This window comes from Nerophis lumbriciformis, linkage group LG26 (assembly GCF_033978685.3).
Source record: "Nerophis lumbriciformis linkage group LG26, RoL_Nlum_v2.1, whole genome shotgun sequence".
Taxonomy (NCBI): Eukaryota; Metazoa; Chordata; class Actinopteri; order Syngnathiformes; family Syngnathidae; genus Nerophis; species Nerophis lumbriciformis.
The window spans coordinates 9454045-9598223 of record NC_084573.2 but is presented as its reverse complement, the minus strand read 5'-3'; the positions used below and the strand labels follow the sequence as shown (position 1 = coordinate 9598223).

The window sequence follows — 144179 nt, the reverse complement described above, 5'->3', positions numbered from 1 at the left end:
AAAAGTCCTTGTCAAAGAAATTATTTTGTTCCTTCTTTCTCAATCACACACCTTTTGACCGCCAGGTAAGGACACAGTTGACGTCGCCTCTGACTGACCGGTAAGATTGCCGCTGGCAGAAGATGCGTTCAGGGGCGGTGGTAAAAAAAAGTAGTTTGTGTTACACAATTTTAAAGGCTTATTTGAACATTAACAAGACACATTTAACACTTCAGTTTTACTCCACTATTACTTTATGGAAAGCCAGAATATTTCACAAGCTGTACGTTTGATGAAATTGGCCCTTTTTTTTTTATTCGTTAATAGCGTCGCCATGGTAACACAAAATGTTCTCAACTAAAGGTTCCACTGTCGGCGCGAGCGAGACCTTTTCAATGGTATAACATATGTGGGGTTTTTTGGGCCGGTTCGTCTCACATTAATCGCGGCAGCATGTGAATGGGCGCTTGCATTGCAGCAGGCCCATAATAAATTATTGTCAAGGAATACAACATTTACATTACTTACATGGAAACAAATGACTGAATTATTTTCAAGGTATAAAATAAATATATTATTTTCAAGGAAAAAGAGTGATAAATTCACCAAAGTATTTATTGTCAACTTTACGACATCGAGGGTCTTCGAAGGGCAGCCATTTTTATTTCGAAATATTGTCGAAGCAAAATGAATATGCTTATAATATTATTTGTCCCTTTATAACACAAAGCCAAAATGTTTAATTCCGTTAGCTTAGCGTAGATTTGCTTTTTGCATCTGTAATGAGCAAAAGGAACAAGTGGGACCCCTGGTGGACAAAGTGGAAACAACAACAACATGAATGAGTGGGACCCCTGGTGGACAAAGTGGAAACAACAACAACAACATGAATGAGTGGTACCCCTGGTGGACAAAGTGGGAACAACAACATGAATGAGTGGGACCCTGGTGGACAAAGTGGAAACAACAACAACATGAATGAGTGGCACCCCTGGTGGACAAAGTGGAAACAACAACAACATGAATGAGTGGGACCTCTGGTGGACAAAAGCAGACTCAGCAGGTCACATGACGTGTCGGGCTACCTAGGGAACAAAAGTATGAAAAATGCAAATTAACAAATGACATTTTACCCCACACATATTCCTAGCCCCTCCCTGCTCTGTCACTGATAATAATATCAGGAGAAATGTATTGTAATCATTGTTATTGTGGCTTGTGCTGGGCTACTTAAATATGCATCAAATTGACGTTATTTACTTGCACTAAAAAATATATGTTATATGTTAATAAATATCATTATTACCAATTCATTTTAGTAGACAACTTGTTTACATTCAGGTTTGATTGAAAAAGCATCAAAATGGTTTTGCATGAATAAAAAAAGTGCAAAAGGACTTTCGACCAATCAGAGAGAGTAAATGATTGGTTAAAAGCCCATCACGTGACTCCAGGGCGCTATGCTTAGGACTGAAAACGAGTTGTCCGCTCTCTCCACGACTCTGCTTAGTGCAACAATACTCCCCTCTGGTGGCCGACACAGGAAATGCACAAAAACTAGAACAACACATTTCAATGACCAAGAAACAAAAAAGTGGAGCGAAACCAGAATGACCTGGCATAACAGGTCATAAGGGACGGATTCCAGACATCTAAGTAACGGGAGGGTGAATGTCCTCACCCGGGTTCTAGGCGTTGAAACGGCCACATTCTTGGACGCCGATGTGGAGGAGGCGTTTGGGGTGCCTAGAAAAATAGATAAAAGTAAGATCTCCATATAAAATATCCTAAGTTTACATGAATCGATAAAAGGAAATTCTCTAAATAAAATATCCATAAATAAAACACAATGTTAATTTAAATCCCGCAAACACTATTTAGCACAGGGGTGTCCAAAAGGAAAGATGCGGGGGGGCCAATTTGACACATTTTGTATTTTAAAGACGCACAAAGCTACACAATGTGGAGCAATATTTACTCAACTGTGTGAAGGAAACATCACATGTCTTGTGTGATGGAGTCACCACAACAAAGACATACAGTACTGTTGACGAACACCGTTAGGGCCGCTTGTTGTCACTGTCGCTCAGAGTTGCATTGCAAAATTACACAGAATAAACGCTTGAGCAGTGCGCAATTGCACAGGCGCGAACCTTAGACGGAACGTTGCTTGGCAGTCCATGTCTTGTTGAAAACACGGCATTCGTCATCAACTTTTCTCTTTTTATATGCATAAACCGTGCATCACTTGCAGTGTTGGGACTAACGCGTTACAAAGTAACGCGTTACTGTAACGCCGTTAGTTTTGGCGGTAACTAGTAATCTAACGCGTTATTTTTTAGATTCAGTAACTCAGTTACCGTTCCTCCATGATGCGTTACTGCGTAATTTTGCGTTATTTTTTAATGTAGAATCGGCTAGAAACAGAAGAAGTGTCGTCCTTCTGTCTCACAAGGAAAAGAAAAGGCCGAGGAGCGGAGCGCAGCGGAGACGTTCCTCCAGGGCCTATGTACTTCGGGGCTAACACCCTTCATTTTACCCGGCAGTGGGTCTTTACAGCTCCGGACTTGAGGGTGAATGACGAGGCCGGTGGTTTGTTGCAACTTTGCGACTTTATTGGTGTCTTACACGCAGCCATCCACCAAGCTAGAGCACCTGCACGCACTCACTGTTGCCGCTCGCTCACCTCTCTCGCCCACTCACTCACTGACGTCACTCACCTCACATGCTGTCATATCTTAAAGGGCCACACACACACACACACACACACACACACACATACGCTACTCTCATAACAACTAACAAGACATCATGGTGAAGCCAGAAGTCGAGTTTCTTAACATGGAGACATTGTCACTACTTTTCTTTTGTCGAGCACAAAGAAAATAACATTTTAGTTAAATGTAAGTTGTGTCTTTGTCTTTGTGTGTTGTATGTAGAGTACATTGCTTAGCAGAGTTCAGTGATGCAAATGCATGTCAAGTTGATCAACAGATTGTATTATTCTCCAGTGCAATAACAATACTGAAATGAAGGCTAAAAGGGCATTAATGAGAGCCTTAAAAAAAAAGGAGAAAAAAAAGAAGTAACTAAATAGTTACTTTTCACAGTAACGCATTACTTTTTGGTGTAAGTAACTGAGTTAGTAACTGAGTTACTTTTGAAATAAAGTAACTAGTAACGGTAACTAGTTACTGGTTTTCAGTAACTAACCCAACACTGATCACTTGTCGCTGTGCACCTTCACTCACAGGTTACACACGGACATACGCCCATAAATAACACTTTTCAAAATAAAAGCAGCACAGTTGTATTGCGCGCACGACATAGATGTTTTTTTCAACTTTATTTTGTAATTTGTGATTGCCGCTGTTCACATTCACTCACAATCACGCACGGGCATACGTCCACACGGAAGTGATACAAATAACGCTTTTCAAAACAAAAGCGGCACCGTTGTATTGCACACTTGACATAGATACTTTTTAAAATTTATTTTGTAATTTATGATCATATTTGCCAACCTTGAGACCTCCAATTTCGGGAGGTGGGGGGTGGGTGGTGGGTGCGGGGGGCGTGGTTGGGGGCGTGGTTAAGAGGGGAGGAGTATATTTACAGCTAGAATTCACCAAGTCAAGTATTTCATATATATATATATATATATATATATATATATATATATATATATATATATATATATATACATATATATATATATATATATTTATATATATATATATATATATATATCCCCGCGACCCCGAAGGGAATAAGCGGTAGAAAATGGATGGATGGATGGGTAGAAAATGGATGGATGGATGGGTAGAAAATGGATGGATGGATGGATGGATATATATATATATATATATATATATATATATATATATATATATATATATATATATATATATATATATATATATATATATATATATATATATATAAAATAAATACTTGAATTTCAGTGTTCATTTATTTACACATATACACACACATAACACTCATCTACTCATTGTTGAGTTAAGGGTTGAATTGTCCATCCTTGTTCTATTCTCTGTCACTATCTTTCTAACCATGCTGAACACCCTCTCTGATGATGCATTGATGTGTGGCACGCACAAAAGTGCTTTCATCAAATGCACTAGATGGCAGTATTGTCCTGTTTAAGAGTGTCACAACATTGCTGTTTACGGCAGACGGGCTGCTTTACTGTAGCCGTTCTTTATATTGTGGGAAAGCGGACTCAGGTCCGCATGGAGCTGGAGGGGGCGTGGCCTCCAGCTCCGCCTGAATTTCGGGAGATTTTCGGGAGAATATTTGTCCCGGGAGGTTTTCGGGAGAGGCGCTGAATTTCGGGAGTCTCCCGGAAAATCCGGGAGGGTTGGCAAGTATGTTTATGATTGGCCTCACGCGGGCCGGACAGTCTGTTCTGAAGTCTACAGTAAAGAGACGTACTTCATCACCTCGCCTGGTTATTGCCTTCAACTCAATATATTACAACAACATTGCTGTTTACGGCAGACAAACTGCTTTACGGTAGAATAAAACATGACTGCTGTTGTTGTGTGTTGTTACCGCGCTGGGAGGACGTTAATGAAACTGCCTAACAATAAACCCACATAAGAAACCAAGAACTCGCCCTCGATCATTCTACAGTTATAATGTGTTTGGGCAGGCACGCTGTTTATATTGTGGGAAAGCGGACGTGAATACAGGCTGTTGACACGTCACTCAGGTCCGCATGGAGCTGGAGGGGGCGTGGCTTCCAGCTACGCCTGAATTTCGGGAGATTTTCGGGAGAAAATTTGTCCCGGGAGGTTTTCGGTAGAAGCGCTGAATTTCGGGAGTCTCCCGGAAAATCCGGGAGGGTTGGCAAGTATGCCGGACAGGGACGCACAATGCCCAGGTCTACCGTAAGATAAATAATAATAATAATAATAGTAATAAAAATAATAATAATTAATAATAATAATAATACTTTCATTTAACCTAACTTAACTTTATACCAAAAGCACTGCCTTGGAAATAATTTGTACCCCTTTCAGAGATCACATTTAGTTCCCCTTAAACATCCTCATGTTGCACAATGAAATGTAAGCATAGGATGAAGTGTGCATTCCTGTAACTTTCTCTAGTATTCCATGATTAATATGAATAAATTAACATTAATAATACATGACAGTAAAATAAGCACACGTATGACTGAGGAGTCATAGTGTAACTTTGTGTGGTGTTTGAGTTGTCCGACTTTTTGTGTGGCCCTAAACGCACCCGTGGTTTAGTGACATGCGTGTTGGTGACAGATGACAAGTTGATTTTGGCCTGGTTTGTACGGCAGAAAATGACTAGTTTTTCGAGATAGAAGTGTTTTACTCTTGTTTTTGGTGTGGTTATGGCCGAATATAAACAGTTTTGCTGAATAAAGTGATCGATATAATTCCTGGCCTCGAAGCATCAATTGAACGGTGTTGTGATTCTCCAACTCTAGTGGTACGTGGGCTCTATCTAGTGGTATGTTAAAGACTCACTCGATGAAACAGGGATTTAAAAACATTTTTTTTTTTCAAGAAAGGCAAAACATTCATTTGAACATTATAATAAACAAACAAATACTCAAACACTTGAAAGGTAAGATGCATTTATTATTTCACACATTTTATTTGGAAAACAACAATCAATAACTGTCCAAATTTAGCACTTTAAACAATTAATAGACATATATTGGATCAATATATAATATTATTTTTTTTGTAATATTTGTTTATTCATTCATTTGATAGGGAAATTATAATACAGGTACTGAGAAAACAGACACTTTTTGTTTGTCCCAAAAATTTTTTTTTTTAGAAAAAATAATAAAAGTTAAATAAATAATAACACCCCCTCCAAACCTCCGTCCTACTTTTAGGGATAATATCACCTTTGCATCATTAATAGCTCGTAGAAGGATTTTATTGGAGTGGAAATCACACTTTACCCCTAAGGCCTCTCTATGGCTTAAGGACCTCGTGTTTTTCTTAGATTTAGAGAAAATTAAATATAATCTGAGGGGTACAGCAAAACAATTTGACCTGACCTCCAGGGAGCTCCACTAACCACGTTAAAGCCAGATTACGATCTAATAAAGGTCTTAACTCATTCTCCTTCTATGCCACATCAATATGGAATGCACTCCCAACATGTGTAAAAGAAAGGGCATCTCTATCCTCCTTCAAAACTGCACTAAAAGAACACCTCCAGGCAACTACAACCCTAACACCCTCCCCCCACTACATCCCACCTCCCCGGATTGTAAATAATCAAATGTAAATAATCAAATGTAGATACTTATTCTTATGCTTTCTGATCTCTCTCTCTCTATGTCCACTACTTGCTGTACATATCCTACCAAGTCAGTCCTACACTGTTTCAATGTCCATTTCTCTGACGATACAATTGTTGATGACTGAAGTGTTGATAGCAACCAAACCTAACCCCCGCCCCCTCCACATCCCACACCCCGGATTGTAAATAATTCAATGTATATACTCTGATGATTATCTTGTGTAATGACTGTATTATGATGATAGTATATATCTGTATCATGAATCAATTTAAGTGGACCCCGACTTAAACAAGTTGAAAAGCGTATTCGGGTGTTACCATTTAGTGGTCAATTGTACGGAATATGTACTGTACTGTGCAATCTACTAATAAAAGCTTCAATCAATCAATCAATCAAACCTGGGGCTGCATAATTAGTTGCATAGCTAAATTAAAGACACTATAGGATGAATGTGACACTCACTGTTGACAATGAACCTTTCTACTTTACCTCAACTCTTTGTTGTTATTGTTGTTTTTATTCAGTGACACTTCTGTGTATGTTTGCAAATTGTATTTTTTCCCCTTTTAGTCAGTTTGTGTGATTCCCGATCTGCTTGTGGTGAAGAGGAAGGCAGTACATTGCTACCCACTGGGACTGAAATATATCATATTCATTTGTACTTATTCTCAGTTTGTTGATTTTTACAAATATTGATGATATTGTTATATTTTCTTTCAATGATTGACTGCTTTTCTCAATTAGTGTGTGATTTAGTCGTTGTCGTTACATTTTTGTAAATTTAGGGTTTTCTGTTAGGCCTGATATAATTTCTTATTATAACCATAACCAATAGTATAAAAAAATATATAAAATGAGAGCAGACAGTGTTGTTACTTATTTTAAGGTATTTTTGGGTTCATTGAGGTTAGCTAATTTGACTTGTTTTGGAAAGTCTTGACAAGCCAAATTTTCTTGTTCTATTGGCAGATAATTTTGCTTAGTTCAAATAAAATACCCCTCATTTTTCTATTTTTTTTCTCTTGTTTTTGAACACTGACTTTTTACAGTGTGTTTCTTTGGCAGCGTTCTATGCTTGTGTGTGTTTGTGTGTGTGTGTGTGTGTGTGTGTTTTCGCACACAGCAGCTCTCACACAACACGATGACAATTCACGTGCAGCTTACCCATACCAAGCATATTATTCAAGTCTGGTGTCTGAACAATCACTTCGACATATTTTTCCAGATATAATTTTTTTAAAGGCAGACCTGTACCAGCTGTAAAAGAACGCATAAATACAAGGGTTGAGCATTGAATACCCCTCATTTTTGTATTTTTATTCTTGTTTTTGAACACTGACTATTTGCAGTGCGCTTTGAGTACCTCGAATGTAGAAAAGCGCTATACAAGCATAACCCATTTAACATTGGGATCCATATTGTCACACCATCATTGCCCAGTCCTACCAATCAAACCATAAAACTTGTCAAATATGCCAAAGTACATTTTTCATTAAAAAAGATGCATGCAGAAGAAAACTATCAGTCAACGTAAATAAAACAAAATATATCGTTTTTGGAAATGAGAAAGTTGGGTAACACTTTAGTACGGGGAACTTATTCACCATGAATTAGTTGCTTAGTAACCCTTGTGTGGTGTTCGGGTCTGTGGCACCCGTTTTCATTTTTTATTAAAAGAAAAATCCATCCATCCATCCATTTTCTACCGCTTATTCCTTTCGGGGTCGTTGGAGCCTATCTCAGCTACAATCGGGCGGAAGGCGGGGTACACCCTGGACAAGTCGCCAGCTCATCGCAGGGCCAACACAGATAGACAGACAACATTCACACTCACATTCACACACTAGGGCCAATTTAGTTTTAGTTTTAGGTCAATTTAGTTTTAGGTCTTATATTTTTTTCATTCTACCAAGAAAAGTCCACTTGTTATTAGTGAGAATATACTCATTTTAAGGTATTTTTGGGTTCATTGAGGTTAGCTAATTTTACTCGTTTTGGAAAGTCTTGACAAGCCAAATTTTCTTGTTCTATTGGCAGATAATTTTGCTTAGTTCAAATAAAAAACCCCTCATTTTTGTATTTTTTCTCTCTTGTTTTTGAACACTGACTTTTTGCAGTGCGCTTTGAGTACCTCGAATGTAGAAAAGCGCTATACAAGCATAACCCATTTAATATTGGGAACCATATTGTCACACCATCATTGCCCAGTCCTACCAATCAAACCATAAAAATATGCCAAAGTACATTCTAGTAAAACAGCTAATATTACGTCAAATCAAAGTACAATCGGCAGAATCCCCTTCGAATATTTTGCCGGTTATGATCATTTTGAAAGCGGAGCGGAACCAGTTGTAGAAGAAAGCATAGATGAAAGGATTGAGCATGGAGTTGGACAAGGTGAGCCAGTTCAGGGTCTCCATGACCGCCACCGACGGAGGATTGCGGAATAACGGCTGGAAGACCACGGAAAAAAAGTATGGAGTCATGAACAGTAAGAAGACTCCCATAACAATGGCCAGAGTCCTGGTGGCTTTCCTCTCCACTTTGCTCACAGACTTTGAAGCGTGGATGCTGCTCAGCTGCTTCTGAGCCACAAAGAAGATCTTCAGGTAGATGCAGCTCATGACCACTGCAGGCAGGTAGAAGGCTAAAAGCGGCCCCATGATGTTTGAGAGGACGACGTTAACCGAGCACATTTCCCCGCACGCTCCTTGACTGTAACCTCCGACCGTAATACCGAGCGCAATCACAACCGCGAGGCTCCAACACGCCCCGATCATCGCGGACGCCACCCGGGTGCTCATCTTGGACGCGTACGACAGAGGCCGGCACACGGCGTAGTATCGGTCTATGGAAATGCAGCACAGGTTCAGGATGGACGACGTGCAGAGTGAGATATCCAAGCTGTCCCGTATCTGACAGGCGAAATTGTGGCGATGGAGACAGGCTGTGACAGTCAAAGTCATGCTGAAAGGAAACACCAGAAGGCCCACCAGCAGGTCGGCCACGGAAAGAGATAAGATGAGATAATTAGTGGGAGTGTGAAGCTGCTGGAAGTACACGACAGAAATGATGACCAGAAGGTTCCCACATATTGTCACAGCAGACAACAAAGCGAGAAGAACATAGACTGAAACACAGGTGACGGAAGGCCGGCTGCTAAATGTCACAGATGCATTGTCAGATTCATAACAAGGATGCATGGCGTTAAGATCGTAGGTCCAGTTGACCATGGACTCTGCTCCCATTCTCCACGATATCTGCAATAAAAACAGCCGATACGATTGTGAAATAAATATGGCAGACAACAACTGACACTAACTCTTTAGCGTTAGCGTGCACATGGTCTCTCTACAATGTTTATAACCCTGCAGCTCATTTGCATGATCACCGTGCGCCAATCAGAGGCAGCTCGGATGCAAACGTAACATTGACGCTTCACTTTGATTTTTTTTTCCCCTGCTGAATTAAAAAAAGATGCATGCAGAAGAAAACTATCAGTCAACGTAAATAAAACAAAATATATCGTTTTTGGAAATGAGAAAGTTGGGTAACACTTTAGTACGGGGAACTTATTCACCATGAATTAGTTGCTTAGTAACCCTTGTGTGGTGTTCGGGTCTGTGGCACCCGTTTTCATTTTTTATTAAAGGGTAACATTATCACCAGACGTATGTAAGCGTCAATATATACCTTGATGTTGCAGAAAAAAGACCATATATTTTTTTAACCGATTTCCGAACTCTAAATGGGTGAATTTTGGCGAATTAAACGCCTTTCTAATATTCGCTCTCGGAGCGATGACGTCACAACGTCACATCAGGAAGCAATCCGCCATTTTCTCAACCGGGTCAAAACAGCTCTGTTATTTTCCGTTTTTTTCGACTGTTTTCCGTACCTCGGAGACATCATGCCTCGTCGGTGTGTTGTCGGAGGGTGTAACAACACGAACAGGGACGGATTCAAGTTGCACCAGTGGCCCAAAGATGCGAACGCGGCAAGAAATTGGACGTTTGTTCCGCACACTTTACCGACGAAAGCTATGCTACGACAGAGATGGCAAGAATGTGTGGATATCCTGCGACACTCAAAGCAGATGCATTTCCAACGATAAAGTCAAAGAAATCTGCCGCCAGACCCCCATTGAATCTGCCGGAGTGTGTGAGCAATTCAGGGACAAAGGCCCTCGGTAGCACGGCAAGCAATGGCGGCAGTTTGTTCCCGCAGACGAGCGAGCTATCGACCCTAGCTTCCCTGGCCTGCTGACATTAACTCCAAAACTGGACAGATCAGCTTTCAGGAAAAGAGAGCGGATGAGGGTATGTCTACAGAATATATTAATTGATGAAAACTGGGATGTCTGCACTCTCAAAGTGCATGTTGTTGCCAAATGTATTTCATATGCTGTAAACCTAGTTCATAGTTGTTAGTTTCCTTTAATGCCAAACAAACACATACCAATCGTTGGTTAGAAAGCGATCGCCGAATTCGTCCTCGCTTTCTCCCGTGTCGCTGGCTGTCGTGTCGTTTTCGTCGGTTTCGCTTGCATACGGTTCAAACCGATATGGCTCAATAGCTTCAGTTTCTTCTTCAATTTCGTTTTCGCTACCTGCCTCCACACTACAACCATCCGTTTCAATACATGCGTAATCTGTTGAATCGCTTAAGCCGCTGAAATCCGAGTCTGAATCCGAGCTAATGTCGCTATTGCTTGCAGCAGGGCCGGCCCGTGGCATAGGCCGTATAGGCAAATGCTAAGGGCGCCGTCCATCAGGGGGCGCCACGCCAGTGCCACAAATTTTGGAGAAAAAAAAAAAAAGTTTGTACTATTATTTCTAAATACAAAAAATAATCCCACGTTAATTAAAATGCAAAGTAAAGCCTATTTGATAGAAATATTATTTGTTACAACATTACGCCCCCCCCTCCCCCCGCACGGTGCGCCCCCTCCCTTCCCGTATCATGACTCTTTTTGGACGTCACCACATCAAAAAATCAACACAAGATGCCAAAACTGTCAGGTGCCCAGGGAAGAAAAAAGAGAAAAGAAGAGGAGGAGAAACGAGAAAAGACAGAGGTAGCAGGTAGGTAACGTTAGCCTACATGAAATTATTTGTCTGTTACAGAATGTGATAGTAGCTGGCTTTTTAGCATTAAGCTAATGTTACATGATTCGGCAATTGCTAATCAATAAATAGCTAGTTCTGTTTTAACGTCGGGTTAATATTGTGGAGGGGGCTAAATTGTTATGGAAAATAATAATGTAACGTTAGGTAATTACAGTACTCCCACCTTACATTCCTCAGGGACATTTGTATTAGATCTTTTAAGCAGGTGTTTTTTGTTTACATTATTGCCTTCTGGTTAGCTAATGTTTGCCCTGCAGGTAATAGTCACTTTTCCACCCCTTTATATATTAGGTATAGTTGTAAGTAAAAAAAAAAAAGGTCAAAGACAAAGCTATTCAGTTTCTTGTGAGTATATACACTTCACTGCCGATGTGGGGGGGCGCCACCTAAAATCTTGCCTAGGGCGCCAGATTGGTTAGGGCCGGGCCTGGCTTGCAGTTCTTTCCGCCATTTGTTTGTGTTGGCTTCACTATGTGACGTCACAGGAAAATGGACGGGTGTATATAACGATGGTTAAAATCAGGCACTTTGAAGCTTTTTTTAGGGATATTGCGTGATGGGTAAAATTTTGAAAAAAACTTCGAAAAATATAATAAGCCACTGGGAACTGAATTTTAATGGTTTTAACAATTCTGAAATTGTGATAATGTTCCCCTTTAAAAGAAAAATCCATCCATCCATTCATTTTCTACCGCTTATTCCTTTCGGGGTCGCGGGGGGCGCTGGAGCCTATCTCAGCTACAATCGGGCGGAAGGCGGGGTACACCCTGGACAAATCGCCACCTCATCGCAGGGCCAACACAGATAGACAGACAACATTCACACTCACATTCACATTCACACACTAGGGCCAATTTAGTTTCGCCAATCAACCTATCCCCAGGTGCATGTCTTTGGAAGTGGGAGGGAGCCGGAGTACCCGAAGGGAACCCACGCAGTCACGGGGAGGACATGCAAACTCCACACAGAAAGATCCCGAGCGCAGGATCGAACCCAGGACCTTCGTATTTTGTGGCAGACGCACTAACCCCTCTTTCACCGTGTCAGTAAAAGAAAAATGATACAACTAATTCATTTTTCAAACTGAGACTCACTGACTTTGGCTCATTTTCTGCGAAGAACATATATCAGAATACATATTTAATGACCACATACAATACACCCCCCTGCACATTTCTATTACATATAAGATGGGGCTAATAGAAGTGTGGAAATGTATGTTCTGTGTACCACACACACACACACACACACACACACACACACACACACACACACACACACACACACACACACACACACACACACACACACACACACACACACACACACACACACACACAGCAGGCCTAGACAGGAGGAGGACAGAGTGTAGGTACACAGAACATCAGAGGGTCAAATGTGCGAGAAAATGAGAGCAGACAGTGTTGACAAACAATGTTTCAACCTTGTGTGGGAACCGCAGGTGCAGAAACACAGCAGAAGAATCCCTGTGGGATGCAGAAACTGCCAGAGAAATTTTCCGTGCAATGTTCATATTGTTGTTACTCAGCCAGCGTTTGTGGGTCTGATGGACCCGTTGCATTTTGTGGCTTTTAGTGCCTCACAATCAAACACTTTTATGTTAAAATACTGAACAGATATTTATGGGGATAAGGTAAACATCTGTTCAGTATTTTAACATAAAAGTGTTTGATTGTGAGGCATTAAAAGCCACAAAATGCAACAGGTCCATCAGACCCACAAACGCTGGCTGAGTAACAATATGAACATTACACAAGGGTTAACATGCAAATTAGTAACATATTGGCTCTTAATTAGTCATTATTAGACCACGGGGACGGCATGACGCAGTTGGGAGAGTGGCCGTGCCAGCAACCTAAGGGTTCCTGGTTTGATCCCCACCTTCTACCAACCTCGTCACGTCCGTTGTGTCCTTGAGCAAGACACTTCACCCTTGCTCCTGATGGGTCGTGGTTAGCGCCTTGCATGGCAGCTCTCGCCATCAGTGTGTGAATGTGTGTGTGAATGGGTGAATGTGGAAATAGTGTCAAAGCTCTTTGAGTACCTTGAAAGTAGAAAACTATACAAGTATAACCCATTTACCATTATTAAGTACTTATTAATGCCTTATTCTGCATGACCCTAACCCTAACCCCAACCCTAACCCTAACCCTAACCAAATAACTCTAAATTAAGTCTTTGTTACTTACAATATGTTCCCCTAGTGTCCAAATAACTCTAAATTAAGTCTTTGTTACTTACAATATATTTCCCTTGTGCATACTTGCCAACCCTCCCGGATTTTCCGGGAGACTCCCGAACTTCAGCGCCTCTCACGAAAACCTCCCGGGACAAATTTTCTCCCGAAAATCTCCCGAAATTCAGGCGGACCTGAGTGACGTGTCGACAGCCTGTTTTCACGTCTGCTTTCCCACAATATAAACAGCATGCCTGCCCAATCACGTTGTAACTGTAGAATGATCGAGGGCGAGTTCTTGGTTTCTTATGTGGGTTTATTGTTAGGCAGTTTCATTAACGTCCTCCCAGCGCGGTAACAACACACAACAACAGCAGTCACGTTTTCGTCTACCGTAAAGCAGTTCGTCTGCCGTAAACAGCAATGTTGTGACACTCTTAAACAGGACAATACTGCCATCTACTGTACATGCATATGTGACAATAACATCTACGGCTTTTAGAGGGTGCAGTGCACAACTGCGCACACAACAAGGAGAAGAAGCAGAATGCATCATCAGAGAGGGTGTTCAGCATGGTTAGAAAAATAGTGACAGAGAATAGAACAAGGATGGACAATTCAACCCTTAACTCAACAATGAGTAGATGAGTGTTATGTGTGTGTATATGTATAAATAAATGAACACTGAAATTCAAGTATTTCTCTTATATATATATATATATATATATAATAAAATAAATATAGTACATACATATATATATATATATATATATATATATATATATATATATATATATATATATATATATATATATATATATATATATATAATAAAATAAATATAGTACATATATATATATATATATATATATATATATATATATATATATAATAAAATAAATATACATATATATATATATATATATATATATATATATATATATATATATATATATATATATATATATATATATATATATATATATATAACTAGAATTCACTGAAAGTCAAGTATTTCTTATATATATATATATATATATATATATATATATATATATATATATATATATATGAAATACTTGACTTGGTGAATTCTAGCTGTAAATATACTCCTCCCCTCTAAAACACGCCCCTAACCACGCCCCCCAACCACTCCCCCCCACCCCCCACCTCCCGAAATCGGAGGTCTCAAGGTTGGCAAGTATGCCCTAGTGTCCAAATAACTCTAAATTAAGTCTTTGTTACTTACAATATGTTCCCCTAGTGTCCAAATAACTCTAAATTAAGTCTTTGTTACTCAGAATATATTCCCCATACTAAAGTGTTGCCGAAAGACAACATAAAATTAAAGTTAAAGTACTAATGACTGTCACACACACACACTAGGTGTGGTGAAATTTGTCCTCTGCATTTGACCCATCCCCTTGATCACCCCCTGGGAGGTGAGGGGAGCAGTGGGCAGCAGCGGTGCCACGTCCGGGAATCATTTTTGGTGATTTAACCCCCAATTCCAACCCTTGATGCTGAGTGCCAAGCAGGGAGGTAATGGGTCCCATTTTTATAGTCTTTGGTATGACTTGGTCGGGGTTTGAACTCACAACCTACCGATCTCATGGCGGACACTGTAACCACTAGGCCACTGAGTAGGTAAGGAAACACACATAAAAACTGATGATATTGAAATAGAAGGGTGTATTCAACTAAATGTTTGGGAATCTACTTAGATGACAAACTACCGTATTTTCCGGACCATAGGGCGCACTGGATTAAAAGGCGCACTGCCGATTAATGGTCTATTTTTGAGCTTTTTTCATATATAAGGCGCACCGGATTATAGGGCGCATTAAAGGAGTCATATCATTTTTTTTTGTTCTAAATGTAAAAAACTTCCTTGTGGTCTACATAACATGTAATGGTGGTTCTTTGGTCAAGATGTTGCATAGATGATGTTTTACAGGCCATCTTCAAGCTGCTTTCTGACAGTCGCTTCCGGATGCGCCGTTTTGTGGGCGGTCTTATTTACGCGCATACTTGCCAACCCTCCCGGATTTTCCGGGAGACTCCCGAAATTCAGCGCCTCTCCCGAAAACCTCCCGGGACAAATTTTCTCCCGAAAATCTCCCGAAATTCAGGCGGACTCAGGTCCATGCGGACCTGAGTCCGCTTTCCCGCAAAATAAACAGCGTACCTGCCCAATCACGTTATAACTGTAGAATGATCAAGGGCTAGTTCTTGGTTTCTTATGTGGGTTTATTGTTAGGCAGTTTCATTAACGTCCTCCCAGACCCAGCGCGGCAACAACACACAACAACAGCAGTCACGTCTACAGTAAAGCAGTTTGTCTGCCGTAAACAGCAATGTTGTGACACTCTTAAACAGGACAATACTGCCATCTAGTGCATTTGATGAAAGCACTTTTGTGCGTGCCACACAGCAATGCATCATCAGCATGGTTAGAAAAATAGTGACAGAGAATAGAACAAGGATGGACAATTCAACCCTTAACTCAACAATGAGTAGATGAGTGTTATCTGTGTGTATATGTGTAAATAAATGAACACTGAAATTCAAGTATTTCATATATATATATATATATATATATATATATATATATATATATATATATATATATATATATATATATATATATATATATATATATATATATATATATATATATATATATATAATAAAAGAAATATATATTTATAGTTAGAATTCACTGAAAGTCAAGTATTTCTTGTATATATATATATATATGTATGTGTATATATATATATATATATGAAATACTTATCTTAGTGAATTCTAGCTGTAAATATACTCCTCCCCTCTTAACCACGCCCCCAACCACCTCCCGAAATCGGAGGTCTCAAGGTTGGCAAGTATGTTTACACGGCTCACCTTCGGCAGCGTCTTCTCCCCGTCATCTTTGTTGTAGCGGTGTAGCGTGCAAGGACGGGCGTGGAAGAAGTGTCAAAAGCTTTAAAACAGCTAACTGTTTTAATGACATTCAGAATTGACTTAAATCAGCATCTCCTCATCTGCCGGAAATGTGTCCCGTGAAAAAAACGTCCGACGCAAAAGTTTGTTTACATGTAAAATCTTCCACTCCTTCTTTGTCTCATTTTGTCCACCAAAAGTTTTATGCTGTGTGTGAATGCACAAAGGTGAACTTTGTTGATGTTATCGACTTGTTGGAGTGCTAATCAGGCAAATTTGGTCAGTGCATGCTAATCAATGCTAACATGTTATTTAGGCTAGCTGTATGTACATATTGCATCATTATGCCTCATTTGTAGGTATATTTGAGCTCATTTAATTTCCTTTACTTTTATCTTCTTTGTATATAATTTAGTTTTGCATGTCTCATGACACATTATCTGTATGTAATTTTGCCTGCTGTTTGTGTGCCATGTTATTCCAGACCACAGCAAATGTGACCCACCCATTTTTGTGTTGATTTATTTATTATATTTTGTCGTTTGAATTCGTTTTTGGAGCTGTCATTCCACATTTATCAGTAGGGGGCAGTAGAGCGTAACTGTGACCGGAAGCTTCTTGTCTTTCTGATGAGAGCGACCAGTCTGTAAACAACTTGTCAGGAAGTGTTGGTGACGAACCCCAAGATGAAGAGACGGCAGGCTTTGTGCAGGAAAACATGATTTAATGTCCGAAAATGAAGAAAATACACAAACCAGGAACCAGGAACCGGCAAACTGGAAACAGCTAATAGCTAACAGGATAACAAGAAACAAGGAGCTAGGAGACAGCAAACTGCAAAAAGCTATCAGGAACCAGCAAACAGGAACAGCTTACCGCAAACAGCGACAATGACATCGACAAGTATTAATGACAATACTCCAGCACAGACTGGATGGCAAGGCAGGTTTAAAGGGGAACATTATCACCAGACCTATGTAAGCGTCAATATATACCTTGATGTTGCAGAAAAAAGACCATATATTTTTTTAACGGATTTCCGAACTCTAAATGAGTGAATTTTGGCGAATTAAACGCCTTTCTATTAATCGCTCTCGGAGCGATGACGTCACAACGTGACGTCACATCGGGAAGCAATCCGCCATTTTCTCAAACACCGAATCAAATCAGCTCTGTTATTTTCCATTTTTTCGACTGTTTTCCGTACCTTGGAGACATCATGCCTCGTCGGTGTGTTGTCGGAGGGTGTAACAACACGAACAGGGACGGATTCAAGTTGCACCAGTGGCCCAAAGATGCGAAAGTGGCAAGAAATTGGACGAAATTTGTTCAAAATATGAGGGTGTGGGGAAAGCCGACGAAAATGGTCAGTCGTTTGTTCCGCACACTTTACCGACGAAAGCTATGCTACGACAGAGATGGCAAGAATGTGTGGATATCCTGCGACACTCAAAGCAGATGCATTTTGTTGCGTTTGGACCAGTTGTTCCTCCCAGGGAATTCAAGTTGCTGGTTGCTCCCAAGCTCTTTATGACACGTACAGCTGAGTAGAAGAAGTAGAAGTCTTGTTCACGAGTGAGGGAAGAGTGGATCGTGAGATCGACAGGCGGATCGGTGCGGCATCTTCAGTAATGCGGACGCTGTATCGATCCGTTGTGGTGAAGAAGGAGCTGAGCCGGAAGGCAAAGCTCTCAATTTACCGGTCGATCTACGTTCCCATCCTCACCTATGGTCATGAGCTTTGGGTTATGACCGAAAGGACAAGATCACGGGTACAAGCGGCCGAAATGAGTTTCCTCCGCCGGGTGGCGGGGCTCTCCCTTAGAGATAGGGTGAGAAGCTCTGTCATTCGGGGGGAGCTCAAAGTAAAGCCGCTGCTCCTCCACATCGAGAGGAGCCAGATGAGGTGGTTCGGGCATCTGGTCAGGATGCCACCCGATCGCCTCCCTCGGGAGGTGTTTAGGGCACGTCCGACCGGTAGGAGGCCACGGGGAAGACCCAGGACACGCTGGGAAGACTAGGTCTCCCGGCTGGCCTGGGAACGCCTCGGGATCCCCCGGGAGGAGCTGGACGAAGTGGCTGGGGAGAGGGAAGTCTGGGCTTCCCTGCATAGGCTGCTGCCCCCGCGACCCGACCTCGGATAAGCGGAAGAAGATGGATGGATGGATGGGCTGAGTAGAAGAACCACCAGAGACAGAATAGGTATTTTGTAATTTTATTTCCAAAGCCTTGGAAATAGAATGAGACCAGTCCAGCATAGAACATTCAATCGCGCAGCCAAGATGGTCTGATCTAAAATATGGAAACCTTCTCTTCTATAAAGTGTCTCTCCCTCCCACCCTCGTTGTCTCTCTTTCCAGCCCAAACACATGCCCATTGTCCTCCTCAGCTGGGCACAGGAACATATAAGGAAAAGGAGTATCTGTCCTCCTTACATTCCTAAAGTGAAGGTTAGCACACAGTACTTGCAGACAATTAAAAGATAACAAATAAAGAACACTAGCTGTTTTGTACTATGACTATGGTTTAAAAGAAGTAACACACAAATATGGATATATCTAATTATCTGCCTCCGTCAATTTCCAACGATAAAGTCAAAGAAATCTGCCGCCAGACCCCCATTGAATCTGCCGGAGTGTGTGAGCTATTCAGGGACAAAGGACCCCGGTAGCACGGCAAGCAATGGCGGCAGTTTGTTCCCGCAGACGAGCGAGCTAAACCCCCTGAATGTCTTGGCTCACACTGCTTCTACCGTCCCTTATGCCACTTCGAAAAATAAAATAAGCCACTGGGAACTGATTTTTAATGGTTTTAACCCTTCTGAAATTGTGATAATGCTCCCCTTTAAATAGCAGCTGGCTGATTGACACCAGGTGTGGCCAGGTGCCAATCAGCCGCAGCTGCGGGGAAACAGCGCTCAGGGAGACAAGCAGGAAACAACCAAAATAAAATCGCTGATCGGAAATGAAGACAAACACAGAGGAAAAACTAAAACAAAACCAAACTGTCAGGGACAAGCCTGACGAAGACAGCTTGTCGTTTCCTTCAACTTGGACACACACACTTTGGCCATTAAAAGCCAGTAATTTCCAGGAGTTATCTCACCTTCTGAGTAGCCTCTGATTTACTAATGGTTTCTAATGTTGTAAAAATGTGTAGAATAAATATTACATTTCAACATTTCTGTCAACAAAGATTTTCTTCAGCCTGCGACACATAGTCATTTTGATAGTAGGCTATCATAGGTAATATAGACACTTAGGTCATGTGTTGCCTTCAATATAAGACTTATATACGGCTTTTCATTTTTTACGCCTCCCGACTGATTCGATTTTTGTATTTTTGGTCCAATATGGCTCTTTCAAGGTTTTGGGTTGCCGACCCCTGGTCTAGACCGTGAGCTTGATAATGGGGAGAGGATTTCGTTTACCTTTGTTTCATTTGTTAATTCTAAATCCATCCTGAATAAATGTCAATTCTTTGCACTGATTTTGAGGGAAACTTTTACGAAGGGTTTGTACGAACTCTATGAAATGTTCATTAAAATGATTCCTGATGTCCAGACTGTCTGTGACAGTAATACCGTCAATATTTAACGTTATGGTGTTGTTCCTTATTTGCTCTCTTCCAGTGAGTTTGTCAATGCTTTTCCAGAACTTTCTAATGTTCCCTTTTGCAGCTTTGATTCATTCCAAGTGAAAGTCAGCCCTGGTCTTCCAGAGCATCCTTGTAACTTTGTTCCTCAAACTTTTAAAAGAAATTTGATACGTATTTAGACCTGTTTTAGTAGCTCTTATGAGAACTGAATCCCGATTTTTCAAAGGAGTCTAAATTGTTTAAATAATCCAAGGTATTTTTATTTTAGCACTTTTCTTTTCTTTGTTTAGTGTATTTACAGATAATCTCTTAGATTTTTTGTCATTAGGTCATCAATGCTTATCGACTCCATGGGACAATTTTAAGTTTGTTCTCCAGCAAGAATTGGTCTTTTTTAGGGTTATAGGGCAAGCACTTTTGTTTACCTTTTTGGTCGTGGTGCCTAAATCTTGAAAATTTCCGTGTTATCAGTGTGATAATATGGTCTGATAAGCCTGATAGTAAATTGAAAGTTTTTTCTATGTGATCAGGTTTACTAGTAAATACAAAATCCAGTAAGTTTCGGGAGAAGTGGCCCTGAGATCAATAGGTTGTGAGTTCAAACCCCGACCGAGTCATACCAAAGACTATAAAAATGGGACCCATTACCTCCCTGCTTGGCACTCAGCATCAAGGGTTGGAATTGGGGGTTAAATCACCAAAAATGCTGCTGCCCACTACTCCCCTCACCTCCCAGGGTGTCACGACTTGGACTATGGCGTGGTTTGTTCTCCCGAGGTGCAAAAGATTTGGACCATATGTGGCGTGAAGGGGAATACATGATTTATTTAAACACTATAACTACACAAAAAAGTACAAACGAAAAGCGCGCACAGTGGCGGAGAAACGACTTGGCTATGAAAACAAATACTTGCACAAAGGGAGAAACTATGAACAACAAAAAACACTAACTGTGGCTTAATAAACAAAAACTTACTTGGCATGGAACCGGCATGAAAAAAGAGCAGCAAGGATCATAAGGGTGTGGAGAGTGTGCAGAAGCATAAATGCGGGGATGTCACCAGAAAGACAAACTGAAAAACAATGAACTTAAATACTACAGACATGATTAACGAAAACAGGTGCGTGACTCAAAACGTGAAACAGGTGCGTGACGTGACAGGTGAAAACTAATGGGTTGCTATGGTGACAAACAAGAGTGCACAATGAGTCCAAACGTGGAACAGGTGAAACTAGTGGGTAATCATGGAAACAAGACAAGGGAGTGAAAAGCCAGAAACTAAAGAGTCCAATAACTAAACAAAACATGACTAAGACAAAACATGTATTACACAGACATGACACAGGGGGTGAACAAGGGGATGGGTCAAATGCAGAGGACAAAGTTCACTACACCAAGTGTTTGTGACAATCATTGTTTCTTTAACTTTAACTTAAGTATGTAATTCTAGTAGGGCTACTTATCATTTGTGTCATGTGGAGGCCGTTTATAATATCCTTAAGTTTCTTTCTGCGTGACCTCTTCAACCAGTCCAGTTTAAAGCCCCCCATAACATTTAAGTCTTTCATACTGTGCTGTTTGAGGATGTCTGAAAATAAACTGAGAAAAATATCTGTAGCTGTGGGCGGTTGGTATGCTACAATTACCGTGAAAGACATTGCTGGGGGGGGGGTAACCACGGTGGAACAGGGGTTAGTGCATGTGCCTCACAATGCGAAGGTCCTGGGTTCAATCCCCAGGCTCGGGGTCTTTCTGTGTGGAGTTTGCATGTTCTTCCCGGGCACTCTGGCTTCCTCTAACCTCCAAAGACATGCACCTGGGGATAGGTTGATTGGCAACACTAAAGACTTAGAAAAACTTGTACATGCCTTTATTACCAGTAGGCTAGACTATTGTAATGGTCTCCTTGCAGGTCTTCCCAAAAAAACTGTCAGGCAGCTACAGCTTGTTCAGAACGCTGCTGCTAGAGTTCTAACAAAGACCAGAAAATGTGAGCACATTACACCAATTCAGGTGTCTATTCAGGTGTACTGGAGAGGAGGCTAGTCGAACCTCGGATTCAGGAGGAACAGTGTGGTTTTCGTCCTGGTCGTGGAACTGTGGACCAGCTCTATACTCTCAGCAGGGTCCTTGAGGGTGCATGGGAGTTTGCCCAACCAGTCTACATGTGCTTTGTGGACTTGGAGAAGGCATTCGACCGTGTACCCCGGGAAGTCCTGTGGGGAGTGCTCAGAGAGTATGGGGTAACGGACTGTCTTATTGTGGCGGTTCGCTCCCTGTATAATCAGTGTCAGAGCTTGGTCCGTATTGCTGGCAGTAAGTCGGACCCGTTTCCAGTGAGGGTTGGTCTCCGCCAGGGCTGCCCTTTGTCACCAATTCTGTTCATAACCTTTATGGACAGAATTTCTAGGCGCAGTCAGGGCGTTGAGGGTATCTGGTTTGGTGGCTGCAGGATTAGGTCTCTGCTTTTTGCAGATGATGTGGTCCTGATGGCTTCATCTGGCCAAGATCTTCAGCTCTCACTGGATCGGTTCGCAGCCGAGTGTGAAGCGACTGGGATGAGAATCAGCACCTCCAAGTCCGAGTCCATGGTTCTCACCCGGAAAAGGGTGGAATGCCATCTTCGGGTTGGGGAGGAGACCCTGCCCCAAGGGAAGGAGTTCAAGTACCTCAGAGTCTTGTTCACGAGTGAGGGAAGAGTGGATCGTGAGATCGACAGGCGGATCGGTGCGGCGTCTTCAGTAATGCGGACGCTGTATCGATCCGTTGTGGTGAAGAAGGAGCTGAGCCGGAAGGCAAAGCTCTCAATTTACCGGTCGATCTACCTTCCCATCCTCACCTATGGTCATGAGCTTTGGGTTATGACCGAAAGGACAAGATCACGGGTACAAGCGGCCGAAATGAGTTTCCTCCGCCGGGTGGCGGGGCTCTCCCTTAGAGATAGGGTGAGAAGCTCTGTCATCCGGGGGGAGCTCAAAGTAAAGCCGCTGCTCCTCCACATCGAGAGGAGCCAGATGAGGTGGTTCGGGCATCTGGTCAGGATGCCACCCGAACGCCTCCCTAAGGAGGTGTTTAGGGCACGTCCGACCGGTAGGGAAGACCCAGGACACGTTGGGAAGACTATGTCTCCCGGCTGGCCTGGGAACGCCTCGGGATCCCCCGGCAGGAGCTGGACAAAGTGGCTGGGGAGAGGGAAGTCTGGGCTTCCCTGCTTAGGCTGCTGCCCCCGCGACCCGACCTCGGATAAGCAGAAGAAGATGGGTGGATGGATGGCATTACACCAATTCTTAAATCCTTACATTGGCTCCCTGTACATCAGAGAATTGATTTCAAAATCTTCCTGCTCACATATAAATCACGACATGGTCTAGGGCCGAAGTATATCACTGATATACTCCCACTATATAAGCCCTCTAGATCACTAAGATCTTCTGAGACCAATCTGTTAGCGGTTCCCAGAGTAAACTCAAATCAAGGGAGAGCATCATTCAGTCACTATGCAACAAATAGCTGGAGTAAACTTCCTGAAGATGTCAGGCTTTCCCCAACTCTGACTACTTTTAAAACTAGACTGAAAACGTGTATGTTCACCTTAGCTTTCAGCTAAATCTTTTAACTTATAGCGTCCGCACTGTTTTTATTTTTATTGTCTGCATTTTAATTTTGCTTTTATTTTCTTTCATTTCACTTTGTTGTCTGTGAAGCACTTTGAGTCTGCCTTGTGTACGAAAAGTGTTAACCTTGTCTCCTTTGAATTTTGGTCCCATGATATTTTTTGCGTGATTTACAGTTTGAAACATCTTTGTAGCTTTTTCGGAAGCAGATGTATTATTTGAGATTTGGCGGTATACAGTTTAGAGGGCCCACTATTACTCCCGATTTGGAGATTCACCTGAACATGCAACACAGCCTTTGTAAGAATTTAAGTAATAAATCATAACTCTGCCGTTTCGTCAGAATAAATTGCTGTTGGCAAGATCCCCTTGAAATATTTTGCCGGTTATGATCATTTTGAAAGCGGAGCGGAACCAGTTGTAGAAGAAAGCATAGATGAAAGGATTGAGCATGGAGTTGGACAAGGTGAGCCAGTTCAGGGTCTCCATGACCGCCACCGATGGAGGACTGCGGAATAACGGCTGGAAGACCACGGAAAAAAAGTATGGAGTCATGAACAGTAAGAAGACTCCCATAACAATGGCCAGAGTCCTGGTGGCTTTCCTCTCCACTTTGCTCACAGACTTTGAAGCGTGGATGCTGCTCAGCTGCTTCTGAGCCACAAAGAAGATCTTCAGGTAGATGCAGCTCATGACCACTGCAGGCAGGTAGAAGGAGAAAAGTGGTCCCATGATGTTTGCAAGCAAAACATGAACTGAGCACATTTCACCGCAAGTTCCTTGGCTGAATCCTCCCACCGTAATACCGAGTGCAATCACGACCGCGACGCTCCAACACGCCCCGATCATCACGGACGCCACCCGGACGCTCATCTTGGACGTGTACGACAGTGGCCGGCACACGGCGTAGTATCGGTCTATGGAAATGCAGCACAGGTTGAGAATAGAAGTGGTGCAGAGTATGATATCCAAGCTGTCCCGTATCTGACAGGCGAAATTGTGGCGATGGAGACAGGCTGTGACAGTCAAAGTCATGCTGAAAGGAAACACCAGAAGGCCCACCAGCAGGTCGGCCACGGAAAGAGATAAGATGAGATAATTAGTGGGAGTGTGAAGCTGCTGGAAGTACACGACAGAAATGATGACCAGAAGGTTCCCACATATTGTCACAGCAGACAACAAAGCGAGAAGAACATAGACTGAAACACAGGTGACGGAAGGCCGGCTGCTAAATGTCACAGATGCATTGTCAGATTCATAACAAGGATGCATGGCGTTAGGATCGTAGGTCCAGTTGACCATGGACTCTGCTCCCATTCTCCACGATATCTGCAATAATCACGCACAATATTAGTGGAATGATCACGTCGGGAAAAAAACAGGACTCTCACCTGCAGACGCCTCCTCAGGTGTGTGTGTCGCAGCCATCAAGCCATATTTATAATCCCCGATCATAAGCATATTCCACAAACAAAATCTCTCCTCCAATCAGATGGAATGTGAGTTGGCCCTCATTCTCGGATATGATTTAGCATATCATACTTCATAATACACAAGGTCCTTTCCTAAAGGTTGAAGAACACAACTAGTAATTGAAGCTATTAAAAAGGCCCTGTTATGCAAAAGCAACTTTTCTTACCTACTGGTACCTCTTTTTGTGCATTTGGAATTTATGTATACGTATACATGTACATGTATATACCTATCTACTAGAGATGCGCGGTTTGCGGACACAACCGCGGAGTCCGCGGATTATCCGCGGGTCGGGCGGTTGAAATAAAAAAAAATTAGATTTTATCCGCGGGTCGGGTCGGGCGGTTGAAATAAAAAAAAAATTAGATTTTAAATAGATTCAGGCGGGTGGCAGTTAAACCAATTCGGAAATATATATACATAGTTAAATGTTGTTACCCACATACGAAAAACGAGCAGGCACCTGCAGCATATGCCACAACAGAAGAAGAAAAAAAAAAGAGATGGACACTTTTACGGAGCGGAGAAGGACCGAGGCCCCTTCCCCCGAGAGGGCCCCACCGGGAGCCGTAGCTGAGGTGATCCGCGAGAAGGGCCCGACGCACGTCCAGAGTCACCACCGCGCCCACCGCACCGACACCCCGCCTCGTCCGCCTTCGCCGCGGCCGGCGTCACGCGCAGCAGGTAAGCAGCTTACCTGCCCGCCACCCCCGTGGCCGGGGGCTCGTAACAGGGGTCACTCCGCGCGCTCCGCCCGCTCCGCCCGCGCAGCTTACCTGCCCGCCACCCCCGTTGCCGGGGGCACGTAACAGGGGTCACTCCGCGCGCAGTGCGCTCACGAAAGGGGTGGGGCTCACCCTGGTGAGCCGAGTGGGCCACTTTTGGTAAGCAGAACTGGCGCTGCGGGATGAACCGAACGCCGGGTTAAGGCGCCCGATGCCAACGCTCATCAGACCCCAGAAAAGGTGTTGGTTGATATAGACAGCAGGACGGTGGCCATGGAAGTCGGAACCCGCTAAGGAGTGTGTAACAACCCACCTGCCGAATCAACTAGCCCTGAAAATGGATGGCGCTGGAGCGTCGGGCCCATACCCGGCCGTCGCCGGCAGCGAGAGCCGCGAGGGCTAGGCCGCGACGAGTAGGATGGCCGTCGCGGTGCGCGCTGAAGCCTCGGGCGCGAGCCCGTGTGGAGCCGCCGCGGGTGCGAGGGACATCGCACCTCCACGCGCTTGGAGGTGCGCTCAGCGCGGCTCCCAGATGATTGCGCACTGGTGTGCGTCTGGGCCGTGACAGCGTGGCACGCATTGAATGTCTCTGCTGCATTGGATCAGTCTCCTTTCTTTAACAGGCAAAAGCTTTATAACCTCACTAATGCCTTGCATCGTCTATATTAGATACATAACAACGGGCGGGTGCGGGCGGGTGCGGGTTTGATTAAATGTTAGTTCGGGTGGATGCGGATGGTTGACGACTTTTGTGATGCGGTTGCGGATGAAATAATTGCCTATCCGCGCATCTCTGCTATCTATCTTTCCATATATTAGTTGTGCCATCCCATTCCTAACCCATAGGGTTCAATATGACGTCGGTCCACCTTTTGCAGCTATTACAGCTTCAACTCTTCTGGGAAGGCTGTCCACAAGGTTGCAGAGTGTGTTTATAGCCATTTTCAACCATTCTTCCAAAAGCGCATTGGTGACCACAGAACGTTCCTCCAGAAGGTTTTATCTTTGTACATGTGATGTCAGATGAAACAAAAATTGAGCTGTTTGGCCACAATACCCAGAAAGGTGAGGCCTTTAATCCCAGAAACACCATGCCTACCGTCAAGCATGATGGTGGTAGTATTATGCTCTGGGCCTGTTTTGCTGCCAATGGAACTGGTGCTTTACAGAGAGTAAATGGAAAAGGAGGATTACCTCCAAATTCTTCAGGACAACCTGAAATCATCAGCCCGGAGGTTGGGTCTTTGGCGCAGTTGGGTGTTCCAACAGGACAATGACCCCGAACACACGTCAAAAGTGGTAAAGGAATGGCTAATACAGGCTAGAATTAAGGTTTTGGAATGGCCTTCCTAAAGTCCTGACTTAGACGTGTGGACAATGCTGAAGAAACAAGTCCATGTCAAAAAACCAACAAATTTAGCTGAACTGCACCAATTTTGTCAAGAGGAATGGTCAAAAATTCAAGCAGAAGCTTGTGGATGGCTACCAAAAGTGCCTTATTGCAGTGAAACTTGCCAAGGGACATGTAAGCAAATATTAACATTGCTGTATGTATACTGTTGACTCAGCACATTTGCTCACATGTTCAGTAGACCCATAATAAATTCATAAAAGAACCAAACTTCATGAATGTTTTTTGTGACCAACAAGTATGTGCTCCAATCACTCTATCACAAAAAAAAGAGGTGTAGAAATTATTTGAAACTCAAGACAGCCATGACATTATGTTCTTTACAAGTGTATGTAAACTTTTGACCACGACTGTATGTAAAAACCCCAAAACTAGTGAAGTTACGTATGCATGTATATGTATATACCTATCTATTTTTACATATAATAGATGTGTATATATATATATCCATCCATCCATCCATCTTCTTCCGCTTATCCGAGGTCGGGTCGCGGGGGCAGCAGCCTAAGCAGGGAAGCCCAGACTTCCCTCTCCCCAGCCACTTCATCCAGCTCTTCCTGTGGGACCCCGAGGCGTTCCCAGGCCAGCCGGGAGACATAGTCTTCCCAACGTGTCCTGGGTCTTCCCCGCGGCCTCCTACCGGTGGGACGTGCCCTAAACACCTCCCTAGGGAGGCGTTCGGGTGGCATCCTGACCAGATGCCCGAACCACCTCATCTGGCTCCCCTCGATGTGGAGGAGCAGCGGCTTTACTTTGAGCTCCTCCCGGATGGCAGAGCTTCTCACCCTATCTCTAAGGGAGAGACCCGCCACCCGGCGGAGGAAACTCATTTCGGCCGCTTGTACCCGTGATCTTGTCCTTTCGGTCATAACCCAAAGCTCATGACCATAGGTGAGGATGGGAACGTAGATCGACCGGTAAATTGAGAGCTTTGCCTTCCGGCTCAGCTCCTTCTTCACCACAACGGATCGATACAGCGTCCGCATTACTGAAGACGCCGCACCGATCCGCCTGTCGATCTCACGATCCACTCTTCCCCCACTCGTGAACAAGACTCCGAGGTACTTGAACTCCTCCACTTGGGGCAAGATCTCCTCCCCAACCCGGAGATGGCACTCCACCCTTTTCCGGGCGAGAACCATGGACTCGGACTTGGAGGTGCTGATTCTCATCCCAGTCGCTTCACACTCGGCTGCGAACCGATCCAGTGAGAGCTGAAGATCCTGGCCAGATGAAGCCATCAGGACCACATCATCTGCAAAAAGCAGAGACCTAATCCTGCAGCCACCAAACCAGATCCCCTCAACGCCTTGACTGCGCCTAGAAATTCTGTCCATAAAAGTTATGAACAGAATCGGTGACAAAGGGCAGCCTTGGCGGAGTCCAACCCTCACTGGAAACGTGTCCGACTTACTACCGGCAATGCGGACCAAGCTCTGGCACTGATCATACAGGGAGCGGACTGCCACAATCAGACAGTCCGATACCCCATACTCTCTGAGCACTTCCCACATATATATATATGTATATATATATATATATATATATATTGTATACATATAAATGTGCACATTTAGTGATTTTTACTGAAGAAAACGTAAAAAAAGCAACTGTAATCACAGAGAAAATACATTTTAAAAGTTCAATGGATAACTATTTGTATCTATTTGAGGTTATTATTATCATTTTTTACCATGACCTGACCACGACGCAACAATTTGTGTGTACAAAAGCGTGCACATTTATGACTAAAAAGGTGTGTATAAAAGCATGCACAGTTGTGACTAAAAGCTTGAGTAACAAAGGGTGCACATTCATGACTAAAAGGTGTGTACAAAAGCATGCACATTTATGACTAAAAACGTGTGTAAAAAAGCGTGCACATTTCTGACTAAAAAGGTATGTACAAAAGCATGCACATTTATGACTAAAAGCTTGAGTACAAAAGGGTGCACATTTATGATTGAAAGGTGTGTACAAAAGCGTGCACATTTCTGACTAAAAGCTTGAGTACAAAAGGGTGCACATTTATGATTAAAAGGTATGTACAAAAGCGTGCACATTTCTGATTAAAAAGGTGTGTACAAAAGTGTGCACATTTATGACTAAAAACGTGTGTACAAAAGCGTGCACATTTCTGACTAAAAGGTTGAGTACAATAGGGTGCACATTTATGATTAAAAGGTGTGTACAAAAGCGTGCACATTTCTGACTAAAAAGGTGTGTACAAAAGCGTGCACATTTATGACTAAAAACGTGTGTACAAAAGCGTGCACATTTCTGACTAAAAGGTTGAGTACAATAGGGTGCACATTTATGATTAAAAGGTGTGTACAAAAGCGTGCACATTTCTGACTAAAAAGGTGTGTACAAAAGCGTGCACATTTATGACTAAAAGCTTGAGTACAAAAGGGTGCACATTTATGATTAAAAGGTGTGTACAAAAGCGTGCACATTTCTGACTAAAAAGGTGTGTACAAAAGCGTGCACATTTATGACTAAAAGGTGTGTACGAAAGCATGCACATTTATGACTAAAAAGGTATGTACAAAAGCGTGCACACTTCTGACTAAAAAGGTGTGTACAAAAGCGTGCACATTTATGACTAAAAGCTTGAGTACAAAAGGGTGCACATTTATGATTAAAAGGTGTGTACAAAAGCGTGCACATTTCTGACTAAAAAGGTGTGTACAAAAGCGTGCACATTTATGACTAAAAGCTTAAGTACAAAAGGGTGCACATTTATGATGAAAAGGTGTGTACAAAAGCACGCACATTTCTGACTAAAAAAGTGTGTACAAAAGCGTGCACATTTATGACTAAAAAGTTGTGTACAAAACCGTACAAATTTATGACTAAAAAGGTGTGTACAAAAGCGTGCACATTTATGACTAAAAAGGTGTGTAAAAAAGCGTGCACATTTCTGACTAAAAAGGTATGTACAAAAGCATGCACATTTATGACTAAAAGCTTGAGTACAAAATGGTGCACATTTATGATTGAAAGGTGTGTACAAAAGCGTGCACATTTCTGACTAAAAGCTTGAGTACAAAAGGGTGCACATTTATGATTAAAAGGTATGTACAAAAGCGTGCACATTTCTGATTAAAAAGGTGTGTACAAAAGTGTGCACATTTATGACTAAAAACGTGTGTACAAAAGCGTGCACATTTCTGACTAAAAGGTTGAGTACAATAGGGTGCACATTTATGATTAAAAGGTGTGTACAAAAGCGTGCACATTTCTGACTAAAAAGGTGTGTACAAAAGCGTGCACATTTATGACTAAAAACGTGTGTACAAAAGCGTGCACATTTCTGACTAAAAGGTTGAGTACAATAGGGTGCACATTTATGATTAAAAGGTGTGTACAAAAGCGTGCACATTTCTGACTAAAAAGGTGTGTACAAAAGCGTGCACATTTATGACTAAAAGCTTGAGTACAAAAGGGTGCACATTTATGATTAAAAGGTGTGTACAAAAGCGTGCACATTTCTGACTAAAAAGGTGTGTACAAAAGCGTGCACATTTATGACTAAAAGGTGTGTACGAAAGCATGCACATTTATGACTAAAAAGGTATGTACAAAAGCGTGCACATTTCTGACTAAAAAGGTGTGTACAAAAGCGTGCACATTTATGACTAAAAGCTTGAGTACAAAAGGGTGCACATTTATGATTAAAAGGTGTGTACAAAAGCGTGCACATTTCTGACTAAAAAGGTGTGTACAAAAGCGTGCACATTTATGACTAAAAGCTTAAGTACAAAAGGGTGCACATTTATGATGAAAAGGTGTGTACAAAAGCACGCACATTTCTGACTAAAAAAGTGTGTACAAAAGCGTGCACATTTATGACTAAAAAGTTGTGTACAAAACCGTACAAATTTATGACTAAAAAGGTGTGTACAAAAGCGTGCACATTTATGACTAAAAAGGTGTGTAAAAAAGCGTGCACATTTCTGACTAAAAAGGTATGTACAAAAGCATGCACATTTATGACTAAAAGCTTGAGTACAAAAGGGTGCACATTTATGATTGAAAGGTGTGTACAAAAGCGTGCACATTTCTGACTAAAAGCTTGAGTACAAAAGGGTGCACATTTATGATTAAAAGGTATGTACAAAAGCGTGCACATTTCTGATTAAAAAGGTGTGTACAAAAGTGTGCACATTTATGACTAAAAACGTGTGTACAAAAGCGTGCACATTTCTGACTAAAAGGTTGAGTACAATAGGGTGCACATTTATGATTAAAAGGTGTGTACAAAAGCGTGCACATTTCTGACTAAAAAGGTGTGTACAAAAGCGTGCACATTTATGACTAAAAACGTGTGTACAAAAGCGTGCACATTTCTGACTAAAAGGTTGAGTACAATAGGGTGCACATTTATGATTAAAAGGTGTGTACAAAAGCGTGCACATTTCTGACTAAAAAGGTGTGTACAAAAGCGTGCACATTTATGACTAAAAGCTTGAGTACAAAAGGGTGCACATTTATGATTAAAAGGTGTGTACAAAAGCGTGCACATTTCTGACTAAAAAGGTGTGTACAAAAGCGTGCACATTTATGACTAAAAGGTGTGTACGAAAGCATGCACATTTATGACTAAAAAGGTATGTACAAAAGCGTGCACACTTCTGACTAAAAAGGTGTGTACAAAAGCGTGCACATTTATGACTAAAAGCTTGAGTACAAAAGGGTGCACACTTCTGACTAAAAGGTGTGTACAAAAGCGTGCACATTTCTGACTAAAAAGGTGTGTACAAAAGCGTGCACATTTATGACTAAAAGCTTAAGTACAAAAGGGTGCACATTTATGATGAAAAGGTGTGTACAAAAGCACGCACATTTCTGACTAAAAAAGTGTGTACAAAAGCGTGCACATTTATGACTAAAAAGTTGTGTACAAAACCGTACAAATTTATGACTAAAAAGGTGTGTACAAAAGCGTGCACATTTATGACTAAAAAGGTATGTACAAAAGCGTGCACACTTCTGACTAAAAAGGTGTGTACAAAAGCGTGCACATTTACGACTAAAAGCTTGAGTACAAAAGGGTGCACATTTATGATTAAAAACTTAAGTACAAAAGGGTGCACATTTATGATGAAAAAGTGTGTACAAAAGTGTGCACATTTCTGACTAAAAAGGTGTGTACAAAAGCGTGCACATTTATGACTAAAAGCTTGAGTCCAAAAGAGTGCACGTTTATGATGAAAAGGTGTGTACAAAAGCAAGCACATTTCTGACTAAAAAGGTGTGTACAAAAGCGTGCACATTTGTGACTAAAAGCTTGAGTACAAAAGGGTGCACATTTATGATGAAAAGATGTGTACAAAAGCGTGCACATTTATGACTAAAAGCTTGAGTACAAAAAGGTGCACATTTATGATGAAAAGGTGTGTACAAAAGCGTGCACATTTATGACTAAAAAGGTGTGTACAAAAGCGTGCACATTTCTGACTAAAAAGGTATGTACAAAAGCGTGCACATTTATGACTAAAAAGGTGTGTACAAAAGTGTGCACATTTATGACTAAAAAGGTGTGTACAAAAGCGTGCACATTTCTGACTAAAAAAGTGTGTACAAAAGCATGCACATTTATGACTAAAAAGGTATGTACAAAAGCGTGCACATTTATAACTAAAAAGGTGTGTACAAAAGCATGCACATTTATGACTAAAAAGGTATGTACAAAAGCGTGCACATTTATGACTAAAAAGGTGTGTACAAAAGCGTGCACATTTATGACTAAAAGCTTGAGTACAAAAGGGTGCACATTTATGATGAAAAGGTGTGTACAAAAGTGTGCACATTTATGACTAATAGCTTGAGTATAAAAGGGTGCACAATTATGATTAAAAGGTGTGTACAAAAGCGTGCACATTCATGACCAAAACGGTGTGTACAAAAGCGTGCACATTTCTCACTAAAAAAGTGTGTACAAAAGCGTGCACATTTATGACTAAAAAGGTATGTACAAAAGCGTGCACATTTCTGACTAAAAAGTTGTGTACAAAACCGTGCAAATTTATGACTAAAAAGGTGTGTACAAAAGCGTGCACATTTATGACTAAAAAGGTATGTACAAAAGCGTGCACACTTCTGACTAAAAAGGTGTGTACAAAAGCGTACACATTTATGACTAAAAGCTTGAGTACAAAAGGGTGCACATTTATGATTAAAAGCTTAAGTACAAAAGGGTGCACATTTATGATGAAAAGGTGTGTACAAAAGCGTGCACATTTCTGACTAAAAAGGTGTGTACAAATGCGTGCGCATTTATGACTAAAAGCTTGAGTACAAAAGAGTGCACATTTATGATTAAAAGGTGTGTACAAAAGCGTGCACATTTCTGACTAAAAAGGTGTGTACAAAAGCGTGCACATTTATGACTAAAAAGTTGTGTACAAAACCGTGCAAATTTATGACTAAAAAGGTGTGTACAAAAGCGTGCACACTTCTGACTAAAAACGTGTGTACAAAAGCGTGCACATTTATGACTAAAAGCTTAAGTACAAAAGCGTGCACATTTATGACTAAAAGCTTAAGTACAAAAGCGTGCACATTTATGACTAAAAAGTTGTGTACAAAACCGTGCAAATTTATGACTAAAAAGGTGTGTACAAAAGCGTGCACACTTCTGACTAAAAACGTGTGTACAAAAGCGTGCACATTTATGACTAAAAGCTTAAGTACAAAAGCGTGCACATTTATGACTAAAAAGGTGTGCACAAAAGGCGAGCTTGTGTTGTGTTGCTGCAGTGAATTACACTTTGAGAGAGAAGCAGGAAGAAGCACAATACAAATAAGAAATATTCCAACAATCAATTGTTCTCTTTAGCAAATAATCACACCACTTGTTTACTGCTAATTCTGTTGTTGACGAAACAAACAGGCAAGAAAAAAAAAAAAACATTCTCGATTTAGAGGACAAGAAGATGAAAAGAGAAAAAGTCAGACAAGTACAAAGTGAGGAAACAATAAGATTTGTATAGCACAGTTGACATCATGTTTACTCTCGTTAGTCTTTGAGCTTACACTCAATTCTACTCATCAAAGTCAATTGTCTAATTGTTGATTGAATGACCTTTTAAGCTGTTCTCATGTATGGGATGCAAAGCTTCTATAGAAAGGGTGAGTAAATGATACCTCCCGATTTGAAAATGCACACAAATTCTTCATTTATTGTCATTTGTTGGCGTGTCAGAAGTCACAAAGGCCCTTAAAATAGATGCCCAGCCAATGCCTGTAAAAATATTCATAAGATTGTCAACAATGTGTGAAAAACTTTGACCAAATGCCGAAGTCCTCAACCGTGCTCCGGCGTCCAGGAAACGTAGAAAGTCTGCGTTTATTTAAAGGGGAACATTATCACAATTTCAGAAGGGTTAAAACCATTAAAAATCAGTTCCCAGTGGCTTATTATATTTTTCGAAGTTTTTTTCAAAATTTTACCCATCACGCAATATCCCTAAAAAAAGCTTCAAAGTGCCTGATTTTAACCACCCGTCCATTTTCCTGTGACGTCACATAGTGATGCCAACACAAACAAACATGGCGGATAGAACAGCAAGTTTATAGCGACATTAGCTCGGATTCAGACTCGGATTTCAGCGGCTTAAGCGATTCAACAGATTACGCATGTATTGAAACGGATGGTTGTAGTGTGGAGGCAGGTAGCGAAAACGAAATTGAAGAAGAAACTGAAGCTATTGAGCCATATCGGTTTGAACCGTATGCAAGCGAAACCGACGAAAACGACACGACAGCCAGCGACACGGGAGAAAGCGAGGACGAATTCGGCGATCGCCTTCTAACCAACGATTGGTATGTGTTTGTTTGGCATTAAAGGAAACTAACAACTAAGTTTACAGCATATGAAATACATTTGGCAACAACATGCACTTTGAGAGTGCAGACAGCCTAGTTTTCATCAATTAATATATTCTGTAGACATACCCTCATCCGCTCTCTTTTCCTGAAAGCTGATCTGTCCAGTTTTGGAGTTGATGTCAGCAGGCCAGGGAAGCTAGGGTCGATGTGAGCCAAGACAACCAGGGGGTTTAGCTCGCTCCTCTGCGGGAACAAACTGCCGCCATTTCTTGCCGTGCTACCGAGGTCCTTTGTCCCTGAATTGCTCACACACTCCGGCAGATTCAATGGGGGTCTGGCGGCAGATTTCTTTGACTTTATCGTTGGAAATGCATCTGCTTTGAGTGTCGCAGGATATCCACACATTCTTGCCATCTCTGTCGTAGCATAGCTTTCGTCGGTAAAGTGTGCGGAACAAACGACGGACCATTTCGTCGGCTATCCCCACAGCCTCGTATTTTGAACACATTTCGTCCAATTTCTTGCCACTTTCGCATCTTTGGGCCACTAGTGCAACTTGAATCTGTCCCTGTTTGTGTTGTTACACCCTCCGACAGCACACAGACGAAAGTGAGAAAATGACGTCATCGCTCCGAGAGCGAATAATAGAAAGGCGTTTAATTCGCCAAAATTCACCCATTTAGAGTTGGGAAATCTGTTAAAAAAATATATGGTCTTTTTTCTGCAACATCAAGGTATATATTGACGCTTACATAGGTCTGGTGATAATGTTCCCCTTTAAGGACGGGCTTCGGACTGGTGGTGAAAACTGACCTGTTGACTCCAATAAAAAGGTGTTGGTGTTAGGAGTGCATGCCCAAATCCACACATAAAATAACAATTATTATAATAAAAATATAGTGCACAGTAAATTGTTCAAATCAATATAAATGATGAATTTGAGGACGACTACATTTTACTTTTTTTTTTTTGAAATATGGAGGTAGCAGTCGTCATTTTGGACATCTAAAAAAACAACACCAAAAAAAGAATACAGTAATCCATCCATCCATCCATCTTCTTTCGCTTATCCGAGGTCGGGTCGCGGGGGCAGCAGCCTAAGCAGGGAAGCCCAGACTTCCCTCTCCCCAGCCACTTCGTCCAGCTCTTCCTGTGGGACCCCGAGGCGTTCCCAGGCCAGCCGGGAGACATAGTCTTCCCAACGTGTCCTGGGTCTTCCCCGCGGCCTCCTACCGGTCGGACGTGCCCTAAACACCTCCCTAGGGAGGCGTTCGGGTGGCATCCTGACCAGATGCCCGAACCACCTCATCTGGCTCCTCTCGATGTGGAGGAGCAGCGGCTTTACTTTGAGCTCCCCCCGGATGACAGAGCTTCTCACCCTATCTCTAAGGGAGAGCCCCACCACCCGGCGGAGGAAACTCATTTTGGCCGCTTGTACCCGTGATCTTGTCCTTTCGGTCATAACCCAAAGCTCATGACCATAGGTGAGGATGGGAACGTAGATTGACCGGTAAATTGAGAGCTTTGCCTTCCGGCTCAGCTCCTTCTTCACCACAACGGATCGATACAGCGTCCGCATTACTGAAGACGCCGCACCGATCCGCCTGTCGATCTCACGATCCATTCTTCCCTCACTCGTGAACAAGACTCCGAGGTACTTGAACTCCTCCATTTGGGGCAAGATCTCCTCCCCAACCCGGAGATGGCACTCCACCCTTTTCCGGGCGAGAACCATGGACTCGGACTTGGAGGTGCTGATTCTCATCCCAGTCGCTTCACACACACACAGATGAGGTTGTTCGGGCATCTGGTCAGGATGCCACCCGAACGCCTCCCTAGGGAGGTGTTTAGGGCACGTCCGACCGGTAGGAGGCCACGGGGAAGACCCAGGACACGTTGGGAAGACTATGTCTCCCGGCTGTCCTGGGAACGCCTCGGGGTCCCACAGGAAGAGCTGGACGAAGTGGCTGGGGAGAGGGAAGTCTGGGCTTCCCTACTTAGGCTGCTGCCCCCGCGACCCGACCTCGGATAAGCGGAAGAAGATGGATGGATGGATGGATGGAATTTGAGGACGACTACATTTTACTTTTTTTTTTTTGAAATATGGAGGTAGCAGTCGTCATTTTGGACATCTAAAAAAACAACACAAAAAAAAGAATACAGTAATGTGAACATTTTTAAACCTAATATTTCAGTGATTATTGTCATATTTTAGTGTTTTTTTGATCATTTCCATGCAGCAATTTTTTTTTTTTTAATGTAGTTTGTTTTCTTTTAATTTGAGTCCTTTTAACCGTAAGAAAATAGTCACAATGCAAATTGTTTGCCACTTGCCAACATTTAAAATTGTATTTACAGCAATAGTCCTTCGTTTTAAGAGCTATTTCCTCTACTTTACACCGTGACATTAATTTAACGCGAATCATTTTGTTTTGTCTTGTTCCGCTTTCCAAAGGTCAACATTGAGAAAATGACTACCGTATTTTTCGGACTATAAGTCGCAGTTTTTTTTCATAGTTTGGCCGGGGGTGCGACTCATACTCAGGAGCGACTTATGTGTGAAATTATTAACACATTAGCGTAAAATATCAAATAATATTATTTATCTCATTCACGTAAGAGACTAGACGTATAAGATTTCATGGGATTTAGCGATTAGGAGTGACAGATTGTTTGGTAAACGTATAGCATGTTCTATATGTTATAGTTATTTGAATGACTCTTACCATAATATGCTACGTTAACATACCAGTTGGTTATTTATGCCTCATATAACGTACACTTATTCAGCCTGTTGTTCACTATTCTTTATTTATTTTAAATTGCCTTTCAAATGTCTATTCTTGGTGTTGGCTTTTATCAAATACATTTCCCCAAAAAATGCGACTTATACTCCAGTGCGACTTATATGTGTTTTTTTCCTTCTTTATTATGCATTTTCGGCAGGTGCGACTTATACTCCGGTGTGACTTATACTCCGAAAAATACTGTATTCAAAGAAAATCATCACATAGAAAGTCTTCTTCAAAGATTCTGCGTCATCCCAAGGATGCTCGGTTTAAGGATTGCACCTTGAATAATGCTTGTTTTCAGAATAAAACACTTATTTTCAGGGGCGCCGAAAAGGGGGGGGGGGGAGGTAAAGGAGACGGATTCTAGGGGCCCATGATGGAGGGGGGCCCAGAGAGGCCCCTAATGATGATGAAATTATAATACAGAAAAAATAATGACATGGGGCCCAAAATCCCTAGCGGCGCCCCTGCTTATTTTTTAGCTTCAAAGTCCTGCTTGTATTTAGACAAAGACATTTTAATTCAGAATGTCTTTTAGACTTAAAGTTAGACTTCCTTTTATTGTCATTCAAAATTGAACTTTACAGTACAGATAAGAACAACATTTCCTTGCATTAGCTCGTTGTAGTGCAGGATAAAAGAGCAATAAGGTGCAGATATGAATAAATAGATTACTGTACAGATAAATATATTGCACTTTTTCATATGCATCCACGTTTATGGATGTATGTTATATTGTCTTTATAGTCCAGCGAGTTAATCCATTTTGCGGGGGGAATTGAGGGAATTATTTTGATGCGTTCAAGAGTCTAATGGCCTGAGGGAAGAAGCTGTTCCAGAACCTGGAGGTTCTGCTACGGAAGCTGCGGAACCTCTTTCTAGAGTCCAGTAGTGAAAACAGTCCTTGGTGGGGGTGGGACAAGTCTCTGCAGATTTTCTGAGCCCTGGTCAGGCCTTTTTGCGATTTCCTGGATAGGAGGAAGAGGAGTCCTGATGATCTTTTCCACCGTCCTCTTTTCAGACATCTTCTATCTTCTAATGCCCTAGAACAGTGGTTCTTAACCTTGTTGGAGGTATCGAACCCCACCAGTTTCATATGCGCATTCCCCGAACCCTTCTTTAGTGAAAAATAAAATGGTTTTTTTTTCAAATTCAAGACAAAGTTATATGTTTTTGGTAACACTTTAATATGGGGAACATATTCTAAGTAACAAAGACTTAATTTAGAGTTATTTGGTTAGGGTTAGGGTCAGGGTTAGAGGGTTAGGCTTGTCCCTGACAGTTTGGTCAAGTTTGAGTTTTTCCTCTGTCATTTCCTGTCAAGGCTCTTATTTTGGTTATTTCCTCATTGTCTCCCTGAGTGCTGCTTCCCCTCAGCTGCGGCTGATTGGCACCTGGCCACACCTGGTGTCAATCAGCCAGCTGCTATTTAAACCTGCCTTCCCCTCCAGTCAGTGCTGGATTATTGTCATTGTCGCTAATACTTGTTGTCACTACTACCTGTCATAATACTTGTCGTTGTTGTCACACCGCGGTGAGGGAAGTCTTGTCTTGGGTTTTTCTGTCTTGTGATTTGCATGTTTTAGTTCGAAAAGTAACTCTCCTCTCGTTTCAGGTCACTTGCCCTTCCTTTTGTGTCATCAGTCTGACGTCATCCCGGTTCCCTGATTGTTTCCACCTGTTCCCTCTTACCCTCATGTGTCTTATAAGCCCACTCCTCCCTTTGTTCTGTGCCAGATTGTTTCGTTTATTCGTGCTCTCTAGCATCCATGCCCATGTCCATGCCTTGTCTTGCCTTGCCTCGTCTTGTGCTTATGTTCTTTGATTCTGAATCCCTTCGTTGCTATTTTGAGTTTTCCTTTCTTCCTCCTCAGCAGAGTGATTTTTTGTTATTTAGTTTATTCAGCCGAAGTGGTAAGTTTCAGTTATTTTTCATTCTTTCCTCACATTTTTGAGTGACAATTTTTGTTAATACTTTATTAGATTAGTTAGTGTAGAATTTTTCATAGCTGTTGTTTCTTCCTCCTGTTGGAGCGTTTTTTGTTTATACATTTTATAGCATATATTAATTATAGTTCGTCTTTGCTTTTGTGTTTTCCTCCGTTCGGGGCGATTTTTGGTTGTTCCTATTTTTTTTTGGAACCTTTTTTGCCGGTTAGTTTTTGGATAAAATAGATATTGTAATCCTTGACTTTGGAGGTGAAAAGGAAGCTGTCAAAATAAAAGCCTGTCTAAGTTCCCTACTCTGCATCTGAGTCCTATCCTTTTACCAGGCCCTGACAGTTGTAGCTCTGTCTACTTTTGTTCACTCTGCTCATGTCATAGTTCCTTCGTGTCACAGTAAGCGTTTTTGTTTCTTGTCGACAGTTAGCCTTTGTGCTATTTTAGTTCATAGCCAAGTTTGTTCGCCGCCTTGTGCGCGCCTTTTGTGTGTACCCTTTTGTTTGTTTTTTGCTTAAGTGTTAAATTAAATCATGTTTTCCTGTTCAATGCCTGCCGTCTCTGCATCTTGGGGTTCGTCACCAACATACTCTGACATTAGGGTTATAATAAGGCCATGCCGAATAAGGCATTAATAAGTACTTAATGACTAGTGTCGGAGGCAGATATTTACATATATCCGAATTTAAGTTGTACTTCTTCCATTTCTTTGTCATATTTGAAAACAGCTCGTGTTTTCCATTTATTCTCTTTATGCTCTGTCAGCAAGTATACTATGTGTGATAACCTTGAGTTCTTTGGAATGTGTTTAGACTAGCATTTTGTTTTGGCTACAGAGATGGGACGAGAGAGAGGATGGTGGGATCGGGAAGACAGACCATTTTGGGTGTGCGCGATAGAAGGTTCTAGGGTTAGACTGGTCTCAATCAAAATGTATATTGGCAAAGCTTTGAGAATATACAACAAAATACTTATTCTGTCTCTGGTGGTTTTTCAACTCAGCTTTAAGTGTCGGAAAGAACTTGGGAGCGAATTGTGACTTGAATTCCCTGGGAGGAACAACTGGTCCAAAACGCAACACTAGTTAAGAGCCAATATGTTACGAATATGCATGTTAATAAGCAACTAATTAATGGTGAATATGTTCCCCATACTAAAGTGTTACTATGTTTTTTTACTGGTGCATAAAATGAACCGTGCATGAACATCACCTTGTTCAAAGAACAAAACCAACACAGTGCATAAACTCACAACAAATTACACACCTGCAAATCAGTCTGACTTCTGCTGTTGCCGTATCCGTAATACGCCGATAGGGAAAAGTTTTTATTTACACAATGAGTCGGGTGTGTCTTGAACCCCTGAGTCCGACTCACCGAACCCCTAGGGTTCGATCAAACTCAGGTTAAGAACCACTGCCCTAGAATTAAGCACGTATTTTCTATCCGATATTTGACATTCAAGTAAAAAAATGCGTCAAAATAAATTTATATCAGCAAAATCCCCTTGAAGTATTTTGCCGGTTATGATCATTTTGAAAGCGGAGCGGAACCAGTTGTAGAAGAAAGCATAGATGAAAGGATTGAGCATGGAGTTGGACAAGGTGAGCCAGTTCAGGGTCTCCATGACCGCCACCGACGGAGGACTGCGAAATAACGGCTGGAAGACCACGGAAAAAAAGTATGGAGTCATGAACAGTAAGAAGACTCCCATAACAATGGCCAGAGTCCTGGTGGCTTTCCTCTCCACTTTGCTCACAGACTTTGAAGCGTGAATGCTGCTCAGCTGCTTCTGAGCCACAAAGAAGATCTTCAGGTAGATGCAGCTCATGACCACTGCAGGCAGGTAGAATCCAAACACCGGACCCAGGGTGTGCGCCACAACTATTTGCACCGAGCACGTTCCCTCGCAGCTTCCTTGGCTGAATCCTCCAAAGACTATACCGACCGCTATCAGCGCCGAAACAGCCCAGCACACCCCGATCATCGCGGACGCCACCCGGGTGCTCATCTTGGACGCGTACGACAGCGGCCGGCACACGGCGTAGTATCGGTCTATGGAAATGCAGCACAGGTTGAGAATAGAAGTGGTGCAGAGTATGATATCCAAGCTGTCCCGTATCTGACAGGCGAAATTGTGGCGATGGAGACAGGCTGTGACGGTCAAAGTCATGCTGAAAGGAAACACCAGAAGGCCCACCAGCAGGTCGGCCACGGAAAGAGATAAGATGAGATAATTAGTGGGAGTGTGAAGCTGCTGGAAGTACACGACAGAAATGATGACCAGAAGGTTCCCACATATTGTCACAGCAGACAACAAAGCGAGAAGAACATAGACTGAAACACAGGTGACGGAAGGCCGGCTGCTAAATGTCACAGATGCATTGTCAGATTCATAACAAGGATGCATGGCGTTAGGATCGTAGGTCCAGTTGACCATGGACTCTGCTCCCATTCTCCACGATATCTGCAATAATCACGCACAATATTAGTGGAATGATCACGTCGGGACAAACAGGACTCTCACCTGCAGACGCCTCCTCAGGTGTGTGCGTCACAGCCATCAAGCCATATTTATAATCCCCGATCATAAGCATATTCCACAAACAAAATCTCTCCTCCAATCAGATGCAATGTGAGTTGGCCCTCATTCTCGGATATGATTTAGCATATCATACTTCATAATACACAAGGTCCTTTCCTAAAGGTTGAATAACACAACTAGTAATTGAAGCTATGTACATATACAAGTACGTATGCATACTTACACTCATGCACATAATCACGTTTCATCAAACATATATTAACGTTGTTGCCCTAGGGTAAACTGGGTGTAACACATGGCACACTGACAAAGCTTAACCTATTGTTACTATAACAATCTACAAGGTTAATGTAGGTTGCTTCTCTTTCTCCCCCTCCATTTTTCTGCATTCTTTCGTATCTCAAGTTATCATTACGTATATGTATTGTTGCATTTGAACAACTGTATTGTTGATGATAAAGGTAAATTATTGGTATTGTTCATTATCAATAGCGCTATTTCTATTGGTATTTGTATTGATCCATTTGTAGTGTAATAATGCTCATGGTTATTTCTGTATTATTTTTTATTTTTCGCTAACTGCTTATTTGCTATTACTTTTACCATCATATTTGTACATGTCATATTTGCTGATGTTGCTCTATTGTTGTTGTTGTTGTTGTTGTTGTTTGCTGTTGTTGTTTTTGTCTCTCTGTCTAATCCCCCTCTTGTCCCCACAATTTCCCCCTCTGTCTTCTTTTTTTTCTCTTTCTATCCCCTCCTGCTCCGGCCCGGCTGCACTAAATGATAATATAAATACATTTAATAAAGTCAAATACAAATAAGGCAACAAGAGAAGTATCCTACACTTCTCTTTTGTAAAGTAAATCTGAACAGCCGACATGGGCATCTACATCAACTATATGATTTGCCTGAGAAGCTGGACAGGGACACAAAAAAAAAGAAAAAAAGAAATTGAAGCTATTAAAAAGGCCCTGTTATGCAAAAGCAACTTTTCTTACCCACTGGTACCTCTTTTTGTGCATTTGGAGTTTATGTATACGTATACATGTACATGTATATACCTATCTATCTCTCCATATATTAGTTGTGCCATCCCATTCCTAACCCATAGGGTTCAATATGATGTCGGTGCACCTTTTGCAGCTATTACAGCTTCAACTCTTCTGGGAAGGCTGTCCACAAGGTTGCGGAGTGTGTTTATAGGAATTTTCCACCATTCTTCCAAAAGCGCATTGGTGAGGTCACACACTGATGTTGGTCTAGAACAGGGGTCGGCAACCCGCGGCTCCGGAGCCGCATGCGGCTCTTTGATCACTCTGATGCGGCTCAGCAGCTTACTTGCTGAACCCCCCAATTTTCCCGTGAGACTTACGGATTTCAGTGCCTCTCGCAGAAAACTCCCGGGATTAATATTCACCGATTTTCACCCTTACAGCTATAATAAGGGCGTGCCATGATGGTACAACATTTGGCGCCCTCTACAATCTGCTATATAATATACATCCTCTGCTTGCACACGACCGCGACAGCAAGGCATACTTGGTCAACAGCCACACAGGTTACACTGACGGTGACCATATAAAACAACTTTAACACTCTTACTAATAATGCGCCACACTTTGAACCAAAACCAAACAAGAATGACAAACACATTTCGGGAGAACATCTGCACCTTAACACAACATAAACACAACAGAACAAACACCCAGAATCCCATGCAGCCCTGACTCTTCCGGGCTACATTATACACCCCTGCTACCACCCAACCCCGCCCCCACCCCAAGCCTGCCCCCTCACATATCAACCCCCCCCCCTCTCTGTGCGTCGGTTGAGGTGGGCGGGGTTTGGTAGCGGGGGTGTATAATGTATCCCGGAAGAGTTAGAGCTGCATGGGATTCTGGGTATTTGTCCTGTTGTGTTTATGTTGTGTTACGGTGCAGATGTTCTCCCGAAATGTGTTTGTCATTCTTGTTTGGTGTGGGTTCACAGTGTGGCGCATTATTAGTAAGAGTGTTAAAGTTTTTTTATACCGCCACCGTCAGTGTAACCTGTGTGGTTGTTGAGCAAGTATGCATTGCTGTCACCTACGTGAGCAAGCGGACGCTCCATTCAACATGTGGCTGATCAGGCACGCTGGTTGTAGTGGGTGCTATATGTTGTATCATCACGACACGCATGACGCTGACTAGCGCTATACATTTAAAACCCGCGTGCCGCACCAGCTTAAAAATTCCATAAAAAGGTGTGGGCAGCGTGTCTGAGACCCCTGGTTTATACTTAGCACAAAGCAAAAGAAAAACTTTGTATGCAGTGTTATTTCATTTAAAATTTCAAAAATTTTGCGACTCCCATTGTTTTCTATAATTTGTGAAACTGGTCAAAATGGCTCTTTGACTGGTAAAGGTTGCCGACCCCTGGTCTAGAAGATCTGGCTCTCAGTCTCCGTTCTAATTCATCCCAAAGGTGTTCTATCGGGTTCAGGTCAAGACTCTGTGCAGGCCAGTCAAGTTCATCCACACTAGACTCTTTATGGACCTTGCTTTGTGCACTGGTGCACAGTCATGTTGGAAGAGGAAGGGGCTCGCTCCAAACTGTTCCCACAAGGTTGGGAGCATGGAATTGTCCAAAATGTTTTGGTATCCTTGAGCATTCAAAGTTCCTTTCACTGGAACTAAGGGGCCAAGCCCAACTCCTGAAAAACAACCCCACACCATAATTCCTCCTCCATCAAATTTCACAATGCAGTCCGAAATGTAGCGTTCTCCTGGCAACCTCCAAACCCAGACTGGTCCATCAGATTGCCAGATGGAAAAGTGTGATTCATCAGTCCAGAAAAGGCGTCTCCACTGCTCTAGAGTCCAGTGGCAACGTGCTTTACACCACTGCATCCCACGCTTTGCATTGGACTTGGTGATGTATGTCTTAGATGCAGCTGCTCGGGCCATGGAAACCCATTCTATGAAGCTCTCTGCGTACTGTACGTGGGCTAATTGGAAGGTCACATGAAGTTTGGAGCTCTGTAGCAACTGACTGCGCAGAAAGTCTTTGCACTATGCGCTTCAGCATCCGCCGACCCCTCTCTGTCAGTTTACGTGACCTACCACTTCTTGGCTGAGTTGCTGTTGTTCCCAAACTCTTACATTTTCTTATGATAAAGCCTGACAGTTGACTTTGGAATATTTAGGAGCGAGGAACTTTCACGACTGGATTTGCAGGTGGCATCCTATGACAGTTCCACGCTGGAAATCACTGAGAGCGGCCCATTCTTTCACAAATGTTTGTAGGAACAGTCTCCACGCCTAAGTGCTTGATTTTATACACCTGTGGCCGGGCCAAGTGATTAGGACACCTGATTCTGATCGTTTGGATGGGTGGCCAAATACTTTTGGAAATATAGTGTATATACTGTATGTTTATATATACAGTATATATCAATATATATATATATATATATATATATATATATATATATATATATATATATATATATATATATATATATATATACAAACCCCGTTTCCACATGAGTTGGGAAATTGTGTTGGATGTAAATAAAAACGGAATACAATGATTTGCAAATCATTGTACTCCGTTTATATTTACATCTAACACAATTTCCCAACTCATATGGAAACGGGGTTTGTATATATGTGCACATTTCTGACTAAAAAGGTGTGTACAAAAGCATGCACATTTATGACTAAAAGCTTGAGTACAAAAGAGTGCACATTTATGATTAAAAGGTGTGTACAAAAGCATGCACATTTATGACTAAAAAGGTGTGTGAAAAAGCGTGCACATTTATGACTAAAAAGGTGTGTACAAAAGCGTGCACATTTATGACTAAAAGCTTGAGTACAAAAGGGTGCACATTTATGACTAAAAGGTGTGTACAAAAGCGTGCACATTTCTGACTAAAAAGGTGTGTGCAAAAGCGTGCACATTTCTGACTAAAAGGTTGAGTACAAAAGGGTGCACATTTATGATTAAAAGGTGTGTACAAAAGCGTGCACATTTATGACTAATAGCTTGAGTATAAAAGGGTGCACATTTATAATTAAAAGGTGTGTATAAAAGCAGGCACATTTCTGACTAAAAAGGTGTGTACAAAAGCCTGCACATTTATGACTAAAAGGTTGAGTACAAAAGGGTGCACAATTATGATTAAAAGGTGTGTACAAAAGCGTGCACATTTATGACTAAAACGGTGTGTACAAAAGCGTGCACATTTCTGACTAAAAAAGTGTGTACAAAAGCGTGCACGTTTATGACTAAAAAGGTATGTACAAAAGCGTGCACATTTATGACTAAAAGGTTGAGTACAAAAGGGGGCACACTTATGATTAAAAGGTGTGTACAAAAGTGTGCACATTTATGACTAAAAAGGTGTGTACAAAAGCGTGCACATTTCTGACTAAAAAAGTGTGTACAAAAGCGTGCACATTTATGACTAAAAAGTTGTGTACAAAACCGTGCAAATTTATGACTAAAAAGGTGTGTACAAAAGCGTGCACATTTATGACTAAAAAGGTATGTACAAAAGCGTGCACACTTCTGACTAAAAAGGTGTGTACAAAAGCGTGCACATTTATGACTAAAAGCTTGAGTACAAAAGGGTGCACATTTATGACTAAAAGTTTGAGTACAAAAGGGTGCACATTTATGATTAAAAGGTGTGTACAAAAGGGTACACATTTCTGACTAAAAAGGTGTGTACAAAAGCGTGCACATTTATGACTAAAAGCTTAAGTACAAAAGGGTGCACATTTATGATGAAAAGGTGTGTACAAAAGCGTGCACATTTCTGACTAAAAAAGTGTGTACAAAAGCGTGCACATTTATGACTAAAAAGTTGTGTACAAAAGGGTGCACATTTATGATTAAAAGGTGTGTACAAAAGCGTGCACATTTATGACTAATAGCTTGAGTATAAAAGGGTGCACATTTATGATTAAAAGGTGTGTACAAAAGCAGGCACATTTCTGACTAAAAAGGTGTGTACAAAAGCCTGCACATTTATGACTAAAAGGTTGAGTACAAAAGGGTGCACAATTATGATTAAAAGGTGTGTACAAAAGCGTGCACATTTATGACTAAAACGGTGTGTACAAAAGCGTGCACATTTCTGACTAAAAAAGTGTGTACAAAAGCGTGCACGTTTATGACTAAAAAGGTATGTACAAAAGCGTGCACATTTATGACTAAAAGCTTGAGTACAAAAGCGTGCACATTTATGATTAAAAGGTGTGTACAAAAGCGTGCACATTTATGACTAAAAAGGTGTGTACAAAAGCGTGCACATTTCTGACTAAAAAGTGTGTACAAAAGCGTGCACATTTATGACTAAAAAGTTGTGTACAAAACTGTGCAAATTTATGACTAAACAGGTGTGTACAAAAGCGTGCACATTTATGACTAAAAAGGTATGTACAAAAGCGTGCACACTTCTGACTAAAAAGGTGTGTACAAAAGCGTGCACATTTATGACTAAAAGCTTGAGTACAAAAGGGTGCACATTTATGATTAAAAGGTGTGTACAAAAGCGTGCACATTTCTGACTAAAAAGGTGTGTACAAAAGCGTGCACATTTATGACTAAAAGCTTAAGTACAAAAAGGTGCACATTTATGATGAAAAGGTGTGTACAAAAGCGTGCACATTTATGACTAAAAAAGTGTGTACAAAAGCGTGCACATTTATGACTAAAAAGTTGTGTACAAAACCGTGCAAATTTATGACTAAAATAGTGTGTACAAAAGCGTGCACATTTATGACTAAAAAGGTTTATATTTACTTTTTGGATGTAAATATAAACGGAATACAATGATTTGCAAATCATTGTATTCCGTTTCTATTTACATCTAACACAATTTCCCAACTCATATGGAAACGGGGTTTGTATACTGTATATATATATATATATATATACATATATATATATATATATATATATATATATATATATATATATATATGTATATGTATTTACATGTGACACGTTACATTAGATGTGCACATTTAATGATTTTTTACTGAAGAAAATGTAAAAAAAAGCAACTGTAATCATAGAGAAAATACATTTTAATAATCATTTGTATCTATTTGATGTTATTATTATTGTTGTTTACCATAACCTGACCTCGACGCCACGATTTGTTTGCACTGTATCATATTCCCTGGTGATGAGGCAATAACAGCACACGCTTGCCTCTGAGGTTCCACCTGTAGCCTGCGTTGCATCAGGGAGGCAACCAGCGGGGACGAAGTCAAAAGACACACACTTTATTTCATTGTTCCTTTTATTATTCTGCATGAAGAGACAATATTTGTTTCCTGTGTAAAAGTGTTACTGATTATATTATATAAGCATGGAAACCTTCCACTCACACAAAATACAAAATATCGCCATGCCAACAAGTTGTTTCTTTTTTGTTTTGTCAGGCAGTTGCTTTTTTTCCCTTGCACAATGCAACATGTCCGAAAAGGAGCAGGAAGAAGCTAACTAACAAACCCTGCTTCTTTTCTGAGTCATGCCAATGTATTGTTTGTAATCACTGCACTAAATATGTCTGTACTTTTACTTTTTATTGCACACATTTATGACTAAAAAGGTGTGTACAAAAGCGTGCACATTTATGACTAATAAGGTGTGTACAAAAGCGCGCACACTTCTGACTAAAAAAATGTGTACAAAAGCGTGCACATTCCTGACTAAAACGGTGTGTACAAAAACGTGCACACTTCTGACTAAAAGGTGTGTACAAAAGCGTGCACACTTCTGACTAAATGTACAAAAGCGTTCACATTTATGACTAAAATGTTAGTACAAAAGTGCGCTCATTTATGACTAAAATGTTAGTACAAAAGTGCGCTCATTTCTGACTAAAAAAGTGTGTACAAAAGCGTGCACATTTATGACTAAAAGGTTGAGTACAAAAGTGTGCTCATTTCTGACTAAAAAGGTGTGTACAAAAGCGTGCATATTTATGACTAAAAAGGTGTGTACAAAAGCATGCACATTTCTGACTAAAAAGGTGTGTACAAAAGCGCGCACACTTCTGACTAAAAAGGTATGTACAAAAGCGTGCACATTTTTGACTAAGGTGTGTACAAAAGCGTGCACACTTCTGACTAAAAAGGTGTGTACAAAAGCGTGCATATTTATGACTAAAAAGGTGTGTACAAAAGCGTGCACATTTCTGACTAAAAAGGTATGTACAAAAGCATGCACATTTCTGCCTAAAAAGGTGTGTACAAAAGCGTGCACACTTCTGACTAAAAAGGTGTGTACAAAAGCGTGCACATTTTTGACTAAGAAGGTGTGTACAGAAGCGTGCACATTTCTGACTAAAAAGGTGTGTACAAAAGCGTGCACACTTCTGACTAAAAAGGTGTGTACAAAAGCGTGCACATTTATGACTAAAAGGTTGAGTACAAAAGTGTGATCATTTATGACTAAAAAAGTGTGTACAAAAGTTTGCACACTTCTGACTAAAAAGGTGTGTGTCAGGTTCAAATACAGGACATCTGTTACACAAGACAAAAGGCAAGGAATCAAACAGAGACAGAATTCAATTTGGACTCAATTGAGGAAAGACATGGTCACTGTACTCTCTGCACAGTCCTGCACCACGCTCTGACGAAGAAGGTTTCCGTCTCCTCTTTTATTTAGAGATTTCAATGTTTACGCAACAACACATGTCTCAGCAGGAATGGGGAGTATGTAAATAGTCATTGTTGTCGGTCACATTGAAGACAAAAGAAGAAGATCCCTCAGGTTTGGGTTCGTCCTGGATTCAGCTTGGGCAGGTTTTGCAAGACAATGGATGACCCCTCCCGTCTCATTCCATCGTCCACAGCGGAATCTTCCAAGCGTTTGGCTTGGTGCAACAAAGACCGCTTCTTGTCTGTTCATTGAGAACTCAGAACGGAAAGTTTTTTGATAATCTAAATACAATTTTTCTGACATTTCCCTCCTGTTTATCAAACAACTTCCCCAGAATCTTCTTATCCCCAATAACTTCTTCTTGCGATTTTCAGTTAATGGTTAATTTCCCTAGGACCAAGTTATGTTTACACTCAGAATTGAACATACATTTTTTCCTCATAATTATGATATTTCTGGAAATAAATCCGGAACACCATCCAGGTAGGTATCCTCGTCTTCAGATTCATCTTCCTTATCGTCCACCAGGAAGTACATCTGAACAGCTTTATCATCTGCTGGGCTAATCGCTGTGGTAATCAGACGGTTAAGCAGAGAACGCAGACAGGGAATACAACAACATCCACACAACGTCAGTATTGCTACAAACACGGCCATAGATACTAGAATTGATGATACCAAAGACTTGTATTTGCCGAAACCGTCCATCCACCCATCCCACATAGATGTATCTATGCCTGAGTGCTCTTTCATTTTACCGTTGAGGGTGCGAAGGCCTTCCAGTGCTTTGGTCAGGCTACCTTCTGCATCAGTGTTGTTTGGTATGAACGTGCAACACTGTTCACCAAATATTGCGCACACACCCCCTCTTTCCGCTAACAACATGTCCAGCGCCATACGGTTTTGAAAGGCCATAAGGGAGGTGGCGGCGAGTTGATCAGCGACTGCTTCAAGTCCGGCCTGTGTCCAATTTCCCAATCTCTGTACGTTGTAGTGGACATAGTTTATTCTGTCAACATTCTTGTTAATCGTACACCACCAGTAGACGGATGATTCAAATTCAGCTGCAACTTGATTTACCAATTTATAGTCGTCAGATACACCTCTTGGACACCCATCAATATAAGTTGGATCTACAACACTTTGCCAGTTTACATCATGTCTAATTATTTTCCAATGTTCAGATGTCAAACTGTTCAGGCGTGTTAACAATTCTTGTACAAATATTGATACTTTTACTATGTGTATGCAGTTATCTGATGATACGTTTCCTAACTGTTGTACAGAGCCTTGCATGTTAATGCAGGTATAATTAGCTTTTTTCACATATTTATCAAATATTGGTTTCTGTTTTGTCTCTTTAGCTACAGGGTCAATTTTGTTTTGCTCATTACTTCAATTCAACTTTTTTTTGACTCATCTTGAGTAATTGTCTGGGCTTATACATACAACACAATCAGTTTTTGTAGCCTTTCCCACTTGCTCCGCCATAAGGAACAAATTAATTACCAAAACAGGAACCAATTATTATCAAACTTTGACACACCATCAAATGGTATGCTTACAACTTTGTCACAGTGGAATTTGTAGTGTGCTAGTTAACATGTCCCTTTGATAACACAAATACAATTCCAAATACTTTTTTTCCATTATATGACCTTTTTAAATACAATCCCAAATACTTTTTCCCATTACTGTTTTTCTGGCATGGGTTTTCTGGCATTTTTTTTTCACTAATGGGGTTACTCCGAATCCTCCCATTGCCCGTCTTCTAATACGACCTCCCCTGTGAGTGTATTTTACTTCTTGATTATGCCAGTGGTTTGGGTTTACTATGGGTGCAGTATCATTTTGTTTCCTGAGTTCTACATTTTCCTCAGATTCCCAAGTGAACCATATTAGGGGGGCAGGGCCGACCAGTACCAATATCGTTAACCCATATGTTATGGACCGTCTGAGCCATTGGGGTGTCATTTCTGCTGATTCACTCCTCTACCAAGGTCAGTGGTTTGGCTCAACTCTAGTCATCGTGTGCGTCCACACTATTACCAGACTTTGCTTCCCTTTCCTTATTGGATGATTCAACAGAAATGACCTTTTTACAATGTACTAAGTGTACCCAGGTTGGTCTTTCCACTATCTTTCAAACGGTGTTAGTCCTGTTGTACTTGTAATGTTAATGTACATTTTTACTAAATATTTGCATAATGCTTTTGCTACTGTCAGCACATCTGCTTTTCCTTTAGGAAATATTTCTAACTACTTTGAAAATGCATCTACTATGACCAGACAATAATGTTTTCCTTCACTCTTATTTAGTTAATTGCATAGATGTTTTATACAATTTTTTTTATAAGAATTAAACTATAGGAAGTATAGTACTTCTGTATAAGGGCATTCATATCCCTCCTGTTGAGCCATCAGTTCAACCTTGGCTCAAAACTGCTGCTCACTTATACCGATTTTTCTTTGTAAGATTGGTTTATTGTCTGGACATACATAGATGTCTTTTTTGTTCAACATCATCCTCATAATTTCTTTTTATTCCTTTCATTGCTTGTCTCAATATATTGGTCAACTTGTTTTTGTAGTTCTTACAGCGTTTTTCAGCATTCTCTGTTCTTGATTTGATAAACGCCTTACAAAGTCTATTTTTCTTTTTACATGCATTTTTCAAACTGTTTATCATCCAAGGTGCATTATTTTGCCTTTGTTTAGATCTGCATGGAACCTCAGGACAATGCTTGTTATACATATTACTTTATGCATTTTTTAAGTAATGTTTTAAACTCACTTAACTGTCTATATGCTACTTAATCTATACTTTTAAACTCTGAATTTACATTCTTCCCATTGTTTATATTTTTATTTGCAATTATTATTCAATAATATTTAAAGCAATCAGTTGTCTATCGCTAGCTGATAGTTTTCCTGATTGCCATACCTCATTTATTTTATGTTATGTCCTTATCTTATCTTAGCTCAACACTCAGATGTATGGTGTTGCAAATGTCTAAAACATAATCTAACTTAAGAATGTTATACTACACTTCAAAGTTAAACCTACTTTAAATTTACATGTAATAAATTCACTTTCACACCTCCCCCACTGCGCCACGCACACACACACACACACACACACAAGGTGGTGTGTGAGGGCGTGAGTGCACTTCTTAGGGCAAAGGTCAGCAACACTTGAGCTTCTCTCCTTTTTTTTTTTTCTGTTTTTTTTTTCTTCTTTCCTCAGCTAATAAACATGTAACCCACTTTATCATTTTATCATACTATACATCTCAACTCTTATTATAGTTATTAATCTAGGTTTTTATTTATTCCATTATTTAATTATACATATATATATTTGTATATATAAAAGCGCTCTTTATATATCCAAACATACATGTATATCTTCAGTCTACCTTTTCTTCATCTCTTATTTCAATACCCCCATTATCTCTCTTTCGCATTAGTTTATTTCATTTTGCATTAATTCTTATTATTGATTTTTCCCTATTTCTTCATCTATTTTTACTTTTATCTCATTTTAGCACTTTGAGATTTTTCTCCTATTTGCTTTTTCTTTTAACCTATTTTTATTTTTATTTGAACCTCCAGGGTTTTTACACAATTTGTACCTGGAAAGATACACACTTAAACACACACTAACAAACAAACAAACAAACACATTTGCAGCGATCTTACCACCAATGGCATACGCTGACAACATGACTAATTGGTGTCGTCTTTTAACAGTCATGCTGAGTTACTTTGATTTTTTTTTTTCCCCAGGACAGTTTCTTGCAAAATGTCCTTCTCTGCTTCAACGCCAACATGCAGTAGGGTCTAACCGCTGACGTTGTGGTTGTTGTCTTCTATTTTGGTTTAAATAGATTGTAATAGACCATATTAGATCTGCGTTTCTTTGTGTCCCTCTTTCCATTTTGAGAATTTGGAGTAATCCGTCGCCCCCTCCTACAGAGCCGAAACTTATAAGGATTACTTTTGTCTTTGTTGTAAGATAGTGGTTTAATTTATTATTGTGGTACACGTCGCTTCTACTGGAGATGGTTCCCCAGTGGAGGTGTCTTGCCTAGAGCATCCACAATAACCCACTATTTACTTCTCACAACTTTCATATGGAGTGATAGCCTAATGGCGATTACTCCCACACACTCTCACATTCACACCTTTCAGTATATTGATCTACGGAAATTTCAATGTATATTACATGCGGACTCCGTCGCCCTCCAGGTTATTGTTTTTTCACGGACAAAATTCAGTTTTTTATTCTGAATAGACCTTTTTAGGTCTGTTGGACTCCGACGTCCCCAGGATAATGGTTCACGGATATTTCAAATTATTGTGGGCTCCGACACCCCCTAGTATGTTTGTTTATGGATATTACGGATTCCAGTTTTCGCGGTTCCGTTTACCTGCAGTCTTTTGGCCTCTTCAGTTTTTATCTTAATTCAGTTTTTATTCAAAATTTTAATACTCACGGACGTTGGACTCCGACGTCCCTCTAATTTGGCCTTTTTACCTGTTAGAGCCTAGGATTTACAGGGTTTGTCTATGCGTCGTAACCCTCAGTCACACGCTTTCTCTCAGTCGTTTCTTTCTTCGTCAATTTAAAACATACTCACTGCTCTCTGCCTTCCTTCCTTTTGTCCTCGGATTTTCCGTCAGTCTTTCAATTCCAGCCCGAAATGAAGAAAAAGCAGTTCCTCAATCAGGATTTGGTTGCCATGGTCCTCTGGTTTCACTCACTCATGCTGGAATCGTCAGACGTGTTGGAATCCGGCTCGAAGGACCAATTAGATGTCAGGTTCAAATACAGGACATCTGTTACACAAGACAAAAGGCAAGGAATCAAACAGAGACAGAATTCAATTTGGACTCAATTGAGGAAAGACATGGTCACTGTACTCTCTGCACAGTCCTGCACCACGCTCTGACGAAGAAGGTTTCCGTCTCCTCTTTTATTTAGAGATTTCAATGTTTACGCAACAACACATGTCTCAGCAGGAATGGGGAGTATGTAAATAGTCATTGTTGTCGGTCACATTGAAGACAAAAGAAGAAGATCCCTCAGGTTTGGGTTCGTCCTGGATTCAGCTTGGGCAGGTTTTGCAAGACAATGGATGACCCCTCCCGTCTCATTCCATCGTCCACAGCGGAATCTTCCAAGCGTTTGGCTTGGTGCAACAAAGACCGCTTCTTGTCTGTTCATTGAGAACTCAGAACGGAAAGTTTTTTGATAATCTAAATACAATTTTTCTGACAGTGTGTACAAAAGAGTGCACATTTCTGACTAAAAAGGTGTGTTCAAAAGCGTGCACATTTCTGACTAACATTTTACGTTTTATTTTGAAATATGGAGTTAGCAGTCGTCATTTTGGACATGTAAAAAACAACACACAAAAAATAGTACAGTAATGTGAAAAAAAATAAATATATATTTCATTGATTATTGTTATATATTGTCATATGTTAATGTTTTTTTTTTAATAATTTCAAGGCAGTGAATTGTTTTTACTTTTTTATGTAGTTTGTTTTCTTTTTATTTGAGTCCTTTTAACCGTAAGAAAATAGGCACAATGTAAATTGTTTGCCACTTGCCAAAATTTTAAATTGTATTTGTAGCCATGTCCTGAGTTTTAAGAGCTATTTCCTCTACTTTACACCGTGACATTAATTTAACAGAAATAATTATGTTTTGTCTGTTCCGGTTTCCGAACGTCAACATTGAGAAAATAACTATTGAAAGAAGATCATCACATAGAAAGTCTTCTTCAAAGATTCTGCATCATCCCAAGGATGCTCGGTTTAAGGATTGCACCTTGAATAATTCTTGTTTTCAGAATAAAACACTTACTTTTAGCTTCAATGTCCTGATTGTTTTTAGACTAGCACATTTTAATTCAGAATGTCTTTTCAGACATCTTCTATCTTCTCAGCTCTTTTTTGTGATATGTGCGCTTTTTTGATGGCCCAGAATGAAGCACATATTTTTTATCCGATATTTTACATTCAAGTAAAAAGAACTTTTTCAAAATGCATCAAAATAATTTCATGTCAGCAACAAACAAAAACAGGACAACAATTAAAGCTGCAAGCAGCGATGGACAGGACCGACTTTGAGGGCTCATAAAATCCAAACTGGAGCAGTAATTAAAACTATTTCATCAACTTTTAATCAGAAGGGTTCGATCTCTCTCCTGTGCTAATCTGAAGCCGACACGACAAACGCGCCCAGGGGAGATAATGTTTGAAAAAAGGTGACTGTTTTCACACAACTTTTGTTTTGAGGGGGGAATTGCAAACTTCCTGTTGATTTTTGCTAGGGGTTGTCAGTGTATGAAATCTAGGTCTAAATGAGACCTACATAGAGGTTTTTGTTTCATGTCTCTACGACATTCCTACTGGGAGTTACAGGCAGTTTTGTCTGTGTTTTCTTCCTAGGGGGCGCTAGAGCGCAATTTTGAGTTTTGGGGTTTGTTTTTTTTGATTAGATCGCAATTTTTGCCAGTCCTGATGTGTGTGTCCAATTTGGTGAGTTTTGAAGCATGTTAAGGGGGTCAAATTACAGCTCAAATAGGCAGCTGTATAATAATAAAACGCTACAAATTCAATTGGGTCCTCTGTCCCAAAGGGACTCGGTCCCATTGGCGTTGCTAGGCCTATTTTAGGGGGGCTCAAGCCCCCCTAAAATATTCTTAAGCCCCCCTAAGTAATTTGGTGTTAAAAAAAAAAAAAAAAAAAAAAAAAAATTATTTTATTTTTTATTTTTTGCAAATACATGCCGACATATTCATTATAAAGTGGCCCGAATATGAGTTTAAATGAATAATCATATAACCTGTCATTATTCACTCAGTTTCCCCTCACTTCATAGCGTAAGGTAGAGAGCCCCTTTAGTGCATCGATATCCAATCCATTCCATTTGTTCATATAGAAAATGCCGACATCACTCAAAATCCTGTCCGCATTTTCTCTGCGACCTTGCTTGCGGTCCTTGGACTTGTTCATATAGAAAATGCCCACATCACTCAAAATCCAGTCCGCATTTTCTCTGCGACCTTGCTTGCGGTCCTTGGACTTGTTCATATAGAAAATGCCCACATCACTCAAAATCCAGTCCGCATTTTCTCTGCGACCTTGCTTGCGGTCCTGCAGGTGTACGAAGCACATTAGCACACAGCACTGCAGAACAAGAATGTGAACGAATGCAAAATGGACATAAGAAACTTTTTCAAGAAAGTATGTATTCATCACTGCTTGTATTAAAATGTATTAGCTCCACTTTACACCAGGTCTGTGTTTGACAAAAAGTTACATTCCTGCTCTAAAACAATGCTGCTACTTAGTTAGCTAGTTAACCTGAAATGCATCATGAAGGTCCTGGTTATTTATAAAGTTAAATGTGCACTCTTTTTTTACCATTTGCTATCTTTGGGGTTACTTCCTTCTGGAGCATCAGCTGTGTTTCTCACTTTACACATGGAGGAGAACAGGAGCTGAGCTCATTCACGTATGACTATCATCAGTAGATAATAATAATAATCACTCCACAACCCCTATTGACCTGTAAGAGTCAGGGCAGAGGAGCACATAAAGTGAGAGGGGAGAGGCCTCTACTGGAAAGGTGAGTAGGAGAATAATGATACATATAAATAAATATTAAAACAATTTTTTTTTTTAAATGGCTTATCGATAAGCCATTTTTTAAATTTATTTCTGGGTGGATCATGTTGACTATTGGTCCTCCTAATTGTCAATCATTCTGGTGATATTACGTAAAATGAATAAATACATAAAAAGAAAAAAAATGGTTAAAAGCCATCGTCCCGGAGAGCATTTAATTTCGTCCCGTGCATTTTTTTTACCGGCCCCGGGACGACGGGACTACGTTAATCTCAAGCCCTGGAAGTTACATTTTATTGTTTGCATTATTTGTTTCAGCATTGAAATTTGAAGATGGTCCCTCAGCTCTTTGACAGCTTTGGCTCTTTTTTAGATCAGCAGACGGACTCTAAGTCTTTCTTATTTACAGTATATATAAACGTTTCTCATTTCTATTCAGACTTCCATATATATTTAATTTCCTTAATGACTTGCCATAATATATATATATATATATATATATATATATATATATATATATATATATATATATATATATATATATATATATGATATATAAGCCAAATTATCCCGATCCAGATATTACTTTAATTCAAGTAATTAAGTAATATTTCCAGGGCTTGAATTTACAATCATTTTAGTCACATATGTGCCCAAAATTTAATCTGTGCAACTTCAAAATATTTGAGAACAAACAATTATTGTATTTTGAGTGAAAGTGGTGGCATTAGCCTCTATGTTGTGAAGTAATAACATAGAGGCTAATGCCATGACTTTCATTGTGTTTCAGTGTATCTTGAAGGATCATGCAAGTAATTGTTTCTTGTTGATGCTGTAAACAAAATGTCACTGTGCAAAGCCATGTTTGTTGTTGTACTGAACACAGATTGAAAATAAACCGACTGAAATAATAATAATAATAACAATGAATAATTTCTAAGTCTTTGTTAGCCGTTTGTGAAGTTTTGTGCTCGTGCGCTACGTTCGCTCACATCCTGTGCATCTCCTGGGGGCTAAGCCCCCCCTGTCCTTAAAAGCTAGTGACGCCCCTGCTCGGTCCCTTATAATAATACAGTAATGTGCAAATATAAAAAAGTAATATTTTAGTTATTTTTTGATAATTTTCAGGCAGCGAATTGTTTTTCTTTTTTAATGTAGTTTGTTTTCTTTTTATTTGAGTCCTTTTAATCGTGAGCAAATCGCCACAATGTAAATTGTTTGCCATTTGCCAAAATGTAAAATTGTATTTGTAGCCATGTCCTTCGTTTTCAGAGTTATTTCCTCTACTTTACACTGTGCCATTAATTTAACACAAATAATTATGTTTAGTCTGTTCCGGTTCAACGTCAACATTGAGAAAATAACTATTGAAAGGAGATCATCACAACATCATGCTGTTTAAGCAGAAAACCATGCAGGAAATCACCTACAATCCAGTGACGTGCAGTCACTATACTATAGGATGGCAGGTGAGGCGGGGCCTCACCTGCCATCATGGAAAGAACAAAAATGTAAAAAGAAAACATTTTTATTAAATTGTTATATGTATCCAGTGATTATACTATAAAGTTATTTTCCATTTAACTTCACCAGTTTTAGATTATTTTTATTCAAAATCGCTGAATTTTCACATTTGCCGTTCAAATACTGAGAAGAGACGGTGCGGTGAACAGCAGCCAGTTGAGGCACGTCACTCAGTTGTGCCTCACCACGGATTGCGCAATGACTCGGCTATCTGCTGGCCTGCTGTGCAGTGAGACCGTATTGCTATATGAACTATATTATACATTTCCATAGTTTAGTTAGCTGAGGTATATAATGTACAGTGTATTTTGTCAACAACTGTATGTGTGTAACGTATTTCTTGTGCTGAGCGATCATAAAACGGCTGCAAAAGACGCACTAGCTGAGGCTCCAGTAATCCCGCCTCCTGCACCCCCGCTGTAGATTGCAACCCCTGACGGGCGTGTTATATCAACTTAAGCCCACACTTAAACTTTCCACGTGCAAGATTGAATCTATTTAAAAAAGTTATTTCATAAGAAGCCAAAAAGTGCAAAAACAATACTGTTGGTGTTGGAGGAGTTGTGAATGACTGCAGGGCCACAACATTAGGTACACCTGCAGACTGTACAACTCCTCCAACACAAACATTATTGTTTTTGCACTTTTTAGCTTCTTATTAAATAACTTTTGTAACCTATTTTTATGGGCTTTCCTCTTTGTGATGTTAAGTTCCTGTTATGCGCTGTTATACAGTAAATGCCTTGAGCTCTTATTTTGAAGGCGCTAAGCGCGGAAGTGATGACACGTTGGAGTGGAGCGGAAGTTTTTGAAAGAAGGTAAATAAAGTGGTCCTCGTGTAAACTAGAGCCTCCGTGTTTGTTATTTTGTAGTTTCATACAGTATAGGCGACATTTATAAACCCTCGGTTACACTTTTTTAAATAGATTAAATCTTGCACGTGGAAAGTTTAAGTGAGGATTTTAGTTGATATAACACTCCCGTTAGGGGTTACATTAATCCAGCACAACAGCGGCGAATGGACTTCATTTAAAGGTAAAGGTAAGACCATAATAACATTTTTTTAATTAAATGTGCTATTTTTGTGTGCTACAGTTTGTATGTGTAAAGTTAAAGTTAAGTTAAAGTAGCAATGATTGTCACACACACACTAGGTGTAATGAAATTTGTCCTCTGCATTTGACCCATCCCTTGATCACCCCCTGGGAGGTGAGGCGAGCAGTGGGCAGCAGCGGGGCCGCGCCCGGGAATAATTTTTGGTGATTTAACCCCCAATTCCAACCCTTGATGCTGAGTGCCAAGCAGGGAAGAATGCTGGTATGAGCTTTTAAACATAACCCGTTAACTGCTGCCAATCAAATGGTGAATAAGATACTCTTTAGGGTTCATATGTTTGTAAATCTGACTGTGATGAAGTCAGTGCCTCACCAGCCATCAACCTCACCGCACGTCACTGCTACAATCAGAATAAGAATCAAATCAGAATCAGCTTTATTGGACAAGTATGTGAAATACCAGGAATTTGACTTGGTAGGCCTTGCTCTCTTTGTTCATTGTAAACAATAATGATTAACTACAAATATTAACAAGTACTTCAATAAGTCAAATGTAAAAGGCTAATAAATAACAGTGCAGTGATGAATAGAGCAAAGAGCAACAAAGATGATGTCTTGAACATGACTTATTATATTCAAAGTCACAGATTAGCTCCAGTGTTGCGACATTATTGCGATATTTCAACTTAAAATAAGCAGCATTCTGTGTTGGCATTCACAGAAGAACATTAAAAGAGTTTGGTGTTAGCAAAACTGGCCTGAAATATTTTCCCGGTCATGATGAGTTTAAAAGCTGTTCTAAACCAGCTGTAAAAGAAAGCATAGATGAAAGGGTTAAGCATGGAATTGGAGAGGGTCAGCCAGTTTAGTGTCTCTATCACAGCAACGGGCGTGATACGAAAAGTGAAAGGCTGAAAGATGATACAAACAAAGTACGGCGTCCAACATAGAATAAAAACTCCCATCACTGTAGCCAATGTTTTGGTCGCCTTCCTCTCCATCTTACTGACGCCTCCTGGTTTTGAGTTGTGGATGACGCGTACTTGCCTCTGTGCCACGAGAAATATTCTCAAGTAGATGCTGAGCATGATGATGACTGGAATGTAAAAGGAAAATATGCACGCTAGAGTGGTTGATATCAATGCGTCCATTAAACAGCTGCCTTCACATTTGCCTTGATTAAATCCCGCAACCGTGACTCCGATCCCTATCAGTGCAGAAAGCCCCCAGCTTAGCAGGACCATAGCACCAACAACACGGTGGCTGATTTTGCTCCTGTACGTCAGGGGCTGGCACACTGCGTGGTATCTGTCGACAGAAATGCAGCACAGGTTCAGAATGGACGCCGTGCTCAGCGTGACGTCAAAAGTACCTCGTATTTTACACAACAGGCCTTCGTGATGCCAGCAGGAGAACACGGTGAAAGACATACTGAAAGGAAAAACTAGAATCCCGACGAGCAGGTCGGCCACAGCTAAAGACAGAATGAGGTAGTTAGTCGGACTGTGTAGCTGTCGGAAACAAACGACGGCGATTATTACGAGAAGGTTCCCGCATACGGTGCAGAGTGACAAAAAGCCAAGAAAAACATACAAAGCAAGGCACGCAACTGAAGGATGACTTGCAAATATGTAAGTTGTATTATCTAATGTGTAGCAGGGGTGGATGTCATCTAAAACGTTGGTCTTGTTGACAGTCATCTCCTCTTCCATCCCTATGGATTCCTGGAATCAAATACACAATTACTGAAAAGCATACAACACCATCAGGAACATAACATATGACAAACTCTTACCAAGTCAGTTAGAGTATCAATGCTGCTCTCAGTTTCCGTGGAGCCCTTTTCAACTTCCACATAATTAACATAATGCATGCAAATATTTCTCGGCCAATCATTTTGCATTCATTGATGACCGCACGTTTCAGTGGTTTGAGAAGTCTCGCAACAAGTTTGATGCTTGAGGTGGAGACATAGTAAGTACCTTTTACACAGTACCAACTCCCAAAAGATCAGCCAAGTCATCGGCCCACATGATGACCTGCTCACCACGGTCATAAAGCGGAAACTGAGGTGGTACGGACTAGGGTTGCACATCTCTCTCCGATAAACGATTCGATATGCATCTAGATACACAGGTTACGATTCCATTCAAAAACGATATCCTTTTATTACAGACCGATTCGATTGGATTCGATTCCGAACGATACGATTCGATTTGACGGTTAATATTCAAGACTCCAAATCCCCAAGCATTATGGCTTTATGGCACTGGCAAAAAAAACAGAACAACAAAATCACATGTCAATGTATTTATTTTTAGACATGGACCAACAAAAGTCTGGCTGAATTGTAGGATGGGAACTCCAGAGGTAAAAGTAGCACAGAATAGTAACAACAAAGTGCAATATTTCAGCCTGAGCATAGTTTTGAACACTAGAGGTAGGTAACAAAGATTCAATATTTCAACCTGCTGCCAGTGTACGTCAACGATGCTCGACACAATTTAAAAATAGCATGGCTTCTGTCGAGCTTCTCTTCCTTCTTATAAAACCCAAAAACTTTCCACACTTTGGATTTCTGTCTCCCCGATGCGTTGAAAATCTTTCTCGGTCCATTATCACCTTCGGTCAGACTGACGCTTTCGTTCTCCTCCTTCATTTTCCGTGTTGTCCCTTGTTTATCACTCGTGCTAATACTAGCTAGGCGGCTACAGCGTTTGGCGAGTAGCTTCAGCTCTCACGTTGTTTTAGAGACGCTGGCGCATATTGTAATCTAGCCAACCCATGCAAAGCCTCGCGATAACCGATCCATGACTCTATAACCGATTCAGCTAGGAATTCATGAATTATTCGCATTGATTGAGGAGTCTGCTACCGATGCAGCCTAATCGCTCACTTGTTGAATCGAATACTGGGTCGCATCGGTTTTTCGTTCACAACCCTAGTACGGACACATGACCAGATCCTCCCATCCAGAAAAGATGGGAAGATAACATCGGAGAATGGACTCACTTGAAACTCACTGAGGCAATGAGAGCTGCTGAGGACAGTGAGGGATGGAGAGAGCTGGTGAACAGATCGTCTGTGGTGCCCCAACGACTCCCCTGGGTTATGGGATAGGTACAAGGTACAGGTACAGGTACAACTCCTGGTACCTGGGAATCAATACTGATACTCAATGGCACCAATGTGTGTGTTAATAAATGTTAATTTGTTTAAAGGATGATTTTAATCTACATTAAAAACATTTCCTTGTGGTCCAGATAATATTATTGGATGTGCTTTGGTGTACGTTTGTTACGATCTGGTCGCATGATGATGCTGGGTATGTTCTCCCAGGATGCAAAGGACGAATCCGGACAGGACTTGCAGGTAAAGACTTGATTTAATAGTTAAACAACACAAAACAGGTACAAAACAGAAAACAAACCGACTGGATAAGGTGCCGAGCGCACCGGAAGCTAAGGCTACAACTTAGCACAGACTAAGATCACTAGCAGGGGCTAAGAGACAAGCAACAGTCACGTGACGCAAATGAAGAAGCCAGACCGACTGACTGGAAAAGGCAGGCTTAAATAATGTCAGTGATTGCAAACAGGTGCGCGTCCGGAACACAAGCGGCAGGTGAAAATAATAAGTAGCTATGGAAACCAACTCAGAGGTGCACAAACAGGAACTAAAGGAGTCCAAATCTAACAGAAAAACCCTAGTGACTCGAAAAACCCAAACAGAACATGATCCAGGCAGCGGATCACAACAACGTTCTGCGTAAATTTTGCTTCACCATCTTTTAATAGACTTACTGGTCCTCAGATAAGCCAAAAGTTCAACTCAAGGCTTAACTGATTCTCAAATACTTAGTGTGTAAATTTATTGTCACTCAATCTGTGTCGTTAAGATGTCTCTGAATATACTAGGTTGACTGATGCTTAAAAACTCTACACTCGGAGTCTAGTTTCCCCAACGATTTCGCCATTTTTTCCCCTGGTGCACTAATTGACTGAAAGAGCGTGCACACTTCTGACTAAAAAGGTGTGTACAAAAGCTTGCACATTTATGACTAAAAGGCTGAGTACAAAAGTATGCTCATTTATGACTAAAAAGGTGTGTACAAAAGCGCGCACATTTTTGACTAAAAAGGTGTGTACAAAAGCGTGCACATTTCTGACTAACATTTTACATTTTATTTTGAAATATGGAGTTAGCAGTCGTCATTTTGGACATGTAAAAAACAACACACAAAAAATAATACAGTAATGTGAAAATAAATAAAAAAAATATTTAATTGATTATTGTTATATATTGTCATATGTTAATGGTTTTTTTTTTTTTTTTTATAATTTCAAGGCAGTGAATTGTTTTTACTTTTTTATGTAGTTTGTTCTGCGATGAGGTGGCGACTTGTCCAGGGTGTACCCCGCCTTCCGCCCGATTGTAGCTGAGATAGGCTCCAGCGCCCCCCGCGACCCCAAAGGGAATAAGCGGTAGAAAATGGATGGATGGATGTAGTTTGTTTTCTTTTTATTTGAGTCCTTTTAACCGTAAGAAAATAGGCACAATGTAAATTGTTTGCCACTTGCCAAAATGTAAAATTGTATTTGTAGCCATGTCCTGAGTTTTAAGAGCTATTTCCTCTACTTTACACCGTGACATTAATTTAACAGAAATAATTATGTTTTGTCTGTTCCGGTTTCCGAACGTCAACATTGAGAAAATAACTATTGAAAGAAGATCATCACATAGAAAGTCTTCTTCAAAGATTCTGCATCATCCCAAGGATGCTCGGTTTGAATAATTCTTGTTTTCAGAATAAAACACTTACTTTTAGCTTCAACGTCCTGATTGTTTTTAGACTAGCACATTTTAATTCAGAAAGTCTTTTCAGACATCTTCTATCTTCTCAGCTCTTTTTTGTGATATGTGTGCTTTTTTAATGGCCCAGAATGAAGCACATATTTTCTATCCGATTTTTTACATTCAAGTAAAAAAAACTTTTTCAAAATGCATCAAAATAATTTCATGTCAGCAACAAACAAAAACAGGACAACAATTAAAGCGGCAAGCAGCGATGGACGGGACCGACTTTGAGGGCTCATGAAATCCAAACCGGAGCAGTAATTAAAACTCTTTCATCAACTTTTAATCAGAAGGGTTCGATCTCTCTCCTGTGCTAATCTGAAGCCGACACGACAAACGCGCTCAGAGGAGATAATGTTTGAAAAAAGTGACTGTTTTTACACAACTTTTGTTTTGAGGGGGGAATTGCAAACTTCCTGTTGATTTTTGCTGGGGGTTGTCAGTGTATGATATCTAAGTCTAAGTGAGACCTACATAGAGGTTTTTGTTTCATGTCTCTACGACATTCCTACTGGGAGTTACAGGCAGTTTTGTCTGTGTTTTCTTCCTAGGGGGCGCTAGAGCGCAATTTTGAGTTTTGGGGTTTGGTTTTTTTGATTAGATCTCAATTTTTGCCAGTCCTGATGTGTGTGTCCAATTTGGTGAGTTTTGAAGCATGTTAAGGGGGTCAAATTACAGCTCAAAGAGGCAGCGGTATAATAATAAAACGCTACAAATTCAATAGGGTCCTCTGTCCCAAAGGGACTCGGTCCCTTATAATAATACAGTAATGTGCAAATATAAAAAAGTAATATTTTAGTTATTTTTTGATAATTATCAGGCAGCGAATTGTTTTTATTTTTTAATGTAGTTTGTTTTCTTTTTATTTGAGTCCTTTTAATCGTGAGCAAATCGCCACAATGTAAATTGTTTGCCACTTGCCAAAATGTAAAATTGTATTTGTAGTAGAGATGCGCGGTTTGCGGACACAACCGCGGAGTCCGCGGATTATCCGCGGGTCGGGCGGGTAAAAATAGATTTTAAATAGATGCGGGCGGGTTGCGGTTGAACCAATTCGGAAATATATATACATAGTTAAATGTTGTTACCCACATACGAAAAACGAGCAGCACTCTTTGAAACAGTCAATTTTTCATCAGGCACCGCGTCCCAGCAACAGTGGCGCAAGTGAGCGCTCCTTCAGCGCAGCAGGGCGCATTTTAGAGGCCAGGCGCTCTCGCATGAATCCTGGCACTGTAGATGCCATTTTATTCCTGCATAGTGCTAACAAAAAAAAAAGTAAGTAGACATACGGTTGGATATGTTAAACGAATTAGTCTACGTTACCTATAGGCTATACCAAATAAGCCCATGTCTAACCTATATTGAGTTCGGTCAGCTGAATAATTTTGATGGTTACGTGTTGTTTGGGCGCACTACAATGCAAAGGAATTAAGGCAATTGCGTTGTTTATTGTGGGTTTTTTCTATTCGAGATATACTACTATGTGTGAATAATTATTTGGCCTCGCTTTCAAGTGAAGCGCATCTCCGATTGGCGACAATGTAAGGATATTTAGCCTGCTTTGTTTGTCGCGACCGTCTATTTTCATTATAATTCAAGTTTGATGATAAAGTGCAGTCTGATGGGTTTGATTTCCCCCCTTCAGCTATTTGCCTTGGCCAATAAGTTGCAGGTAATTTGTTATTATTATTTATTTAATTTATTTTTGTTTAAATAGAGATGACATACATATGTTATTGTATAATTTAAGCGTGATTGACAGCCTAAGGCTTATAAGGCACATTTTTTAAATATTTTTTTTATTTCAACTTAAAAACGTATGAGCCTATGCCTACAACATAGGCCATGTGTTTATCTTTATTTTCCTGCCTGTCGTTGACAATGGAGATTGTCTGATATTTTGTCATGGCTGGCTGCAGATCAATCAATAAAAGTTCATCTTTGTCGCGAAATTGTTCACTGCTTCACTGTGCACCCCGCCCTCGTCCCTATTTGAGCATTATAACGTTAACAAGTTAATATTCATTGAAATAAATTCAGAACATTTTTTTTACCTAACGAAAATATAGGCCTAGTCTTTCTAAAACCTTTTTTTAACTTCTTAAAAGCCTCGTTCGGCTTGCTGCAACTGCGCACACAAAGTGTGAGGAACGCACTCCTGATCTGAGGGCATTGGCAACAATAGTCAACACTTTCTTAATGGAAATGACAATAATATTATAATAATGATAAATAATATTATCACGCATTAATATCTCTTAGCCACGAATGCGTGGCCAAGAGATGCGTGGCACACATTGAATGTCTCTGCTGCATTGGATCAGTCTCCTTTCTTTAACAGGCAAAAGCTTTATAACCTCACTAATGCCTTGCATCGTCTATATTAGATGTATAACAATGGGCGGGTGCGGGCGGGCGGGTGTGGTTTTGATAAAATGTTGGTTCGGGTGGATAGCGGATGGATGACGACTTTTGTGATGCGGTTGCGGATGAAATAACTGCCTATCCGCGCATCTCTAATTTGTAGCCATGTCCTTAGTTTTAAGAGTTATTTCCTCTACTTTACACTGTGCCATTAATTTAACACAAATAATTATGTTTGGTCTGTTCCGGTTTCCAAACGTCAACATTGAGAAAATAACTATTGAAAGAAGATCATCACAACATCATGCTGTTAAGGCAGAAATCCATGCAGGAAATCACCTACAATCAGAATAAGAATCAAATCAGAATCAGCTTTATTGGACAAGTATGTGAAATACCAGGAATTTGACTTGGTAGGCCTTGCTCTCTTTGTTCATTGTAAACAATAATGGTTAACTACAAATATTAACAAGTACTTCAATAAGTCAAATGTAAAAGGCTAATAAATAACAGTGCAGTGATGAATAGAGCAAAGAGCAACAAAGATGATGTCTTGAACATGACTTATTATATTCAAAGTCACAGATTAGCTCCAGTGTTGCGACATTATTGCGATATTTCAACATAAAATAAGCAGCATTCTGTGTTCATTCACAGAAGAACATTAAAAGAGTTTGGTGTTAGCAAAACCGGCCTGAAATATTTTCCCGGTCATGATGAGTTTAAAAGCTGTTCTAAACCAGCTGTAAAAGAAAGCATAGATGAAGGGGTTAAGCATGGAATTGGAGAGGGTCAGCCAGTTTAGTGTCTCTATCACAGCAACGGGCGTGATACGAAAAGTGAAAGGCTGAAAGGTGATATAAACAAAGTACGGCGTCCAACATAGAATAAAAACTCCCATCACTGTAGCCAATGTTTTGGTCGCCTTCCTCTCCATCTTACTGACGCCTCCTGGTTTTGAGTTGTGGATAACACGTACTTGTTTCTGTGCCACGAGAAATATTCTCAAGTAGATGCTGAGCATGATGATGACTGGAATGTCAAAGGAAAATATGCACCCCAAAATGATTGATATCAATGCGTCCATTAAACAGGTGCCTTCACATTTGCCTTGATTAAATCCCGCAACCGTGACTCCGATCCCTATCAGTGCAGAAAGCCCCCAGCTTAGCAGGACCATAGCACCAACAACACGGTGGCTGATTTTGCTCCTGTACGTCAGGGGCTGGCACACCGCGTGGTATCTGTCGACAGAAATGCAGCACAGGTTCAGAATGGACGCCGTGCTCAGCGTGACGTCAAAAGTACCTCGTATTTTACACAACAGGCCTTCGTGATGCCAGCAGGAGAACACGGTGAAAGACATACTGAAAGGAAAAACTAGAATCCCGACGAGCAGGTCGGCCACAGCTAAAGACAGAATGAGGTAGTTAGTCGGACTGTGTAGCTGTCGGAAACAAACGACAGCGATTATTACGAGAAGGTTCCCGCATGCGGTGCAGAGTGACAAAAAGCCAAGAAAAACATACAAAGCAAGGCACGCAACTGAAGGATGACTTGCAAATATGTAAGTTGTATTATCTAATGTGTAGCAGGGGTGGATGTCATCTAAAACGTCGGTCTTGTTGACAGTCATCTCCTCTTCCATCCCTATGGATTCCTGGAATCAAATACACAATTACTGAAAAGCATACAACACCATCAGGAACATAACATATGACAAACTCTTACCAAGTCAGTCAGAACATCAATGCTGCTCTCAGTTTCCGTGGAGCCCTTTTCAACTTCCACATAATTAACATAATGTATGCAAATATTTCTCGGCCAATCATTTTGCATTCATTGATGACCGCACGCTTCAGTGGTTTGAGAAGTCTCGCAACAAGTTTGATGCTTGAGGTGGAGACATAGTAAGTACATTTTACACAGTACCAACTCCCAAAAGATCAGCCAAGTCATGGGCCCACATGATGACCTTCTCACCACGGTCATAAAGCGGAAACTGAGGTGGTACGGACTAGGGTTGCACATCTCTCTCTGATAAACGATTCGATATGCATCTAGATACACAGGTTACGATTCGATTCAAAAACGATATCTTTTTATTACAGACCGGTTCAATTGGATTGGATTCCGAACGATACGATTCGATTTGACGGTTAATATTCAAGACTCCAAATCCCCAAGCATTATGGCTTTATGGCACTGGCAAAAAAAACAGAACAACAAAATCACATGTCAATGTATTTATTTTTAGACATGGACCAAAAAAAGTCTGGCTGAATTGTAGGATGGGAACTCCAGAGGTAAAAGTAGCACAGAATAGTAACAACAAAGTGCAATATTTCAGCCTGAGCATAGTTTTGAACACTAGAGGTAGGTAACAAAGATTCAATATTTCAACCTGCTGCCAGTGTACGTCAACAATAAAAATAGCATGGCTTCTGTCGAGCTTCTCTTCCTTCTTATAAAACCCAAAAACTTTCCACACTCTGGATTTCTGTCTCCCCGATGCGTTGAAAATCTTTCTCGGTCCATTATCACCTTCGGTCAGACTGACGCTTTCGTTCTCTTCCTTCATTTTCCGTGTTGTCCCTTGTTTATCACTCGTGCTAATACTAGCTAGGCGGCTACCGCGTTTGGCGAGTAGCTTCAGCTCTCGCATTGTTTTAGAGACGCTGGCGCATATTGTAATCTAGCCAACCCATGCAAAGTCTTGCGATAACCGATCCATGACTCTATAACCGATTCAGCTAGGAATTCATGAATTATTCGCATTGATTGAGGAGTCTGCTACCGATGCAGCCTAATCGCTCACTTGTTGAATCGAATACTCGGTCGCATCGGTTTATCGTTCCCAACCCTAGTACGGACACAGGACCAGATCCTCCCATCCAGAAAAGATCGGAAGATAACATCGGAGAATGGACTCACTTGAAACTCACTGAGGCAATGAGAGCTGCTGAGGACAGTGAGGGATGGAGAGAGCTGGTCAACAGATCGTCTGTGGTGCCCCAACGACTCCCCTGGGTTATGGGATAGGTACAAGGTACAGGTACAGGTACAACTCCTGGTACCTGGGAATCAATACTGATACTCAATGGCACCAATGTGTGTGTTAATAAGTGTTAATTTGTTTAAAGGATGATTTTAATCTACATTAAAAACACTTCCTTGTGGTCCAGATAATATTATTGGATATGCTTTGGTGTACGTTCTGCGTACATTTTGCTTCACCGTCTTTTAATAGACTTACTGGTCTTGAGATAAACCAAAAGTTCAACTCATAACTGATTCTCAAATACTTAGTGTGTAAATTTATTGTCACTCAATCTGTGTCGCTAAGATGTCTCTGAATATACCAGGTTGCTGACATCAGCCAAAACCCCGCTAGTTCGGGCCACTCCAGGTGGCACAGTCAACACATTACAGCAGGGGTCCCCAAACTTTTTGACCCGGGGGCCGTATTGGGTTAAAACAATTTGACCAGGGGCCGCGCTCTATATATATATATATATATATATATATATATATATATATATATATATATTGTCAGAGGCAGATATTTACATATATCCGAATTTAAGTGTTACTTCTTTTCTTTTCATTTTCATATTACAAAACAGCTAGTGTTTTTCTTCCAAATGTGGTCTTTTGGTTGTCTGCAAAACTGTGTGCTTAACCTTGAAGTGAGGAATGTTAGAGAGAGAGATCATGGACATTTGTTTTGGCTAGAGAGACATGACTGCCAGGGACTTAAGAGGGGAGAGGGTTTTTTGGGGGGTTGGGGGGGCAGACCAGCTTAGCGAAGCGATAGAATGTTCTATGCTGGACTGGTCTCAATGTATATATGCAAAGCTTTGCAAATATATTACAAAATACCTATTCTGTCTCTGGTGGTTTTTCTACTCAGCTTTAAGTGTCGTAAAGAGCTTGGGAGCGACTTGTGACTTGAATTCCCTGGGAGGAACAACTGGTCCAAAACGCAACAATTTGGGGGCCTCGTCCGGTGCGACACGCTGAGAATTGGACACCTCTTGCACTCTTCTGGACAGACTCACTAGTGGCCAAAAATAAAACAAGGTAAGCAGAGCCTTTTTCTAAAATCTGCTTTAGGAGTCTGTCTTGAAGTATGTAAGTCAAACACTGTTTGTACCCCAGACACAGAGTGGACATTTTGATGGATTGATTGCATTTTTGCCTTGTCCGCCATTACATAAAAAGTTGTAAATAAGTGGTCAAGTCGTGTCATTGTGTCTCGACTACAGTGACGGGCAGTTTCATTGACGAATAAACTAATAGTTGGGTGTAGCTCACCCTGGGTCATTGGTCGCCGCCTAAACGAGTAATATATATATATATAAACTGTCTTTTCCTTAAACTGAACAAAAGTCATATGTCCACTGATGCTTAATAACTCTACACTCGGAGTCTAGTTTCCCCAACGATTTCGCCATTTTTCCCCCTCGTGCACTAACTGACTGAAAGATCGCGCACTTGCCGCCTTTGTGGCGCAAGCGTGATGACGTCCCGTTACCGCTGGGAAAATGCATTTTTAGACAATATGATTTGCTTGAGCGGCTAGAACACCCAATAACAAGCGGTAGAATATGGATTGATGGATGGGTGAAAAAGGACAGATTAAAAAAAATGTATGTATACCATTTTTTTTTTTTTAGTCGGGACTACCCGCGGGCCGGATTTTGGACACTGGCGTGCCGTATCTGCCTACGAGACCCAGTAACAAGCGGTAGAAAATGGATTGATGAATGGGTGAAAAAGGACAGATTAAAACAAATAATAATAAATAAATAAATAAACTTTTTTTTTTTTACTTGGTTCTACCCGCGGGCCGGATTTTGGACGCTGGCATGCCGTATCTGCCTAGGAGACCCAGTGACAAGCGGTAGAAAATGGATTGATGGATGGGCGAAAAAGGAAATATAAAAAAAAATATATATATATATATATATATATATATATATATATATATATATATATATATATATATATATATATATGTATATATATATATATATATATATATATATGTATATTTTTTTTTAGTCGGGACTATCCGCGGGTCGGATTTTGGACGCTGGCGTGCCGTATCTGCCTACGAGACCCAGTAACAAGCGGTAGAAAATGGATTGATGGATGGGCGAAAAAGGAAATATAAAAAAAATATATATATATATATATATACATCCATCCATCCATCCATTTTCTACCGCTTATTCTATATATATATACAGTATATATATATATATATATATATATTTATTTTTTTTTACTTGGTATTACCCGCGGGCCGGATTTTGGAAGCTGGCGTGCCGTATCTGCCTAGGAGACTCAGTAACAAGCGGTAGAAAATGGATTGATGAATGGGTGAAAAAGAAGAGATAAAAAAAAAAAATTATTAAAAAAATAAATAAATTTTAAAAAAATTTATTTTTATTTTTATTTTTTTTACTTGGACTACATGCGGGCCGTAGTTTTGGGACCCCTGCATTACAGTCTCAAGGTTTGGCTCAAAGCAAAAAAACAAAACAAAATAATGATCTAGCTTGAATAATCTCAACTGATGCGTAAGTGGAGAAACTATTTTGGTTCAATTTCCTGCTTGTCTCCCCGAGCGCTGTTTCCCTTCACCTGCTGCTGATTGGCAGCCGGGCCACACCTGGTGTTAATCAGCAGGCTGCTATTTATGCCTGCCCTGTTCCTCAGGGCTCGAGGATTGATTTATGTTTTGGACTGTTTACATGCACGAGTGCTTCTTTCTCTGTTTAAATATACAAACCCCGTTTCCATATGAGTTGGGAAATTGTGTTAGATGTAAATATAAACGGAATACAATGATTTGCAAATCCTTTTCAACCCATATTCAGTTGAATGCACTACAAAGACAACATATTTGATGTTCAAACTCATAAACTTTATTTTTTTTTGAAAATAATAAATAACTTAGGAGACCCAGTGTGTTACATGGCCTTTCCTTTTAACAACACTCAGTAAACTTTTGGGAACTGAGGAGACACATTTTTTAAGCTTCTCAGGTGGAATTATTTCCCATTCTTGCTTGATGTACATCTTAAGTTGTTCAACAGTCCGGGGGTCTCCGTTGTGGTATTTTAGGCTTCATAATGCGCCACACATTTTCAATGGGAGACAGGTCTGGACTACAGGCAGGCCAGTCTAGTACCCGCACTCTTTTACTATGAAGCCACGTTGATGCAACACGTGGCTTGGCATTGTCTTGCTGAAATAAGCAGGGGCGTCCATGGTAACGTTGCTTGGATGGCAACATATGTTGCTCCAAATCCGGAGGACACAACGTCCACAGTTTCCAAAAACTATTTGAAATGTGGACTCGTCAGACCACAGAACACTTTTCCACTTTGCATCAGTCCATCTTAGATGAGCTCAGGCCCAGGGAAGCCGACGGCGTTTCTGGGTGTTGTTGATAAATAGTTTTCGCCTTGCCCATGTGGTGATATCCTTCACACACTGATGTCGCTTGTTGATGCAGTACAGCCTGAGGGATCGAAGGTCACGGGCTTAGCTGCTTACGTGCAGTGATTTCTCCAGATTCTCTGAACCCTTTGATGATATTACGGACCGTAGATGGTGAAATCCCTAAATTCCTTGCAATAGCTGGTTGAGAAAGGTTTTTCTTAAACTGTTCAACAATTTGCTCACCCATTTGTTGTCAAAGTGGTGACCCTCGCCCCATCCTTGTTTGTGAATGACTGAGCATTTCATGGAATCTACTTTTATACCCAATCATGGCACCCACCTGTTCCCAATTTGCCTGTTCACCTGTGGGATGTTCCAAATAAGTGTTTGATGAGCATTCCTCAACTTTATCAGTATTTATTGCCACCTTTCCCAACTTCTTTGTCACGTGTTGCTGGCATCAAATTCTAAAGTTAATGATTATTTGCAAAAAAAATGTTTATCAGTTTGTAGCATATTCAACTGAATATGGGTTGAAAATGATTTGCAAATCATTGTATTCCGTTTATATTTACATCTAACACAATTTCCCAACTCATATGGAAACGGGGTTTGTATGTATATAGTGTATATATACAATAAATCATAGTGCTAAAACGACTTCCGGACGGCTTCGAAGCGATTCTGGTCCACCATCCACCGCCTCGGGGGGGGGGGGGAGCAGTGCACTGTCAACACCGTGTATGGTGAGGATGGTGTGCTGCTGACCACTACTGCGGCTGTTGTGGATCGGTGGAGGGAATACTTGGAAGACCTCCTCAATCCCGCCAACACATCTTCCTATGAGGAAGCAGTGCCTGGGGAATCTGTGGTGGGCTCTCCTATTTCTGTGGCTGAGGTTGCCGAGGTAGTTAAAAAGCTCCTCAGTGGCAAGGCCCCGGGTTGGATGAGATCCGCCCGGAGTTCCTTAAGGCTCTGGATGCTGTGGGGCTGTCTTCGTTGACAAGACTCTACAACATCGCGTGGACAAACTAAAATCATCAGCCCGGAGGTTGGGTCTTGGGCGCAGTTGGGTGTACCAACAGGACAATGACCCCAAACACACGTCAAAAATGGTAAAGGAATGGCTAAATCAGGCTAGAATGAAGATTTTAGAATGGCCTTCCAAAGCCCTGACTTAAACGTGTGGACAATGCTGAAGAAACAAGTCCATGTCAGAAAACCAACAAATTTAGCTGAACTGCACCAATTTTGTCAAGAGGATTGGTCAAAAATTCAAGCAGAAGCTTGTGGATGGCTACCAAAAGCGCCTTATTGCAGTGAAACTTGCCAAGGGACATGTAAGCAAATATTAACATTGCTGTATGTATACTTTTGACCCAGCACATTTGCTCACATTTTCAGTAGACCCATAATAAATTCATAAAAGAAGCAAACTTCATGAATGTTTTTTGTGACCAACAAGTATGTGCTCCAATCACTCTATCACAAACAAATAAGAGTTCTAGAATTTATTGGAAACTCAAGACAGCCATGACATTATGTGCACTGCAAAAACTGAAATCTAAGTAAGATGAAGTATCTCAAATAAGGGTGATATTTGCTTATTTTCTGTCTGATAAGATAATTCTTCTCACTAAGCAGATTTTATGCTAGAGTGTTTTACTTGTTTTAAAGGGGAACATTATCACAATTTCAGAAGGGTTAAAACCATTAAAAATCAGTTCCCAGTGGCTTATTTTATTTTTCCAAGTTTTTTTTCAAAATTTTACCCATCACGCAATATCTCTAAAAAAAGCTTCAAAGTGCCTGATTTTAACCATCGTTATAAACACCCGTCCATTTTCCTGTGACGTCACAAAGTGATGCCAATACAAACAAACATGGCGGATAGAACAGCAAGGTATAGGACATTAGCTCGGATTCAGACTCCTATTTCAGCGGCTTAACACTGTCTGATAAGATAATTACTAACAACTATGAACTAGGTTTACAGCATATGAAATACATTTGGCAACAACATGCACTTTGAGAGTGCAGACAGCCCATTTCAGGCGCGCTAAGAACATATATTTTTCCACGATTTCAGCACTCAGGTTAACCATACCTAAATAGACACAATATACTGCATTACACAAGACTACCCGAATGTACTCGAATGATTGAAAAAAATAAATGTTTTTAAGCTAAATTATTGGTAAACACAGTTTATGTATAATAATTTACGTAAAACTGCGAGTAATGAATAAAGTTTTCATCAATTTATATATTCTGTAGACATACCCTCATCCGCTCTCTTTTCCTGAAAGCTGATCTGTCCAGTTTTGGAGTTGATGTCAGCAGGCCAGGGAAGCTAGGGTCGATATTCTTCTCTTGATCACCTTCGGTGGCATAAGGGACGGTGTGAGCCAAGACATCCAGGGGGTTTAGCTCGCTCGTCTGCGGGAACAAACTGCCGCCATTGCTTGCCGTGCTACCGAGGGCCTTTGTCCCTGAATTCCTCACACGCTCCGGCAGATTCAATGGGGGTCTGGCGGCAGATTTCTTTGACTTTATCGTTGGAAATGCATCTGCTTTGAGTGTCGCAGGATATCCACACATTCTTACCATCTCTGTCGTATAGCATAGCTTTCGTCGGTAAAGTGTGCGGAACAAACGACTGACCATTTCGTCGGCTTTCCCCACAGCCTCGTATTTTGAACAAATTTCGTACAATTTCTTGCCACTTTCGCATCTTTGGGCCACTGGTGCAACTTGAATCCGTCCCTGTTCGTGTTGTTACACCCTCCGACAACACACCGACGAAAGTGAGAAAATGGCGGATTGCTTTTCTCCGAGAACGAATAATAGAAAGGCGTTTAATTTGCCAAAATTCACCCATTTAGAGTTCGGAAATCGGTTAAAAAAATATATGGTCTTTTTTCTGCAACATCAAGGTATATATTGACGCTTACATAGGTCTGGTGATAATGTTCCCCTTTAAGTGTTTTGGTCCTAAATGATCTCAGTAAGATATTACAGCTTGTTGCTGAGATTTGATGACCTATATTGAGTAAATCATGCTTGGAACTAGAATATCAACTGTTGCAAAGCTGTGTCACACCTGTTTGCCATCACTGACACTATTTAAGCCTGCCTTTCTATTCACTCGTCCTGTCCTCCTTGTTTGCGGTAAGCTACAGTCACGTTGGTTTGTGCTAAGTGTTAGCCTTAACTTCCCGTGCATTTGGCACGCTTTTCTCTTGCTTGTTTTCTGTTTGTCTATGATTTACTACTATTAAATCATCTCTTACCTTCACGTCTTTGTCCGGAATGTCCGTGGTGCACTGGAGGAACGATCCCGCATAAATATGCGATCCCCACGTGAAAATGACAGCCAAATGGACTTTGCTGTTTTATTTTCAATGAAACAATAGAAAAGATGTAATCCTATAGTAGTACAGTTGGCACAGTACAGTAAACTGACAGTTAATATTTAAACATGTAACATTTCTAACAATTTTGAACAGAAATAGTTCATGCACATTCAGATAAATTCTTCAAAATTACAATACAAAAAAATTGCCCGTATATACAGTATACAGTTAGGTCCATAAATATTTGGACATTGACACAATTTTCAGTATTCCAGCTCTGTACAACACTACAATGGATTTGAAATGAAACAATCAAGATCTGCTTTAAGTGCAGACTTTGAGCTTTAATTTGAGGGTATTTACATCCAAATCAGGTGAACGGTGTAGGAATTACAACACATTTTATAAGTGCCTTCCACTTTTTAAGGGACCAAAAGTAATTGGACAAACTAATATAATCATAAATAAAATTGTCATTTTGTAATACTTTGTTGCAAATCCTTTGCAGTCAATGACAGCCTGAAGTGTGGAAGCCATAGACATCACCAGACGCTGGGTTTGGTCCCTGGTGATGCTTTGCCGGGCCTCTGCTGCAGCTGTCTTCACTTCCTGCTTGTTCTTTGGGCATTTTCCCTTCAGTTTTGTCTTCAGCAAGGGAAATTCATGCTCAATCGGATTCAGGTCAGGTGATTGACTTGGCCATTGCAGGACATTCCACTTCTTTGCCTTAAAGAAACTATTTGGTTGCTTTCGCAGTATGCTTGGGGTCGTTGTCCATCTGCATTGTGAAGCGCCGTCCAATGACTTTTGAAGCATTTGGCTGAATATGAGCAGATAATATTGCCCCAAACACTTCAGAATTCATTCTGCTGCTTTTGTCAGCTGTCACATCATCAATAAATATAAGAGATCCAGATCCACTGGCAGCCATGCATGCCACTACCACCACCATGCTTCACTGATGAGGTGGTATGCTTTGGATCTTGAGCAGTTGCTTCCCTCCTCCATACTCTTCTCTTTCCATCATTCTGCTACAAGTTGATCTTGGTCTCATCTGTCCATAAGATGTTGTTCCAGAACTGCACAGGTTCTTTTAGATGTTTCTTGGCAAACTCTAATCTGGCCTTCCTGTTTTTGAGGCTCACCGATGGTTTACACCTTGTGATGAACCCTCTGTATTTCCTCTGGAGAAGTCGTCTCTTAATTGTTGACTTGGACACACATCCACCTACTGTACCTCCTGGAGAGTTTTCTTCATCTGGCCAACTGTTGTGAAGGGCTTTTTCTTGACAAGGGAAAGGATTTGTCTGTCATCCACCACACTTGTTTTCCGTGGTCTTCCAGGTCTTTTGGTGTTGCTGAGCTCAGCAGTGTGTTCTCTCTTTTTTAAGAATGTACCAAACAGTTGATTTGGCCACACCTCATGTTTTTGCTATTTATCTGATGGCTTTGTTTTGATTTTTCAGTCTAATGATGGCTTGCTTCACTGATAGTGACAGCTCTTTGGACTTCATATTAAGAGATGACCTCCCCAGATTCCAAATGAATATACCACACTTGAAATGCCATCTAGGCCTTTTATCTGCTCTTCGCAAATGAAATAAATGGAAAAAAAACAAGGGAATAACACAAACGTGGCCATGGAACAGCTAAGCAGCCAATTGTCCAATTACTTTTGGTCCCTTAAAAAGTGGAAGGCACATATAAAATGTGTTGTAATTCCTACACCGTTCACCTGATTTGATGTAAATACCCTCAAATTAAAGCTCAAAGTCTGCACTTAAAGCACATCTTGATTGTTTCATTTCAAATCCATTGTGGTGTTGTACACAGCTGGAATACTGAAAATTGTGTCAATGTCCAAATATTTATGGACCTAACTGTATATATATATATATATATGTATATTTATATATTTTTTTTAGTATAAGTTTGGTGATTTCAAGAAATGTAATGCAGAGCGCATATCATTATGTCAAGATAATGGCACCAGCATTTACTTCATTTAAGAATATTTTTCAACATACTGAGAAAAAAGTTTCATATTTGTTTTTTCTATCAAGAGAAGTGCACTTGTTATTAGTGAGAATATACCGTATTTTTCGGAGTATAAGTCGCACCGGAGTATAAGTCGCACCTGCCGAAAATGCATAATAAAAAAGGAAAAAAACATATATAAGTCGCACTGGAGCCCGGCCAAACTATGAAAAAAACTGCGACTTATAGTCCGAAAAATACGGTACTTATTTTAAGGTATTTTGGGGTTCATTGAGGTTATCTAATTTTACTTGTCTTGGAAAGTCTTGACAAGCCAAATTTTCTTGTTCTATTGGCAGATAATTTTGCTTAATTCAAGTGAATTACCCCTAAATTTCTCCTTGTTTTTGAACACTGACTTTTTGCAGTGTTTCTTTGCCAGCGTTCTATGCTTGTGTGTGTGTGTGTGTGTGTGTGTGTGTGTGTGTTTTCCCGACGGGATCACCACCTTATCGTGGTGGGGCACTTTGCGCGTCTCCATGACCCCTAGAGCTATGTCGGCTGGAGTCTTGTACTCCTGGCAGGGTTACCCAAGCCGAACAGGTCGAAGGGTAGAGTCCAGACTAAGAGTGATCCCGAAGACCTCAACGGTGGAGCAGGCAGAAGATGGTAGCAGTGAGAAGCACCACAATGGCTGTAAAAGCGGACGAAGGCTAAGGGAGCACACCCTGACAGAAAAGCAAGCTGGTGGCGACAAGCTTAGAGGCGGTTTCCCAAAAACCTGGATTCCGGCAGCTTCCTGCAGTTGTAAGAAGATGCCGGTCGTCTAGGGTCTCCCTTGCCACTGGAACGATCTTCTTACAATCAAGGTAGTGGCGTTGGGAAAAGCGCACCCCTCATGCCACTCTAAAAACCATCATTGCGCAGGTATCTTCTTTACCTGAGTCTCCGACCTCAAAAGATCGGACTTTTCAAACATCAGCAGACTCATAAATAAAAGAAGATGGTCATCATCGAATCGATGGACAACCATAAGCAAGCAAGTGTTTTCGCACAAAGCACCTCTCACACAACACGTTGATGACAATTCACGTGCAGCTTACCCATACCGAGCATATTATTCAAGTCTGGTGTCTGAACAATCACTTCGACATATTTTTCCAGATATAACTTTTTTAAAGGCAGACCTGTACCAGCTGTAAAAGAACGCATAAATAAAAGGGTTGAGCATTGAATTTGACATTACCAGCCAGGAAAGAACTTCAGCTCCCACAAATCTCACTGACACCTTGCTGATAAAAGATATCATAATGAATATAAAGAAAGGACTACAACAGAGTAAGAAGGCGCTAATAACTATAGCCAGAGTTTTAGTGGCCTTGCTCTCCATCTTTCTGACAGTTGCTCCTGGCGTCCTGCTGGGATAGGTTCTGTTTTGGATGCTGCGTGCCTGTTTCTGTGCTACAAAGAAGATCTTTGCGTATATGCATAGGATTATGATCATAGGAATGTAAAAGGTTAAAATGGGCCCTGAAACATTCACCATAAAAACATAAATATAACATTCTTCTCCGCATTTTGCATAGTGTAAGGTTGCAAACACAAAACCAACAGACAGTAGAAATGAAGAACTCCAACTCAACAAGATCATGAACACAACGACACTAACAGTGATTGTAGTTTTATACAGCAGAGGTTTACACACTGCGTAGTATCTGTCTATGGAAATACACATTAAATTCAGAATAGAAGCTGTGGTCAGTGTTACTTTAAAGCATTGTTGCGCTCTACAAACCAAACCTCCATGGGTCTTACAGTAATCCTTACTGAATTCTCTGCTGAGAGGAATGATTAAAAGACCCACAAGTAAGTCCGACACAGCCAGGGAGAGAATGAGATAGTTAGTAGGAGTGTGAAGCTGTTTGAAATAAATGACAGACATGATAATCAGGAGGTTTCCACATATGATGACAACAGCTATCAAGTAAGGGAATATTCTCAGTAAATCGCAGGTAAAGTTTGGTTGACAGGAAATTGTGACTTCAGTTGTGTTGTTTTTGCCTTCTGGTGCCATGTTTCGTTGAGCTGAAAAACAAATAAGTTATTATGAGAGATTAAAAAGTCTCAAGTCGGATATATTATATATACCTGTTTTGAATGAATCCTTGATGAATCATGACTGTTGTGTGTCCTTCAGAACCGTGTTACTGTATGTACTCAAGTTATATATCAGTGGTCATCTAATTTGCATAGCATTTAAATTTTTCCTTGTCCAATCAAATGTAGGACTGTAGTTTGTTGATGTCGGGGCCAAGGAAACTGTCATGGACTGTCATGTCTGGTCTGACTTTTTTGTTTTTTTTCCTACTTTGGTGTGGTCCTCCATGTTTAGTTGTCTTATTTTGGTTTCACTTCCTCTCTGGCTCCACCCTTCCTCTGCTTCTGAACAGTTCTCCTCACCTGCTCTTGATTAGCGATCAGTTGACTCAACTGTGTCTGATCCCAAATCAAGGTTTTTCATGCCGATGTAACCTGCATCTCAATGTTGGATGATTATAATTTGTCGTGTTTGCGCTTTGCCTACCATTTTTGCTTCATTCCTAAACGTGCACAGCTTCCGTTGTACAACTTGTGCGCTTCCCTGCTGCACTAGCAACTTGTGTTGGATGAATAAATGCCTTATTTTACCTTCAATTGTCTCCTGTATCTGCATTTTTTGGTCAAAACTACCTTAACCATGCGCAACCGTAACAGAATGATCCAACCGCAAATTGAACACGCGGTAACTACCTTTAAAGGGGAACATTATCACAATTTCAGAATTGTTAAAACCATTAAAAATCAGTTCCCAGTGGCTTATTATATTTTTCGAAGTTTTTTTCAAAATTTTACCCATCACGCAATATCCCTAAAAAAAGCTTCAAAGTGCCTGATTTTAACCATCGTTATAAACACCCGTCCATTTTCCTGTGACGTCACATAGTGAAGCCAACACAAACAAACATGGCGGAAAGAACAGCAAGCTATAGCGACATTAGCTTGGATTCAGACTCGGATTTCAGCGACTTAAGCAATTCAACAGATTACGAATGTATTGAAACGGATGGTTGTAGTGTGGAGGCAGGTAGCGAAAACGAAATTGAAAAAAAAACTGAAGCTATTGAGCCATATCGGTTTGAACCGTATGCAAGCAAAACCGACAAACGACACGACAGCCAGTGACACAAGAGAAAGCGAGGACGAATTTGGCGATCGCCTTCTAACCAACGATTGGTATGTGTTTGTTTGGCATTAAAGGAAACTAACAACTATGAACTAGGTTTACACCATATGAAATACATTTGGTAACAACATGCACTTTGAGAGTGGAGACAGCCCAATTTTCATCAATTAATATATTCTGTAGATATACCCTCATGTCAGCAGGCCAGGGAAGCTAGGGTCGATATTCTTCTCTTGATCATCTTCGGGACGGTGTGAGCCAAGACATCCAGGGGGTTTAGCTCGCTCGTCTGCGGGAACAAACTGCCGCCATTGCTTGCCGTGCTACCGAGGCCCTTTGTCCCTGAATTGCTCACACACTCCGGCAGATTCAATGGGGGTCTGGCGGCAGATTTCTTTGACTTTATCATTGGAAATGCATCTGCTTTGAGTGTCGCAGGATATCCACACATTCTTGCCATCTCTGTCGTAGCATAGCTTTCGTCGGTAAAGTGTGCGGAACAAACGTCCAATTTCTTGCCACTTTCGCATCTTTGGGCCACTGGTGCAACTTGAATCCGTCCCTCTTCGTGTTGTTACACCCTCCGACAACACACCGACGAGGCATGATGTCTCCAAGGTACGGAAAACAGTCGAAAAAACGGAAAATAACAGAGCTGATTTGACTCGGTGTTTGAGAAAATGGCGGATTGCTTCTCGTTGTGACGCCATCGCTCCGAGAGCGAATATTAGAAAGGCGTTTAATTCGCCAAAATTCACCCATTTAGAGTTCGGAAATCGGTTAAAAAAAAAAAAGGTATTTTTTCCTGCAACATCAAGGTATATATTGACGCTTACATAGGTCTAGGCTATTTTGGCTTGCTAGCTCCCACACTAGCCCCTTTAGTTTTGTACCTTAAGTGCTATGAGCACGCTTTTCTTTGTTCCCGTCTGATTTTATGTTTTAATAAATCATTTCCTACCTGCACGCTGTGTCCGAAGCCGTCTGCATTCCTGGGAGAACAACCTCGCATCATCATGCGACCCAGTCGTCACACTGAACACTTCAAACGAACTCTGGCTGATGGTGACGAGAGTCCCGTCACATTCTGGAACACACGATTTTACATGTAATGTTTTTACACGTGGCGTGGTTGGGGCGGGGGCGCGGTTGGGGGCGTGGTTAAGAGGGGAGGAGTATATTTACAGCTAGAATTCACCAAGTCAAGTATTTCATATATATATATATATATATATATATATATATATATATATATATATATATATATATCCCCGCGACCCCGAAGGGAATAAGCGGTAGTAAATGGAAGAATGGATGGATGGATATATATATATATATATATATATATATATATATATATATATATATATATATATATATATATATATATATATATATATATATATATATATAAAAGAAATAATTGACTTTCAGTGAATTCTAGCTATATATATATAAATAAAAGAAATACTTGAATTTCAGTGTTCATTTATTTACACATATACACACACATAACACTCATCTACTCATTGTTGAGTTAAGGGTTGAATTGTCCATCCTTGTTCTATTCTCTGTCACTATTTTTCTAACCATGCTGAACACTCTGATTATGCATTGCTGTGTGGCACGCACAAAAGTGCTTTCATCAAATGCACTAGATGGCAGTATTGTCCTGTTTAAGAGTGTCACAACATTGCTGTTTACGGCAGACGGACTACTTTACTGTAGACGTTCTTTATATTGTGGGAAAGCGGACTCATGTCCGCTTTCCCACAATATCCGCCTGAATTTCGGGAGATTTTCGGGAGAAAATTTGTCCCGGGAGGTTTTCGGGAGAGGCGCTAAATTTCGGGAGTCTCCCGGAAAATCCGGGCGGGTTGGCAAGTATGCCCAATACAAACAGCGTCTGTTTTCATCGAAAAATTCCACAGTATTCTGGACATCTGTGTTGGTGAATCTTTTGCAATTTGTTCAATGAACAATGGAGACAGCAAAGAAGAAAGCTGTAGGTGGGATCGGTGTATTAGCGGCTGGCTACCAGGAGGACTTTGAGTTGGATAGCAGACGCGCTATCCGACGCTAGCCGCCGACCGCACCGATGATCGGGTGAAGTCCTTCGTCGCGCCGTCAATCGCTGGAACGCAAGTGAGCACGGGTGGTGATGAGCAGATGAGGGCTGGCCTTCTGTCTATCCTTCCAGTCAGGAGCATGTTTCTTCTGTTTCTATCCGCAGTTAAGCACGATGCTATCACGTTAGCTCCGAAGCTAAAGTGCTTCACTGATGTATTGTCGTGGAGATAAAAGTCACTGTGAATGTCCATTTCGCGTTCTCGACTCTCATTTTCAAGAGGATATAGTATCCGAGGTGGTTTAAAATACAAATCCGTGATCCACAATAGAAAAAGGAGAAAGCGTGGAATCCAATGAGCCCTTGTACCTAAGTTACGGTCAGAGCGAAAAAAGATACACCCTGGCGTCCTGCACTGCACTCTAATCCTTCACTCTCACTTTCCTCATCCACGAAGCTTTCATCCTGGCTCAAATTAATGGGGTAATCGTCGCTTTCTCGGTCCGAATCGCTCTCGCTTCTGGTGTAAACAATGTGCAGATGTGAGGAGCTCTTCAACCTGTGACGTCACGCTACTTCTGGTACAGGCAAGGCTTTTTTTTATCAGCGACCAAAAGTTGCGAACTTTATCGTCGATGTTCTCTACTAAATCCTTTCAGCAAAAATATGGCAATATCGCAAAATGATCAAGTTTGACATAGAATGGAATTGCTATCCACGTTTAAATAAGAAAATGTCATTTCAGTAGGCCTTTAAAACAATTGTGTATGTATGTGGTGGGGGTCAAACTATGGAATTCCCTTTACAATGAGATAAAAGATTGTAGAAATATATTCCAATTGAAAAAATATATATAAAGACAGAACAATAAGATCATATGGACAGCCGTAAGTGTCTACATTTTGCTTTATATTTATTATTTTACTTATATTTTGTCTGGTTTTGTATTTGTTTTGTATCATCCCTTGAGGTGTATATTACTTTTTTTGTTCGGTTTGTACTTCTTGAAGTTTTGCACTTCTTTTTGTGTGTTTTTTTGGTTGTTTTTTTTGTTTTCATTATATTTGGATGTATCTGTTTGGTTTGTATGTGTGTGAATCTGGGCTATTCATTAAAGGGGAACATTATCACCAGACCTATGTAAGCGTCAATATATACCTTGATGTTGCAGAAAAAATACCTTTTTTTTTTTTAACCGATTTCCGAACTCTAAATGGGTGAATTTTGGCGAATTAAACGCCTTTCTATTATTCGCTCTCGGAGCGATGACGTCACAACGTGGCGTCACATCGGGAAGCAATCTGCCATTTTCTCAAACACCGGGTCAAAACAGCTCTGTTATTTTCCGTTTTTTCGACTGTTTTCCGTACCTTGGAGACATCATGCCTCGTCGGTGTGTTGTCGAAGGGTGTAACAACACAAACAGGGACGGATTCAAGTTGCACCAGTGGCCCAAAGATGCGAAAGTGGCAAGAAATTGGACGTTTGTTCCGCACACTTTACCGACGAAAGCTATGCTACGACAGAGATGGCAAGAATGTGTGGATATCCTGCGACACTCAAAGCAGATGCATTTCCAACGATAAAGTCAAAGAAATCTGCCGCCAGACCCCCATTGAATCTGCCGGAGTGTGTGAGCAATTCAGGGACAAAGGACCTAGGTAGCACGGCAAGCAATGGCGGCAGTTTGTTCCCGCAGACGAACGAGCTAAACCCCCTGGATGTCTTGGCTCACACCGTCCCTTATGCCACTGAAGATGATCAAGAGAAGAATATCAACCCTTGCTTCCCTGGCCTGCTGACATGAGGGTATGTCTACAGAATATATTAATTGATGAAAATTGGGCTGTCTGCACTCTCAAAGTCCATGTTGTTGCCAAATGTATTTCATATGCTGTAAACCTAGTTCATAGTTGTTAGTTTCCTTTAATGCCAAACAAACACATACCAATCGTTGGTTAGAAGGAGATCGCCGAATTCGTCCTCGCTTTCTCCCGTGTCGCTGGCTGTCGTGTCGTTTTCGTCGGTTTCGCTTGCATACGGTTCAAACCGATATGGCTCAATAACTTCAGTTTCTTCTTCAATTTCGTTTTCGCTACCTGCCTCCACACTACAACCATCCGTTTCAATACATGCGTAATCTGTTGAATCGCTTAAGCCGCTGAAATCCGAGTCTGAATCCGAGCTAATGTCGCTATATCTTGCTGTTCTATCCGCCATGTTTGTTTGTGTTGGCATCACTATGTGACGTCACAGGAAAATGGACGGGTGTATATAACGATGGTTAAAATCAGGCACTTTGAAGCTTTTTTTAGGGATATTGCGTGATGGGTAAAATTTTGAAAAAAACTTCGAAAATTAAAATAAGCCACTGGGAACTGATTTTTTAATTGTTTTAACCCTTCTGAAATTGTGATAATGTTCCCCTTTAAGTAAGACTACTTATTATGTTGAAGGGGGCAGGAAATATAAGATTTTCCTCATCCTGTTCCTTCTCAAGCATAGGTGTGCAAATATGTGTTCAGTAGCTAAAGTTTAATTGTCTATTGATTAAAAATGCACATTAATGAAGGAGATAAATAAAAAAATAAAAAAATAAATAAAATATTTAAAGAAATCATATTTTTCTTTGCCCTACTCCATTTGTTGTTTATTCTTAAACACCCTTTTACCTTCCTTTCGCTATGTTTTGTGTTTGGTCTGTTTTTTTTGCGTTTGAGTGTGTGTGACTGTGTGTGTGTATGTCTGTGGGTGTGTGTGTGTGTGTGTGTGTGTGCGTGCGCAGGTGTCAGTGTCAAGCCGTCCTTCTGCCATAGGTACTAAAAGTGCATTGTTGTTTGGCTGCAGGATTAAAGCTGGCTTACAAAGTCCTTCTATGTCCCTCTGCACCAGAACCAGAACACAACGCAGTGTAGTTGGGCCAAGCACACCAGAACTTAAACGAGCGAGAGGTGAACGAAAGCAAAAAGGAAGTGGAAACAAAATGAATAAGCACTTGATTATCCGATTATGACATGGCGACCCTTAAACACAGGAAGTTTTTACCTTCAAAATATGAAATACATTTTTGCGAGTGTCATGTTGAACACATGAATGTGATAATAAATACCAACTCGGTGGCCTAGTGGTTAGAGTGTCCGGTAGGTTGTGAGTTCAAACCCCGGCCGAGTCATACCAAAGACTATAAAAATGGGAGCCATTACCTCCCTGCTTGGCACTCAGCATCAAGGGTTGCAATTGGAGATTAAATCACCAAAAATGGTTCCCGGGCGTGGCCAACTCTGCTGCTCACTGCTCCCCTCACCTCCCAGGGGGTGGATCAAGGGTGATGGGTCAAATGCAGAGAATAATTTTGCCACACCTAGTGTTGGTGACAATCATTGGTACTTTAAATAAGTCATACTATTTGTGTGTTGGACATGTTAACTTGTGTGAAAGTGACGTTCTTTACTGTAACTTTAAGCAAACAAAACCATAAACCGTAGCAAGGACACAGTTATATCCACAAGTATTTGGACAGCGGCAGCTTTCTTTTGTGATTTTGCCTTCATACAACACCAAAATGCATTTGAAACACAACATAGCACAGTAAATAATGTGCCTGCTAAAGAAAAAAAATCTCTAAGCTTAGATTGTTTTCCTCAATTGCTATTGATTATTTGTGATACAAACATCTCAATTTTTACATTTTTTAAAATATTTTTTATTTTTTATTAAATCAACATTAAAAACACAAGATACACTTACTTAAGTGCACCAACCCAAAAACCATCCCTTCCCCATTTACACTCTTTCTCACTCATTCACACAAAAGGGTTGTTTCCTTCTGTTATTAATATTGTGGTTCCTACATTATATATCAATATATATCAATACAGTCTGCAAGGGATACAGTCTGTAAGCACACATGATTGTGTGTGCTGCTGGTCCACTAACAGCCAGTGGTTCTCAAATCGGGGTACGCGTACCCCTGGGGGTACTTGAAGGTATGCCAAGGGGTACGTGAGATTTTTTTTAAATAATCTAAAAATAGCAACAATTCACAAATCCTTTATAAATATAAATAAAAACGTATCTTTTTATTCCAAATAGTTCAAGAAAGACCACTACAAATGAGCAATATTTTGCACGGTTATACAATTTATAAATCAGAAACTGATGACATAGTGCTGTATTTTACTTTTTTTATCTCTTTTTTTCAACCAAAAATGCTTTGCTCTGATTAGGGGGTACTTGAATTTAAAAAAAATTCACAGGGGGTACATTGCTGAAAAAAGGTTGAGAACCACTGCACTAACAGTACTAACCTTTAACAGTTCATTTTTACTCATTTCCATTAATTACTAGTTTCTATGTAACTGTTTTTATTTTATTTTAATTTATTTTTTTGTTCAATATTTTTATATCTATTTAATTATTTTTATTTTTATTATTTTTTAAATAAAGGACATTATCTTCACCAGACCAGGTTGTCAATGAAATTAGATTGTTTAAAGCAGGGGTGCTCATTACGTCGATTGCGAGCTACCGGTCGATCTCGGAGGGTGTGTCAGTCGATCACCAGCCAGGTATTAAAAAAATAGTCCTAAAAATGAGCGATCATAAATCTTCACTATGACGTCACTTTCGTCACTTGATTGACATTCACGGCACTCGATGGTCCTCTGAGAAGACGCTGGCTGCTGCCAGCTCATTAAAATTACCGACTGGAAGGCGAGAAACACTTTATTTCAACAGACTCTGGCGCCGTACCTGTCGTCAAAACTCCAAAGACCGACTGCACAGTTGCACAGTTGCGCTAACAAAACAAGAGTCTCAGAAAGCTGCACAAGCTAGCAAGCTACGGAGTTTGCCACAATGTATTTCTTGTAAAGTGTATACAAAGGAGTACGGAAGCTGGACAAATAAGATGCCAAAAACCAACCACTTTCATGTGGTATTGGACAGAAAGGAGGACTTTTTTTCTCCTCCATTCGAAAATGCGGACCTTATCAGCACCACTGTCTGATTCCAATCAATGCAAGTCATCAGAATCAGGTAGTACACCAACTTATATTCTTGTCTTCATGAAAGAAAGGAATCTATATGTGTTAAACATGCTTGTATTATCTTTAAACACCTTTTACTTATTAACAATATTAACTATATGTGTTAAACATGCATGTATATTCATTAAAACACATTTAACTTATTAACAATATTAACTATATGTGTTAAACATGCTTGTATTATCTTTAAACACCTTTAACTTATTAACAATATTAACTATATGTGTTAAACATGCTTGTATTATCTTTAAACACCTTTAACTTGTTAACAATATTAACTATATGTATTAAACATGCTTGTATTATCATTAAATACCTTTAATTTTTTAACAATATTAACTATATGTGTTAAACATGCTTGCATTACCTTTAAACACCTTTTACTTGTTAACAATATTAACTATATGTATTAAACATACTTGTATTATCATTAAACACCTTTAATTTTTTTAACAATATTAACTATATGTGTTAAACATGCTTGCATTATCATTAAACACCTTTAACTTGTTAACAAAAACATATATTTCATAAATAAGTAAATGTAAATTATATATATGAATGAGGTAGATCCCCACGAATTGATCAATTGAAAAGTAGCTCGCCTGCAGAAAAAGTGTGAGCACCCCTGGTTTAAAGGATTCTTAAAACCAGGTCCAGTCCAGAGTATGTCCAGGCAGCTAATGTACACACCCTCATTTATGTACACTCAAATCAGGGAACACAACAACAGATTGCATATAATCTACAAACAAAATGACATTTTCAAAATGAGCATTTATGTTCAGTCCAGATTATGTCCAGGTCGGGCTCAGCAACACACACCTTCATTTATGTACACTCAAATTAGGGCACACAACGACAGACAGGCAAACATCTCACTTTTCAGATCCCTCCTTATAATGCTTGATGTTAATGTCAGTTAAGTCTGGTTCTAGAAAAATTGCCTTGAAATACTTTACCTAATATAAGGATTTTAAAAGCCGACTGGAACCAGCTGTAAAAGAAAGCATAAATGAAAGGATTGAGCATAGAATTTGACAGAGCCAGCCAGGTAAGTCCTTCACCAACTGCCATCGGTACCTGCTTCAAAAGCTGTACACAAATATAAATAAAGAAAGGAGTCCAGCAGATGAGGAAAACACTCATAACTATAGTCAGAGTCTTTGTGGCCTTTCTCTCCATCTTACTGACATTTGCTCCTGGTGTTCTACTCAGATAGTTGGTGTTTTGGATGCTGCGAGCCTGGTTCTGTGCTACAAGGAAGATCTTTGCATAGATGCATATCATTATGATCACAGGTATATAGAAGGAGCAAATGACTCCTAAGATATTTGCGGTCAAAATATCAACGTAACATTCTTCTCCACACTTTGCGTAGTTGAATTCCGCCACCACAAAACCGACGGCGACGAGAAGTGAAAGAGTCCAACTGAGCAGGATCATGACCGCGACCACTTGGACAGTGAGCGTGGTTCTGTAAGTCAGAGGTTTGCACACCGCGTGATACCGATCTATGGAAATACAGCATAAATGTAGAATAGAAGCAGTGCTCAGGGTCACGTCGACGCTGCTCCGCACTTTGCAAATCACTTCTTCTTGGTAGACACAGTAACTGAGGGTGAATTCAATGCTGAGAGGGAACAATAAAACACCGACAAGTAAGTCGGCCACTGCCAGAGAGAGAATGAGATAGTTAGTGGGAGTGTGGAGCTGCTTGAAGTACACCACAGAGATGATTATGAGGAGGTTTCCACATGTTATGATGACGGATATTAGGCAAAGAAATATGTCCAGAAGCACACACCCGGAGGAACCTGTTTTTGACGGTGCATCATACATATCGACTTCATAACAAGGATGTATGGCAGCAGTTCTGTTGAAGGTGACCTCTGGTGCCATGTTTCTGGGTGCCTGCAAATACACTCAGTTAGTCATAAGCCATATTATTGATATGTCATGAATAGTTCCAGTCTGGCTTACCCACTTTGCCCGAACGTTGTTGAAGAATCATCGATGTGTGTTCCTTAGAAGCATGTGACAATGTGTTTATATCACCATGTGTGCATATGCATAATATATTCATCTTCACTTGTCCAATTGGAAGTGAGACAATGTTTTGTTGACATTAGCCCAACCCAGGCTTAGCAATACTTTGACTCAAGGGCCAATTTGGATTAAAAAAAAATATATATATATATATATATATATATATTTAAAAAAAAAATAAAAAAAAATAAAATATATATATATATATATACATATATATATATATATATATACATATATGTACATGTATATTACGGCTGTCAAAAAAAGTATTTAATCGTGATTAACCACATTTTATTCATAGGTAACTCCAAATTAATTGTGATTAATTGCAGACGGTATTTCCTTGAATTGCCGCCAGGTATATAGTATGCCATACTTGCCAACCTTGAGACCTCCGATTTCGGGAGGTGGGGGGCGGGGCCGGGGGTGGGGCGGGGCGTGGTTAAGAGAGGAGGAATATATTGACAGCTAGAATTCACCAAGTATTTCATACATATATATATATATATATATATATATATATATATATATATATATATATATATACAGACAGGGCATAGGCCGTATAGGCAAATGCTAAGGGCGCCGTCTATCAGGGGGCGCCACGCCAGTGCCACAAATGTTGGAGAAAAAAAAAAAAAGTTTGTACTATTATTTCTAAATACAAAAAATAATCCCACGTTAATTAAAATGCAAAGTAAAGCCTATTTGATAGAAATATTATTTGTTACAACATTACGCCCCCCCCCCCCCCCAACCCCCGCACGGTGCGCCCCCTCCCTTCCCGTATCATGACTCTTTTTGGACGTCACCACATCAAAAAATCAACACAAGATGTCAAAACGGCCAAAACTGTCAGGTGCCCAGGGAAGAAAAAAGAGAAAAGAAGAGGAGGAGAAACAAGAAAAGACAGAGGTAGCAGGTAGGTAACGTTAGCCTACATGAAATTATTTGTCTGTCACAGAATGTGATAGTAGCTGGCTTTTTAGCATTAAGCTAATGTTACATGATTCGGCAATTGTTAATCAATAAATAGCTAGTTCTGTTTTAACGTCGGGTTAATATTGTGGAGGGGGCTAAATTGTTATGGAAAATAATAATGTAACGTTAGGTAATTACAGTACTCCCACCTTACATTCCTCAGGGACATTTGTATAAGATCTTTTAAGCAGGTGTTTTTTGTTTACATTGTTGCCTTCTGGTTAGCTAATGTTTGCCCTGCAGGTAATAGTCACTTTTCCACCCCTTTATATATTAGGTATAGTTGTAAGTAAAAAAAAAAAGGTCTAAGACAAAGCTATTCAGTTTCTTGTGAGTATATACACTTCACTGCCGATGTGGGGGGGCGCCACCTAAAATCTTGCCTAGGGCGCCAGATTGGTTAGGGCCGGGCCTGTATATATATATATATATATATATATATATATATATATATATATATATATATCCTGAAAATATGCAAACAAAACTGTGTTTAGATAATTGATACTTCAAACTTGCATAAATGAATCTTAAGGAATATAACATAACTTGGCTTCTCAGAGCTTCAAAATGTAATGAATAAAATGCTAAAGTTGTTGAAAAACAAGCAATTATTTTAATAATTAAACAGGTCATTTTAAATGAATTATTATGATAATTTAAAATTAATTATTTCAAATATGTTTATTTTAATGTATAATTCTATGGCTGGATGTAATAAGGAGTCAGAAAAAATACAAATAAAAATACAATTAATTTTGATGTTTTTAGCAAATTATAGTAAAAATGTATTTATTTTTTATTTTTTTAATTAATAAATATATTTATTTTTAGGTAAGATAAACTTAATAATACAATTTATCCCTAGTCTGGATGATTTAGTTCTTGTCACCCTTTTGTCCTCCCGTCTTGAAAAAAGGCTGTCCTCACTCAGGTCCGCCAGGACCTGGAGTGGGCGTGGCCTCCAGCTCCGGCTGAAAATCGGGAGATTTTCGGGAGAATGTTTGTCCCGGGAGGTTTTCGGGTGAGGCGCTGAATTTCGGGAGTCTCCCGGAAAATTCGGGAGCGTTGGCAAGTATGTAGTATGCGCCTGCCTACCACCGGGTCAAACTCGTTTCGCAAAATAATTAGCGCATGCTTAGCATTACCGCCGGCTCAGGATCAACGCCGGGTCAAACTCGTTTCGCAAAATATTATTTTTATTAGCGCATGTCTAGAATTTCCGCCGGGTCAAACTCGTTTCGCAAAATAATTAGCATGTGCCTTGAATTTCCGCTGGGTCAAACTCGTCACGTCACGAGTGACACTTCACCTGTCATCATTTTCAAAATGGGGGAGGCTGATTTCAATAATTTGAAATCGCATAAAGGGAAGAAGATAAAGAGCTATTCAGTAGGATTTAAGGTCCAAGCTATTGAATATGCAAAAAAGAACAGTAAGCAGCTATGTTTTATTAATATACCGTAGCTGCGTGTGTCAAATATGAGTCATTAAATGACTCCCACCTCCTGGTGGTAGAGGGCGCTAGTGATCCTTCTTGCGAATACTCGGCTGCAGAAGAAGTGACAACAAGCAGCAACAGTTGGCAGCGATCGTTTATTTTTTCCTCTCGCTTGCACTTTTAACATGAAGGATTACATATCTAAAATAAAACAGTTGTCTAAACTGGACTTTCAATCGAAGCAGGAGGTAATAATTAAAGGAAGATCTCCATCGAGACAGAGAGACTTTTAAAACTGAAGAAAGATAAGGAAGACTTCTATAAACAAGTTATCGATGCTTTTGTTCAGAAGGAGCTGCGCATGGACTTCATTTATAAGTAAAGGTAAGAACATAATAAAGTTTATGATGGTATCCTTACATCACACTCAAATTTATAAGCGCAGGCCTAAATTTACCGCATGCCTTTGGTAAGCGCCGGAGTGAGAAAAGGTTTTAAATTAATTAGCGCATGCTTACATTTATCGCATGCCTTTGGTAAGCGCCGGAGTGCGAAGAGGTTTTAAATTAATTACCGCCCTAGCGGCAATTCAAGGAAATACGGTAGATATCATTTTTCATCATTCATAAGTGTACCCTAGACAAATAATCTCATCTCATCAAGCTCATCTCCTGCACGCGTCACTCTGGCGGCAGCAAGAAGCTACACTCAATCAGCACTCAGCGCACCTGTCGGTAATTGTTAGAATAATTGTTTCTAAATTATCACAAAAGCTTTGTATTACATTGAGTTCCTGGCAGGGGGATGGGAGCTGTCTTTGGGGCCTACCAGGAGGAAGGCTCGTAAAACTCCACTGTGACTTCAAAGCGGACAGATGGCAGGATCTTCCCAATTTCCAGACGAACTCTTTTTGAAGTATTTTACGAACTCTCTTTGAACTATTTTATGGAACTCTTTTCGAACTATTTTGCGACCTCTTCTTTTGAACTGTTCGGTAACCAAAGGCAACGCTGTTTACGGCCCACTTCCCTCAGGAAGCAGCTGTGGTCAGGTGGGGGGAGAAAGTCAAATAAAGAAGGAGGAATGCAATTTTTTGGCAGAGCGTGGGTGACACTGTAAGAGGTTACAGGTCGACACGTTTTCTCCTCAATATTGAGTCCAAATTGAATTCTGCCTCTGTTTGATTCTTTGCCTCCTGTCTTGTTTAATAGATGTCATCAGTGTTTGAACCTGACAGTAATGATCTTCCTGGGCTTCTTAAGCCAGTGCAGATCCTGCGTTCCGGGCCAGAATGTAATCATCTGTTCCCGTACAGTAAGCTACGTCTTGCTCTATGCGCACTCTATGCTCTCTGTGTCCTCCTTGTCGCTCCAACTGCAGATCTTCGTTCCCACGTTGACGAGCTGTGTGTCTCGTCATTCCTCGTTCTTCTGCTTCCCGGACTGCCTCTTGGATCTCGGCCTCCTGCTTGGACACGGACCACCTACGCCCCGCTATAGCCCCCGACTTTCTGCTTGTCTCACGGACATTCGAGCCTGCCTTTCCCCTCCGGGCCTTCCGCCTCTCGCTCCACACTCCTGGTAACACACAACAGCTAATCTCCACACATAGTCTCACACACACACTCTTGGATTTTTGTCACACTCCATTCCCTTGTTTAATTTATATTTTTCTTTGTTATTATATGTATATATATAATAAATCATAGTGCTAAAACGACTTCCGGACGGCTTCGAAGCGATTCTGGTCCACCATTCGCCGCCTCAGGGGGGGAAGCAGTGCACTGTCAACACCGTGTATGGTGAGGATGGTGTGCTGCTGACCACTACTGCGGCTGATGTGGATCGGTGGAGGGAATACTTTGAAGACCTCCTCAATCCCACCAACACATCTTCCTATGAGGACGCAGTGCCTGGGGAATCTGTGGTGGGCTCTCCTATTTCTGTGGCTGAGGTTGCTGAGGTAGTTAAAAAGCTCCTTGGTGGCAAGGCCCCGGGGGTGGATGAGATCTGCCCGGAGTTCCTTAAGGCTCTGGATGCTGTGGGGCTGTCTTGGTTGACAAGACTCTGCAACATCGCGTGGTGGTTCCTCTCTTTAAGATGGGGAACCGAAGGGTGTGTTCCAACTATCGTGGGATCACACTCCTCAGCCTTCCAGGTAAGGTCTATTCAGGTGTACTGGAGAGGAGGCTACGCCGGATAGTCGAACCTCGGATCCAGGAGGAACAGTGTGGTTTTCGTCCTGGTCGCGGAATGGTTGACCAGCTCTATACTCTCGGCAGGGTCCTTGAAGGTGCATGGGAGTTTGCCCAATCAGTCTACATGTGCTTTGTGGACTTGGAGAAGGCATTCGACCGTGTCCCCCGGGAAATCCTGTGGGGAGTGCTCAGAGAGTATGGGGTATCGGACTGTCTGATTGTGGCGGTCCGCTCCCTGTATGATCAGTGTCAGAGCTTGGCCTGCATTGCCGGCAGTAAGTCGGACCCGTTTCCAGTGAGGGTTGGACTCCGCCAAGGCTGCCCTTTGTCACCAATTCTATTCATAACTTTTATGAACAGAACAGAACACAGGGTGTTGAGGGGATCCGGTTTGGTGGCTGCAGGATTAGGTCTCTGCTTTTTGCAGAAGATGTGGTCCTGATGGCTTCAACTGGCCAGGATCTTCAGCTCTCATGAAGGTTGAAAAGTTACTTGGTGCTGCTTTAAATCATTTTGAATAGGTTTTGAGTTCTATAAAAAAGAACAAATTGTTTCTTCCGCATCACAACACTTTTAAAGGGATTATATTAGTTCTTCCGACCCACCAATTTGCAACACAAATGTGTCTCTTCACTTTGTTCCGAGCCACCAAACTACTTTTCTTAAATCATATTGTTTTTCTATTTTGTTTCTTTGCATTTTATTTACTTACACTTTAGTAAAAGAACTCTGACCTAATATTTTCTGTTTATTTAAAAGGTGTCAGTGTGGAAATACACTATCATACATACGTCATCAGCAGTGTTGTTACTGTAACGCCGTTAGTTTCGGCGGTAACTAGTAATCTAACGCGTTATTTTTTTATATTCAGTAACTCCGTTACCGTTACTACATGATGCGTTACTGCGTTATTTTACGTTACTTTTTATGTAGTATAAAGTGTGTTTTATTCTTCTTGTGTCACAAGCCGGAGAAGAGAGAGAGACATGCGCTCTGTGTGGGTGTGTCTGAGTGTGAGTGTGGGGAGGGGGGGGGGGCGTGTCTGATCATGGCGGAGCCAGAAGTCGAGTTTGCTAACATGGAGATATTTTCACTACTTTTCTTTTGTCGAGCACAAAGAAAATAACATTTTAGTTAAATGTAAATTGTGCTTTGGATCAAAGATGCCATCTACTGCCCAAAACAGCAATTCAAATCTGCTGAAACAAGCTACATAAGCAACATGCTTCGACGAAGCAAGTAAAGAGAGACAGAGACTCTGATGCCACTTCACCTCCACCACCACCACCATTCACCGCTGAAGGTACACACTCTGTCAACCTACTCAGTGGCCTAGTGGTTAGAGTGTCCGCCCTGAGATCGGTAGGTTGTGAGTTCAAACCCCGGCCGAGTCATACCAAAGACTATAAAAATGGGACCCATTACCTCCCTGCTTGGCACTCAGCATCAAGGGTTGGAATTGGGGGTTAAATCACCAAAAATGATTCCCGGGCGCGGCCACCGCTGCTACCCACTGCTCCCCTCACCTCCCAGGGGGTGATCAAGGGTGATGGGTCAAATGCAGAGAATAATCTCGCCACACCTAGTGTGTGTGTGACAATCATTGGTACTTTAACTTTAACTTTAACTTTAATCAATGTTCCCTCTAATTGTTAAAGTTAAAGTTAAAGTACCAATGATTGTCACACACACACTAGGTGTGGCGAAATTATTCTCTGCATTTAACCCATCACCCTTGATCACCCCCTGGGAGGTGAGGGGAGCAGTGGGCAGCAGCGGTGGCCGCGCCCGGGAATCATTTTTGGTGATTTAACCCCCAATTCCAACCCTTGATACTGAGTGCCAAGCAGGGAGGTAATGGGTCCCGTTTTTATAGTCTTTGGTATGACTCGGCCGGGGTTTGAACCCATAACCTACCGATCTCTAGGCGGACACTCTAACCACTAGGCCACTGAGTAGCTCATGTGTGAGCAAACGCAAAAACTCCCTGAGCATTGAGTGGAGTCCATGTGAGCAACTTTAGACGTGCACACTGTGGCTACACCAGCAGCACACCTGTCCCAAACCTCACTAAATAACAACTTACATCTCCATCCATCCATCCATTTTCTACCGCTTGTCCCTTTCGGGGTCGCTGGAGCCTATCTCAGCTGCATTCGGGCGGAAGGCAGGGTACACCCTGGACAAGTCCCCACCTCATCACAGGGCCAACACAGATAGACAGACAACATTCTCTTATTATTATAATCAAATGACAGCAGTCATTTCCATTTCTAATAGAAGTGTTTAGGCCCACTTATAATGACAATAACAACAAATATTGTTTTTCATGAACTGTGTACTTGTATTGTTTGTCTGGGTGGAGGTCCTGCTTTGGAAATAATTTGTACCCCTTTCAGACATTGCATTTAGTTCCCATTAAAACATTCACATGTTACACAATGAGATGTAAGCAGGGGATCATGTGTACATTCCTGCAACTTCCTGTTTGTAAAAAATATATTTTTATTAGTATTTATTTAATATACTAACAGCATTTAATGATTAATATTTATAAATTAAGATTCCTAATAAATGACACTAGAATAAGCACACATTTGATTGGTAAATCATAGTGTAACGACCTGGAATGACACTTTATGTGTGGTGTTGGAGTTGTCCGACTTTTTGTGTGGCTGTAAACGCATCACTGGCTAAGTGCCATATGTGCAAGTGTTGGCGCACGTGAGAGAGCGAGCGTCTGCTGTTGATATAACAAAGTTGCTTTTGGTCTGGTTTGTACTGCAGAAAATGACCACTTTTGCTAGATATCATTTTTTTTACTAATGTTTTGGTGATGTGTTTATGGCCGACAGTAAAGAGTTTTGCTCAGTAAAGTGATGGATGGAATTCATGTCCTCAAAGCGTCTCGACAGACGTTACAATATTTGAACAATGATGACGAAAACGGTTTTCTCTGTCGTGTCCGTGTCGTGTCGAAAATTGTTATGCGCTTATTTTTTTATTTGATTTTGTGCATGGCATAGATTTGCCGTGCGCAGAGGACGCTTGAGCAGTGCGCAATTGCACATGCGCGCTCCTGAGAGGGAACGTTGCTGTCAATTCTCTTATATACTCTTTCATTCCAGACTTCTAGAGTGTTTGATTATCACATCACTCTAAATGTATAGACTATAAAGTTCACAAACATAAAGAGGGATCCTAGTGGGCCAGGCCAATCTTTCCTTATCTCTAAACTAAAACTGGGGAAATGTGTAGTGTTCTGGGTTTCAGACATGATTTTGTATAAGAATTACTTGAGGAAGAAAATGCCTGGTTAGACTTTGTGTATGTAGTGTGTGCCTTTCTTGGTTTACATCTATGCTGTTATTATGCTGTTTGTTACTTATGTATGTTATGTTGCAGCTATTTAAAATAGTTTTGTCAATTTGTTCTGGCCAGAAACAAATCGGCCTTTGTAACATATCTTTGTCTTTGTGTGTTGTATGTAGAGCACATGGCTTAGCAGAGTTGAGTGATGCAAATGCATGTCAAGTTGATCAACAGATTGTATTATTCTCCAGTGCAATAACAGTACTGAAATGAAGGCTAAAAGGGCATTAATTGGAGCTTTAAAAAAAAAAGAAAAAATAAGTAACTAAATAGTTACTTTTCACAGTAACGCATTACTTTTTGGTGTAAGTAACTGAGTTAGTAACTGAGTTACTTTTGAAATGAAGTAACTAGTAACTGTAACTAGTTACTGCTTTTCAGTAACTAACCCAACACTGGTCATCAGCCTGATTTGCATAAACTACCTGAACCGTGAAATGCATTGGACACACAAAGCATACAGGTCGACAGGAAAAAATGGTTCCAGGAACTAAACGTTCCAGGAACTTTAAGTGCCTGAACTTTTGGTGGAAAAAGGCCTATTTGTTCCTTTTTTCCTTTTGAGTACTTATTGGACTGTTGTGCAGTGGAAGAGTGGCCGTGCGCGACCCGAGGGTCCCTGGTTCAATCCCCACCTAGTACCAACCTCGTCATGTCCGTTGTGTCCTGAGCAAGACACTTCACCCTTGCTCCTGATGGGTGCTGGTTAGCGCCTTGCATGGCAGCTCCCTCCATCAGTGTGTGAATGTGTGTGTGAATGGGTAAATGTGGAAGTAGTGTCAAAGCGCTTTGAGTACCTTGAAGGTAGAAAAGCGCTATACAAGTACAACCCATTTATTTATTTATTATTTGTGCACCAGCAATTAATATGGAATGTGATTGTTTTTTGTCCATTGTAAATGTATTTTCTGTTTTTTCCAACTGCAGTTTATTTTGTCCATTTTTTGCTGTGTTTTGCCCTGTGGTTTTGGTAGTTGTCGCACAATAAATATAATCTAAGCATGTCAACCGGACTCTGCCTGATGGTGACTAGAGTCCCGTCACATTCTGTAAAATCCATCAAACGTTCAAAAGGTTTTTGTGTGCACTATTCTTACAGTTTTTTCCCTAGAGCAGGTGAGTTTTCAAGTAACCTTTTACATTTTTTTATTATTAATTTTTAAAGTATTCTTCTTGTTTTCAGTTTTTTAAAGGTGACTTCAGTGGAACTTAACAAAAGTAATTATTGGTAATTATTACGCCTGTTTTTATTATGCCTGTTTTACTGCCAATGGAACTGGTGCTTTACAGAGAGTAAATGGGACAATGAAAAAGGGAAGATTATCTCCAAATTCTTCAGGACAACCTAAAATCATCAGCCCGGAGGTTGGGTCTTGGGCACAGTTGGGTGTTCCAACAGGACAATGACCCCAAACACACGTCAAAAATGGTAAAAGAATGGCTAAATCAGGCTAGAATTAAGGTTTTAGAATGGCCTTCCCAAAGTCCTGACTTAAACGTGTGGACAATGCTGAAGAAACAAGTCCATGTCAGAAAACCAACAAATTTAGCTGAACAGGGACATCGTTTACAAATATCAGACCGATACAGCAAAATATTAACAAAAAATGTGTTTAATTTTGCATACTTGACGCTGTCTTTGTATTTACAGTAGTATCTGTTGTGTGTCTCACTCATTTTGTAACCATGTTTCTTCGGCTGTGTTCTGTGCTTGTGTGTGTGTGTGTGTGTGTGTGTGTGTGTGTGTGTGTGTGTGTGTGTGTGTGTGTGTGTGTGTGTGTGTGTGTGTGTGTGGAAAAAGTGTTGCCCCCCCTCCTAATTTGTTTTTGCATGTTTGTCACCTAAAAATATCAGATCAAATTAAATTAAATATTAGTCAAAGACAACAAAAGTGAACACAAAAATGCAGTTTTTAAATGAATAAGGAATAAATACAATCTAAACCTCCATGGCCCTGTGCGAACAGGTGTTTGACCCTAAAGTAGTTGGACCACCCTTAGGGGCAACAACTGCTATCAAGCATTTGCGATAACTTGCAGAGTGTCTCTTCTGATGCTGTGGAGGATTTTGGCCCTTTGCAGCCATCACAGATGCTGGCTTTTGGCATGTAGGTATTAACGGGTAAAGTGGTATTAATGGGCATGTAGGTAATAACGGGCATGTAGGTATTAACGGGCATGTTGGTATTAACAGGCATGTAGGTAATAATGGTATTGCCCACTTGTAATGTTCTCCTCACAGTTTTGGTCTTGACTGGTGTTGGAGGAAATCTATAAAGTACTATATACACTAATAATTACTTTCAGGAGTGTGTATGAAAGAACAAAAAAGAAACCTTGAATAGAAGTATTACACATCAATTTAAAGCATTTGTAAAATAGAGAGTCAGAGTTGAAGTTACTATGCACTTTGAATTCACAGTTAAATAAAGAGATGTGTTGCAAGTGAGCTATAACAGTCTTTATTGTGTTCTGGGATTCGGTTTCACGCATCCTGACAGCATATTATTCAAGTCTGATGTGTGAAAAATGACCTAAAGACATTTTTCCAGATATGACTATTTTAAAAGCAGACCTGTACCAGCTGTAAAAGAAAGCATAAATGAAAGGGTTGAGCAGAGAATTTGACATGATCAACCAAGAAAGAAAGTCGATTACTTCAACTGACACTGACACCTTGTTAATAAACAAAATCATCAAAAATATAAAGAGAGGACTACAACAGATTAGAAAGGCACCCATAATTATAACCAGAGTTTTGGTGGCTTTTCCCTCCGTCTTCCTGACAGTCCTGTTGGGATAGGTTCTGTTTTGGATGCTGCGTGCCTGTTTCTGCGCTACAAAGAAGATCTTTGCATATATACACAGCATTATGATCGTAGGAAGGAAAAAGGTAAAGTTGGGCCCTGAAACATTCGCAATAAAAACATCAATGTAACATTTTTCTCCACATTTTGCATAGTTTATTTCTGCAACCACAAAACCAATGGACAGTAGAAATGAAGAACTCCAACTCAACAAGATCATGAACACAACGACATTAAGAGTGATTGTAGTTTTATATACCAGAGGTTTACACACTGCGTAGTATCTGTCAATAGAAATACACATTAAATTCAGAATAGAAGCTGTGGTCAGTGTTACTCTAATGCATTGTTGCGCTATACAAACCAAACCTCCATGGGTCCTACAGTAATCCATGTTGAATTCAGCGTTGAGAGGAATGATTAAAAGACCAATAAGTAAATCCGACACAGCCAGAGAGAGAATGAGATAGTTAGTAGGAGTGTGAAGCTGTTTGAAATAAATGACAGACATGATTATGAGGAGGTTTCCACATATGATGACAACACCTATCAAGTAAGGGAATATTCTCAGTAAAACACAGGAAACATATGGTTGACAGGAAATCATGACCTCCGTTTTGTTGCCTTCTGGTGCCATGTTTCTGTACCTGAAAGTCATCTCAGTTATCATTATGGCAGATTAGATCAGATCAGATACTAAGTGCAAACGATCACATCAGTCATTTTCAGTGTGGCATACTGCACCTGTCTTAGATGACCACTTCATCAACTGTTGAAGTTGCACATCGTGTCCAACCTTGTTAGTGTGTGCACTCATGTGTTATATCGGTGTCTATCTCATTTGCATAACATATTCATTCTCCACTTGACCAATCAGATGTAAAAATGTAGTTTGTTGATGTCGGTGCCAAGGAAACACTACTGCAGCCTCGGAACTTTCCAAAGGCCAAAATTGATGGTATATTTACAAAAAAATTAAAAAAAATTTTTTTTATAAGTGTTGTCCCGATACCAATATTTTGGCACCGGTACCGGTACCAAAATGGTTTCGGTACTTTTCGATTATTTTCCAAATAAAGGGGACCACAAAAAAATTGCATTATTGGCTTTATTTTAACAAAACATCTTAGGGTACATTAAACATATGTTTCTTATTGCAAGTTTGTCCTTTAAAAAAATAGTAAACATACCAGACAACTTGTCTTTTATTAGTAAGTAAGCAAACAAAGGCTCCGAATTAGTCTGCTGACATATGCAGTAACAAATTGTGTCATTTATCATTCTATTATTTTGTCAACATTATAAAGGACAAGTGGTAGAACATGAATTATTAATCTACTTGTTCATTTTCTGTTAATATCTGCTTACTTTCTATTTTAACATGTTCTATCTACACTTCTGTTAAAATGCAATAATCACTTATTCTTCTGTTGTTTGATACTTTACATTAGTTATGGATGATACCACAAATTTGGGTATCAATCGGATACCAAGTAGTTACAGGATCATACATTGGTCTTATTCAAAGTCCTCATGCGTCCAGGGACATATTTCCTGGGTTTATAAACATAATATAGTTTTTTTTTTAAACGAAAGAAGATGTTGTGATGCCAAAGATTATAGTAATATCGACTAGATACACTCCTGTACTTGGTATCATTACAGTGTTTACATTTTGACGCCGGTGAGCTACGGTGTGTAGTGAAGCATGTTTAGCTATTCCTCATCCTGCACGGATGATACTTGTAAGAAACGTATTTTATTTGTCGCCATGGAGACCAGGATCAGTGATTTAGAAGTAGATAAAACACTGCAGACTGCGGATGGACGTTAGCCGCTAGTTAGCTAGCCATGCCTTAAAGCACCTCTTCCTGAGGGCGTTTCAGTGTTATAACTTCACCTTTATCGTTAGTTTTTAAGCCAAAATGCGTCCGTTCTCCCTTTTCTGTCTACACACTGTGTCTGTTTGTAAGTATTTCGTGATTGTGCGCTGCCAAACATGCCTGACGGGGGACGCGAGGGAGTGGTGGACTGGTACTTTTCAGAGGCGGTATAGTACTGAATATGATCCATTAGTATCGCGGTACTATACTAATACCGGTATACCGTACAACCCTAATATGTATATATGTATATATAAATGTGTGTGTGTGTGGAAAAAGTGTTGCCCCCCTTCCTAATTTTTTTTTTTGCATATTTGTCACCTAAAAACATCAGATCAAATTTAAATATTAGTCAAAGACAACACAAGTGACCACAAAATGCAGTTTTTAAATGAATAAGGAATGAATGCAATCTAAACCTCCATTGCCCTGTGCGAACAGGTGTTTGACCCTAAAGTAGTTGGACCACCCTTAGGGGCAACAATTGCTATCAAGCGTTTGCGATAACTTGCAAAGTGTCTCTTCCAGTGCTGTGGAGGATTTTGGCCCTTTGCAGCTATCACGGATGCTGGCTTTTAAACTTTGTGCCGTAAACAAACCGGATGGTTCTTTTCCTCTTTGTTCCGGATGACACGACGTCCACAGTTTCCAAAAACAATTTGAAATGTGGACTCGTCAGACCATAGAACACTTTTCCACTTTGCATCAGTCCATATTAGATGAGCTCGGGCCCAGAGAAGCCGGCGGCGTTTCTGGGTGTTGTTGATAAATGGCTTTCGCTTTGCACGGTAGAATTGTAACTTGCACTCACAGATGTAGCAACGAACTGTAGTTCCTGACAGTGGTTTTCTGAAGTGTTCCCGAGCCCATGTGGTGATATCCTTTACAAACTGATGTCGGTTTTTGATGCAGTGCCACCTGAAGGATCGAAGGTCACGGGCATTCAATGTTGGTTTTTAGCCTTGCTGCTTACGTGCAGTGATTTCTCCAGACTCTAATATTACGGACCGTAGATGGTGAAATCCCTAAATTCCTTGCAATAGCTGGTTGAAAAATGTTGTTCTTAAACAATTTGCTCATGCATTTGTTCACAACGTGGTGACCCTCGCCCCATCCTTGTTTGTGAATGACTGAGCATTTCATGGAAGCTGCTTTTATACCCAATCATGGCACCCACCTGTTCCCAATTAGCCTGTTCAGCTGTGGGATGTTCCAAATAAGTGTTTGATGAGCATTCCTCAATTTTTTCAGTTTTTTTTTTGCCACTTATGCCAGCTTTTTTCAAACATGTTGCAGGCATCAAATTCCAAAGGATAATACTTGCAAAAAATAACAAAGTTTTCCAGTTTGAACGATAAGTATCTTGTCTTTGCAGTCGATTCAATTGAATATAGGTTGAAAAGGATTTGCAAACTCCTGTATTCTATTTTTATTTATGATTAAAGGGGAACTGTTACGGTTTGTACAGGGGAAGAAGACAGCACAGACAACAGGGACGTCGTTTAGCTCAATGTTTATTTATATATATATATACAGTATATATATATATATATATATATATATATATATATATATATATATATATATATATATATATATATATATATATCCATCCATCCATCCATTTTCTACCGCTTATTCCCTTCGGGGTCGCGGGGGGCGCTGGAGCCTATCTCAGCTACAATCGGGCGGAAGGCGGGGTACACCCTGGACAAGTCGCCACCTCATCGCAGGGCCAACACAGATAGACAGACAACATTCACACTCACATTCACACTCTAGGGCCAATTTAGTGTTGCCAATCAACCTATCCCCAGGTGCATGTCTTTGGAGGTGGGAGGAAGCCGGAGTACCCGGAGGGAACCCATGCAGTCACGGGGAAAACATGCAAACTCCACACAGAAAGATCCCGAGCCCGGGATTGAACCCAGGACTACTCAGAGTCAGGACATTTGTATTGTGAGGCAGACGCACTAACCCCTCTGCCACCGTGTATATATATATATATATATATATATATATATATATATATATATATATATATATATAAATCAATTTAAAGCATTGAGTTGAAGTTATTATGCACTTTGAATTCACAGTTAAATAAAGAGATGTGTTGCAAGTGAGCTATAACAGTCTTTATTGTGTTCTGGGATTCGGTTTCACGCATCCTGACATCATATTATTCAAGTCTGATGTGTGAAAAATGACCTATAGATATTTTTCCAGATATAACTATTTTAAAAGCAGACCTGTACCAGCTGTAAAAGAAAGCATAAATGAAAGGGTTGAGCAGAGAATTTGACATGAGCAACCAAGAAAGAAAGTCGATTACTTCAACTGACACTGACACCTTGTTAATAAACAAAATCATCACAAATATAAAGAGAGGACTACAACAGATTAGAAAGGCACCCATAATTATAACCAGAGTTTTGGTGGCTTTTCCCTCCGTCTTTCTGACAGTCCTGTTGGGATAGGTTCTGTTTTGGATGCTGCGTGCCTGTTTCTGCGCTACAAAGAAGATCTTTGCATATATACACAGCATTATGATCATAGGAAGGTAAAAGGTAAAGATGGGCCCTGAAACATTCGCAATAAAAACATCAATGTAACATTTTTCTCCACATTTTGCATAGTTTATTTCTGCAACCACAAAACCAATGGACAGTAGAAATGAAGAACTCCAACTCAACAAGATCATGAACACAACGACATTAAGAGTGATTGTAGTTTTATATACCAGAGGTTTACACACTGCGTAGTATCTGTCAATAGAAATACACATTAAATTCAGAATAGAAGCTGTGGTCAGTGTTACTCTAATGCATTGTTGCGCTATACAAACCAAACCTCCATGGGTCCTACAGTAATCCATGTTGAATTCAGCGTTGAGAGGAATGATTAAAAGACCAATAAGTAAGTCCGACACAGCCAGAGAGAGAATGAGATAGTTAGTAGGAGTGTGAAGCTGTTTGAAATAAATGACAGACATGATTATGAGGAGGTTTCCACATATGATGACAACACCTATCAAGTAAGGGAATATTCTCAGTAAAACACAGGAAACATATGGTTGACAGGAAATCATGACCTCCGTTTTGTTGCCTTCTGGTGCCATGTTTCTGTACCTGAAAGTCATCTCAGTTATCATTATGGCAGATTAGATCAGATCAAATACTAAGTGCAAACGATCATATCAGTCATTTTCAGTGTGGCATACTGCACCTGTCTTAGATGACCACTTCATCAACTGTTGAAGTTGCACATCGTGTCCAACCTTGTTAGTGTGTGCACTCATGTTTTATATCGGTGTCTATCTCATTTGCATAACATATTCATTCTCCACTTGACCAATCAGATGTAAAAATGTAGTTTGTTGATGTCGGTGCCAAGGAAACACTACTGCAGCCTTGGAACTTTCCAAAGGCCAAAATTGATGGTATATTTACAAAAAAATTAAAAAAAAATTTTTTTATAAGTGTTGTCCCGATACCAATATTTTGGCACCGGTACCGATACCAAAATTGTTTCGGTACTTTTCGATTCTTTTCCAAATAAAGGGGACCACAAAAAATTGCATTATTGGCTTTATTTTAACAAAACATCTTAGGGTACATTAAACATATGTTTCTTATTGCAAGTTTATCCTTTAATAAAATAGTAAACATACCAGACAACTTTTCTTTTATTAGTAAGTAAGCAAACAAAGGCTCCTAATTAGTCTGCTGACGTATGCAGTAACATATTGTGTCATTTATCATTCTATTATTTTGTCAACATAATAAAGGACAAGTGGTAGAACATGAATTATTAATCTACTTGTTCATTTTCTGTTAATATCTGCTTACTTTCTATTTTAACATGTTCTATCTAAATAAAAATTTTAAAATGCAATAATCACTTATTCTTCTGTTGTTTGATACTTTACATTAGTTATGGATGATACCACAAATTTGGGTATCAATCGGATACCAAGTAGTTACAGGATCATACATTGGTCTTATTCAAAGTCCTCATGCGTCCAGGGACATATTTCCTGGGTTTATAAACATAATATAGTTTTTTTTTTAAACGAAAGAAGATGTTGTGATGCCAAAGATTATAGTATTATCGACTAGATACACTCCTGTACTTGGTATCATTACAGTGTTTACATTTTGACGCCGGTGAGCTACGGTGTGTAGTGAAGCATGTTTAGCTATTCCTCATCCTGCACGGATGATACTTGTAAGAAACGTATTTTATTTGTCGCCATGGAGACCAGGATCAGTGATTTAGAAGTAGCTAAAACACTGCAGACTGCGGATGGACGTTAGCCGCTAGTTAGCTAGCCATGCCTTAAAGCACCTCTTCCTGAGGGCGTTTCAGTGTTATAACTTCACCTTTATCTTTAGTTTTTAAGACAAAATGCGTCCGTTCTCCCTTTTCTGTCTACACAATTGCTATCAAGCGTTTGCGATAACTTGCAAAGTGTCTCTTCCAGTGCTGTGGAGGATTTTGGCCCTTTGCAGCCATCACGGATGCTGGCTTTTAAACTTTGCGCCGTAAACAAACCGGATGGTTCTTTTCCTCTTTGTTCCAGAGGACACGACGTCCACAGTTTCCAAAAACAATTTGAAATGTGGACTCGTCAGACCATAGAACACTTTTCCACTTTGCATCAGTCCATATTAGATGAGCTCGGGCCCAGAGAAGCCGGCGGCGTTTCTGGGTGTTGTTGATAAATGGCTTTCGCTTTGCACGGTAGAATTTTAACTTGCACTCACAGATGTAGCAACGAACTGTAGTTCCTGACAGTGGTTTTCTGAAGTGTTCCCGAGCCCATGTGGTGATATCCTTTACAAACTGATGTCGGTTTTTGATGCAGTGCCACCTGAAGGATCGAAGGTCACGGGCATTCAATGTTGGTTTTCAGCCTTGCTGCTTACGTGCAGTGATTTCTCCAGACTCTGATATTACGGACCGTAGATGGTGAAATCCCTAAATTCCTTGCAATAGCTGGTTGAAAAACGTTGTTCTTAAACAATTTGCTCATGCATTTGTTGACAAAGTGGTGACCCTCGCCCCATCCTTGTTTGTGAATGACTGAGCATTTCATGGAAGCTGCTTTTATACCCAATCATGGCACCCACCTGTTCCCAATTAGCCTGTTCAGCTGTGGGATGTTCCAAATAAGTGTTTGATGAGCATTCCTCAATTTTTTCAGTTTTTTTTTTTGCCACTTATGCCAGCTTTTTTCAAACATGTTGCAGGCATCAAATTCCAAAGGATAATACTTGCAAAAAATAGCAAAGTTTTCCAGTTTGAACGATAAGTATCTTGTCTTTGCAGTCGATTCAATTGAATATAGGTTGAAAAGGATTTGCAAACTCCTGTATTCTATTTTTATTTATGATTAAAGGGGAACTGTTACGGTTTGTACAGGGGAAAAAGACAGCACAGACAACAGGGACGTCGTTTAGCTCAATGTTTATTTATATATATATACGTATATATATATATATATATATATATATATATATATACGTATATATATATATATATATATATATATATATATATATATCCATCCATCCATCCATTTTCTACCGCTTATTCCCTTCGGGGTCGCGGGGGGCGCTGGAGCCTATCTCAGCTACAATCGGGCGGAAGGCGGAGTACACCCTGGACAAGTCGCCACCTCATCGCAGGGCCAACACAGATAGACAGACAACATTCACACTCACATTCACACTCTAGGGCCAATTTAGTGTTGCCAATCAACCTATCCCCGGGTGCATGTCTTTGGAGGTGGGAGGAAGCCGGAGTACCCGGAGGGAACCCATGCAGTCACGGGGAAAACATGCAAACTCCACACAGAAAGATCCCGAGCCCCGGATTGAACCCAGGACTACTCAGAGTCAGGACATTTGTATTGTGAGGCAGACGCACTAACCCCTCTGCCACCGTGTATATATATATATATATATATATATATATATATATATATATATATATATATATATATATATATATATATATATATATATATATATATATATATATATATATATATCAATTTAAAGCATTGAGTTGAAGTTATTATGCACTTTGAATTCACAGTTAAATAAAGAGATGTGTTGCAAGTGAGCTATAACAGTCTTTATTGTGTTCTGGGATTCGGTTTCACGCATCCTGACATCATATTATTCAAGTCTGATGTGTGAAAAATGACCTAAAGATATTTTTCCAGATATAACTTTTTTAAAAGCAGACCTGTACCAGCTGTAAAAGAAAGCATAAATGAAAGGGTTGAGCAGAGAATTTGACATCATCAACCAAGAAAGAAAGTCGATTACTTCAACTGACACTGACACCTTGTTAATAAACAAAATCATCACAAATATAAAGAGAGGACTACAACAGATTAGAAAGGCACCCATAATTATAACCAGAGTTTTGGTGGCTTTTCCCTCCGTCTTCCTGACAGTCCTGTTGGGATAGGTTCTGTTTTGGATGCTGCGTGCCTGTTTCTGCGCTACAAAGAAGATCTTTGCATATATACACAGCATTATGATCATAGGAAGGTAAAAGGTAAAGATGGGCCCTGAAACATTCGCAATAAAAACATCAATGTAACACTTTTCTCCACATTTTGCATAGTTTATTTCTGCAACCACAAAACCAATGGACAGTAGAAATGAAGAACTCCAACTCAACAAGATCATGAACACAACGACATTAAAAGTGATTGTAGTTTTATATACCAGAGGTTTACACACTGCGTAGTATCTGTCTATAGAAATACACATTAAATTCAGAATAGAAGCTGTGGTCAGTGTTACTCTAATGCATTGTTGCGCTATACAAACCAAACCTCCATGGGTCCTACAGTAATCCATGTTGAATTCAGCGTTGAGAGGAATGATTAAAAGACCAATAAGTAAGTCCGACACAGCCAGAGAGAAAATGAGATAGTTAGTAGGAGTGTGAAGCTGTTTGAAATAAATGACAGACATGATTATGAGGAGGTTTCCACATATGATGACAACACCTATCAAGTAAGGGAATATTCTCAGTAAAACACAGGAAACATATGGTTGACAGGAAATCATGACCTCTGTTTTGTTGCCTTCTGGTGCCATGTTTCTGTACCTGAAAGTCATCTCAGTTATCATTATGGCAGATTAGATCAGATCAAATACTAAGTGCAAACGATCATATCAGTCATTTTCAGTGTGGCATACTGCACCTGTCTTAGATGACCACTTCATCAACTGTTGAAGTTGCACATCGTGTCCAACCTTGTTAGTGTGTGCACTCATGTTTTATATCGGTGTCTATCTCATTTGCATAACATATTCATTCTTCACTTGACCAATTGGATGTAAAAATGTAGTTTGTTGATGTCGGTGCCAAGGAAACACTACTGCAGCCTCGGAACTTTCCAAAGGCCAGAATTGATGGTATATTCAGGGGAAAAAAAGAAACAAATAAATAAAAAATATATGTATTAGTGTTGTCCAGAAACCAATATTTTGGCACCGGTACCAAAATTTTTATATAGATTATTTTCTATATAAAGGGGACCACAAATAATTGCATTATTTGTTTTATTTTCACAAACATTAAACATATGTTTCTTATTGCAAGTGTGTCCTTTAATAAAATAGTGAACATACAAGACAACTTTTCTTTTATTAGTAAATAAGCAAACAAAGGCTCCGAATTAGTCTGCTGACGTATGCAGTAACAAATTGTGTCATTTATCATTCTATTATTTTGTCAACATTATAAAGGACAAGTGGTAGAACATGAATTATTAATCTACTTATTCATTTTCTGTTAATATCTGCTTACTTTCTATTTTAACATGTTCTATCTACACTTCTGTTAAAATGTAATAATCACTTATTCTTCTGTTGTTTGATACTTTACATTAGTTATGGATGATATCACAAATTTGGGTATCAATCGGATACCAAGTAGTTACAGGATCATACATTGGTCTTATTCAAAGTCCTCATGCGTCCAGGCACATATTTCCTGGGTTTATAAACATAATATAGTTGTTTTTTTTTAAACGAAAGAAGATGTTGTGATGCCAAAAATTATAGTAGTATCGACTAGATACACTCCTGTACTTGGTATCATTACAGTGGATGTCATGTGTAGATCCACCAATGGCGTTTGTTTACATTTTGACGCCGGTGAGCTACGTTGTGTAGTGAAGCATGTTTAGCTATTCCTCATCCTGCACGGATGATACTTGTAAGAAACTTATTTTATTTGTTGCCATGGAGACCAGGATCAGTGATTTAGAAGTAGATAAAACACTGCAGACTGCGGATGGACGTTAGCCGCTAGTTAGCTAGTCATGTCTTAAAGCACCTCTTCCTGAGGGCGTTTCAGTGTTATAACTTCACCTTTATCGTTAGTTTTTAAGCCAAAATGCGTCCGTTCTCCCTTTTCTGTCTACACACTGTGTCTGTTTGTAAGTATTTCGTGATTGTGCGCTGCCAAACATGCCTGACGGGGGACGCGAGGGAGTGGTGGACTGGTACTTTTCAGAGGCGGTATAGTACTGAATATGATCCATTAGTATCGCGGTACTATACTAATACCGGTATACCGTACAACCCTAATATGTATATATGTATATATAAATGTGTGTGTGTGTGGAAAAAGTGTTGCCCCCTTCCTAATTTTTTTTTTTGCATATTTGTCACCTAAAAACATCAGATCAAATTTAAATATTAGTCAAAGACAACACAAGTGAACACAAAATGCAGTTTTTAAATGAATAAGGAATGAATGCAATCTAAACCTCCATTGCCCTGTGCGAACAGGTGTTTGACCCTCGCACTTAATCACACTGCATAGGTCAAAAAAGTACGTCTTGCTGTCCCCCTTGACCCAGTCTATTTCAAGTCCGCCGTACGTTCTAAGACACTTGTCAGTCACTGTCGTCGAGAAGGAAGAACTGAGACACAAGGTCAGTAGAGCAAGCCCAAACACCAGTCCGTCAGGGAATCCTACTGGGTATAACATCCTGCCTTTCAGAAATCAAAATCAGAGTAATTCAGGCAACGAGACGGGGATAAACATCAAACTTTTCACTTAATGTAACAACGCAAATAGTTATGCTGAAAACAAGCAAGAAAAACTAAGAAACATTTTTCCTATGGACTGGTCTCAAGCAATGGTATACAATATAGAAGTTGATCAGAGTAATGTAGGTAGAAAATCTGGAAGATCTACACGACGGTAGACGGCAGCTCAACGGAGGGAGGTGTCTCTCAGCGTCGTCTTCTGGGCCCCTTCCGTGGCAGGCTCCTCCGCGGGAGTGCGGAGGTAGAGGTGGTACCAGGTGTCCCCTGTACCAGCTAGTCGAAGGGGGTGGGACGTCCGTACCACGACCTTGAAGGGACCATGCCACCTGGGCTCCGTACACTTGCGTTTGATGACCTTGATCTTGACCCTCTCAGTGGACGGAAGGGAATCTGGAGTGGCGGGCTGTCATCCTCGAATCTGTACAGAAGAACTGGCACACAAATTCTGCATTTTGTGTAAAATACCATTTTGGTTTTACGCTGATTCCTTCTTCCAGGGGGGTGTTGATTCTGTTGAGGGGCTGACCTGTATGCAGTTCATATGGTGAAAAACTCAAAGGGCGGTAAAACAGTTTTATTCACGGACATTCGAATGATCATTAACGCTAATTGCAACATGTCAATCCAATTCAATTTGGTCTGTGCACAGATTTTAGCCAATTCGTTTTTGATGTTCTGGTTCATCCTTTCAACCTTACCTTTGGACTGAAGATTGTACCCCAAACCGAACCTGTGTTCTAGTCCAAGAGCATTTTCGACCAAAGCTAAGTGAGTAATTTTAAAATGGGTGCTTTTGTCTGACCTAATGTTTTTGGGGAAACCATGTCGGGGAATTAGGTCATTCACAAGCCATTTAATTACTGATTTTGCATCCTCTTTTGAGGTTGGGGTTGCTTCCGGCCAACCACTGTGATTGTCAATACCAGTCAGCAAGTATCTTTTCCCTTTCACCGGATTGATCATATCAATGAAGTCAAAAACTATACACGGTTCACCCTCACCTCCTCCATATTCCAAATTGATTTACTAAACTACTATCGATGTGCAAAATGGCTATTTTCAAGTTGAATTTACAAACTTACAACAATTTAGTTATAACTTCTTACCCACAGGAATATTGTTAAAGCTTTTTTGTTGTACGGAGTCTGAATCCAAGAGTCTGAATCCACCCTCACCTCCTCCCCCTTCTGTTTCTGAAAAAGGGACTGGGTCAGTAATACTATCACTTTCAGAAACATCTAAGAAAAAGGTCAGCTAATAGTCAAGTACAGCAAGAGCAGGGGCGGAGGACAGGTCATGTTTGAGGTCAATGAAAGTCATCAAATCAAATCAAATCAAATCAACTTTATTTATAGAGCACATTTAAAATTTACCACAGGGGTAGCCAAAGTGCTGTACAATGAACAGGTTAAAAGATAAAACGAGTACCGAGCAAACACAACACAACACAAACAGAACACAATAAAAAAAAAAAAAATTAAAATAGAATTAATAAAAACATAAAAACATAAAAACAGGATCACAGCAGGTGTATTATGGGGTGCCATTGCAGGATGGATATCACTCAGTGTTAAAAGCCATGGAATAAAAGTATGTTTTTAAGAGAGATTTAAAAACAGGAAGAGAGGAGGCTTGTCTAACACTCAGGGGTAGGTTGTTCCAGAGCTTGGGAGCAGCAACGGCGAAAGCTCTGTCACCTCTAAGCTTCAGCCTTGTGTCAGGGACCGTCAACAGCAGCTGATCGGCTGATCTTAAGGATCGGGTGGGGCAGTAAGGCTGAAGGAGGTCGGAGAGATAGGTTGGCGCGAGGTTGTTTAGACATTTAAAAACAAATAAAAGGAGTTTAAAATGTATTCGGTAACGCTCAGGGAGCCAGTGAAGGGACGCTAAAATAGGGGTGATGTGTTCACGTCTGCGGGTCTGTGTTAGCAGACGAGCAGCAGAGTTCTGCACGAGCTGCAGGCGGGCATTTCAGTCTCTGTGGACCACTGGAGGGTGGTATTAGGGTAGGGGACCCCTTAGCGAAATCAGAAATAACTCAAACTCAACTAAATCCTAAATTTTATGTACCTTATTCAATATGGTGAAAGCTTCAAAATATGCCTATATTTATATCGACACAAATACTAGAAAAATACTAACCTTATGGCGGATGCCTTCGCAATAGTAATTTGAAATTTTACCACCCCTGGTGGCCACAATAACAAATTAAGTCAAGCTCATGTTGTAGAAAGTCGAATGATGCGGACACGTTTGTTACTGAATACTTTCTATCAGACTTTTGTCATGGCGACTGTGTGTATGTAATAAGCAACTATAATTGTTTGATATGCTTAAATGTAATGTGTCGTTTTAGCTCAGCTGTTGTGTAGCTGCTAGCTCCTCGTAGCCTACAGTCGGGGTGTCCAAAGTGCAGCCCATAGCTATGTGTCTAACAGAAAACTTAAACAAGAGGAAAATGTGGTTTTGGGTGTCGGTGCAATGAGTGGCAGCTACGCCGTGTTTTATCATTGGACCTAAGTCTTTGGTTTTGTAGGCGGGGCAAAGAGCAAGGGAACAATGTGGGACAGCAATTGTGTCCATCTTATACCATGCTAGTTGGAGCAAAGATATGTCAACATGAGCAGCCACACCCTGAGTTCCAACATATATAAATATAAAGGAGTCAAAGGCCTCCTGGCATGAACATGAGGCGAGTCGGGTGGCGGTACACACTGAAGCATCTCAGTCAGCCAGGGTTTTCACTGATGGAGCAGTTGGAGATGTCAGCCATTTCTGGTGTTTCAGGCTGTGGTATGAGCTCATGGAGGAGCTTTGGTAGTGGTGTCGCAGCTTGGTGGTTGAGCCGTCAGGTAACACCAGGAAGGTTCCTTCTGTGCGATATTGAATGTCAGGGTACAGTCTGTAAAGGAGGTCATTACCAATTAGGCAAGGTGTGTGCAGGTCAACCACAAAGGGGTGCTTCAGTGTGTGTCCAGCAATCTGAACCGGAAGAGGTTTGGTGACCGGTAACATTCTTGTGACCTCAGCGAAGCCTTCGACCTTCAAAAAGGAAGCACACAGTTTCTTTGGTACCTCTGCATTCAGAAATGAGTGGGTGGCACCAGTGTCAATCACAAACTGATAACATTGTCCGTTGACACTTCTGTCCAGCAGGGGGCCTGTCTGTATTTCCTGCTGGGGCTTCTGCCTTGGGCGTCCTTTGCCATGCCTGTATGATGTTTTGGCTGCAATTGGGAGCCTGTCTCGTTCAGAGGAGTTAGGACATTCACGTTGCCAGTGACCCGGCTGGTCACAAATGAAACAGTTTTCACCCTGTCTTGGCCTTAAAGCACCGTGTCCACCACCCGAGTCCAACCGTCTGGTCGCACGTCTGTTGAGGATTCTTTCCTCCACCTGCTGGGACTCAAAAGCAAGGTCACCCACTGCTGAATATACGCTAGCTGATCTTTGACCTTTTGGTTCTTTTAACTTTTCATCTTCAGCGATCTGTAATTTAAGTAGTTGTTTCCTTGTTACTCTACCACCATCCTGCTCTGTCCAATTTTGCATGTGATGAATAAGATGTCCCTGCCATGTGTTGTTTTTGGCACCGTGTATATCAGGGTTATCATCCATCCTGCGTCTCACCACAGTTGGCATTGCGTCAAGTACGGCTCGTCTAAAAAACTGTCGGTGTTCCCCTTCTTTACTGGGATGCACACCTGTAGCACGTGACCACTGCTCTTTAGCTTGGTCTATAAATACATAAGGTGACTCACCATCTTTCCACCGATATGTAGGAGTGGCATTTTGACACGGAAGAGGAAACAGACTGCGCATAGCAGTGGCTATGCCTCTTATGTACGGTGTTACCGGTGAAGTCGAAGATTCAGCCAATAATCCTGCTTGTTGTTCCATATTTTGGCCATCTTGTGTGGAAACACAACGATACAAAATGCCTCTAAAGTCTGCTACGGAGAGAGTGTATCCCGCTGTTAGTTTGTCTAACGTGTTAAGCCAAAGACTCCCTCCTTCAGACACAGGTGGGAGTTTGTCAACAATGGATTGCATGTCTGCAACAGCAAAAGTCTTATAATTTGAAATTGGCCACTAATTTCAGGAAAAATTGGATATGCATGTCCTTCTACCTTTTTGGAGCGTGTGTTGTATGCATGTGGGTCATGTGGTTGTTTGTCAATGTAGCCTTCCAGCGAGCCTTTAGCGGTTACAGGAGACCACAAAGTCTGCCTCTGTTGTGTATTATTCAAGAATGTCTGTTGTGCACGTGAGGGGTTGTTATCTACTGGGGGGAAATGGTCAGACGTGCAAAGGAGGGGGTTAAGAATTTGAGCCGATGGCTTAGAGAGGGCGTGTGAGTACCTCCCTCTCTTGGCACTTGAGTAGGGGGCGTTGGCTTAGTCAAAGTCTGGGCGGGTTGTTTGAATAGTCTCTCGCAGGCGCGACATGCTCGAGTCATGTCCTTATCTAATTCACCTTGTTCCCCCCCTCCGTCTCTCCCCGCGGACTCCACCGTCACCAATAGCAACACACTCACACACAAGCGAGCGCACACACACACACACACACACACACACACACACAAGCACGCTTATGCTCTCAGCACACACACACACACACACACCCAGCAGCACACACACACAAGGAAAAAACTGCACGAAAGCTCTTTCTCTGCGTTTCACTTTACCATAAAACTTCCAGTTACTTTTCTTAATTTACTAAACGTTTGAGTTCACGACTTTTCGAGTATTGTAAACTCCCTCTTAACCCTTTCAAGAAACCCTTTTATTTTTCTTAATTTACTCTACCTGCTAATTTCATTGTTGACAACAGTACATTCATCACACTTTCTCCCCAACCGCCATCACATTCTTATCTGTCACACTCCGTGGCCATTGTGTCTTTTGTCTCAGAATTTATCTTACGAAGGGCCTCAAACCTGTTACTCAGAATTTATCGTACGAAGGGCCTCAAACCTGTTACTCAGAATTTATCGTACGAAGGGCCTCAAACCTGTTACTCAGAATTTATCGTACGAAGGGCCTCAAACCTGTTACTCAGAATTTATCGTACGAAGGGCCTCAAACCTGTTACTCAGAATTTATCGTACGAAGGGCCTCAAACCTGTTACTCAGAATTTATCGTACGAAGGGCCTCAAACCTGTTACTCAGAATTTATCTTACGAAGGGCCTCAAACCTGTTACTCAGAATTTATCGTACGAAGGGCCTCAAACCTGTTACTCAGAATTTATCGTACGAAGGGCCTCAAACCTGTTACTCAGAATTTATCGTACGAAGGGCCTCAAACCTGTTACTCAGAATTTATCGTACGAAGGGCCTCAAACCTGTTACTCAGAATTTATCTTACGAAGGGCCTCAAACCTGTTACTCAGAATTTATCGTACGAAGGGCCTCAAACCTGTTACTCAGAATTTATCGTACCGTACAAAGGGCCTCAAACCTGTTACTCAGAATTTATCGTACGAAGGGCCTCAAACCTGTTACTCAGAATTTATCGTACCGTACGAAGGGCCTCAAACCCATTACTCAGAATTTATCTTACGAAGGGCCTCAAACCCGTTACTCAGAATTTATCGTACAGTACGAAGGGCCTCAAACCCGTTACTCATTTAGGCGACGACCAATGACCCAGGGTGAGCTACACCCAACTATTAGTTTATTCGTCAATGAAACTGCCCGTCACGGTAGTCGAGACACAATGACACGAGTTGACCACTTATTTACAACTTTTTATGTAATGGCGGACAAGGCAAAAATGCAATCAATCCATCAAAATGTCCACTCTGTGTCTGGGGTACAAACAGTGTTTGACTTACATACTTCAAGACAGACTCCTAAAGCAGATTTTAGAAAAAGGCTCTGCTTACCTTGTTTTATGTTTGGCCACTCGTGAGTCTGTCCAGAAGAGTGTAAGAGGTGTCCAATTCTCAGCGTGTCGCCCGGACGAGGTCCCCAAATTGTTGCGTTTTGGACCAGTTGTTCCTCCCAGGGAATTCAAGTCACAAGTCGCCCCCAAGCTCTTTACGACACTTAAAGCTGAGTTGAAAAAACCACCAGAGACAGAATAGGTATTTTGTAATATATTGGCAAAGCTTTGCTGCTATATTGATTGAGACCAGTCCAGCATAGAACATTCTATCGCGCCGCCAAAATGGTCTGCCTTCCCGATTCCAAAAACCCCTCTCCTCTTCCTCCCCCCCCCTGGCAGTCATGTCTCTCTTAGCCAAAACAAATGCTTATTATCGCTCTCTCAAACATTCCTCACTTCAAGGTTAAGCACACACAGTTTACTTGGAGACAGAGCAGCAAGAGAAGAGATGGAAAACACGAGCTGTTTTCAAATATGACTATGAAATAAAAGAAGTACAACTTAAATTCGGATATATGTAAATATCTGCCTCCGACAATTTAAATATATATATATATATGTATATATATACATAAATATATATACATATATATATATATATATGTGTGTGTGTGTGTGTGTATAAAATATATAAATAATAAATGTGGTGTGTGAACTAATGCAAATATGTGTATGTGTGCGACTATGTGTGGAAATTAAATGTTGAATGTTGCCCATAGTGTTGAGCGGGAGTCGGAAGTCCAAAGAGGGGCAAGGCTGGCTCGGAGATCTGTGAGTAGGCAGGAAGTCGGGGGCAATAGAGAGGCGTCAAAGTCCGTGTCCAGGCGGGAGGTTCGAGATCTAAAGGTGCAGCCAGAGAACCAGAGGGGAACACAGGGAGACGAGACACACAGCTCGTAACGCGGGAACAGATGTAGGCTGCTGGAAGACGACAAGGGGTACACAAGACCAATCAACACGGAGGGGGAGAAACACAGAGAGAGAGTATGCATATAGAATTTCGGCTCACTGTACAGGAACAGGTAGCTACGTTCTGGCACAGGATAGCAGGTTGCTCTCATCAGTCCTCTCATTAGCGACAGGTGCGTTGTTTGCTGATGATTGAATGCAGCCGCTTGCTGCAGCCGGAATGGCGCATGCTTGGCACGCTCTTGGAGGTGCGCCCAGGGCCGCGCACAGATGAATGCGCACTGACGTTTGCCCGGGCCGTGACAGGAACTGCACTTTTTTTTTATGTTGCCTATCAATCGCAATCATTATATAAGAGATGAAGATGGATGTTATTTGTTTTAATTTTTGCATTGTAAATATTAAATAAATGCGATTAAAGTCAGCTTAAAATGGAGCCTATGGAAGTCACACTATTCTGCCTATAGAGCCCCTAAAAAAACATCCAAACACCTCCCTAGAGGTTTTATTTACATGCTGTAAGTATCTATATGTAATGTAGTAACATTAATTAACAGGTAAGAGGTATTAATGGGCATGTAGATATTAACGGGCATGTAGGTATTAACGGGTAAAGAGGTATTAACGGGTACAGAGGTATTAATGGACATGTAGATATTAACGGGTAAAGAGGTATTAACAGGTAAAGAGATATTAATGGACATGTAGATATTAACGGGCATGTAGGTATTAACGGGTAAAGAGGTATTAACGGATATAGAGGTATTAATGGACATGTAGATATTAACAGGCATGTAGGTATTAACGGGTAAAGAGTTATTAATGGGCATGTAGATATTAACGGGCATGTAGGTATTAACAGGTAAAGAGGTATTAACGGGTACAGAGGTACTAACGGGTACAGAGGTACTAATGGGTAAATAAGCATTAAAGGTCAGGGAGGCATTAACAGGCATGTAGACATTAACGGGTATGGAGGCATTAACAGTCATGTAGGCATTAACGGGTATGGAGGCATTAACGGGCACGTAGGTATTAACGGGTAAAGAGGTATTAATGGGCATGTATATATTAATGGGCATGTCGGTATTATTAGGTAAAGAGGTCATAATGGGCATGTAGATATTAACGGGTAAAGAGGTATTAACGGGTAAAGAGGTATTAGTGGGCATGTAAATATTAACGGGCATGTAGGTATTAACGGGTAAAGAGGTATTAATGGACATGTAGATATTAACAGGCATGTAGGTATTAACGGGTAAAGAGTTATTAATGGGCATGTAGATATTAACGGGCATGTAGGTATTATTAGGTAAAGAGGTCATAATGGGCATGTAGATATTAACGGGTAAAGAGGTATTAACGGGTAAAGAGGTATTAGTGGGCATGTAAATATTAACGGGCATGTAGGTATTAACGGGTAAAGAGGTATTAATGGGCATGTAGATATTAACGGGCATGTAGGTATCAACGGGTAAAGAGGTATTAACGGGTGCAGAGGTACTAACGGGTAAATAAGTATTAAAGGTCATGGAGGCATTAACAGGCATGTAGGTATTAACGGGTATGGTGGCATTAACGGGCACGTAGGTATTAACAGGTAAAGAGGTATTAATGGGCATGTAGATGTTAACGGGCATGTAGGTATTAACGGATAAAGAGGTATTAATGGGCATGTAGATATTAACGGGTAAAGAGGTATTAACGGATAAAGAGGTATTCGTGGGCATGTAAATATTAACGAGCATGTAGGTATTAACGGGTAAAGAGGTATTAATGGGCATGTAGATATTAACGGGCATGTAGGTATTAACAGGTAAAGAGGTATTAATGGGCATGTAGATATTAACGGGTAAAGAGGTATTAACGGATAAAGAAGTATTAATGGGCATGTAGGTATTAACTGGTAAAGAGGTATTAATGGGCATGTAGATATTAACGGGTAAAGAGGTATTAACGGATAAAGAAGTATTAATGGGCATGTAGGTATTAACTGGTAAAGAGGTATTAATGGGCATGTAGATATTAACGGGTAAAGAGGTATTAACGGATAAAGAAGTATTAATGGGCATGTAGGTATTAACTGGTAAAGAGGTATTAATGGGCATGTAGATATTAACGGGTAAAGAGGTATTAACGGATAAAGAAGTATTAATGGGCATGTAGGTATTAACTGGTAAAGAGGTATTAATGGGCATGTAGATATTAACAGGTAAAGAGGTATTAACGGGTAAAGAGGTATTAATGGACATGTAGGTATTAAGGGGTAAAGAGGTATTAATGGGTAAAGAGGTATCAGTGGGCATGTAAATATTAACAGGCATGTAGGTATTAATGGGTAAAGAAGTATTAATGGGCAAGTAGATATTAACTGGCATGTAGGTATTAACAGGTAAAGAGGTACTAACGGGTAAAGAGGTATTAATGGACATGTAAATATTAACAGGTATGTAGGTATTAACGGGTAAAGAGGTACTGACGGGTAAAGAGGTATTAATGGACATGTCGGTAGTAACGGGTATGTTGGTATTAACGGGCATGTCGGTAATAACGGGCATGTTGGTATTGCCCACTCCTAATGTTCTCCTCACAGTTTTGGTCTTGACTGGTGTTAGATGAAATCTATAAAGTACTATATACACTAACAATTACTTTCAGGAGTGTGTATGGAAGAACAAAAAAGAAACCTTGAATAGAAGTATTACACATCAATTTAAAGCATTTGTAACATAGAGAGTCAGAGTTGAAGTTATTATGCACTTTGAATTCACAGTTAAATAAAGAGATGTGTTGCAAGTGAGCTATAACAGTCTTTATTGTGTTCTGGGATTCGGTTTCACGCATCCTGACATCATATTATTCAAGTCTGATGTGTGAAAAATGACCTATAGATATTTTTCCAGATATAACTATTTTAAAAGCAGACCTGTACCAGCTGTAAAAGAAAGCATAAATGAAAGGGTTGAGCAGAGAATTTGACATGATCAACCAAGAAAGAAAGTCGATTACTTCAACTGACACTGACACCTTGTTAATAAACAAAATCATCCAAAATATAAAGAGAGGACTACAACAGATTAGAAAGGCACCCATAATTATAACCAGAGTTTTGGTGGCTTTTCCCTCCGTCTTTCTGACAGTCCTGTTGGGATAGGTTCTGTTTTGGATGCTGCGTGCCTGTTTCTGCGCTACAAAGAAGATCTTTGCATATATACACAGCATTATGATCATAGGAAGGTAAAAGGTAAAGATGGGCCCTGAAACATTCGCAATAAAAACATCAATGTAACATTTTTCTCCACATTTTGCATAGGTTATTTCTGCAACCACAAAACCAATGGACAGCAGAAATGAAGAACTCCAACTCAACAAGATCATGAACACAACGACATTAAAAGTGATTGTAATTTTATATACCAGAGGTTTACACACTGCGTAGTATCTGTCAATAGAAATACACATTAAATTCAGAATAGAAGCTGTGGCCAGTGTTACTTTAAAGCATTGTTGCACTAAACACACCAAACCTCCATGGGTCCTACAGTAATCCATGTCGAATTCAGTGCTGAGAGGAAGGATTACAAGACCAATAAGTAAATCCGACACAGCCAGAGAGAGAATGAGATAGTTAGTAGGAGTGTGAAGCTGTTTGAAATAAATGACAGACATGATTATGAGGAGGTTTCCACATATGATGACAACACCTATCAAGTAAGGGAATATTCTCAGTAAAACACAGGAAACATATGGTTGACAGGAAATCATGACCTCCGTTTTGTTGCCTTCTGGTGCCATGTTTCTGTACCTGAAAGTCATCTCAGTTATCATTATGGCAGATTAGATCAGATCAAATACTAAGTGCAAACGATCATATCAGTCATTTTCAGTGTGGCATACTGCACCTGTCTTAGATGACCACTTCATCAACTGTTGAAGTTGCGCGTCGTGTCCAACCTTGTTAGTGTGTGCACTCATGTGTTATATCGGTGTCTATCTCATTTGCATAACATATTCATTCTCCACTTCACCAATCGGATGTAAAAATGTAGTTTGTTGATGTCGGTGCCAAGGAAACACTACTGCAGCCTCGGAACTTTCCAAAGGCCAGAATTGATGGTGTTTTCAGGAGAAAAAAAAAAGAAACAAATAAATAAAAAATATATGTATTAGTGTTGTCCCGAAACCAATATTTTGGCACCGGTACCAAAATTATTTTGGTACTTTTTGATTATTTTCTATATAAAGGGGACCACAAATAATTGCATTATTTGTTTTATTTTCACAAACATTAAACATATGTTTCTTATTGCAAGTTTGACCTTTAATAAAATAGTGAAAATACAAGACAACTTTTCTTTTATTAGTAAATAAGCAAACAAAGGCTCCTAATTAGTCTGCTGACATATGCAGTAACATATTGCTTCATTTATCATTCTATTATTTTGTCCACATTATAAAGGACAAGTGGTAGAAAGTGAATTATTAATCTACTTGTTCATTTACTGTTAATGTCTGCTTACTTTCTCTTTTAAAATGTTCTGTCTACACTTCTGTTAAAATGTAATAATCACTTATTCTTCTGTTGTTGGATGATACCACAAATTTGGGTATCAATCCGATACCAAGGAGTTACAGGATCATACATTGGTCATATTCAAAGTCTTCATGTGTGGGACATATTTCCTGGGTTTATAAACATAATATAACATTTTTTTTAAACTTAAGAAGTTGTTGTGATGCCAAAAAACGCAATTATAGTAGTATCGACTAGATACACTCCTGTACTTGGTATCATTACAGTGTATGTTTGGTGTAGATCCACCAATGGAGTTTGTTTACATTTTGACGCCGGTGAGCTACGGTGTGTAGTGAAGCATGTTTAGCTATTCCTCGTCCTGCAGGGATGATACTTGTAAGAAACGTACTTTATTTGTCGCCGTGGAGGCGAGGATTAGTGATTTAGAAGTAGTGTTGCAGGCATCAAATTCCAAATGACAAAGTTTTCCAGTTGGAACGTTAAGTATCTTGTCTTTGCAGTCTATTCAATTGAATATAAGTTGAAAAGGATTTGCAAATCATTGTATTCTGTTTTTATTTACCATTTACACAACGTGCCAACTTCACTGGTTTTGGGTTTTGTAGAAAAAACGTTAGCTCGCTAACATTAACAAGCTAAAATTAACATGCTAACGGGTGAATAGCTAACATACTTCTAAGATAGGGGAAAGTAACGAAATACATGTTTGTTAGGTTAAAAATACGAAACTAGGTAAAAAAAAATGCTAGCATAAAACATGCTAATATTATCATGGTAACAGTGAAACAGCTAGCATACTTTTAAGATGGCACCAAGTCACGGAATCTATGGATATTAGGTTAAAAAGTACAAAATTAGCTAAAATGCTATCATAAAATGTTTCCTTTATTGGTGAGAAGAATTGTTGTAAATTCTTGGCTAGCAGGTTATAATTTGCTTTGTACATAATATTTAGCTGCAAACGTACCAAATAATTTAATTTCAATATTTTTCATGTATTAAACAAAGGCTTTTTATGTTCTCCATTGTCAAGTCTGTGTAATCATGTTTTGTTTTAGTCATGTCATATTTTGTTTTGTTTAGTTATTGGACTCTTTAGTTTCTGGCTTTTCACTCCCTTGTCTTGTTTCCATAATTACCAATTAGTTTCACCTGTTCCACGTTTGGACTCATTGTGCACTCTTGTCACCATAGCAACCCATTAGTTTTCACCTGCCCCCACGACTCACGCACCTGTCTTTAATCATGTCACCTGTCAGGACTTGGACTATGGCATGGTTTGTTCTCCCGTGGTGCAAATGATTTGGACCAGACATGGCGTGAAGGTGAAGACATATTTAATTTTAACACTCAAAAAAAAAGAAACAAACAAAAGGCGCTCACAGTGGAGGTACAAAACTTGGCTATAAACACAAAACTTGCACAAAGGCAGAAACTATGAACAATGAAACAAAAACACTAACTGTGGCATTAATAAACAAAAAGTTACTTGGACGCGACATCATACCCGTCACAATCTGTTTACCTCTGCGCACTTCATGCCACGTCCAAGTAAGTTTTTGTTTATTAATGCCACAGTTAGTGTTTTTGTTTCATTGTTCATAGTGTCTGCCTTTGTGCAAGTTTTGTGTTTATAGCCAAGTTTTGTACCTCCACTGTGAGCGCCTTTTGTTTGTTTCTTTTTTTTGAGTGTTAAAATTAAATATGTCTTCACCTTCACGCTATGTCTGGTCCAAATCATTTGCACCACGGGAGAACAAACCACGCCATAGTCCAAGTCCTGACAGGTGACATGATTAAAGACAGGTGCGTGAGTCGTGAGGGCAGGTGAAAACTAATGGGTTGCTATGGTGACAAGAGTGCATAATGAGTCCAAACGTGGAACAGGTGAAACTAATTGGTAACTATGGAAACAAGACTAAGGGAGTTAAAAAGTCAGAAACTAAAGAGTCCAATAACTAAACTAAACAAAACATGACATGACTAAAACAAAACATGATTACACAGACATGACATCCATATCCAACATGATGTATCATTAAAACTGATGTTTATTCTAACATGGTTAGTGAATAAAGTCTACTTGTGTAAATATAAACTTGTAGTCATGATCAACAAATTAAAGGTAAAATAAAATAATCATTCAATTTTATGAAAAAATACCAATGGGTTTCTAATTATTAGGGGTGTGGGGAAAAAAATAGTTTCGAATTCGAATCGCGATTCTCACATTGTGCGATTTAGAATCAATTCTCATTTTAAAAAATCGATTTTTTTATTTTTTTTATTCTTTTTTTTAAAATGATATATATATTTTTTTTAATTAATCAATCCAACAAAACAATACACAGCAATACCATAACAATGCAATCCAATTCCAAAACCAAACCCGACCCAGCAACACTCAGAACTGCAATAAACAGAGCAATTGAGAGGAGACACAAACACGACACAGAACAAACCAAAAGTAGTGAAACAAAAATGAATATTATCAACAACAGTATCAATATTAGTTACAATTTCAACATAGCAGTGATTAAAAATCCCTCATTGACATTATCATTAGACATTTATAAAAAATTTAAAAAATGAACAATATTGTCACAGTGGCTTACACTTGCATCGCATCTCATAAGCTTGACAACACAGTGTCCAATATTTTCACAAAGATAAAATAGGTCATGTTTTTGTCTCGTTTAATAGTTAAAACAAATTTACATTATTGCAATCAGTTGATAAAACATTGTCCTTTACAATTATAAAAGCTTTTTACAAAAATCTACTACTCTGCTTGCATGTCAGCAGACTGGGGTAGATCCTGCTAAAATCCTATGTATTGAATGAATCCTTTTGAATCGGGAAAAAAATAGTTTTTGAATCGAGAATCGTGTTGAATTGAAAAAAAAAAAAAATCGATTTTGAATCGAATCGTGACCCCAAGAATCGATATTGAATCGAATCGTGGTACACCCAAAGACTCACAGCCCTACTAATTATCTTTCCAAATTTTCTGAGCCATATTTTAAAATCCAAATCCATCCATCCATCCATTTCTACCGCTTATTCCCTTTTTGGGGTCGCGGGGGGCGCTGGAGCCTATCTCAGCTACAATCGGGCGGAAGGCGGGGTACACCCTGGACAAGTCGCCACCTCATCGCAGGGCCAACACAGATAGACAGGAATCCAAATATTGACAGGAATGGGCCCCGTTCACTTTTTTTAAAACATAATATCAGATTGATACCAACATTTGTAGTATTGCCCACCTAAGACTGTCTCTACAGTTTGAGTCTTGACTGATGTAGGAGGAACTCGAGCAACCCCTTTGATAATCTAAAAATATATATTTATACAACACCGTAAACACTAATAATTATTTTCATAAGTGGGAAGGGAATGTCAGTGAAAAAGTTGCATTGAATGGCATGAATAATACACATCAGAGATCAAGTATTCATGCAGTTCATATAAGTACCCAGGAGTCCACTTGAACAGCAGACTGGACTGGAAGGACAACAGCAAAGCTGTATACAAAAAGGGCATGAGCAGACTATTTTTCAAGCTGTTGGAGATCTTTTTCCAGTCTGTTGTGGCCAGTGCCCTGTACTTTGCAGTGGTTTGTCGGGGGAGCAGCACCAGCAGAAGGGACTTAAACCGGATTGACAAACTGATCCGGAGAGCCAGCAAAAACTATTGGCACGCAGTTGGAGGCGCTTGTGTCAATGAGGGACAGGAGGACACTGCTGTTGATTACATGATCATGCCCCTGCTGTTGTTTACATGAAATGACATGACATAACCCTAACCCAGTGGTTCTTAACCTTGTTGGAGATACAGAACCCCACCAGTTTCATATGCGCATTCACCGAACCCGAACCGTAATCATAAAATGATGTTACTATATTAAAGAAATACTAATAAAAATATATTTTACAAACAGAAAGTTACAGGAATGTACACATAATCCCATGTTTACATCTCATTGTGCAACATGTGAATGTTTTAGTGGGAACTAAATGCGATATCTGAAAGGGATACACATTATTTCCAAAGTAGGACCCCCACCCAGACATATAATACTCGTACACATCTCATGAAAAACAATATATTATAGTCATTGTAAGTGGGCTAAAATACTTATATTAGAAAATAATCTCATGGAAATGACTGCGGTCATTTGATTACAATAATAAAACATTGAACTTGTTATTTAGTCAGGTTTGGGACAGGTGTGCTGCAGGTGTGACCACAGTGCATGTGCACGTCTGACGTCGCACACAAATGCTCAAGGAGTTTTTGCGTTTGCTCACACATATGAAAAATTAGAGGGAACATTGTTTGGAGGTATCCATAATACGCCGACGGGGAGAAGTTTTTATTTACACGATGAGTCGGGCGTGTCTTGACCTCCGCGACGGAGGCTCTGCCGAACCCCTGAGGCCAACTCACCAAACTCCTAGGGTTCGATCGAACCCAGGTTAAGAACCACTGCCCTAACCCTAACCACCTCCATAAAGGTTTTATATACATGCTGTAAGTATATATATGTAATGTAGTAACATATATAATAGCATTTTGTATTTACGTATTTTGATCATTTTAAGCATACATTTCAAAAACGCATCACGTTTGATTTTTTTTTCCTTCATCACTGATTATTACACACTGCAGACTTCATGAGAGCCAAGAAACACAATCAAATATCACTTGCTGTGCAAGGTCTGCTGTCATTTGGATGCCGACTGCAAGGATGGGGGAAAAGCGCATTTTGTGTCGTTCTCGCCATTCCCGGGTCTAAATTGGCTGTCAAAGTGTACCAACATGTCGGATCATATCCTCAGCCATTTACCTTTTAGGTGAGAGGCATGACTTATGACTTTGAATAAACGTCCAAGGCTCAAGGAAGCAAGAAAAGAAAAAAAAAAAATATATATATATATATATATATATATATATATATATATATATATATATACACTGCGGCGTGAACGCGATGATGTCATGTTATCGTTGGAAAAAGACAATATGATTTGCCTGAGTGGCGAGGAGACCCTGAGAGTAACAAGCGGTACAAAATTTTATATTTCATTGGGGTCCGAAAGCACCTTTGAGAAAGCCAAGGGTAGCTCACTGCTTAAAGCAGCTTGCTCCCATTCAAAAGGGGACTGGGTTCAAATCCCAGTCAGGTCGAACAGTAACTAGGAAAGATCCAGTGGGAGAAGTTAAAGTTTTGTATCATAGTTTACTGAGACAGGTTCTCAATTAAATATGTAATTGGGGCCCGAAATCCTGACTCAAGAAGACCAAGGATAGCTGACTGGTGAAAGCAGCTAGCTCTTAATCAAAGGGGACTGGGTTCAAATCCCAGTCAGGTTAGTCGGTAACTAGGAAAGATCCAGTGGGAGGAGTTAAAGTTAACCTGACTGGGACTCGATCCCAGTACCCCTTGGTTAACAGTTTTTGGTGTTAACCACTGAGCTATCTTGGGTCTCCTCAAGAGCAGATTTGGGGCCCAATGACATATTTAATCCTGAACCTGTCTCTGTAAACTATGATCGGGATGCCATAAAAAAATAACTCTTCCAAGTGGAGTTTTGTAAGTTACCTGTCAGTCCTACTGGGGTTTGAACCCATTATTGACACTTTATTATTGACATTATAGACACGTTATAATGACATTATTGACACTTTATTATTGACATTGTTGACACGTATTATTGACATTATTGACACTTTGTAATGACATTGACACTTTATTATTGACATTATTGACACTTTATTATTGACATTATTGACACTTTATAACAACATTATTGACACTTTATTATTGACATTGTTGACACTTTATAACGACATTATTGACACTTTATTATTGACATTGTTGACACTTTATAACGACATTATTGACACTTTATAACGACATTATTGACACTTTATTATTGACATTGTTGACACGTGATACAGAGCTAATGTTTCAACTTCGATGGCTTTAATTGAAATTACAGAAGAAATTACCAATGCTATAGATAATAAAAAATGTGCGGCAGCAGTTTTTATGGATCTAACTAAAGCATTTGACACAATTAATCACAATATTTTAATCAAAAAACTAGAACGATATGGCATCAGAGGGTTAGTCTTAAACTGGATAAGAAGTTATCTAATGAACAGGAAACAATACGTGAAGGTAGGCGAACACACCTCTACAACGCTAAATATATCCTGTGGTGTACCTCAGGGATCAATACTAGGACCTAAATTATTCAATCTATATATAAATGACATTTGTAAAGTTACAAAAGATTTAAAGTTAGTATTATTTGCGGATGATACAACAGCGTTTTGTTCAGGAGAGAATACACAGAAGATACTACAAATAATAACAGAAGAAATTAACAAATTAAAAAGATGGTTTGACAAAAACAGACTATCGTTGAATCTCAGTAAAACTAAAATAATGCTATTTGGTAACAGTAGAAGAGAAAGTCAAACACAAATACAAATAGACGGAATAGAAATTGAAAGAGTAAATGAAACCAAATTTCTAGGTATAATGATTGGTGATAAATTGAACTGGAAATCTCACGTAAAAAATATACAACATAAAGTAGCAAGAAACACGTCAATAATGAATAAAGCAAAACATGTTCTAGACAAAAAATCACTTCATATTCTCTACTGCTCACTAGTGTTACCATATCTGAGTTATTGTGCAGAAATATGGGGAAATAATTACAAAAGTACACTTCATTCATTAACGGTGTTACAAAAAAGATCAGTTAGAATAATACATAATGTTGGATATAGAGAACACACAAATCCTTTATTTATTGAATCAAAGATTTTGAAATTCTACGACATAGTGAATTTGCAAACAGCTAAAATTATACACAAAGCAAACTATAACCTGCTACCCAAGAATATACAACAATTCTTCTCAAAAAAAGAGGAGAAATATAATCTTAGAGAGAAATGTAATTTAAAACATTTGTATGCACGTACAACACTTAAGACCTTCAGTATATCAGTATGTGGAATTAAATTATGGAATGGATTAAGCAAAGCAATCAAACAATGTACTAATATGATCCACTTCAAGAAACTCTTCAAACTTAAAGTGTTTACAAAGTACAAAGAAGAAGAACCATGATAAACATTCTGAATTTATTTAACTCATCCATTCTTTCATTCTTTCACTCACAAAATAATCTTACTTATCTCAACATATGAAATGTAACTTACTTCACCAATTATTATTTATTTACTTATTTTATTGTGATTACTTATGGAGTATATTGTGAATAAATTGAGAACAGGAAGTGAACAAAAGTTTTAGCAACTGTCATGTAAAAGAAAAGGGGTAGGATTAAATAAGCTTTGCTTCTTCCTACTCCTTTTCGAACATGTTGAAAAGAGAAACTGGAGATTGTGATGTATCATGTTGTATACTTGCATGTTCGAAATAAACTCAAACTCAAACTCAAACTCAAACACGTATTATTGACATTATTGACACTTTATTATTGACATTATTGACACTTTATTATTGACATTATTGATATTTCATAATGACATTATTGACACTTTATTATTGACATTATTAACACTTTATTATTCAATCCAATCCAATCCACTTTATTTATATAGCACATTTAAACAACAAAATGTTTCCAAAGTGCTGCACAACAATATTAAACACAATTAAAAACAATATAAAATAAATATGATTAAAAACAATTTCAAAGGGTAAAACAGTAAATAGAAATCAAAATTTTAAAAACACAGAGGACAACAGAGGACCACACAACTCACGTAGTGTTAAAAGTCAGAGAATAAAAGTGGGTCTTAAGACGAGACTTGAAACACTCCACTGTGGGAGCAGTTGGAACATGGAGGGGCAGAGTGTTCGACCACAGAGAAGGCCCTGTCTCCCCTGGTTTTAAGTCTCGTCTTGGACACCACGAGCTGGAGCTGGCTCTCGGACCTCAGAGCGCGCGCAGGATTGTAAGTTTGGATGAGGTCCGAGATATACTGAGGTGCCAGTCCATGTAAAGCTTTTAAAACAAACAGCAAGGTTTTAAAATCAATTCTAAAATGAACAGGGAGCCAGTGCAAACTGTCAAGGATTGGGGTTATTGACACTTTATGACATTTATTGACACTTTATTATTGACATTATTGACACTTTATTATTGACATTGTTGACACTATTATTGACATTATTAACACTTTATTATTGACATTATTGACACTTTATAATGACATTATTGACACTTTATTATTGACATTGTTGACACTTTATTATTGACATTATTGACACTTTATAATGACACTATTGACACTTTATTGTTGACATTGTTGACACTTTATTATTGACATTATTGACACTTTATAATGACACTATTGACACTTTATTGTTGACATTGTTGACACTTTATTATTGACATTATTGACACGTTATTATTGACACTTTATTATTGGTGCTGGATTAGGATTTAAGTTTGCTGGGTTAGGATTTAAGTTTGAATGGAAATAAACGCAAGCTGAAAACATAAACATGTTTTGTTTTGCAGCAAGTTCAAAACAAGAACGACCCTTCCCGTGTGTGTATGGTGTGTTAGTGTGGTGTGTCACATGCAATGACGCAAACACACGCACGATGTCATGTCAACAGGATGTTGTGTCCATGTGTGACCTGATCAACAACCTTCCATTAAAGGTGTGACTTTTGTGTGTCCCTCGGCAGGCTGCTATGTGACACACACAAACAAACAAACACACACACACACATTACACACACACCTCCGCCTCCAAGCTTCTCACCTCTTCAACCTGGGGCCTTTTTTGTCTGAGCAAGAACACAAGCGAGGATGCAAAGCAAGAATTGATGAGCAGTTTGGGGAATATTTACAGTCTCTGCTCACAAGTAACGAGGTGTCCATGGCGTCATCCTCATGAAAACAACTCAATCATGTGTCAAATCATCAGCAGCGATCTTAATGGCTGCGCCTCAAACATCACATGTTGTACCAACTCTAAGACAAATAAACATGATTTTCACCTTTATTTTTTAAATCCAAACAATTGAAATTCAATGATTTAGTGCGTTTGCAAACAGCTAAAAAGCGAACTACAAACCTGCTTGCCAAGAATGTACAACCACTCTTCTCAACTAAAGAGAAATATACCCTTGGATTTAAAGCATCCGTATGCACGTGCAACACTTAAAACATCTAAACCAGTGCTTCTTAACCTTGTTGGAGGTACTGAACCACACCAGTTTCATATGCGCATTCACCCAACCCTTCTTCAGTGAAAAAAATAAAAATAAATAATAATTAAAATTCAAGACAAAGTTATATGTTTTTGGTAACACTTTAGTTTGGGGAACATATTATAAGTAACAAAGACTCAATTTAGAGTTTTTTGGACACTAGGGGAACATATTCTAAGTATCCATCCATCCATCCATTTTCTACCTTCGGGGTCACGGGGGGCGCTGGAGCCTATCTCAGCTACAATCGGGCGGAAGGCGGGGTACACCCTGAACAAGTCGCCACCTCATCTCAGGGCCAACACAGATAGACTTAATTTAGAGTTTTTTGGACACTAGGGGAACATATTCTAAGTAACAAAGACTCAATTTAGAGTTTTTTGGACACTAGGGGAACATATTCTAAGTATCCATCCATCCATCCATTTTCTACCTTCGGGGTCACGGGGGGCACTGGAGCCTATCTCAGCTACAATCGGGCGGAAGGCGGGGTACACCCTGAACAAGTCGCCACCTCATCACAGGGCCAACACAGATAGACTTAATTTAGAGTTTTTTGGACACTAGGGGAACATATTCTAAGTAACAAAGACTTAATTTAGAGTTTTTTGGACACTAGGGGAACATATTCTAAGTAACAAAGACTTAATTTAGAGTTTTTTGGACACTAGGGGAACATATTCTAAGTAACAAAGACTTAATTTAGAGTTTTTTGGACACTAGGGGAACATATTCTAAGTAACAAAGACTTAATTTAGAGTTTTTTGGACACTAGGGGAACATATTCTAAGTAACAAAGACTTAATTTAGAGTTTTTTGGACACTAGGGGAACATATTCTAAGTAACAAAGACTTAATTTAGAGTTTTTTGGACTCTCCATATTCTAAGTAACAAAGACTTAATTTAGAGTTTTTTGGACACGAGGGGAACATATTCTAAGTAACAAAGACTTAATTTAGAGTTTTTTGGACACTAGGGGAACATATTCTCAGTAACAAAGACTTAATTTAGAGTTTTTTGGACACTAGGGGAACATATTCTAAGTCACAAATACTTAATTTAGAGTTTTTTGGACACTAGGGGAACATATTCTAAGTAACAAAGACTTAATTTAGAGTTTTTTGGACTCTAGGGGAACATATTCTTAGTTACAAAGACTTAATTTAGAGTTTTTTGGACACTAGGGGAACATATTCTAAGTAACAAAGACTTAATTTAGAGTTTTTTGGACACTAGGGGAACATATTCTAAGTAACAAAGACTTAATTTAGAGTTTTTTTGGACACTCGGGGAACATATTCTAAGAAACAAAGACTTAATTTAGAGTTTTTTGGACACTACAGGAACATATTCTAAGTAACAAAGACATTCATAGTTTTATTGGACACTCGGGGAACATATTCTAAGTAACAAAGACTTAATTTAGAGTTTTCTGGACACTAGGGGAACATAATCTAAGTAACAAAGACTTAATTTAGAGGTTTTTGGACACTAGGGGAACATATTCTAAGTAACAAAGACTTAATTTAGAGTTTTTTTGGACACTAGGGGAACATATTCTAAGTAACAAAGACTTAATTTAGAGTTTTTTGGACACTAGGGGAACATATTCTAAGTAACAAAGACTTAATTTAGAGTTTTTTGGACACTAAGGGAAAATATTCTAAGTAACAAAGACTTAATTTAGAGTTTTTTGGACACTAGGGGAACATATTCTCAGTAACAAAGACTTAATTTAGAGTTTTTTGGACTCTAGGGGAACATATTCTAAGTAACAAAGACTTAATTTAGAGTTTTTTGGACACTAGGGGAACATATTCTAAGTAACAAAGACTTAATTTAGAGTTTTCTGGACACTAGGGGAACATAATCTAAGTAACAAAGACTTAATTTAGAGGTTTTTGGACACTAGGGGAACATATTCTAAGTAACAAAGACTTAATTTAGAGTTTTTTGGACACAAGGGGAACATATTCTAAGTAACAAAGACTTAATTTAGAGTTTTTTGGACTCTAGGGGAACATATTCTTAGTAACAAAGTCTTAATTTAGAGTTTTTTGGACACTAGGGGAACATATTCTAAGTAACAAAGACTTAATTTAGAGTTTTTTGGACACTAGGGGAACATATTCTCAGTAACAAAGACTTAATTTAGAGTTTTTTGGACTCTCCATATTCTAAGTAACAAAGACTTAATTTAGAGTTTTTTGGACACGAGGGGAACATATTCTAAGTAACAAAGACTTAATTTAGAGTTTTTTGGACACTAGGGGAACATATTCTCAGTAACAAAGACTTAATTTAGAGTTTTTTGGACACTAGGGGAACATATTCTAAGTAACAATGACTTAATTTAGAGTTTTTTGGACACTAGGGGAACATATTCTAAGTAACAAAGACTTAATTTAGAGTTTTTTGGACTCTAGGGGAACATATTCTTAGTAACAAAGACTTAATTTAGAGTTTTTTGGACACTAGGGGAACATATTCTAAGTAACAAAGACTTAATTTAGAGTTTTTTGGACACTAGGGGAACATATTCTAAGTAACAAAGACTTAATTTAGAGTTTTTTTGGACACTCGGGGAACATATTCTAAGAAACAAAGACTTAATTTAGAGTTTTTTGGACACTACAGGAACATATTCTAAGTAACAAAGACATTCATAGTTTTATTGGACACTCGGGGAACATATTCTAAGTAACAAAGACTTAATTTAGAGTTTTCTGGACACTAGGGGAACATAATCTAAGTAACAAAGACTTAATTTAGAGGTTTTTGGACACTAGGGGAACATATTCTAAGTAACAAAGACTTAATTTAGAGCTATTTGGACACTAGGGGAACATATTCTAAGTAACAAAGACATTCATAGTTTTTTTGGACACTCGGGGAACATATTCTAAGTAACAAAGACTTACTTTAGAGTTTTTTGGACACTAGGGGAACATATTGTAAGTAACAAAGACTTAATTTAGAGCTTTTTGGACACTAGGGGAACATATTCTAAGTAACAAAGACTTAATTTAGAGATTTTTGGACACTAGAGGAACATATTCTAAGTAACAAAGACTTAATTTAGAGTTTTTTGGACACTAGGGGAACATATTCTAAGTAACAAAGACTTAATTTAGAGTTATTTGGACACATGAGGAACATATTATAAGTAACAAAGACTTAATTTAGAGTTTTTTGGACACTAGGGGAACATATTCTCAGTAACAAAGACTTAATTTTGAGTTTTTTGGACTCTCCATATTCTAAGTAACAAAGACTTAATTTAGAGTTTTTTGGACACTAGGGGAACATTCTAAGTAACAAAGACTTAATTTAGAGTTTTTTGGACACTAGGGGAACATATTCTCAGTAACAAAGACTTAATTTAGAGTTTTTTGGACACTAGGGGAACATATTCTAAGTAACAAAGACTTAATTTAGAGTTTTTTGGACACTAGGGGAACATATTCTAAGTAACAAAGACTTAATTTAGAGTTTTTTGGACTCTAGGGGAACATATTCTTAGTAACAAAGTCTTAATTTAGAGTTTTTTGGACACTAGGGGAACATATTCTAAGTAACAAAGACTTAATTTAGAGTTTTTTGGACACTAGGGGAACATATTCTAAGTAACAAAGACTTAATTTAGAGTTTTTTTGGACACTCGGGGAACATATTCTAAGAAACAAAGACTTAATTTAGAGTTTTTTGGACACTACAGGAACATATTCTAAGTAACAAAGACATTCATAGTTTTATTGGACACTCGGGGAACATATTCTAAGTAACAAAGACTTAATTTAGAGTTTTCTGGACACTAGGGGAACATAATCTAAGTAACAAAGACTTAATTTAGAGGTTTTTGGACACTAGGGGAAGATATTCTAAGTAACAAAGACTTAATTTAGAGCTATTTGGACACTAGGGGAACATATTCTAAGTAACAAAGACATTCATAGTTTTTTTGGACACTCGGGGAACATATTCTAAGTAACAAAGACTTACTTTAGAGTTTTTTGGACACTAGGGGAACATATTGTAAGTAACAAAGACTTAATTTAGAGCTTTTTGGACACTAGGGGAACATATTCTAAGTAACAAAGACTTAATTTAGAGTTTTTTGGACACTAGGGGAACATATTCTAAGTAACAAAGACTTACTTTAGAGTTTTTTGGACACTAGGGGAACATATTGTAAGTAACAAAGACTTAATTTAGAGCTTTTTGGACACTAGGGGAACATATTCTAAGTAACAAAGACTTAATTTAGAGATTTTTGGACACTAGAGGAACATATTCTAAGTAACAAAGACTTAATTTAGAGTTTTTTGGACACTAGGGGAACATATTCTAAGTAACAAAGACTTAATTTAGAGTTATTTGGACACATGAGGAACATATTATAAGTAACAAAGACTTAATTTAGAGTTTTTTGGACACTAGGGGAACATATTCTAAGTAACAAAGACTTAATTTAGAGTTATTTGGACACATGAGGAACATATTCTAAGTAACAAAGACTTAATTTAGAGTTTTTTGGACACTAGGGGAACAAATTCTAAGTAACAAAGACTTAATTTAGAGTTTTTTGGACACTAGGGGAACATATTCTAAGTAACAAAGACTTAATTTAGAGTTTTTTTGGACACTCGGGGAACATATTCTAAGAAACAAAGACTTAATTTAGAGTTTTTTGGACACTACAGGAACATATTCTAAGTAACAAAGACATTCATAGTTTTATTGGACACTCGGTGAACATATTCTAAGTAACAAAGACTTAATTTAGAGTTTTCTGGACACTAGGGGAACATAATCTAAGTAACAAAGACTTAATTTAGAGGTTTTTGGACACTAGGGGAACATATTCTAAGTAACAAAGACTTAATTTAGAGTTTTTTGGACACTAGGGGAACATATTCTAAGTAACAAAGACTTAATTTAGAGTTTTTTGGACACTAAGGGAAAATATTCTAAGTAACAAAGACTTAATTTAGAGTTTTTTGGACACTAGGGGAACATATTCTCAGTAACAAAGACTTAATTTAGAGTTTTTTGGACTCTAGGGGAACATATTCTAAGTAACAAAGACTTAATTTAGAGTTTTTTGGACACTAGGGGAACATATTCTAAGTAACAAAGACTTAATTTAGAGTTTTTTTGGACACTCGGGGAACATATTCTAAGAAACAAAGACTTAATTTAGAGTTTTTTGGACACTACAGGAACATATTCTAAGTAACAAAGACATTCATAGTTTTATTGGACACTCGGGGAACATATTCTAAGTAACAAAGACTTAATTTAGAGTTTTCTGGACACTAGGGGAACATAATCTAAGTAACAAAGACTTAATTTAGAGGTTTTTGGACACTAGGGGAAGATATTCTAAGTAACAAAGACTTAATTTAGAGCTATTTGGACACTAGGGGAACATATTCTAAGTAACAAAGACATTCATAGTTTTTTTGGACACTCGGGGAACATATTCTAAGTAACAAAGACTTACTTTAGAGTTTTTTGGACACTAGGGGAACATATTGTAAGTAACAAAGACTTAATTTAGAGCTTTTTGGACACTAGGGGAACATATTCTAAGTAACAAAGACTTAATTTAGAGTTTTTTGGACACTAGGGGAACATATTCTAAGTAACAAAGACTTACTTTAGAGTTTTTTGGACACTAGGGGAACATATTGTAAGTAACAAAGACTTAATTTAGAGCTTTTTGGACACTAGGGGAACATATTCTAAGTAACAAAGACTTAATTTAGAGATTTTTGGACACTAGAGGAACATATTCTAAGTAACAAAGACTTAATTTAGAGTTTTTTGGACACTAGGGGAACATATTCTAAGTAACAAAGACTTAATTTAGAGTTATTTGGACACATGAGGAACATATTATAAGTAACAAAGACTTAATTTAGAGTTTTTTGGACACTAGGGGAACATATTCTAAGTAACAAAGACTTAATTTAGAGTTATTTGGACACATGAGGAACATATTCTAAGTAACAAAGACTTAATTTAGAGTTTTTTGGACACTAGGGGAACAAATTCTAAGTAACAAAGACTTAATTTAGAGTTTTTTGGACACTAGGGGAACATATTCTAAGTAACAAAGACTTAATTTAGAGTTTTTTTGGACACTCGGGGAACATATTCTAAGAAACAAAGACTTAATTTAGAGTTTTTTGGACACTACAGGAACATATTCTAAGTAACAAAGACATTCATAGTTTTATTGGACACTCGGTGAACATATTCTAAGTAACAAAGACTTAATTTAGAGTTTTCTGGACACTAGGGGAACATAATCTAAGTAACAAAGACTTAATTTAGAGGTTTTTGGACACTAGGGGAACATATTCTAAGTAACAAAGACTTAATTTAGAGTTTTTTGGACACTAGGGGAACATATTCTAAGTAACAAAGACTTAATTTAGAGTTTTTTGGACACTAAGGGAAAATATTCTAAGTAACAAAGACTTAATTTAGAGTTTTTTGGACACTAGGGGAACATATTCTCAGTAACAAAGACTTAATTTAGAGTTTTTTGGACTCTAGGGGAACATATTCTAAGTAACAAAGACTTAATTTAGAGTTTTTTGGACACTAGGGGAACATATTCTAAGTAACAAAGACTTAATTTAGAGTTTTCTGGACACTAGGGGAACATAATCTAAGTAACAAAGACTTAATTTAGAGGTTTTTGGACACTAGGGGAACATATTCTAAGTAACAAAGACTTAATTTAGAGTTTTTTGGACACTAGGGGAACATATTCTAAGTAACAAAGACTTAATTTAGAGTTTTTTGGACACTAGGGGAACATATTCTAAGTAACAAAGACTTAATTTAGAGTTTTTTGGACACTAGGGGAACATATTCTCAGTAACAAAGACTTAATTTAGAGTTTTTTGGACTCTCCATATTCTAAGTAACAAAGACTTAATTTAGAGTTTTTTGGACACGAGGGGAACATATTCTAAGTAACAAAGACTTAATTTAGAGTTTTTTGGACACTAGGGGAACATATTCTCAGTAACAAAGACTTAATTTAGAGTTTTTTGGACACTAGGGGAACATATTCTAAGTAACAATGACTTAATTTAGAGTTTTTTGGACACTAGGGGAACATATTCTAAGTAACAAAGACTTAATTTAGAGTTTTTTGGACTCTAGGGGAACATATTCTTAGTAACAAAGACTTAATTTAGAGTTTTTTGGACACTAGGGGAACATATTCTAAGTAACAAAGACTTAATTTAGAGTTTTTTGGACACTAGGGGAACATATTCTAAGTAACAAAGACTTAATTTAGAGTTTTTTTGGACACTCGGGGAACATATTCTAAGAAACAAAGACTTAATTTAGAGTTTTTTAGACACTACAGGAACATATTCTAAGTAACAAAGACATTCATAGTTTTATTGGACACTCGGGGAACATATTCTAAGTAACAAAGACTTAATTTAGAGTTTTCTGGACACTAGGGGAACATAATCTAAGTAACAAAGACTTAATTTAGAGGTTTTTGGACACTAGGGGAACATATTCTAAGTAACAAAGACTTAATTTAGAGCTATTTGGACACTAGGGGAACATATTCTAAGTAACAAAGACATTCATAGTTTTTTTGGACACTCGGGGAACATATTCTAAGTAACAAAGACTTACTTTAGAGTTTTTTGGACACTAGGGGAACATATTGTAAGTAACAAAGACTTAATTTAGAGCATTTTGGACACTAGGGGAACATATTCTAAGTAACAAAGACTTAATTTAGAGTTTTTTGGACACTAGGGGAACATATTCTAAGTAACAAAGACTTACTTTAGAGTTTTTTGGACACTAGGGGAACATATTGTAAGTAACAAAGACTTAATTTAGAGCTTTTTGGACACTAGGGGAACATATTCTAAGTAACAAAGACTTAATTTAGAGATTTTTGGACACTAGAGGAACATATTCTAAGTAACAAAGACTTAATTTAGAGTTTTTTGGACACTAGGGGAACATATTCTAAGTAACAAAGACTTAATTTAGAGTTATTTGGACACATGAGGAACATATTATAAGTAACAAAGACTTAATTTAGAGTTTTTTGGACACTAGGGGAACATATTCTAAGTAACAAAGACTTAATTTAGAGTTATTTGGACACATGAGGAACATATTCTAAGTAACAAAGACTTAATTTAGAGTTTTTTGGACACTAGGGGAACAAATTCTAAGTAACAAAGACTTAATTTAGAGATTTTTGGACACTAGAGGAACATATCCTAAGTAACAAAGACTTAATTTAGAGTTATTTGGTTAGGATTAGGGTTAGGGTTAGAGGGTTAGGGCCAGGGTTAGAGGGTTAGGGTTATAATAAGGCCATGCCGAATAAGGCATTAATAAGTACTTAATAATGACTAGTTAAGAGCCAATATGTTACTAATTTCCATGTTAATAAGCAACTAATTAATGGTGAATATGTTCCCCATACTAAAGTGTTACCATGTTTTATTACTGGTGCACAAAATGAACCGTGCATGAACATCACCTTGTTCAAAGAACAAAACCAACACAGTGCATAAACTCACAACAAATTACACACCTGCAAATCAGTGTGACTTCTGCTGTTGCTGCATCCGTAATACGCCGATAGGGAGAAGTTTGTATTTACACGATGAGTCGGGTGTGTCTCGACCTCCGCCGAACCCCTGAGGCCGACTCACCGAACCCCTAGGGTTCGATCGAACCCAGGTTAAGAACCACTGATCGAGCATATCAGTATGTGGGATGAAACGATGAATGGATGAATAAACAATGTGCCAATATGATCCACTTGAAGACGATGTTGACGTTTTTACAAAGTACCAAGACAAAGAATTGTGATAGACGTCATGAACTTACTGAAAATAAAGTTATTCATCTCATGGAGTGAATCCTAACTGACTCGACTTTTTATGAAGACAAGTGTTGTGTTTACTGTGAATGGATGTCAATTGTGTACAAACCTCAAAGTCCTCGTTTATTGTATTTACCATGAATGGATGTCAATTGTGTACAAGTGGACAACAAGAAGTGAACATATGGTCACTAGTTGCTATGAAGTGAAAAGGAGGTGGTTGAAATAAGCTTTGCTTCTTCCTACTCCTTTTTGAAATGTTGTAAATAAACATGAACATGTGTCAAATATGTCACGTATCATATTGATACTGTACACATGCAAATACATTTCACGCTCCTACTAGAGGAATCATTTTATTGATTTTATTCTTTCATAAAACCTGTCAAACATCATGGCAGCTGTTAGCATTTCTTTGATACGCATCTCTTCATACATCATCTTTCTCATATGTCATCATATATCATCTTTCTCACCAGCACGGAAGCCTTACTTACACACACTAAATATATATTTATTCACATTATTATAAATACATCATTATTCACATTAGTATAAATATATCTTTATTCATATTTTTATGAATGTATCTTTATTCACATTATAATTGCTATTTGCAATGATAATATTGATGATGATAATAATAATAAGAAGAAGAACAATAATAATAAAAACAATAATAATAACAATAACGATGATAATAATAATAAAAATAACTGTGATAATAATAATAATTAAAATAATAATAAATAATAACTAAGATAATAATAATAACTATAATAATAAAAACAACAATAATAACAACAATTAAGATTAAGATAATAATAATAATACAAATATAATATTGATAATAATAATGGTAAGAATAATAATAATAAAAACAATAATAATAATAAAAAAACAATAACAATATTTATAACAATAACAGTAATAATAAATAATAATAATAACTATGATAATAATAACAATATAATAATAAAAACAACAATAATAATAACAACTAAGATAATAATAATAATGATACTACTAATAATAATAATAATACAAATATAATAATGATAATAATAATGATAATAATAATAAAAGTATTA

The 144179-nt window shown here is 39.6% G+C and overlaps 11 protein-coding genes across 11 annotated transcripts; all 11 read right to left on the bottom strand.

Moving 5' to 3' along the window:
- Window positions 1-8574: 8574 nt before the first annotated feature.
- Window positions 8575-9552, bottom strand: LOC133623583 (trace amine-associated receptor 1-like). Its single transcript, XM_061986806.2, has one exon. The coding sequence runs from the start codon at window positions 9550-9552 to the stop codon at window positions 8575-8577; it is 978 nt and encodes a 325-aa protein (XP_061842790.2).
- A 14572-nt stretch (window positions 9553-24124) lies between these two features.
- LOC133623584 (trace amine-associated receptor 1-like) lies at window positions 24125-25102 on the bottom strand. Its single transcript, XM_061986807.2, has one exon. It carries the CDS (start codon window positions 25100-25102, stop codon window positions 24125-24127), a length of 978 nt encoding a protein of 325 aa, XP_061842791.2.
- A 16337-nt stretch (window positions 25103-41439) lies between these two features.
- LOC133623585 (trace amine-associated receptor 1-like) lies at window positions 41440-42417 on the bottom strand. Its single transcript, XM_061986808.2, has one exon. The coding sequence runs from the start codon at window positions 42415-42417 to the stop codon at window positions 41440-41442; it is 978 nt and encodes a 325-aa protein (XP_061842792.2).
- An 18709-nt stretch (window positions 42418-61126) lies between these two features.
- LOC133623586 (trace amine-associated receptor 1-like) lies at window positions 61127-62110 on the bottom strand. Its single transcript, XM_061986809.2, has one exon. It carries the CDS (start codon window positions 62108-62110, stop codon window positions 61127-61129), a length of 984 nt encoding a protein of 327 aa, XP_061842793.2.
- Window positions 62111-68286: 6176 nt separating this feature from the next.
- Window positions 68287-69270, bottom strand: LOC133623587 (trace amine-associated receptor 1-like). The gene has a single exon (XM_061986810.2). It carries the CDS (start codon window positions 69268-69270, stop codon window positions 68287-68289), a length of 984 nt encoding a protein of 327 aa, XP_061842794.2.
- An 11258-nt stretch (window positions 69271-80528) lies between these two features.
- On the bottom strand, window positions 80529-81684 carry LOC133623487 (trace amine-associated receptor 1-like). The gene is made up of 2 exons (XM_061986694.2): window positions 81560-81684; window positions 80529-81496 (listed from the first exon to the last, which is right to left on the bottom strand). Exon 2 carries the CDS (start codon window positions 81483-81485, stop codon window positions 80529-80531), a length of 957 nt encoding a protein of 318 aa, XP_061842678.2. The 5' UTR covers window positions 81486-81496; window positions 81560-81684.
- An 8984-nt stretch (window positions 81685-90668) lies between these two features.
- On the bottom strand, window positions 90669-91652 carry LOC133623588 (trace amine-associated receptor 1-like). Its single transcript, XM_061986811.2, has one exon. It carries the CDS (start codon window positions 91650-91652, stop codon window positions 90669-90671), a length of 984 nt encoding a protein of 327 aa, XP_061842795.2.
- Window positions 91653-102297: 10645 nt separating this feature from the next.
- Window positions 102298-103241, bottom strand: LOC133623489 (trace amine-associated receptor 1-like). Its single transcript, XM_061986695.2, has one exon. The coding sequence runs from the start codon at window positions 103234-103236 to the stop codon at window positions 102298-102300; it is 939 nt and encodes a 312-aa protein (XP_061842679.1). The 5' UTR covers window positions 103237-103241.
- Window positions 103242-106664: 3423 nt separating this feature from the next.
- Window positions 106665-107608, bottom strand: LOC133623490 (trace amine-associated receptor 1-like). Its single transcript, XM_061986696.2, has one exon. It carries the CDS (start codon window positions 107601-107603, stop codon window positions 106665-106667), a length of 939 nt encoding a protein of 312 aa, XP_061842680.2. The 5' UTR covers window positions 107604-107608.
- Window positions 107609-110670: 3062 nt separating this feature from the next.
- LOC140679828 (trace amine-associated receptor 1-like) lies at window positions 110671-111609 on the bottom strand. Its single transcript, XM_072916112.1, has one exon. The coding sequence runs from the start codon at window positions 111607-111609 to the stop codon at window positions 110671-110673; it is 939 nt and encodes a 312-aa protein (XP_072772213.1).
- An 11624-nt stretch (window positions 111610-123233) lies between these two features.
- LOC133623491 (trace amine-associated receptor 1-like) lies at window positions 123234-124183 on the bottom strand. The gene has a single exon (XM_061986697.2). The coding sequence runs from the start codon at window positions 124170-124172 to the stop codon at window positions 123234-123236; it is 939 nt and encodes a 312-aa protein (XP_061842681.2). The 5' UTR covers window positions 124173-124183.
- Window positions 124184-144179: the final 19996 nt, after the last annotated feature.

Excerpts from the sequence above, each read along its gene's own strand:
- LOC133623491 (XM_061986697.2), bottom strand. The coding sequence starts at position 124,172 with ATGGCACCAGAAGGCAACAAAACGGAGGTCATGATTTCCTGTCAACCA.
- LOC133623584 (XM_061986807.2), bottom strand. The coding sequence starts at position 25,102 with ATGGGAGCAGAGTCCATGGTCAACTGGACCTACGATCCTAACGCCATG.
- LOC133623585 (XM_061986808.2), bottom strand. The coding sequence starts at position 42,417 with ATGGGAGCAGAGTCCATGGTCAACTGGACCTACGATCCTAACGCCATG.
- LOC133623490 (XM_061986696.2), bottom strand. The coding sequence starts at position 107,603 with ATGGCACCAGAAGGCAACAAAACGGAGGTCATGATTTCCTGTCAACCA.
- LOC133623487 (XM_061986694.2), bottom strand. The coding sequence starts at position 81,485 with ATGGCACCAGAAGGCAAAAACAACACAACTGAAGTCACAATTTCCTGT.
- LOC133623587 (XM_061986810.2), bottom strand. The coding sequence starts at position 69,270 with ATGGAAGAGGAGATGACTGTCAACAAGACCGACGTTTTAGATGACATC.
- LOC133623583 (XM_061986806.2), bottom strand. The coding sequence starts at position 9,552 with ATGGGAGCAGAGTCCATGGTCAACTGGACCTACGATCTTAACGCCATG.
- LOC133623489 (XM_061986695.2), bottom strand. The coding sequence starts at position 103,236 with ATGGCACCAGAAGGCAACAAAACGGAGGTCATGATTTCCTGTCAACCA.
- LOC133623588 (XM_061986811.2), bottom strand. The coding sequence starts at position 91,652 with ATGGCACCAGAGGTCACCTTCAACAGAACTGCTGCCATACATCCTTGT.
- LOC133623586 (XM_061986809.2), bottom strand. The coding sequence starts at position 62,110 with ATGGAAGAGGAGATGACTGTCAACAAGACCAACGTTTTAGATGACATC.
- LOC140679828 (XM_072916112.1), bottom strand. The coding sequence starts at position 111,609 with ATGGCACCAGAAGGCAACAAAACAGAGGTCATGATTTCCTGTCAACCA.